Source organism: Equus caballus, chromosome 7 (genome assembly GCF_041296265.1).
Source record: "Equus caballus isolate H_3958 breed thoroughbred chromosome 7, TB-T2T, whole genome shotgun sequence".
NCBI lineage: Eukaryota > Metazoa > Chordata > Mammalia > Perissodactyla > Equidae > Equus > Equus caballus.
In genome coordinates this window covers 75,533,415-75,677,593 of record NC_091690.1, presented here as the reverse complement: position 1 = coordinate 75,677,593, position 144,179 = coordinate 75,533,415, and the positions used below count along the sequence as shown (strand labels likewise).

Genomic DNA, 144,179 nt, shown 5'->3' with positions numbered 1-144,179 from the left:
GGTTACAGGAGCAGAGCCTTGTAAGGAAACTTATGGAATTCATGGATTTTGCAGGGTGACACCAGGATCTGCAATATCAGCCTGTCATGTGACAAATGTGTGTGTGTCTAGATTCTCTATTCAGTGTGTTGATCTTTATTGTTTACTTCTTTGTCAATTTTCTTCTTTCATAACTTCAACAGCATATTAAAATTCTAGATATAGAACATGTTCTGTTTATCTAACCATACACTCTAAGTTTTAAATGAACTTTTTCAAATTTTGGAATTCTTGTAAATTACAGAAAAAAATGTTACTATAGTCCTGAGAGTTCTCATATCACTGATACCTAATTTCCCTCATCATTAACATTTTACATGAGAGTTGTCATTTGTTACAATTAATGAACCAATATTAACTAAAGCTAGTAAATTATTAAAATTCATGTAATATTCAGATTCTCTTAGTTTTAACTAATGTTCTTTCTCTCTTATGGGATCTCATCCAGGACACCAAATTATATCTACTAGTTATGTCCAGTTAGCCCTCTTAAGTTTCTCTTGGCTGTGACATTTTCAGGCTCTTCTTGGTTTTGATGACTTGGCAATTTTCAAGAGTACTGGTCAGATTTTTGTAAAATGTTGCTCAATTGAGATTATTCTGCTTATATAGGCCAGAGTTTTGTGATTTGGGTGGGAAGATCAGTGAGGTAAAATACCATATGTATATCAAAACATATCAAGGGCACCTACTATCAACATGGCTCATCACTGTTGATGCTGAGCTTCATCACCTGGCTGAGGTAGTCTTTGTCAGGATTCTCTTCCTCCCCCATTTCCAAGTTTACTCTTTGGAAGTAAGTTACAATGTGAGGCCCACAAATTAACCAGTGAGAATTATCTCTAGCTTCTTGAGGATACAGCATCCTTATAAATTGTTTTGAATGTTTTTCATGAGAGATTTGTCTATTTCCCCCATTCATTTATGTATTCGATCATTTATTTATATCAGTATGAACTCATAAATATTTATTTTATACTATAGGTTATAATCCAATACTACTTTAGTTTGTCATATTGTCCAGCTTTGGCCATTGGGACCTCTTTCAATTGGTTTCTGTGTCCCTTTGGGATATCCCCATAATTGTTTTTTTGTTTTTGGTGGAGGGATGTCACTTCCTTACTTTCTGCCATCACAAGATCGTACAGGCTTATCTTGTATACTACCTGCCCCAATATTAGAATGTGATATTTCTCCAAAAAGCACTGATTCATTTAATTGGATAATGGTATTGGAAGCAAATCTCTGGGGGCTGAGTGAGCTTTGCTACTGGGGTGTCATTACTTTAAGGCCCTCTCAGCTGACAGATGAAGGAAATACATGTGTGTATGCTAACCTGTGCCAATGTACACATATCTATAAATATTTATCATCTACCTATCTATCTATCATCTATCTCTTATCTACCCAAAGCCAAACATCATGATGTCTCTAACTCTAATCCATTGCCAAGTGAATTATTCTAGTTTCTTTGTAAATTCCCACTCCTACTCCAATGTGAGAACTGACTCCCACCACACGCCATCCATTTAATTGTTGAATAACAATATATGCATCTGTAGCTATATTAGAATTGTCAACCTGTAACCCTATGGAAAAAATTTATCCACTAGAGTACAGTACTTATGTATAGTTCTCTTGTCTCACAGACTCTACTCATTTCCAAGTTTACTTAGGTCAGCACGTTTCCCTCATTTACTTTAGTGAGAATTTTTCCTACATTTGTGATATACTGTATTTGTCACATTGTGCATTTCATTCTGGGATCACGTGAACTCCTAAACAATTTTTTTAATTTACATACATTAAGGCAATCTTTTGTGTTGTAAAATTCTATGGATTTTGTCAAATGCATAGCATCATACCTCCACCATTACGGTATCATATAGAACAATTTCACCAACATAAAAATTGCCATGTGCTTCACATATTCAACATGCCCCCACCACTCCTCCCTCTGGAAACCATAGATGTGTTTGCTGTCTGCATAGTTTTATGTTTTCCAGAATATAATTTTGCTAGAGTCACACAATATGAAGACTTTTCAGATTGACTTCTTTCATGTAGGAATATGCATTTAAGATTAATCTATGTCTTTTCGTGACTTGATGTCTCATTTCTTATTAATGTTGAATAATATCCATTGTATTATGTACAATGAATGTACCACAGTTTGGATAGTCATTTACCTATTGAAGGGCATCTTGGTTACTTCTAATTCTTGGCAATCATGAATAAAGTTGCTAGAAATATCTATGTGCAGATTTTTGCGTGAATACAGTTTTCAAACCAGTTGAGTAAATCCCTTTGAGTGTAATTGCTGGATCACATGGTAAGACTCTAGCTTTTTAAGAAACTTCCAAACTTTATTCCAAAGAGGCTGTGCCATTTTGCATTCCCCCCCAAAATGAATGAAAGTGTATATTGACGTGCTTTCTCACCTACCCTTGATATTGCTTTATTTATTTATTTTTAGTTTTAGCCATTTTTAGACGTGTATAGTGGAATCATTTTTATTTCTTAATTTGCAATTCCTTAATGGAAAAATAAGTTGAGCATCTCTTCATATGCTTATTTCCAATTGTATATGTTTTCCCTCTTGCTTCTATTTTCTGGAAGTGATTTTAGAGAGTCGATATAATTTTTTCCTAATGTTTGATAGAATTCATCAGAGAAACCATAAAAATATGATTTTGGGGGGAAGATTATTAATTAGTGATGCAATTTATTTAATACGTAGAGAGACATTTAGGTATTTAGAATTGTAAATTTCCTTCTGTGGGCTTTATATTAAATACATATGTATATATATGTGTATGTATATATACATGTGTGTGTGTGTGTGTGTGTGTGTGTACATGGCTGAGGGGAAACTGGATGTAAAGAGGCATTTCCAGTACTTTTGTCACTACACCTTACTTGTCTTTTAGTTGTAGGACATGGAAACATAAAAGGAAGTTGATAGTTAGAGGAGCATTATGACTATAAAAGACGTTATCAGAACATAAATATAAGATAGCCCTTAAAATTTTAGCACACAATGTCATTACTTATACATTAACAGATATGAATCCTATCAACTCGACCAACTGGAAATATGCATGAACTTTCCCTGTAAAGATAGGACACTGTGAATTTGGTTTCTTTGAGGAATGGCATTGGTAATCCTGTACGGCATTGAAGGTTGGGGGGGGGGGTTACATATTGAGTGGAGGTTTAAAATCAACTAATTTATAAAATTAAATAACCTATTAATGTAAGAACACAATCTTTATTTTTTATGTTTTATTCTTAAATATTATTAATTTTGAGTTGTAGTTAAAATGAGACACATCATTCAAATTAAGAAAAACTGGAAAGAATGCTGCCGGATTAAGCTAAGTGAAATAAATCAAACAGAGAAAATAAAATACTGTATATTTCACTCATATGTGGAATATAAAAACAACAACAACAAACAAACACAGACAAAGAGAATAGGTTGGTGGTTACCATAAGAGATGTGGAGAGAGAGGAGGCAGAAATAGAAAAAATGGCATATGTATATGGTGACAGATGGCATTTTGGGTGGTGAACACAATGCACTCTACATAGAAATTGAAATATAAAGATGTACAACTGAAATTTACATAATATTATAAACATTGCTTTATGTTTTTAATATAAAGTTATTTTAATGAAAAAGGACACTGGTAGATAAACTTTTGACAGAAGATATCAAAAATTCATTATTTGCATCCTTCTGTTCTAAGAAAAAAGAGCATTTAATGTGCTCAAGGTGTTCATGGGAAATAAATTATTCCAGTAACCAAATATAAATTTCCCTGTGTCATCCTCCATTAATTCATTTCAGATGTTTTTCTAAAGTCTTTAGTCCATGCTTCTTGCTGAAAGATTATCTATCTTCCATACTCTTAATCCTGGGAGATATGGGTTCTGGCCGATGTGGTCATGCTGCAAAATAGTACAGTCATTTTTGTGCCACCAAATGGTGAACATGCCACCATGAAATTAGTTTCTAGCCTCCTAAGCAGTCATTCCTGTGTTCTATTCTTTATTTTGTGTGAACTTCAGTTTCTGCCAAGAGTAAATTCACAAAGGATAATTAAAAAACGTCTTTGATCCCCAAGAGCCATCGTGGAGAGATGTGCTTAGAAGATTACACAAAATACTCCTATGAATATCCAGTCAAGTCCTGCGAAAGTAGCTGACTTTGAAAATGTGTTTTCTACCTGAGCTTGCCTGAGATTTATTTACTTTTACAAAGCATCAAGACCCAAAGGATGGGTATATACTGCATTCCACAAATAAAGAGGACTTTGGAGAGGAAGAAGAGGCCCATAAAGATAAAAGGTTATCCTAATACATTTAACACATGCACACACACATACCTTAGGAAAAAAACTGATTAAATATGATTTGAACCCCCCTGTTAGGATTCTGTACATTCAAGTTTCTCTTATAAATAATAATTTTATTCTTTAATGCCTGTATTGTTTTCAGATACTTTCACTTCAAACTTCTTCAGAAAGGAAGGTAGTGGCATTGTGCCTATAGGTTTTTAAGAAGAGTAAAGAAAAAGGAGCCAAAAATAAAGGGAAAAACTGGGGACATTTTTAAAACTTCACTCAATATCTTAATGATGTCCTCAGAGAAATCAGATACATTTAAGTTTATAACAGAAAAATATACCAAGATCTTTCTTATTTTACATTTGAATTAAGTTCCTTTTTTCAGAAAAACAAGGTAATTGAAATAAACTAATAGTGCCCAGCTGAAATATTATCCTATTTTCAAATACAGAGATATGAAGGTTCAATACTCAACACCCACGTGGAAAAGAAACACTAGATTTAAGACCAGAAAGCATTCTCCAAAGTTTGTTCCTTTAGGATCTGCAACATCTTTTGGTATGAGGGACATTTAAAAAGATAATCAACCTAGAGTAGGGTCAAAGTTAACTTCTTTCAGTTATATCCACACCCTCAAGACCTAAGGAAACAGGAGACTACTTTAAGGTGAAAGCACAGATCACACGCTCACGAATCTGCTTTGTTCTCACACCATAGATAATAGGGTTGAGGGCAGGTGGGATGACCACATAGAGATTGGCAACAAGAATATGAACATAACCAGGAATTTTTTTGCCAAATCGATGGGTGAGGAAGGAGAAGAGAGAGGGTGTGTAGAAAACACACATGACCCCAACATGTGACCCACATGTGCTCAGGGCTTTGTGACGAGCATCCCGAGATGGGAGGCAGAAAACTGCACGGAGTATGTAGGCATAAGAGATTCCAACCAGTGCCACATCGAAAATAAGAAAAGAAGCTACAAAAAGCCCATAAATGGCGTTAATTCGAATGTTGGCACAGGCCAACTTGGCAATGCCCATGTGCTCACAGTAGGAGTGGGCAATAATTCGAGCCCCACAGAAGGGCAGCCGATGGGTTAGGTACACAATGGGCAACATGAGCAAGATTGGGCGCATTATAATGCCCACACCAATGCCTGCTAGAACTCTGGGTGTCAAGACAGTTGTGTAGTGGAGAGGTGCACAGATAGCCACATAGCGGTCAAAGGCCATTGCCAGCAGAACAGCAGACTCCATTCCTGTGAAGGTGTGTATGAGAAACATCTGGGCCACACAGGCCCCAAAACTAATTTCATGTGCATCAAACCAGAAGATACCCAGCATTCGGGGCACTGAGGATGTGGACAGGGCCAGATCTATGGCTGATAAGATGGCTAGAAAGGAGAACATGGGGTCCCTCAGAGTCCGGTCAGACCAGATAATCAACAAAATGGTAGAATTGCCCAGCAGAGCCATTAAGTAAATGGAGCAAAAAGGCAGGGAGATCCAGCCATGAGAACCCTCAAGTCCTGGGATGCCTGTAAGAAAAAAGGTGTCTGGGTGGAAAGTGGAAGTGTTGGTGCGGAACATCTTGCCACTGACAAGAAAAGTAGTTGACCGCCTCTAGAAGGAAAAATGAGAGTTATAAATGCATTGTTCAAAGCTTCTCCAAGAGTTTTAATTTTCATCTGTATTATTCTTACTCGAAAAGCTCTTGCTAAAACCTCGGTTCAAAGTCAGATGCAGGCACAGACTGAGCACTCTTCAAGTGGAAGGAACAGTAACTTTGTGAAAGATCTCCATATGAAATTTTGGACAGTAATATCTTGTACTCATTTACTGAAACCTCAACAAATCTGGAATGAATTTCAAAAACATTAAGGGGCTTATGTTTATATTGAGATCTCATCTTTGAAGACAAAGTACGCCTTACTTAAGCACATCAACATAAAGTAACAGAACCACAGATACAGAAATCTGCACAGAGAACATTACAATACATAGAAGGACGTAGATGTGCCTGGACATGTAGAATGACAGAAAATTCAGCACAATTTCTTATACTGGTTTATTCAGTATCGTAGTTTACAATGATGCATATTTAGAAAGTCAGACACAAAATGAAGAGCTATGTTCATTCATTAATTCCTCCGTGTTTATTCATATGCCCCTTCAGATACACTGTGCTGTATCTCAGATTTAAAAGGGTTGCACAGAGATAGGCAGACACAACGTACTGTACATCAGATATGAAAACAGTTACACAAAGATGGGAAACGCCACCTGGAAATAACCTCGAGGAGAGGAATGCATCTCTTTGCTACTAGTATCCTGATGGCAATTAAATCAATAAAGAATCTTCCAAGTTTCTACTAGTTGCCAAATTCCCAGGATATCCAACAAGTCTACCCTTTCTTTCATATGTGTGTGTGTACAGGGAAAGGTTTCGGGGGAACACTGAAAAGATGTGTTGCAAGGAGAAGATTTGAGAGAAGTAAAAGCATGTTTCCAATGACAATGATGAGAAAGAAATCCAGGCTCCTGATTTGCTACTCTGCCTGTGATCTTTCTTTCTCTCTCTCTTCCTGTCTCTTAGTCTCTCACTCTCTCTCTTTCTCTTTGTTTCTTTACTCTCTTCCTTCTTTTCGCCTTTCTTTCTTTCCTCTTTTCTTTTGTTAATTCAGAAAAACAAGAAGAGATATGACAGGGCTATAGAAAAAAATAAGAAGGGGATAGAAGAGTATAGGGAGAGAAGTAGGAAGGGTAGGAAAACAGACAAAAGAAGAAAGGAAGGAAAGAGAGAAGAAAGCGTAAAACAAGGAAGGAAGGAAGCTCAGTCGCAGCTTTCATTGACTCCTGAGAAAAGAGAAAGGGAAAAGTCCAAGTTTTAAGAACTATTTTCTTAATGACCTTAAAAAATAGAGATTCCCCAGCCCGTAAATCATCCAAAATTGTGTGTAATGTCCATCTTCAGATTTCTTACTTCTCTGCTTCATTCTTTGTAATCCACTTTGTAAACCTGCACTTAACTCTGGGCCTCTAATGAGGTTATTTTTAGTTCTTTTTATGAAAGAACATACCCTATGCACAATTATTACTGAGAGTGGAGATCACCACTTATACAACAATTTTAAGTTCCCTCTGTAATTGGTTAATTTAAAAATTTAAATTGTCTCAGCATGATCCAGCAAAGACCTATTTCAGTCTGGAAATCTTTCTACAGTAGTGAAATAAAATATATTAGCTTAATAATTGCAGCTGTAGCCTGTTCCTTAGCTCTTACACAAGGGTCTCTGTTCACTGTCCATCTCCATCCCACATTTACTAGGAAACTCACCTCCAGCAGGACTGGGGCTAGAGAGCTGTAGTGAATCTACTAAAGGGAATAAATACTAATAGCTAGGATCCTTTGGGGCCTGTCTGAAAACAAAGCCAAATCAAATGTCTATATAAACCAGGATAGCACCACAGAGTCTCAAATCCCATTATCTGCTCCTGGGATAGAGGGACTGGGGTTGATGCAGACATACCACCCTTCCCCCCTACATGATATTGTCAATAGGAAGTCAGAAATACAAAACTGATGCTACCAGAACGTATTCATATGAAATGAACAGAATCTCTTATTGGGTGAATTTTGCCTCCTGATTTTAGTACATGTTATAACAATGCAGATTTAGGACACTAATTACCATTACATATATCTCCCCTTCCCACGACCATGTCTTAGCACTCATCAGTAACTTATTACTAGATCATGGCTATCAAATAAGACAAAGTTTCTCACTTCTTTTCCACACAGTGCTAGTATTACTGGCTTTAAATGTAAGTTAATAAATATTAACTTAACATAAGAATAAAATAACATGAAATATATTTAGAAGTGTGAAATATATGGAAGCCAAAGAGGAAAGATGTGTTATCCTAATATTGCAAAGTCACAAATTTAAATGTATTTTTCAATGTAACAAATGAAAAATGAAAGTAAAATTATATTACTTAACCACAGAAAAAGGCAAGAATACTGCTTACCAAAGTTTCCAAAAAGATGGTGACCCAGTGGGAAAATCTGTTGAGTTTATTCATTAAAGAAAATACTATCTATGAAGAAATAAAATAACACAGAATAAAACAATAACTAGCAAGAAAGACTGGCAAATGATATTCTCATGACATATATCATCTAAAGCACTTATATTAGTAAATCATTAAAATGTATGCAAATTATTATCAATCTATAAAGAAATGACAAAAACTCAATAGAAAACAAGGACAAAAACTTAATTGGGACTTTAAAGGAAGAGAATATCCAATGAATATAAGAAAAAATTTCATCTCTGTTACTCATCAGGAAAACGTTAATTCAAACCACACTGTGACAGCGTATGGCCCATCCAGTGTGGCTGAAGTTACGACTGCTAACTCTAAGTATTCACAAGGATGGGGAGCATCTTCTATGGGCCACTGTGGAAGCTAGAAGTGTCTATAAACTCTAAATATTCCCTATGGACCAGCAATTAGTCCTAGGTAAACATCCGAAAGAAGTTATTATGTTCACCAAAATACGTACACAAAAATGTTTAGTGATTTATTCATAGTAATGAAAAAATTTAAAAAGTCAAATATCCAACAACAGTAGAATATATGAATTACCTGCATTTATTCATTAAAGAATGTACTATCTATGAATAAATACAACAATAACAAATGAGAAACCTAAAAAGCTAACACAACTGAATCTCCTTCATGCAAAATGAATTAATCTAACAGAAATATTGTAGAGGAAAAGTAGTCAGATAATCAAATTGTGTTCTTCAGTTTTCTAGACTTGATGGATTTTGTGTAGAATGTTGGAACAAGAAACAAGACTAAAAAAACCCTATAATACATCAATTAGAATATAAAAATAAGAAGAGACAAAGAGAGTATTAAGCCAAGGAACGAGTGAGGACTGGGAATATGGAAATAATCATAATGTCACAAGAAGTAACAGGACTACCAGGAGAAATTTACTGCTGCACATCTGCCATATTGTAGACTCTTTTTAGAGTGAATGCACAGATAAATGCACTGAAATAAGTCAAATAAAGGTGCTTATAATGTTTTTTATTTTTCTAAGAGGTAGTCAATTATTCTATGTCTAGGGAAATCAGCTTATCCCTCCATACAGTTGACTATACCATTTTTTCTGATTACCCTGCCTTTCTCTCCCTTCCTCCCTTCCCTTATGCACTGACAGCACTCATTATTTTCATTTGGAGTGTCATATACTTTAACGCTGATATGCTTTGTCTACTAGGGATAATTATCATATACATCCTTGTGTGTACCACAGTACCTGGCACAATATACTGAGTCATGTTTCTTATTAAATCTTTGTTGAAAAAATGGCTAAGTTTTTGACTTGAACAAAGTCATTTTAAAGTAAAAATGTTGAGTATTATAGAGGATAAAGACTGATTACATTTGAGATTATAGTATTCCAATCCAATTTTACCTTCCTCATGAGGAAGCATATTTATGTAGTCATATTTTATTCATATTGATTATATGGCCATGGTCCTAATTTTGCAAGAGAAAAGATGTCTGTAGTCAGTGTATCTACTGGGAGAAAGCACATAGGGATCTGCTTATTAATTTAGGGAGTGAAAACACTGAAAAAGTGTGCTGAAGCCACATTATAAAGGCTCTTGGGAGCCTATTGCTAAATTCTCTCAAGATTAAGGAATTTTGAATCGAGTCACTAAACCATTGATAACTTAAAATTGGTTATGTTGGGAGAATTTATGTGACAGAATACATATTCCATTTTGTAAGTTCTCCCAACATTGTGTGTGTATATGTATGTTTGTATGTACACATACATATATATACATATACACACGTGTATGGACACTCCAACTTACAGATGAGGAATGCTGTTTATGGGTAGGGAAACACATGTTTAGGGGTGTTTATGTACATGTATGCATGTTTAAGAAAGAATTTTGCAATGAGTGAAAAAAGAGAGTGAGGAGGACAGACAGATTTAGAATGTGAAGAATTAAAAAGATGAGACAGAGTGGAGAGACAGGGAAGAGAGGGGATGGAACGGGAGCAGAGAAATGTGTCATGATCTCTAAGATTGAGAGTTTGAGTATTGCTTTGCAATCCAGTTTAAAAAAAATTAAGAAATGATCAACCACTGAAACTGCAGTGCAATTAAGTGAAGTCCATTTGGATTAATAATTCATTGTAATGTCTTAATGGAATTGATATAATTATGAAGTGAATGGGCAAAAAATATTTTATTTTTGAAACCCTATGGAGTACACATCTCCAAAGGATGAATATAAAGATTAAAAACTGTGTAATTACACTTGGGTTCAAATTCCAGGTCCTTGAATTCATAGTAGAATAGCTTTGGGGAACGTAAATGAGTATTTTTAGCTTGATTATTTTTCTTTATTATAAGTGTAATTACCTACCCAAAAATTCCCTTAAGGATTAAATGGGATAAAGACTGAAATGTAAATAATACAATACCTAATAGATACTACTTAGTGTTGATTTATTTTATTTTTCTAAAGAGATGAATAAGGATTTCATATTTAGCCAGAAAAGACTTTATAGGTTACGTGTTTTGTTTCTCTCCAAAGGCAGACGTGAGTTTCTTTGTGTCCAATCCTTCATTTTCTCCATTCAGTGGTCAGACAAGAAAAAAATTGTTGAGAGAATTAAATTTTACTGGGCACTGACCCCTGGGTATGTCTTGAAGTATTAATATTATGATCAGGAAACTGTTAATGCACTATAGCATCTGGGGTTTGTGTGGATTATAATATATTTATAGTAATTCCACTGGTTGTCTTAAATTTATGTTGAAATTACTTTTCAGAAAAATCAGTCCTCTATCTTCTTTTTTGCAGTCCCAAAGGTTTAAATTTTGATGTAGATCATTTTGTTTGTTCTATCATTGCTTGTTCTTTCTGTGTCACGTCTAAGCACTCAATGCCTAATACAACGTTATGAAAATTTACTCCTATTTTTTTTTGTGAGCTTTGCAATGATATCTCCTCCTTTTAGATCTATGATTCATTTTGAGTTTAGTTGTTCTTTTTTTTTTTTTTTTTTACTACAGTGAGAGTTAGGAGTTTATTTTTTGCATGTAGATATCTAGTTGACTCACCACCATTTGTTGAAAAGACTGTTGTTTCATCACATAATTTCTTTAACATCCTTTCACTCTCACTTATCTTCCACTGATCTATAGCTCTGTCATCGTGCCAATACTACACTGTCTCAATCATTGTAGCAAATTTTGAAATCAGAAAGTGTGAGTCCTCCTACTTTGTTCTTCTTTTTTCAGATTGCTTGGCTATTCTGTATCCTTTGTATTTCATTATGAGTTTTAAGACCAGCTTGCATATTTTTTGCAAAACTCAACTTTGAAATTTTGGTAGGAATTGTTTTGAATGTGTAGATCAGTTTAGTAAGTACTGCCATCTTAAAAGTATTAATTCTGATCTACAGTCACAGATGTTTTCCAATTATTTAGATATGCTTACAATGGTTGGGTCATATGGTAGTTCTAGTGTTAATTTTTTGATGAATCTCCACCCTGTAGAAAACAACTTTAAATATAAAGAAACAAATATGTTAAAATAAAATACTTGGGAATAATAAATATAGCATGCTAACACTAATCAAAAGAAAGTGACTATATCAATACCAGAAAAAGTAGATCTCCAAGCAAAAGCTCTTACCAGGTATAAAGAGTGCCATTTTATAATTTCCAAGAGGTCAATTTTCCCAGAAAAGCTCATAATCATAAACATTTATGAACCTCTTATCATATCTTCAAAATACATGCAGAAAAACTAATGGAACTGTAATGAGATATAGACAAATCAATGATTATATGTAGAATTAAAAATATCTCAATAATTTGATATGACAATCAGAAAAAAGTCAGTAAGAATATAAATGAGGTCAATAACACTATCAAAGCCCTTGATATAATTCACATTAATAGAACAGTACACCCAAAACGAGTCAAATCAAATTCTTTTCAAGTTCTCAGATAACATTTTCTAAGATAAAACATATTCTGATCTATAAAACATGTAAAATAATATTAATATGATTCAAGTCATTCAACATTTCTGTAGAGAAAATTGAATAAGATAATAAATCAGTAATAGAAAGATAGCTGGAAATCCTCAAATAATTGAAAACTGAATAACACATTTCTAAATGACATATGAGTCAAAGAAGAAATCAAAGAACAGATAACAATGTATTTGATAATTTTGTAATTGCACAACAATTAAAACACATCATACGATATTTTGAAATACAGCTAAACCAGTCCTTAGAGGGAAGTGGATAGCGTTAACTGTCTATAGTAGAAAATAAGAAATGTGTCAAACCATTGACCTCAGCTTCTGCTTTAAGATTCTACAAGATGAGTAAATGAAACCTACAAATAAGAATAAATAATGAAAGAATATAAATGAATGAAACAAAAATGGAAATAAAGTGAAAATTAAAGAAACAAACTCTTTAATTTATTAAATGAAATTAATAAATCTCTTGAGAGACTGATAAGCAAAACAAGACACAAATTACCAATACCAAGAATGTGTGCTGTGACATACCTACAGGCAGTACAGATATTAAAAGGAAATAAGAGACAATTATGAACATCTTTATGCCAATAAATTCAATAGCTTAGATGAAATGAAATAAATCCTTGAAAGACACAAACTACCAAAGCTCACAAAGAAGAAATAGATTACTTGAATAGGTAATATCTGTTACATAATTAGAATTAATAAACACCTTCCCACAAAGTAAAGCCCAGACCTAGGTGACTTCACTGATGAATTTTGCCAAACTTTTAAGTCAGAAATAATACCATTTCTACATGAACTCTTCCAGAAAATTGGAGAGGAGAGAATACTTTCGAACTAATTGTATGAAGCCACTATCATCCTGGTTCTAAAACCTGAGAAAGCTCTCATAAAAATAGAAATATAGACCAATATCCCTCATAAATACATGGGTAAAAATTCTTAGCAAACTGAATCAATCGATAAATAAAAAAGGTACTATTTTGGGACCAATAGCTTTCATCTAGGGATGGAAATTTCCTTTCTGTCCCTGGCAACAACCATCTCATAGTCAATTGTTACATCCTGTGAGTAGAATTTGCACAAAATCCTTTTGAAAATACCAAACCTAATAGAGAAAGACACTGTCAATTTTTTACCATTTCATCAGAAACAACATCATTACAATTCAGGTAGACTGTATTAAACGCATGAAATCCAGACTCATGGTGCACATAATTGATACAGTTGAAATGGGCTCTCCATTAGATTGTTACAATCCATTGTTAAAAACAACAAGGAAGATAAAGATTTACTTATAAGAGTTTGATTTATAGCAGCAGTAGCAGTAGCAATCTCAGACTGACTTTAGTTACCATGTAAAGAACTTACATTTGAGTATTTTATGTGGAATATTTTATGATGATGTGGTGGAAGATATTTTGAAGACGTGTACAAAAATTCAAAGCAATAATAACGAAATATTGCCAAGCTGCATGAAAATAAAATAAATCTAGTATCTATGCGCCATTAGCATTGTTTCTATTTCACATCATATGACAAAAAAGATCTGACTTTTAAGTTGCTAATTGGCCTCAACTGCTGTTCATGGCCACTCATCTTCTGCTCTTTACCCCACAGATAGATCCTCAATCTATTAGCATGTATAAATGCCCACATTTGAATTATTAAACTCTAAGTCCCTGTCACACCACACCTCACATTTCTCCAGCCCTTTCAAGAGCTTTTCTTGTCACCTCTGTTCTCAGGTCACATTAAGTTCTGTAGTCCCAGATTCATTCTTTTTCTTCAGAGTTATTTATTCCCTAACAGCTCCACTTGTTCAGCTTTTCAAAATAGATCCCTTGCCATATTTGTACATTTTTCTTTCACTGACTCTCCTGTCTTTTGTCAATATATCTGCCCAAAATTCAGCCCTGAACCTCTGCAACCACTTCTCTTCCTACAATTCTGATTGATGAGTTATTGGAGAAAAGTTACAGAATTACACCAACTGAACCCTCTTTATTTGGGGCTCCTACGCTACAGGAAAATCCTTTCTTGTGTCGTTTAGTTAGTTTCCCTTCACGTTTGCTTTAGTTGATATGCTAAACGTACCATTTTATCACTTTGTGTCTTATTCATACATTTATTCTTTGACTCTCAGCACCTTCTCTTGTCTCTCTAGGAAATTAAGATGATCGTGCAAGTGATATTTTCATCCTTTTTGCTCTTCTCTTATTTAGTTGTACAAATGTTTTTACTCCAGCCTGATGCTAATATTTCCATCTTTGCTTTGGATCTCTTCTTTCAAGACTACATGTACCACGCTTTATTCTGTCTCTCTCCCTCTTCCCACCTCCAACTATATCTCTATTTTCAACTTCTCCACCTCTTCAGTACTTTCCCCCACATTCTTGACCCAAATTAACCTAATCTGACTAAAAGCCAGATTTTTGAAATAGTTTACAATATTATTTCCATTTCCTCCAATTTTATTCCCTGCTTAATGGGCTATAAAGACTATCAACCAACTTTTACTTGAAAATGGAGTTTCTTTTGTGAATATCATAAATTATGTCCCTATTTCCAAAGGCCTTGAATATAATTTGAACTTATGCTATTTCTACTTTCCGGGAATCATTATTGATCATTTTTATTCCTGAAACCCCACAAATCCTATAGTCATTTTAACAGTGTTGTATTGTTCAAGCAATTTTTTGAGTGTATGAAATTTTTCTTCCATAAAAATCAAATCAGTCTTATTTCTTGTTTGGTACCATCCTAAATTTGCTTAGATCATTATTATCTTTCCTGTTTATATTTTCTGCTTATGCTGATGTCACTTTCTCTCTTTGCTCTACGTTAAGATAGCCCTAAAGAATGCTGTAAAATGATTTCTGTGGAACACTATGTATCTATGGGAAGTTAATATTTCAAGCTGCTGCCTTGCTCCAAAATTATGTTTTCTCAAAACCAAATCAATTGGAAGTTTCTGCAGTTTTTTTTTTCCTTCTTAGATATTTACAATGTATATCACATTATAAGATCCTCTCCTGAAGCGACTTTATTTAACGGGTGATTTCATAAACTTATTTGACTGGTAAAAGCCTTTACTCAAATACCTATGAAAACTCTAGGTGATAATGTGTCAGGCTTTTACGTTTTGGAAGTGCTATTATAGTGTGTTACATAAAAAACAGTTGCTCTATGAAGTCTTCAAGTAAGCATTGTTTTGTCTTTGTCACAGATGAATACACTATGCATCAAATACAGTTATCTTTCTAGGAATGAAAAGAGCAAAAGGACACTCTAGACCTTGTTCGTAGTGTCTAACAAATTTTTATAGCTTATTCAATTGTCTAAATCTTCACCAGCATGTATCAAATTCAGCTTGTGCCAGAAAATTTATATACATTATTTTATTTCATCTTGATAAAATCCAGAAAGATAGTAATTATTGAGACACTTAAAAGGAAGAGGAGAGCCAGGCTCAGGTGAGCCGCGTAACCACTTAGTAACACACCTAGGATGAAGATTTCGGATTCAAAGCCCATGCTTGTAACAATATATCATTCTGCTTCCTAAGTACTTACCAAACTTATTCAAGGAGATATTTAAGAAATAAGAATGGAAATGTCATCAGAGAACGGAATATGAAATTAGCGTGGAGAAAAAGAGGCAATGAGACAGAATTTCGATGACAGAAAAGGGAAGGTTCAGATATTAAAGGCTCATAGCTAGGAAGTGCATACTAACTTGACTTTCTAGATAACTTGGCAGTATGGTGACATTTCACTATTTTCTTTTTCCTTTTCCCTCCTCTTTTATGCCCACATTCTACCTTATTTTCCTATGTTACGTTCTGCCCGCCCTTCAAAAATATCTGTTACCTTCTGTTAATACCTAACATTATCATTTTTCTCATATTTTCTAGCAAATATTTACTTAGCAGTGTGCTTAGGTGTTGAAAGAAGAGACTTCACAGATGGATCGAGCACCTCATGTTTGGCTGCACTCTGCCAGGCAGTTACATGTACAACAACTGAATTGCTCTTCAAAGCAGTCACAAGTTAATGCAGTCAGGAAGTTAACTGAAGCTCTCCACACGGTTCCTATGAATCCACCCTGAAAGAGGGGTTCACAGCAGCGGCTTCTAACCCTGACTTTACATAGTACCTGTGGAGAATTAGATAAAACCATAGATTCTAAGCGCTGACGCTAAGGATTCTGAATCATTAGGTATGAGAGATCGCCTCATGATTTCTATAAAGCTCTCTAATTTAGTGTGATACAACTTATTTGACATTTGGGAATTTTTGCAGGATAAGATAATGTATATAAAAAATTATCAATCGGAATGTGTTAAAGAATATAAAGCTGAATCTAGTGAAAGAATTTTAATTCAATCTCAAAGGTCTGACTTTATGGGCCCTTTACTCTTCTTTGAATCCTCAAAACAGAATAAAGCCACTCATTCCACCCTGTACTATGAAACTCTCAGGTTTGGAGTATTTTATCCCTTCTCTCAACTGGAGGTACTTCTGAGAAAACTTTTGCTTTACCACAATGATATCTTCCAAGCACTAAAAAAAAAAAAAAAAAAAAAAAAAATTACATACTAGCGGCTCTCAAAAGAAACATGTTAAGTTGGAATGACTGGTATATGGTCAACATCATAATAACAACAATAATAATAACAATCAGCTACTAAGATTTTTCTCAGGATTTTCCTGTGCCTGTGCTATCCTGATAAAAGGCAAAGGATAAGCTAAACATAAATGGAATTGATTGACATAAGCCAGATGTTTTCTTTCAGAGACTATTGAAGTTCAGAGATCCTTGGAACCCTACTTATTCTCCAACTCTCATGCACATGACATCTGTGAATTTCACAATTATCGTGCAAAACTACTAGCTGATATGAGAGGGAATATTTTACTTAGTTACCCTATTCATAGGAAGAATAGTAAGTTAGAGGATCAAAGGCTTTTCAGGTGACTAGATTACGATCTTTTTGGGGACAAGGAGAAAAACGAATTTGCACAGAAGACAGGGTGATTGATAGGGGTGGTAAACACTCAAGGGCCATCATTGGGAGGCAGAAATATAGAAACGTTTTCCTAAAAACATTTTGCTTAAATGATAGTTCTGTTTTTTTCAAGCTGTCTGGCAATATTCTGTAGACCCTATTTCTTTAAAAAACATCTTTTCCATATTTAATGTTGAAATAATAATGCATATCCTGCAAGTTTATTTCACGAATTATATCAAATACAGGCAATATCTCAGAAGGCCAACATAAATCAGGAAATTCTAATCATATATTTTTAAACTACTTGCATTTTTCTAATTATTGGTGTTACATTGCTGTTGCAGAATTTGTATTAACTTCCAATTAGTAAATTAAAGTAGTTTATAAGAATAACACTTAGATAGACTATCCCCTAAATGTCCTGAGTATATGTGGATATAGAAATGTTTGGAAAACATTCGAAATGTTTTTGTAAATGAGTCAAGACTTTAAAAAGAAATTTGTTACAGCAGCTTTGGAAATTTAATAATTCTTAATCTGATATTTTTTACCACCATGCTAAATGAAGACATGAGTGTGAAATATTTCCTTTGAGACCTGAATGGAGGACAGAAGAATGTATAAAATTAGGTAAAGTTCTATAGGATAAATTTGGAATGGTGACAACTAAGAGAGCACAAAGAAGAGAAGATTTAAGATGATTAAGAAACAACCACAATAGGCAAAAGAAAAAGTGAGTTGAATGACAAATAAAGATTTAAAGCTAGACAGATAACATATAAAGAAAATTAAAAAGGTGTTTTCATATGGACAGAAACTTATCCAAATATTTAAGAATAAGATTTAATAAAGTCCTTGCTGGAGTACACACCTGAGTCTATGTAAATTATCTTGTTACACTCTGGCTCATTGATATCTTCCATATTCAGTTAGCTTTCCTTTTTCTACATTCCTGTCATCTATTTTATCTCCTCAACCTAAATCTCAATGAAATGGCCACAGTAAAATAGTTCTGTCTTAGTAGATCTTTTCTGGCCTTGGGCCAGACTTACCAGCAAATCTTTGTGGATGATCTAGTTCACCTGCCCCAGGATCTTTTCATTTTCACCCACTCTGACTGAATTGGGAGATTTTTACAAACACTTGACCCTTTGGGGAAAAGAGGTGTCCAGAGGCGCTGAGATGGATGCTTCATAAATATGAATTATAATATCATTGGCAATAAAAAAATAAATATCCTGATTCTGGATGCTGATTCCCAAGCTTGAAATGACTCTTGATGAATTGGCTTATTTCTAGGTAGGAGAATCCATGAGGAGGTCTTACCTCCCACTCTTTTCAAGATCCCTCAATTTCTAGATTCCCTCTCAAGGGCCTCACCTACAAGTTTAGATTATTTTATATAAGGGTTTTGCAAGTCATTCTTTTTTTTTACCATGTTGTTTACCTTGTTCTTATCTGGTCAATTTCTCCAAAACTTACCTACCTCCTCTCTCCCACCCAAGTCCTAATCACAATTCAACCTTAAATACTATCATGAAAAGATTGATGCTCAACTCATATCCATCATTTAATGGCGTGGAGTATTCATTAGAAGAACTTAGACATAATCAGACATAATCAGACAAGCATCAGTTGTTTTGAACACAAATTCCTTTTCTTTCTGGTTCTTTTTAACAGTAAAATAAGACAGTGTTTAATTTACTGGGAGAAAGACAGAGGTCTGGGGAAAGAAATGAGACAGGAAATTGGCTAAATGGATGGACTTTGAAGTAGATTACATGGGTTCGAATTCCATCCCCCTACTTAATGGACATATGAATTTGGACAAGAAAGTTGTACTTTGTTTCTCTATTTCCTACTCTGTAATGAGAAGAATAATAACTAGTGCAAAGCACTGTTGTGAAGATTAAAAAAGTTTAACACTTTATAGCACTTAAAATAACTCCTGATATACAGCAAGAAATTTGTAACTGTTTGTTGGTAATAATCTGAGCTACTTGGCTGATACTAAACATTCTCAGGCTAGGATATTCAATAAAAGCTCATACTGATTGGAGTTGCCATCTCCATAGGTGTCTCCTGGACTTCACTCTTGGAGTTGTAGCAGAGTCAATAAATGATATCGCCTTCCTTGCCCAGATTTATTGCCAACAAAGAACAAAAACATGTGAGTCAAGCAAATGGCTTTCAGAAATCAGCATCATTACTCAACAAAAGCTGTGTAGTGTTTCTTGCTTAGTTATGTATCTAAACTGGTACACTGGAATTTTTAGCAATCTTTGCCTCTCCTCCCTCACATAAATTTAACTTATCTCAAAACCTCAGGTTTTTGGTTACCTTGTCAGGAAACCAATGGAATCCATAGATTGAGAGAGTGACAATGGAATCTGCAGTGAGCACTATCATGTGACAAATAAATCTGTGTGTTCTAGATTCTCTATTGAGTGTATCGATCTTTTTTGTTTTTCACATTTTTAATTGTCTTCTTTCATAATTTCAACAGTATATTAAAATTCTTAATATCTCATAGCACATTTCCTGTTTCTCTCTCCTAGATCTTTAAGTAATTTCTGACTGATTGACTTCTACACACTTTTTTTGTTTTAAATAAGATTTTTTATTTTAAAATTCTTGTAGATTACGGAAAAATGCAAGTATAGTACTGCGAATTCTCACATAACCCATACATAATTTCCCCTATCATTAACATTTTACATAAGTATGGTCATTTGTTACTATTAATGAAGCAAGATTGATACAATATTATTAACTAAAGGTCATATATTATTCAGATTCCCTTAGTTTTTCCTAACGTTCTTTTTCTCTTTTGGGATCCCATCCAGGGTATCAAATTACATTTACTAGTTATGTCTCTTTAGCGTTCTCTTGGCTGTGACTGTTCCTCAGGCTTTGCTTGGTTTTGATGACTTGACAGTTTTTAAGAGTTCTGGTCAGGTTTTTGTAAAATGTTCCTAAATTGTGATTAGTCTGATTATTTTCCCCATGACTAGACTAGAGTTATGTGATTTGGGGAGGGAGATCAGTGAGGTAAAATACTATATACATCAAAACATACCAAGGGTACCTACTATCAACATGGCTCATCACTCTTGATGTTGCACTTCATCGCCTGGCCGAAGTGGTGTTGTCAGGATTCTCTTCCTCCCTCACTTCCAAGTTTACTCTTTGTAAGTAAGTTACAATGTGCAGGCCCCAAATTAACCAGTGAAAGGTTATGCTCCATCTCCTTGAGGATGGAGTATCCTCATAAATGTTTTGGAATTTTTTTCATGAGAGAATTGTCTATTTCCCCCATTTGTTTGTGTGTTCATTTATTTATATCAGTAAAGACTTACTGTGGGCTGTAATCCAGTACTACTTAATTTTATCAAATTATCAAGCTTTGGCCATTGTGATGTCTTTCAGTTGGTTTCTCTGTCCTCTTGGCATATCCCCATAATTGTGTGTTTTTAATTTTTTCGGGGGGTGGTCACTTCCTTACTTTCTGGCACCACAAGACACTACAGGCTTATCTCATATATCACCTGCTTCAGTCTCAGAATGTGATATTTCTCATGGATCACTGGTTACTTTAATTTGATAATGGAATTAGAAACAAAATTCTGGGTACTAAGTGTGCTTTGCTATTAGGGTATCATTGCTTTAAGGGCCTCTCCGCTGAGAGACCAAGGAAACATATGTGCTTATGCTAACCTGTGTATATGCACACATATCTATAAATCTCTATCATCTATCTAAAGCTAAACATCTCTATGTCTCTAAGTCTAATCCATTACCACATAAATTATTCTAGTGTCCTCTCATGTTTATATGTAAACTCCCACTCCATCAATGAGAAAACTGGCCCCCACCATGTACCATCCATTCACATAATTGCTCAATAACAGTATATGCATATGTAGCTGCATTAGAATTATTAACTTCTAACCTCATGGGAAAAAAATTATCCATTAGTGTACAGTGCTTATGTGTAGTTCTTTTTCCCTTAGTCTCGCAGATTCCACTCCTTTCCAAGGTTACATAGATTGGTTCACTTTCTCCCATCAACTTTAGTGAGGTTTTTTCCTACATTTTAAGATAATAAGAAGGAGGGGAAACATATCAAATCAATTTCTTAGTTCAGGATTACCATAATAGCAAAACTCGAAGATATTACATATAAATAAAAATATAAATTAATAATCACTTTGAATATAAATGCGAAAATCCTTAAATATTAGCAAACTGAATCCAGCAACATGTAAAATGTGGTATATAGCAAGACAAGAAGACTTCATACCGAGAGAATAGAAATGGCTTACTATTAAAAAATCACTCATTATGGGCCAGCCAGTTGGCACAGTGGTTAAGTTCACACGTTCTGCTTCGGTGGTCCAGGGTTCACTGCGGCAGGAGTCCCAAGTATAAAGTAGAGGAAGATGGGCATGGATGTTAGCTCATGGCCAGTCTTCCTCAGCAAAAAGAGGAGGCATTGGTGGCAGATGTTAGCTCAGGGCTAATCTTCCTCGAAAAAAAAAAGAATCACTCATTATAATTAACCTTATCAACAGAATAAAGGAGGAAAGTCATATACTCTTATCAATAGAGGTAGAAATAGCATTTGACACAATTCAACATAAAAACATGTTAAAAATGCTAAGCACATAGGACTAGAAGAGGCCTCCTCAACCCAATAGTAGACATGTATAAAACTCTACAAGTACCATGTTTTAGTGTAATGCTAAGTGATGGACTCAGCTTCTGAAGTGATGCTTTTAGTTTGCAATTTTGAAAAACAGCAACAATCTCGACAAAGCAACCCACGGACTACATTTTCCTTAATATTGAAAGGGGATTGCTTTCCTCAAAGAACATGAACACAGCAAAAGGGTCCACTTGGAAGCTATTTTATTTAGCACTGTACTTTCTAGGCAGTGAAATAAGGTCAGTAAAAGATATAGAATTCATACTAATTCTTTCAGTAGATAATCTTACTGACTTACAGAAATGTTTATGGTACTAATGAACGAATTTAGCAAGGTGGCAGAATACAAGGTTTATATAAAAAATCAAATATATTTATATATTTTATCAATAAATAATTAAAAGTTAAATTTTAAATTCTAATTGAAATAGCAACTAAATAATGAAATGCTTATGGGTTAAATTTACAAAATATGTAAAACACTGTTCACTGAAAATTACAAGGTGTTAGTGAGTGTGTAAAGAAGACCTCCATAAATAGGGAAAAATGTCATATTCATGGATTGAAATATCCATGTTTTCCTGAGTGGGCAGTGTGCTTTTCATGGTCTATGGAAAAAATAGAATAAGACTGTAAAGAGAGATCTGGGATACTTTATTGAATAAGGCTTAGAAGGAACCTTGAAAGATATGAAATTATTAATTTGGTGAAAGCAATCTAATGAATTACAGGAGAGTCTTCATGTTTAAAAATATAATGAAAAACCAAGGTGTGGATTTGCCTTGATGATTGTGATATACCTTAGGAATAAAGGCTAGAGTCATAGTTGAGAATGTAAGTGACATCTGGCAGAGATCTTAGCTTTTTGCTTTACTGCTATTTGTATCACGCCTAGAAATGTGTCTGACATTCATCTATTGTCAAATAATTATTTATTGAATATACTAATTAATTAATAATAAAGCTCATTTAATGTCAGGCTTAGGAGTTTGCACTGGAAGGCATCTGAATTTACTAAAATAGTTAAATTAGGCTATTTCATATGTAAATATGTATTAAATATTTGTTATACATCAGTTCAAGGATTCACAGAAAGATGGTTATTGAGGGTGGAGAGACATTTTTTTGTTACTAGTTATTTGTTTTGTTTTGTTCTTCAATAGTTTTTTCTGCGCTCATTTTCCCATTCCCTGAGTTGTTTTTTTCTTCATTGAGCCGAGGCTTGGTAAATGAAGAGAAAATTAAGGTCTCAACTGGTATAGAAAACTTTGGAAAGACAGAAATAGTCTCTGTCTCTAGAGTAGCACCAGACTCCTAAGGGAATGTCACCTGTGTTATAAACCCCATCTCAGTATAGTTCCTGCTGAGCCGAGACACGCTTCTCAGTGTGACCCAACACAAGCACTTATGCATTTCTTTTCTGAAGTTCAGATTTGTGTAAGTATTTTAGCACTGATTAGAAGGAACATTTACATATTCAACGTATTCTGAGAAGATGACGGTCTCTAAAAGAAAAGATGGTGGAAGAGAGAGGCAAGTGATTAGTTTGAGAGAGACTAAATATGTAGATAACAATGCATAATGCTCATCAAGGAAGATGACAAGGAGACAAAGTAAAAATAATTATGTCAATGCAATCAGAGATATCTGTTCTAATTTATGCCCCTCCTCATCTGAGGACACCAAAGTAGGCTTTGAAGAACTGAAGCTTCTCAAATGTAAGCGAGAAGACTGAGAACAACTATATAATGTATTTATTAACTGTGTAAATATTGGTGTCAGGTAAATCTTTTCTAAATTATCAGATCTCTGAACAAGCTATTTAACTTCACAGGAAAATGTAATGGTGATAATAACTTCTTTATTAGAGATGCTTTCCCAGTTATATGAGGTCATGCATGTAGATTCATGTAAAGCTCTTGTCATCACAGTGTTTTTGACCCTATAAAACTAGTGGCTGTCGTTGCTTATATTTTAAATACAACCCTATAGAATACAATTTCAGTGTGACTTGAGACCATCAGGCAAGTGTTGAGATTACCAGGTATCTTTTTAAGGCAACCTGTCTCATTCTGGCAAGGTCTATTATGTAACGACAATTATAGAGGAGGGAAGTATTTTTGATTGCTGCTGTTCTTGGCATGGCCATACTCCTAGGCACTTGAGGGGTACCTCAGACAGTAAATGTGTAATACACATTTGGTTTTTGGTTGAATAAATGTATAATAGTATTCAATGACTCCCAGATTATTTCACTCATTTATATCAGAGACAAAGTCTACTGTTCCATAATGGCAGCCCCAGCTGCTTTCCTGTAGCACATGCCATTAAATTTGCTTTTTCATAGCAACCACCAGCATTACCGGCTGATTTTAAATACGAGTTAAGAGTCAGACAATTTGTCCTCCTATTGTTTACTTGCACAGCACACAGTCCTGTGTTGGAGGAAATACATTTCATAAATATTTCATTGATGATAGTTTTATTGAAAATACTTTACCATTTCTGAAATTTCACTGGAGAATAGAAAAGCAAGTTTCTATCTGTTTGATTTGTCATCTTCTTAGTATATTTATTATTAGTTTTAATTCAACATGATGAAGAAAATCCCCAAACCCTACAACCTAGGAATTGCTATGATTAATATTCAGAATAATTTAGTAAGAATTCAATGTATTTCTTTTCCGTTTTCTTGTGCAATTATGAGTTTTTCCTTAATGACAGCATACTGTGTATCCAGAGGCAGTATAGTGTAGTGATTAAATATGTTTGCTCTGGACCTGACCCACTGCTTGTTACTTTTAAGACAATGTCTGTTATTTGATCTCTCTGCGGTTTATTTACGTCAGCTAATAAAATGGAAATTTACCAGACACATGGTATTGGTAAGTATTTTTAAACAAATTGTATTCTGCTTCTACATATGACATATTGCAAAACGTATAAAAATTGCCCGTAATAGTAAAACATTTTATTGATTGCTATGTTGGTCAAATGAATGTAGCATAATTTACTTAGGTAATCCAAAATATATGAACCACACCCAATCACCCCTTTTATAACCTCAGAGGGAGACAGCATAGGGAAAACTTCAAATTATTTTAAAATATTTATTCATGAACATTGTAACTCCTACCTGTGCATTACTCCAGCAGACAAGTAGAAACAAATCTTTAGGAGTTCTTACTTTTCACATAGATCAGAGTCAGTCCACTCAGATAACTACTTTTTTCTTACTATCCAGCTCCCTAAGCGTAGCCTACTTCCAGTTTTTCTAGAGCCCAAGATGGTTTAATTGAAGAGAGAGAGAGCTTCTTTCCTTGTTTTCCTCCTTTCCTAAATGTCTCAAAAGACTGGAAGAGATGCTTAAAAGAAGAGAAAAAGTGCTTTTGTAAATCTGTGGTCCTCTCATGCACTTTCCCACTTAAGAGTTTTTCTGGAAGCAGGAAGTGAAGAGAAAGCACCATTTACCATCCACTGCTATGAGAGCGCCAATATAAGGGGCAACAGGAGACGACCACCAATATCAGGGGCAACATGAGATGACCATGAGGCCTGGAAAATCTTTCCTTGTGACGACGGGGAGAAATGAGCATAGTGAAAGTTCTGTTACTAAGCAGTAGTATCTAATTTTGTTATCATCTTCACTTTGCACATGACACAGTAGAGATTGCCCCTAACAATGATGGAACCAAATCACTTGGCAATCAGTTCAAAAGTATGTGTTTGTTTGAAGGAGGGAAATGTACCTTTATCCCACAGCCCTTTAACACCAGGAATTTTCCTAGAAGAGATCTGAGTTTCAACTTTAAATAATTTCAGAAAGACCCAATTGGTTTTCTGATGTAATGGGTTAATTAACTCTAGAAGAAGCTGTTAAGTAGTTGTGATCATCCTAATGCCAAGAAGTAAAAACAGGACCTTTAAAAATATTTATATTTCCTGTTTTACTATCCTTGAGCAATGCTTGAGGTTTTTAAGCAGTCAGTGATTTCAAGTTGAAAATAACTTAGAGATATTTAGTTTTTATTCACCTCATCAACTTTTACTTTTAAATATAGTTTTTCAGGTAGTTCTTTTTCTGTAAATATGTAAGAATAAATGGATTACGATTTATTTTATTTTTTATCTCTAAACTGTACAAATCACATATACACAAAATCTCTCAAACCCGTAGGTGAATTTTTTTGAGAAGAAGAGGATTACCCCTGAGCTAATATCTGCCGCCAATCCTCCTCTCTTTTTGCTGAGGAAGATTGACCCTCAGCTAACATCCGTGCCCATCTTCCTCTACTTTATATGTGGGACACCTGCCACAGCATGGCTTGATAAGCAGTGTGTAGGTCCACACCTGGGATCCGAACTGGCAAACCCCAGGCCACTGAAGTGGAGTTTGTGAACTTAACCGCTGTGCCACGGGGCCAGCCTCTGTAGCTAATTTTTTTAACTATCCTTAGAACACTATACTCTTTAGTATTGTTAGAAGCTATAATACAATCACAAGCGTGATATACAAACTTGAGAATGAAAAAAGGAAGAAAGATCAAAATAAATGATAATTTATATTTGAAAAGATGAGCACTTGGAAAGACTGGAATTGTAAAAGAAAAGATCATTGATTGGAGATTTTATTTTAGATTTTAATAGACTATTAGTTAGAACTTCTTTATATATTTGGGAAAAATTTTACAATATTTTGCTAAATGAAAAAAACAGTGCTTAAAATCAGTATATATTTTATAATACTCTCAAATATAAAGATGATAAAGGGGGCCAACCCAGTGGCATACTGGTTAAGTTTGCTTGCTATGTATGGAGACCCAGGGTTCATAGGGTCAGATTCCAGGCAAGGACCTACATACCACTCACCAAGCCATGCTGAGGCAGCATCCCACATACAAAATAGATTTGGCCGACAAATATTAGCTCATGGACAATATTCCTCAAGCAAAAAGAGGAAGATTGGCAACAGATGTTTGCTCAGGGCCAAATCTTCCTCACCACAAAAAAAAAAAGAAGAAGAAGAAGAAGTGTGAAGAAGTGTAAAAAGAAAAGATGATAAAGACATATTTAAAAATGAGAATAAATTATTTGGCAGTGTTACAGATGGATTTGTGTTTATTTTATTGTGCTGTTGTACATATACTTTATTTAAGGAACAAGAAAAATGACTTAAAATAACATGGTACTTTAACTTACAGATTTTTTTTAAAAAGGAAAAAAAACCAATTTCCTTAATAAATCAGGATGAAGTTCTTTAGCAGAAGGGGAATGCAATAAATTATATTATTTGCAAACATTTTCCCAGGGTCATTCAACCTGCACTGTGAATTCTCTTAATACATTCTATCCTTTCTGACTAGATTTGAGGATCGGAGGGATTTGACATCATTGCCCCATCATGGCACTTACCAATGGCACCTTCTTCAAGCCATCTCTCTTCACACTGGTTGGAGTTCCAGGCCTTGAATCAGTGCAGCACTGGATCGGGATCCCGTTCTTCATCTCTTTCATCCTGGCCGTGATTGGAAATGGCCTCCTCATCACCATCATCCACACTGAGCGTAGTCTTCATGAGCCCATGTATATCTTTTTAGCTGTGTTGGCAGCTACTGACCTAGGCCTGACTCTGTGCATTACCCCTAAAATGCTGGTGATCTTTTGGCTGCACTCAAGGGAGATTCAGTTTGACTGCTGTCTAATCCAGATGTATTTCACTCACACTTTCCAGTGCATGGAGTCCGGCATACTCCTTGCCATGGCCTTTGACCGTTATGTGGCTATCTGTGAGCCCCTGAGACATTCTGCTATCTTCACGAAGAAGGTGCTCATCAGCATCATCACAGTTGTGACCATTCGGGCATCTCTTACCATCATCATGTGTCCACTTCTAATGAAGTTGCATTTCCGGACCACAGTCATCTCTCATTCCTACTGTGCGCACGTGGCTGTGGTAACGCTGGCTGCAGAAAATGTCAGAATCAATAAAGCTTATGGACTGCTTGTGGCTTTCTCAGTCCTTGGATTTGACGTGATCTTTATCTTCTTGTCCTATGCCTTTATCTTCCAGGCTGTCTTTAAATTGTCGCAAAAGGAGGCACGACTCAAGGCATTCAACACGTGCACAGCCCACATCTTTGTCTTTCTCCAATTCTATATTCTCACATTTTTTACATCCTTCATACATAGATTTGGCTTCAATGTTGCTCCTTATGTGCACATTCTTCTATCCAACCTTTATCTGCTTGTTCCTCCCCTGCTTAACCCTATTGTCTATGGAGTAAAGACTAAACAGATCCGAGAGACAGTTATCAAAATGTTCACTCCTAAGAATTAAATTGACAGGCACTCCTGTGCCTCATACCCTCTTCACAATAATATGCCTAGCAATTCTTGTCATATAGCATTGTCGTGGTCATCTTTGCATTATTCTAGTTCCCACAATATAGGTACAGATTTTATAAATAAAATGACTAATAATTTATCTCCATATTTTCAGACACCGTTTTAAACCTTTTAATCCTTTTACAAAAGCCGATGATGTTTTACATGAAAACCTTATTAACAGTTATAATTATCCTTTTTGTTGTATTCTATCCTTGAACAGGGTCAGTTTTACACAATGTTACCCCAGGTTGTGTGCTTTTCACCAACAGCTACTGTCACACCTATTCTCTTCCTTTTTACCCCTAGATTCTAAACTATGTATACATGGTGACAACTTTTATATTTCAATCGTTGGTGACTTTCTAATTCCATGAGATCTCATTCACTATTATACATTTATATATAACATGGCACAATGGGTATTTCAACTCTGACCTCATTTCTATTCTGTTAAGCAACTGTGGGTTCTACACCATATGTTCTTGTTAGAACTCAATGTTTCCTATGAAAAGAAAAATTGTCATTAAATTCTATTTTAATCTCTCTAATATTCTAGAAGTGGCTTCTTGAAGACTGACAGCTCATTAAATTGTATAGAAAGATTTCCATTTATTTTTCTTAGTGTATCCGGAGAGTAAGCAGAGGTGTTCTTGAGGGATAATCAAGACATAAGAGCCGTGTGTTTTCCCTGGTATGTTACCTACTAACTTCATGAAAGTGGGAGGATTACTTACTAGCCTGTGCCACCATAATTACATTTCTGAGTTGCTCAAAAAGCTAATCATTCTTGTATTCACTTATATATATCTCAATATTTCCAAAGATTATATCTCTAATTTAATATGTGTACACTTCAATGATTTGAATTATAGATGTCAATCTCATCTTGAGCTTCTAGAAATCCCTGTATTTGTCTCTCTGGACTGATTTATCAGTTCCTGAACTCAGTGAAGGTGTTTTGAGCAGACACATGTCTAAAATATGGATAAACTCCACTGAAATAAGGTCTCAGAATGCACATTTTATGTTTTCCTCCTCCAGAAGATCAAAATAACATTTAACATGTCACATTTTTCCACTTCTATACACATTTTTTAACATTTTCATTCAATGCATCTTCTTCTCTACTTCCCCTTTGTAATTGATCTGAAAATGTTCATCATTCGCAGGCTTGATATTTGCCTCTTTACTCACCACCCACTTTGGAACTATTTCTTTTGCGATCCGCATGAATTTGAATTGCTACAGTTTGTTTACTAAACAGCTGAAATAAAATAATGCATTGAAATTAGAAGATTATATTTGCTATTTACATATTACAGTTTAGGGTTTACTAAGGATGGTATTAGTTTGCATTTTTCTCCCTGATCAAGAAAATAGGGTCAAAAGTGCGTGTTTGTGTTTCTGTGTGTGTTTCTTTGAGTTCCTGTGTTGGCAGAGAGTGGATCTGCAGGAAACTAGTTTTGCTGAAGTAGATCAAGACCAAAATTCTAAGAAATGCTTCCATTTAAGGGGCATATGTAAAGGGAAATCAGAAAAAGAGACCAAGAAAGATTAGTAAGCAGTAAGATAGGGGAATGTGTTGAAGACAAAGCAGTGCAATATTTCAATAAGAATAAAGAGAAAAGCACTTACAAATGTTGGATAAAGAAAAATTCTCATTAGATTTTGTCATGGAGGCCATTTGTGGTGTTAAAGCACTTTTAGTAAAAGAGATTAACAATAAATAAGTTTATAAATTGTAGACTGAAACTTTGCAGAGCTGTATAGACACAGAGTGAGATAAAGAGTAGGCAGAGTCTATCATAGGTGAAATAAAGGGCATCTATACGCTTAAAATATGAAGATGTGTAGAGGACCACGCACTAAATATAGCACGCTTTTCTAGATTCAGTTCCTTTTGGGGAGTTAAGGGTAGAGCGTCACAAGTATCTATACTATTCACCATACTTTTCAATGTTATCATATTTGATTATCATTCACCAGTTGAAGGTCATTTGGGTTGTTCTCACTCTCTGGTAAGTATGAATAAACCTTCTATTAATATTCATCTGCAGGTTATTGTATAAACATAAGCTTTTATTTCATGAACTTAAGTTCCTATAGGAGTGGGATTGTTAGGTCATATAGTAAGTGTATGCTTAACTTTATAAGAAATTGTTCAAAGGTTTTCCAAACCTTCCAACATTTTGTACTCCCCCTAGTATGAATGCAATTTCTAGTTATTCCACATCAGCTCCACCATTTGGTCTTTTCAGGTTTTTGTTTGTTTGTTTGTTTTTGTATACTTATATGCTATTCCATGTTATCTGCATTTTCATAGAAATTTTAGAATCACCTGGATCAACAAAATTACTGACGAGATTTTTATTGTAATTAAATAGATACTTTATCAGGTTGAGGAAGTTTCCTTCTATTTCCAATTTTCAGAGAGTTTTCATCATGAATGAATGATAATTTTTGTCAAATACTTTTTTTTATATCTATTGACATAAGCATATGTGTTTTTTCTTTTGTCATTTGAACTCACTGTGAATTAGATTTTTTTCAAGACTTTATTTTTTAGAGAAGTTTTAGGCTTACAACAAAGTTGAGAGGAAGGTACAGGTTTTCCATATACTACTTGTCTCCACACATGCATAACTTTTCACATTATTAACATCACCCGCTAGAATAGTACATTTATTTTACCAAGGATAAACCTAAATTGACACATCATAATTACCTAAAGTCCTTTGTTTATATTAGGGTTTACTTTTCGTGTTGTACATTCCATATGTTTGAACAAAAGTATACTGACATATGCCCATCACTATAATATCATATACAGTATTTTCACTGCCCTGAAAATTCCCTGTGTTCTGCCTTTTTATCTCCCCTCTTCATCCCTGACAATCACAGATCTTTTTACAGTCTCCATAGTTTTGCCTTTTCCAGAATGTCCTAGAGTTGTAATCATACAGTACACAGCCTTTTCACATTGGCCTCTTTCACTTAGTAATATGCATTTAAGTCATCTCCCTGTCTTTTAACGGCTTGATAGCTCATTTATTTTTAGCACTGAATAGTATTCTACTGTATAGCTGCTTCACAGTTTATTTAACCATTCACCCATTGAAGGACATCTCGGTTACATCTAAATTATGGCAATTATGAATAAAGCTGCTATAAATATCTGTGTGAAGGTTTTTATGTGGACATAAGTTTTTAATTCCTTTGGGTAGATATCAGGGGGCACAATTCCTGGATCATATGGTAAGAGTATGTTTTGTTGGGTAAGAATCCATCAAAATGTCTTCTAAAGTGGCTGAACCATTTTGCATTCCAACTAGGAATAAATGAAATTTCTTGCTTCCCTACGTCCTCAGGAGGATTTGGTGTTGTCAGTGTTCTAGATTTTGGCCATTTTAATAGGCATGCAGTGGTATATCATTATTGTTTTAATTTTCATTTCTCTGATGACATACGATGTAGAGCATCTTTACATATACTTACTTATCATCTGTATAACTTCTTTTTTGTTTTGTTTTTTGAGGAAGATTAGCCCTGAGCTAACTGCTGCCAATCCTCCTCTTTTTGCTAAGGAAGACAGGCCCTGAGCTAACATCCATGCCTATCTTCCTCTACTTTATATGTGGGATGCCTACCACAGCATGGTGTGCCAAGTGGTGCCAAGCAGTGCCATGTCTCCATCCGGGATCTGAACCAGCGAACCCTGGGCCGCCGAAGCAGAAGGATGCACTTAATCGCTGGCCACTGAGCCGACCCCTGTATAACTTCTTTGATGAGGTGTCTGTTAAAGTCACTGGCCCATTTTTAATAGAGTTGTTTTCTTATTGTTGAGTTTTAAATGTTGTTTGTATATATTGGAGCTCTTTATCAAATGTATCATTTGCAAATATTTTCTCTCAATCTGTAGCTTGACTTTTCATTCTCTTGGCATTTTCTTTTGCAGATAAGACGTTTTTATTTTAATGAAGTCCAGTTTATTAATTAAACTGGTATTAACTAAACACATCTTTGGTGTTTTATCTAAAAAGGCATCATCATATTCCAGGTCACCCACTCTTTCTCCTATGTTATCTTCTAGGAGTTTTGAAGTTTTATATTTTAGATTTAGGTCTATGATCCATTTTGAGTTAAATTTTATGACATGTGTAAGTACTGTGTCTATGTTCATTTTTTTTTTGCAGGTGAGTGTCCAGGTGCTCCAGCACCAATTGTTGAAAAGACAATGTTTGCTCCACTGTATTGTGTTTGCTTTTTTGTCAAAGATCAGTTGACTGTATTCATAGGGATCTGTTTCTGTACTGTCCATTCTGGTCCATTGATCTATTTGTCTATTCTTTCACCAATACAACACTGTCTTTACTGTAGCTTTAAGTCTTAAAGTGTGATAGTGTCAGTCCTTCAACTTTGTTCCTCTCTTTCAACGTTATGTTGGCTATTCTGGGTCTTTTTCCTCTCCATGTAAGCTTTAGAATCAGTCTGTTGATACCCATTAAATAATTTGCTGGGATTTTGATTGGAATTTCATTGACTCTATAGATCAATTTGGTAAGAATTGACATATTGCCAATATTGAGTTATTCTATTTATAAATGTGGGATATCTCATCATTTATTTAGTTCTTTGATTTTACTCATCAGAGTTTTCTAGTTTTTCACATAGATCTTGTACATATTTTGTTTGATTGATGCCCTAGTATTTCATTTTGGGGAGTGTTAACGTAAATGGCATTGTGTTTTAATTTTAAATTCCACTTGTTCATTATTGATATATAGGTAAACAATTGACTTGGGAATTGATTTTGTATTCTGCAATGTTGCTGTAATCACTTATTAGTTAAAGGAGTTTTTGTGTTGATTCTTTTTGATTTTCTACATAGATGATCATGTCATTTGCAAACAAAGAGAGTTTTATAGCTTCCTTCTCAATCTGCATACTTTTATTTTCTTTTTTGCCTTATTGAATTAGCAAAGACTTCCAGTATGATGCTGTGAAGGAGTTATGAGAAGGGGCATCATTGCCTTCTATGTTCTTGGTCTTGGCAGGAAACCTTCTACTTTCTCACCATTAAGTATGGTGTTAGCTGTAGGGTTTTTGTATTGTTGGGGTAGCAAGCAGACAATTACTTACTGAAAAGATAATCTATCAGAGAGACAGCTAGGCTTGGGCTCTGGTGAACAAAAGGGAGAAAAGAACATAGCAACTTTAAATTAAGATAGAAGTCACCCCATGTTTATAAAGAGACAGAGATACAGACAGAAAGAGATAAAAATGTGGAAAAGAAGTAAAAGGACACACACGTAAAGTATGATGGGAAGGCATACCGAGAAAATTTGATATAAAGAGAAAGAAACATGTGGGCAAACAGAGAAGATTACAGAATCCAGTATCAGCACAAAAGGCCTGAAAGAGGAGCATCTAAGAATAAGAAATGCCAAGCTCTCCACAAGCCATCAAAACCCTTCTATAACTAGTTCATCATGGCTTGAGGCTCTACTTTCTCCCCCAGGCAGTTGATTTTCCTTCTGCAGAGCAGTTTAACCTAATTTCTTTCTGATCACTCCCTCAACCCTCCCAGGATGTGTTGCTGCATGTCCACTTTGCTAGTGAGAGAATTTACCTCTGTCCTCGTGTTAGGTATGCTGACAAGAATTAATTTCTTTAAAAACTGGAAACTTTAGGGGCCATCCAGTGATGTAGTGGTTAATTTTGTCTGCTTCACTTCGATTGGCCTGGGGCTTAGGTATTTGCATCCCAGGGCAAACCTATACTCCACTCATCAAGCCATGCTGTGGCAGCATCCCACATGTAAAAGAGAGGAAGTTTGGCACAGATGTTAGCTCAAGGACAATCTTCCTCAAGCAAAACAAGGAAGATTGGCAAGGCATTAGCTCAGGGCCAGTCTTCCTCACCAAAAACCTGGAAACTTTATTACTTAAAAGTGGCTAAAGCTAAGAATTTCGTGTTAGCAATTAACACTAAAATTGTGGCTTTATAGTGATAATTGAAGCAGTGTAACCCATCTCTCCTGACTTATAAGATGCAAAAAAACGGGCAATTGGTAAACTGACTGGCTCAGAGTCTATGCCTAAGGAAAGTGAGAAGCCTTGACATGGTTTGTTTTCATAGGCAAAAATGCCTTTAAAAGGCAAAAGTAAGAAAAGGCAGCTTATCTACCATTTGTCACAGTTAGATTGGTTAGGAGAAAAAATTTAATCATAATTTGGATTATTCTCTGAATATATTCCTCCTCCTCTCACTGTAGGCAGAATACACATCTGACACATTGTTTTAACATTTGGTTATGTGACTTGTCTTGGCACATGCAGTCTTAGCAGACATGAAAATAGAGCCCTTACATACCTGTGATTGCAGATTTGGGTTAATCTTTTCCTTCCTATGTGTTTCCATGTAAAGAATATGCCCCAGCGAAGCTACTACTGCTTTAGCTGGGACCCTGGAATGAGACTCATGGAGATCAGAACCTAACAAAAAATCAACTGGACCTACTTTCTGATGCTGAACTGGCCCCAGTAGGTCACTGGAAAGAAAAACAAGTGCTTTGTGTTCAAAGCCACTGTTTTATGGGATGGTTAATTCAATAGAGTAACTTTGGAAAAGTCTGGTGAATACCTTCTAGTACTCATCCTGTTAAGAAGGGTAAAAAGGTAATAATATAAATAAAGTGCTTAGAACAGTGCCAAAAATATAGAAAGCAAGTCTAAATGGCAATAATCAAAAAATCATACAGATCAGAAACTATAACAACACCTGTTTCTTTCAGATTTAACGTGTGTATGTCTGTGTATATAACCAAGCAACCGATAGAGACAATAAATTGTATTTGTGTGACAAGACAGTGGGTCCAGAAGAAAGGCAATAATGGTCACAGTTGACCAGGCTGACCTTTAGGTAAGGTTTAGTAATGAGGGAGAAATCAGCAGGTAACACAGGGTGATCTGAACAAAGCATCTCTTCCAGATACCTGCAGGGACTGAGTATGCCTCATCTGGCTAAGTGCTTAACTTAGAGCTTCAGAAGGAAGCCAGCAAAAGCATCCCTCTCATTCTCCCCCAAATACCCTGCGTGTGTTGTTCATTTTCCTAGTGCACTAACCCAGTCTCTGCATATTGGCATTCTATCAATTCTTCTCCAAGGCTTAATGACAATATCTTCCACGAAGTCTTCCCTCATCCAGCCAATGCAAAGTGATCTCTCTCATCTCTAAGTTCCCATCGTTTTGAAGGTGTGACTTTCATTTTGATATGCCATGAATTACTTCTAGAAACATTGTCAGATTTTCAAATTTTACAATACAGTGATCTTACAATGACAATGTTTACAAAAATTGAATTTTGTTTTTAGATTGTACAAAATCAATTCAAACCTGGCAACTTGGCAAATGTGACCAGTATTTAGCTCCACTTTTCCTTCATATCGTCTCTAAAATCTTCCCAGGTACTGATAATGATTGCAGCATCGACAGAAATATGACATTAAGTCTAAAATATTGATCAGTATGCTGCACGTTGGCAGCTGGTATGTATGTGCAAAGTGTTAGACTTCATTGAAATAATTATTCATTATCATGCTACACACAATACCATACATTTCTGCTCAGAAAACCCAGCGTGCAATATCATCTCCTGAAAAACTGAGGCTGTAAATGCAAGTGTTTATGTTTCTTAACATTTGGAATAAATTCATAGGGAACAAAAGGAATACATATGGAATGTACATTTAACAATACTAAACATACAATGTTAGAGGGGCTCGGCTAAGTTTATCAACATATCTCACTTAATACTGAAACATATAAGGTAAGTTAACAAAACCTCTCCTTTTCAAAGGACAAAAATGAAGACAAAATTAAAAACTTGTCTCAGGCCATGCTGCTCAATATTTACAGACTTGGATGTCTAAATCCATATTTTTTTGTCTCCATAAGCAAGCTATTTATGTCTTACATATAATGCAGGTTTTAACTTTTCAAAACTTGAAAGATATTAGGAACAAAGCATTAACTATAGGAAGATATTTGAATCTTTTAGAAATATTTGGACAAAGAAATTATTCTATATCTTCACAGACTGACAAAGGAGAATTGCATATTATGATATGTGGCCTTTGTTTTTCTAAAACTTTAACCAATATTATTTTGCATTGATTTGATGCTTAATCAAATTTCCCTATTTAATTTGTGTGTACTGTATAGAATATTATTTTGAACTCCTATTTTGTACCATATAAATAATCAATTTTAATTGTGTTGAAATGAACATTTTATTGAAGAAAATCATTTGAATATGTGAATCTTGCTTTTCTTTTTTACTCATGAAAAATAAAATTTAGCTTAGAAATAATACCTACCCTTCAGAACTCTGTCTCCATTTTTATTATAAAAATTGTAAATTTCCTCTTGTACTCCTTATGGAAGCTGAATAGCTGAGAAAATACTGGATTTAAAAAGATATTTCCAGTGATTTTGCCACTGAACGCTACTGTCTTTTAGTTGTAGGGTGTGGAAGCATAAAAGAAAGTTGATGATTGGAGACAGTGAACATTATGACTATAAACAACACTGCTAGAACATGAAAATACACCTGCTCTTAAAGTTTTAAAAGAGAACATCATTACTTCCAGATTAACACATATGAATCCTATCAGATGAACTGGAAATTTGTATGAACTTTTCCTCTAAATGCAACACACCACGAATTTAGTTTCTTTGAGGAAAAGTGTGGTGAACCTGTGTGGCATTGCATATGAGGGTCATGTATCAGATGGAGGTTTAAAATCGATTTAGTAAAATTAAATAAATAACTTATTAATGTAAAAATGTTCTCTATTACATGGGTTTTATTCTTTAATATTATTAAATTTGTGTTCTACTTAAAATAAAATGCAACATCCAAATGAAGAAAAATATCAGGAAGAATGCTGATTGATAAACACTTGACAAAGAGGCCATCGAAAGTTTATTATTTGCATCTCCCTATTTCTAAGAGAAAAAAGAGAATTTAATGTGCTGAAGGTGTTCACAGGAAATAAATTCTTCCAATAACCGCATTTAGGTATCCCTTGCATCACCCTCCATTAGTTCCATACAGAGAGTTTTTACTGAAGTTTCTAGTCCATGCTGCTTGATGAAAAACAATCTATCTTCCATACTTCCAATCCCTGAAGAGATGTGTTATGGTCCATTTAGTCATTTAAAATTGCATGGTCATTTCTTTGCCATTGGATGGTGATTTGCCATCTGAAAATGAGTTCCTAGCCTCCTTAGTACTTGCTCTCATGTGCTATTTCATTATTTTTATGTGGACATCAGTTTCTACCAACAGCCAATTCAGGAAGAATTATCAAAAAATGCCTTACATCACCAGGAATTATGGTGGAGAGATACCGTTATAAGATAATGCAAAATGCCTGCAAGAAAATCCAGCAAATTCCTCTGAAAGTAACTGAGTTTGAAAATTTGTTTTCTATCTGAACTTGTCTGAGATTCACTTACTTTTGTAAAACATCTAGACCCAAAGGATGAATGTATATTGCATTCCATAAACAGTCCTTTGGAGATGAAGTGACTCATATAGACAGAAGTTTACATAAATACATTTAACATACGCACACACAAACACATATACCCATGGAAAACAAAATGATTACACGTGATTCAAAATTCCACCGTTAGAAATCTATACCTTCAAGCTTCACTTATAAAACAAATAATAATAATTTCTTATTTTGAAATATAGAGACAAGGAGGTTCAATAAATCTCCATAGTTAAAAATGAAAGGACTTTCAGTGGGAGATTTTCTCCTACTGTACTGGAACCCTACATTCAGAAGAATAAACAACACCAATGTGGAGAGGAAACATTGGTGTAAGACCAGAAAGCATTCTTCAAAGTTTGTTTTTTATGGATCTTTAGATGTGAGGGACATTTAAAAAGACAACCTAGGGTAGAGTCAAAGTTAATTTCTTTCAGTTATATCCACACTCTCAAGGTCTAAGGAAAAAAGAGAACCTACTTTGAGGTGAAAGCACAGATTACACGCTCACAAATCTGCTTTGTCCTGGCACCATAAATAATAGGGTTGAGGGCAGGTGGGATGCCCACGTAGAGATTGGTAACAAGAATATGGACATAACCAGAAGTTTTTTGCCAAATCGGTGAGTGAGAAAAGAGAATAAGGAGGGTGTATAGGAAACACACAAAACTCCACCATGGGACTCACATCTGCTCTGAGCCTTGTGATGAGCATCCCAAGATAGGAGGCAGAAAACCGCACCAATGATGTAAGGCATAAGAGGTTACAACCACTGCCACCTCCAAAATAAGAAAAGAAGCTACAAAAAGCCCATAAATGTCATTAATTCGAATGCTGGCACAGGCCAACTGGGTCATGCCCATGTGCTCACAGTAGGAGTAGGCAATAATTCGAGCCCCACAGAAAGGCAGACAATGGGTAGGTACACAATGGGCAACATGAACAGAACTGGACTCATATAATGCCTATACCAATGGCTGATAGCACTCTGGGTGTCAGGATGGTTGTGTAGTGGAGAGGTGCACAGATAGCCACATAGCGGTCAAAGACCATTGCCAGCAGAACAGCAGACTCCATTCCTGTGAAGGTGTGTATGAGAACCATCTGGGCCTCACAGGCCCCAAAACTAATTTCACGTGCATCAAACCAGAAGATACCCAGTATTCGGGGCACTGAGAATGTGGACAGGGCCAGATCTATGGCTGATAAGATGGCTAGAAAGGAGAACACAGGGTCCCACAGAGTCCAGTCAGACCAGATGATCAACAAAATGGTAGAATTGCCCAGCAAAGCCATTAAGTAAATGGAGCGAAAAGGCAGGGAGATCCAGCCCTGGAACCCTCAAGTCTTGGGATGCCTGTACTAAAAAAGGTGTCTGGGTGGAAAGTGGAAGTGTTGGTGTGGAACATCTTGCCACTGACAAGAAGAGAAGTAGTTGACCGCCGCTAGAAGGAAAAATGAGAGTTATAAACACATTCTCGAAACTCCTCTGGAAGGCTTGATTTTTATTTGTATTATTCTTATTAGAAAAACTAATGCTAAAACTTCGGTTCAAAAGCAGATGTAGCCACTAACTGAGCACTCTTCAAGTGGAAGGAATATTAACCTTATGAAAGATCTCCCACTGAAGTTTAAGGCAATAAGATCCTATACTCATTTGCCAAAAGGCCATACAAAAGATTGAATGAACTAAAAACTATCAGGGAGGGTTTCTTTTGAGATCTCAGTCTTTGAAGAGAAAATACACTTTACTTAAATACATAACACAAATCACAGGACCACTGTTATAGATACCTGCACACAGAACATGACAATAAATACAACATGGGTGAACCTAGGCATGTAGAATGATGGAAATCCAGCAGTATTTCTTAAACAGGTTTGCTCAGAATCATGTTTGACAATGTCACATGTTCAGAAAATGACATCCAAAATGAAGAGCTATGCCTCATTAATTCTTTTGTCCATGTTTACTTATATACACCTACAGATACACTGTACTGTATCTCAGATATTAAAAAAAAGTGGCACAAAGATAGACACACTGTACCGTATCTCAGATGTGAAACTAATTACACAAAGATGGAAAAACACTGCCTCTGGAAATAACCTGCAAGAGAGAAGTGCATCTCTTTGCTACTAGTATTCTGCTGGTAATTAAATTAACAAAGAACCTCCAATATTTTTACTGCTTTCTGAATTCCAAGAAATATTCTAGGATATCCAATGATTCTATCCTTTGCTGGATGTATGTGCTGGGGTTAGGTTTTATGGCGGGCAGTGAGAAGATTTGTTGAAAGCACATTTGAGAAAAGTAAAGACACATTTTCAATGACAATGAGAGTGGGCAATATCAGGCAGAAGACCATGCTCCTCATTTACCACACTGCAGTTGTGATCTTTCTTTCTCTCTTTCTTTTCTTCCTTCTCTGTGGCTTTCTCTCACTTTCTTTCTTCCTTATATATCTTTCTCATATATCTTTCTCTTTTTCTTTTCCCCTTCTTTTTTCCTTCTTTCACAGAGAAAAAAGAAGAAGAAAGAAAGAGCTAAGAAAAAATAAGAGACAGAAGAGTAAAGGAAAGAATGAAGGAGAACAGAAAAAAGGAGAGGAAGGAAAGAGAGAAGGAAGTGTAAAGAAAAGAGGAAGGAAGGTCAGTCTCAGCTCTAATTGACTCCTGAGAAAAGTGAGAGAGAAAAGACCAAGTTTAAGAAATATTTTATTAATGACATTAAAATAGAGAGATTCTCCGGTCAGTAAATCCTGCAAGACTGAATGCAGTGTCGTCTCCAGACTTATTTCTCTGCTTCGCTCTCTGTAATCAGCTTTACAAACCTGCACTTCGCCTGGGCCTCTGATGAGTTCAATTTTTAATTGTTATTATAGAAGACCAGGCTCTAATACACCATCATCCCTGAAAGTGCGATCATCATTTATACCACAATTATAAGTTTCATCTAGAGTTAGTTAAGTTAAACTAAAGTTCTCTCAGCATGATTCAGTAAACACCCCTTTTAGTCAGGAAATCTTTGTCTAGGAGTGAGAATATATTAGCTTAATAAATGCAACTGTGGCCTGATCCTTAACTCTTAGAGAAGAGTTTCTGATCACTACCCATCTCCATCACACATTTAATAGGAAACTCATCTCCAGCAGAACTAGGACAAGAGAGCTATAGTGAATCTAATGTAAAGAATAAAGTTTTATCACCCATACTTAGGCTCCCTGGAGGCCTATCTGAAAACAAAGCCATTCAAATCCCCCGTATGAGCCAGGATAACACCTCAGAGTCTCTTGAGAATGATTTCATTATCTGCACCCGGGATAGTGCGACTTCCATAGATGCAGACATTCACCTCTATTCCACTCCCACACACATACATGTCGTCAACAGGAAGTAAGAGATATAAAACTGATGCTACCCAAACGTGTTTGTATGAAGTGAACAGAATGTCTTATTGGGGGAATTTTGTGTGCTGATTTTAGTAGATGTTATAACAATGCAGATTCAGGGCAGTAACTACCAATATGTGTATATCTCCTTCCCACATCTGTGTCTTAACACTCATCAATAGTTTATTAATAGATCACGGCTATCAATTAAGGCAAATACTCTCATTTGTTCTCCATGCAGTGCTCGTCTTAGTGGCTTTAAATGTAAGTTAATAAAAATTGGTTTAACATAAAAATAAAATAACCCGAAGTATATATAGAGATGTGAAATATATTGAGGCCAAAGAAAGGAAAGATGTATTATCGTAATATTGCAGGGTAACAAATCAAAATGTATTTTTCAATGTAATGGATAAAAAATAAAATTAAGTCTTATTACTTAATCATACTAAAGTGCAAGAACTTGTTTACCAAAAATAGTGACCTAGTAGGCAAATCACTGACTGGGAGATGATATTCCCATTACATATATCAGTTGAAGCCCTTATATTAAGAACACATTAAAATAGTGTATTGAAATTACTGTAAATCTGTAAAGAGACGGCCAACAACTCAAGATAAAAATAAGAACAATAATCTTAATCTGTGTTGGAGGAAGCCATCAAGAGGATATGACTACCAGTTGACCTGTGAGCTGGACCCAGGAAATCAGAGGCTCCTCACCCACATCCTTATCTTTGGAACATGCATTCTACTCACTGTTCCCACAGTTCTCAAGCACACAACCTTGAGTGAGTAAGGTATTCTTGAAACCAGCTAGACCGAATATGTGACTGCACTCAGTTAGAACCGCTACAGAAACTTTTAAGACAAGCCTGTATGTAAGTTTCCTTGCTTATTAAGCCTACCATCTACCAACCTGGAATGGTTTCCTTCTCTCTTTGGTCTCTCTTTGCCGTCCATGTACAGGGGTCTGGGAAGTTCCCAAGGTTTTGAACCATCAATATGGCTCTTTAAAGGAAGAGAATATCCAATTAACATACGAAAAATTTTTCATCACTGTTACTCATCAGGAAAATATTAATTCAAACCACAGTGTGATACCCTACAACCCATCCAGTATGGCTGAAATTAAGACTGCTAATTCTAAGTATTCATAAAGATATGGAGCATCTACTAACCACTGTGGAACCTGGAAGCATTTATTAATTCTAAATATTCCCTGTGGAGCCCTAATTACTTCTAGGTAAATATACAAAAGAAATAAGTGATTATGTTCACCAAAAGAGGAGAAAGCTACTGTTGCACGTGTGGCACATTGTAGAGAGTCCTGTTAGACTGCACAGGTAAATGCGCTGAAATAAGCCAAATCAAATATACAATGCTTATAATATTTTTTTTTTATTTTCGTAGAATGTACTCGATTATTCTATGCCTAGAGAAATCAACTTATCCTTCCATACAGCTTGACTGTGCCCTCTTTCCTGATCACCTCTCCCCCTTCTCTCCCTTCCCACCTTCCCATATGCACTCCCAGCACTCATTATCTTCATTTGGAACGTCATAACTGTAACACTGATATGCCTCATCTACTAGGGAGCAAAATCCTGTTTTTATCATGTAGATCCTTGTGTGCACCACAGTGCCTGGCACAAGATACTGAGTAATGTTTCTTATTAAATATGCTTTGAACAAATGACTAAGTTATAGACATGAACAAAGTAAGTCATTTCAAAGAAAAAAGTGGAGTATTGTGGAGGATAAAGTCTAATTACATTTAATATTATCGTATTCAACTCAATTTTACATTCCTCAATGAGGAAGTATTTTTATGAGGTATTAGTTTATATATATTGATTAAATGGCCATGGCTCTAATTGCACAAGAGAAAAGTGTCTGTAGTTAGTTTCTCTTCTGGAAGAAAGCACTTGGGGATGGGGCTCTGCCTATCAACTTAGGAAGTGAAAATAGCGAAATAGTGTGCTAAAGCCACGCTATAAAGGCACTGGAGAACCAGTAGATAAAGTTTCTCAAGATTAAGGAATTTTGAATCTGATTGTTAAACCACTGGTAACTTGTGGAAGAATTTACATGACAGAAATATATTTTCCATTTTTTTAATTCTCCCAACATTATGTGTGTGTATAAATGTACGTTTGTATGTACATATACGTATATACACGAGTGTGTGTGTGCTTGTGTACACTCTTACCTGCAGATGAGGAATGATATTTGCGTTGGGGCAAGCACATATTTAGGGGTGTATGTGTACATGTGTGTGCTTCAGAAAAAAATGTTGCGATGAGTGAAAAAAGAATGTGGGAAAGAGGAGATATAGAGTGGGAGGAATTAAAAGATGGGAGAGAATGGAGTACAGAGACAGGGAACCGAGAGGATGGAAAGGAAGCAGAAAAGTGTGTCATGATTTCAAGATTGAGAGCTCCAGTATTTTGATGGGATCTAATTTCTAAGAAGAGATTCCAGAAATGACCAACAAATGAGAACTGGCAGGGCAATCAGGTGAGGTCCCTTTGGATTAGCAGTTCATTGTAACGTCATGTTGAGATTGATACAATTATAAAGTGCATGGGTAAAAATATTTTATACATTTTCCCTTTTCTGAAAACAAAAATTGCTAGGAAGAAAACAGAAATGTGGCTCTTGAGAATAATGCAGGAAGAAGACCAATAGAAACTGTTTCAAAGAATGTTGATCGAATTTTATACACATAATAAAATTCATGAGAAGAGAAGACTTAGAATGTTTCATGATATTATACCACTTTTACCTCTAGGCAATAAATTTCATTCTTATATTTCATTACATTTACATAATTTTTGTTATATAATGCCTGTCATTTCAGTCAATTCAAAAAATAAAAAATTAGTATATTTTTACATATATACTTGAAAAAATCACTAACCAAAATGTTTTCCTTATATACTTATATACAAAAATGTCTTTAAAAATGATTGTGTTTTTCTGTTTCTCATTCAACTCAAAATAGTGAAATTTATCTGTCAAGTTTTATTACTACATATAATACATACTCATTTAATCATCACTCCTTATTACACATTTCTCCAATATTTTACAACTGCAAATAGTGCTATGCATATGATACAAATAAGTAAGTAAATGTAATTACATGTAAATCTTTGTAACATTATAGTGTAAGTTTTTGTTCATGAGGGACCATATTTATCTCATGACATTTGTATCTTTCATCCAACAAAATACCTGTCACCGAGTATGTTCTTTGAAATTATATATTTAATGAATAAATTATAATTAACAAAGAAGACATCTCTAGAAATTGCTCTAGAAATTAAATCACTTGATGCATTGGGTATTGTGTTGACTACTAAATATTTATCCTACTTGAGATGATTAGTGTAAACCTTTGATGGTATATACAATTACTTTATCAATAGTGTGTTTAGAAATAGTCATAAGACCTAATTCTAGACACTCAGTCATAAAAGGAAAATTTCAATGTCCCTGTTTGAGAGGAGTATTTTTAGCTCCTAAAAGGCTAGAGTGAAACTGAAACCTTTGTTACCCTGTGGGTCACTGAAACAATCAGCTTTGGATTTTACCCTTCTACTGGGCTTATTATGTGAAATAATATATTTCATTATAGTTAAAGCAAATTTATACCTGGATTTTCTTTTATTCGCAGTCTGAGACATCCTAACCAGAATAATAACTGCAAACATGTTTGACAATTATTACATAGTGTTAAAATCATTTTCCAGAAATAATCTGCAAATTTACATTGCATTTTGCATGAATAAATTAGTTGGGTTGGAAAGATGTGCTTGTGCTCCACTCACTCACTCACTCACTCACTATTTTTAGAATTAAATCATTTACTTATATCTTCTCAATGCAGTATAATATCCTTTTTTTCAGCCTGTTTCTATACATTTTTTTTTCTGTTGGCAATGATCACTTATCAATACATACGTTTAATGTCAACCTTCTTGCATTGTTCGATGACTAATAATAAGCATATAAGTTCTTTCACTCTTTTTTTGATTCATTCTGCAGACATTTATTGAATAGCTGTGTGAGTCACATTATGAGCCACTAAATGAATAAATAAAGTAATATCAAGTTATTTATGGTCTGGAGGGAGACAAGATGATAAACAGTCACTGCAAGTTATTATAACATTAAGTTGTAAGTAAGAGAACTAAGCATAAGTGCACAGTAAACAAAGAAAGTGAATATATCTCTACTTTCAAGAGTGTGATGGGAATTGTCCTAGAATTTACTGACATAGAAATTCAGTCCCATGTGAGCCAATGTTTTTCTTTTTCTGAAATAAGACTTTTATTTTAATAGTAGATTTTAAAAATTAAAATGAAAATGCCAGATAATTGGTATGGCATTAGTATTTAGTGAATGAGGAAGGGAGCAAAACGCACTGACTCTTGCAAATTAGGTATGTTTGGATTATAGAGGAGTTTATCAATGATTAGGCATACCTATACAAAGTGAAGACCAGGAAGGATGTAAAGTGTGATAGGAAAACTGAAGCTGGGAGAGATGTTTGGCATGGAGAATGTAGCAAAAGTCCAAATATTATATGCTGGTCACTAGTATATAGGCAGTAAGATTGGAAGCAGAAAGAAAAATACCTAAGAGATACCTGTGAAATAAAATTAACTCCACTGCCTGACTGCAAGTGGCTGGTGATAAAGAGACTTCAGAGACAGAGTTATCACATAGTTGATGCAAGAAATTAGGCTACTGAAAGTTGGGGAGAGGAATATATGATTAGGATTCGGAGAATATGAACTAACATGACAAAAGATTGTAGAGATAACTTACAGATGCAGGAAGATAAAAATCAATTATGTAAATAATTATTGCCAAATTAAAAAATCCTTTTTTTAAAGCCTAAGAGGTAATATGAAACATATGTATGAAAATATAAATGTAATTTGAGGTGGACTTAGGGAAAATGAGCATTTTTTTCAATTTCCCTTGAACAAGAATTTAAAGGCTATCGCAAAGTTTTTATAAAATGTCAACAATTTATTTTAATATTTATACATATATACTATTTCATAATCATTATATGTTAGTTGTGTCGCTTCAGCTTCAGAGTATTTTATGTGAGAACGATATTAAAATAAAAGCCCACATGTATCTTTGATAGAAGCACTGTTGTCAAGAGAATAAAAAGCAAAACATAGTAACACAAATAATAATGATGATGATAATACTAATGGCTAAGAACTATTTTGTATTTACTATAAAAAACATACAGGGCACTGTACTGTCTACTTTAGAAGCTTTTATCAGTAAGTCTTCACGCTTAATCTTTGATATTAAACTTTGACCATGTTTGTAAAATAAAGAAATTGAGGCTCACTGAAACTTATATACTAACTACAGGACTAAGACTGAACCCAAGTTCTATTTAACTATTAAAATCATATGAACAAAGAGAGGACAAAGGAAACAATAACTACAAAATGAATTTAAAAACACATGAGAAAAGAAATAGAAATAAGGAGGTGAAAATGAGCAATCTCTCTAGGCTATCAGTGGTTCTTTCTTTATGTGTATATCATAATTTGGTGTATGAAAACCTAAATATATTTGTGACAAACTCTAGACAAAAATTTGCAATGAAGATTTTTTTGTAATACCATTCATTTTTCTCTCTTCCTTTCCATGTACTAATCAGTAATTAATTTATGATGCAATTTTGGATGTTTACTGTATTTATGATGAAATCATGAATACCATAATACACTCCTTATGATGGAAGGAAAACAACAGATTTCTGAAGGTAGAGAAAAAAGATAGAGTTAGGAAATGGGAGGAGAGACAAGAAAAGATGCAAAATTATAAAGAAAAATAGAAACAAGAAGACTTGGAGATGAAAATAGAGTGACAATCACCAAAAACATCCACATGCATGATAAAGGGCCTCTAGAGCCCAAAAAGTAAGGCAGACTTTGTAAATTGTACTTTAAATCTACTGATATTAGTGATTTAAAAAATCTGACAGGCCATCATTTACCAGAGGAATTAAATAACAAAGCTAAGGCTTTCACTCTCTGAACTCATTAAAATGCTTACAGAAGGGAGCCAAAATAAACCTTTCTGTCAAGCACATTTGAATTTACTTAATTTATTATAACAAGATGTTTTTATGCTCAAAGTGTCATCTCACTCGGTGCTATTCCTTTCAATTCCTTATTTTTTTAATAATATTTTCTTCACAGGGTCATAGATCTGCTTGTTTCTGTCTCCATATATGACAGGATTGAGCATTGGTGGCACTATGACATGAAGATTGGCCAGAAGTATGTGAATATGACGGGGGACATTTCGGCCAAAGCGATGTGTCATGAAGGAGAAGAGGGCTGGCGTATAGAATGCAAGGATTACACAAACATGAGAACCACACATGCTGAGAGACTTGAGTCGGGCTTCACGAGAGGGAAGACGGAAAACAGCACGGAGTATCTGAACATAAGAAAGGGCAATGGCTATGATGTCAAACACTAGGATTGAAATAGCACCCAAACCATAGATGATATTGATCTTGATGCTGGCACAAGATAGGCGAGCAACACCCATGTGCTCACAGTAGGTATGGGGAATGACATGATTCCCACAGAAGGGCAATCGCAAAATGAGAAATATGAAAGGGATAACAGAAATAAATGACCTCACTAACACACCAAGACCAATCACACAAACAACCTTGTTAGTGAGGATGGTGCTATATCGGAGTGGGTTGCAGATGGCCACATAACGGTCATAAGCCATTGACAAGAGAACTGCTGACTCCATACCAGTGAAGTTGTGGATGAAAAACATCTGGGTAATACAGCCATCAAAGATGATTTCCCTGAGGCTAAACCAGAAGATCCCAAGCATCTTAGGAATGGTAGCTGTGGAGAGACCCAAGTCAACGGTGGCCAACATGGCCAGAAAATAGAACATAAGCTGGTGTAGGCGGCTCTCAGCCTGGATCACAAACAAAATAGTGAAGTTCCCAATGAGTGCAATCAGATACACAGCACAAAAGGGAAAGCCAATCCAGATGTGGAATGTTTCCAGTCCTGGGATCCCCAGCAACAAGAAGGAGGAGGGGTGAAACTGGGTGTCATTGGGAAAAGACATCCTGCTTGCTAATTCATAAGTCCATGTTCCTTATAAATGTGTGTTCGGCAGTCTGCAGGACAGCAGATATAACACTGCAGTGTTGGAAACCTAGAGAAATAAGAATGTCATATAACTGTGTACATTATTTTCCTCAATTCACACAATTAGAAATCTACTACATAAGGAATAATGTAAGGAAGTGAATTCTCAATGAGAAGGCTCTGGGGGATTATGCAGTGGATTGCAATAAAAAATTTCTGTATAATACATTAATCTTTTTTTTAGCACTTTTCTTCTCTGTTAATTTCTCATAATTGATCTCATGCAATGATCTCATAACTGGCAGTATGCTAAATTTTGCCTTAATGCCTACTTTATTAATTACCTTCTCTCATCATTATCAATAACTTACTTTCAATTTTAACATACATGGGGCTCTGCTAGTCCCTATAAATAGTGATTTATATTGGTTTCATTTGGTTAGATGCTAGCACATCGGTGTTAACATACAAGATGGGTATTGAGTTGTTATTGAACACACAGGTTATTAAAATACAATCTAAAATATTAAAAAATAATTCTAAAGGGTTAAAATTGGTCCATTTATTAATATTTATTCATTAATATTACAAATTAAAGAAGTAGATTGTAGTTAAAATAGCAGCATCAACTATCATTTATTGAGGTACTGCCTACTACCTTCAATGCTGTCAAAACCTTGCAAATATCATCTTTAATCTTTATGAACACATACAGGAGAACATATTTAACTCTATTTTACATATAGATCTGAACCTCAAACAGTTTAGAAGACTTTCCAAATGCTCAAAATGCTTATAGTTATAGAGCCATAGAAAGAAAGTAGAGAGGAAAGAAGTAAATTAAAATGGAAAGAGAATGGAAATATGGAAAAGATAATTCATGCCTCGCTCATGCCATATATACACAGCTTCCCCTCTTCCACCCACATTCACATAAACACATAATCTCTTTTAAACTCAAATCCATCTGAATAAGAGATGAGTATCTTCATTACAAACCTGAGGAAACCATAATTTTCAGAGTTAAGATACATGGAAAATATGTTGAAGGAAAGATTAGATAGGGAGCATATTCTAAACAAATGGAAAATATCATTTTCAAAGTTACCTAAACTGTTCATATATATTTTCGTGTACCTTACTTACAACATTTGTTAACGGAGCAATTTCAAAGCACTCAATCATTCATTACATGTAATCGTTTCATAGTAAAAAGTGTCTTTTGGTCTTTTCGTATTATGGAGGACTCCAGAGGAGCAATACTACTTATTACCACATTTTCAGTACGACAGTCAGGGTATTTTGTAGACATCGGTATGGAGAAGCAAAGCAAGAAGAGGGTCCGTGATGAATACGTAAGGGAAGGAGCAGTACAATATGGTTGAGACACAAGGAATTTCCGGGAGGAAATGATAAACCTTTGAAAAGAAGGGAAGCTAAGAACAGGAGATGTTACTTGTAGAGACACTCTGTGAAATGTCCATAAGAATAAAGCCTTTTTTTTTTTTTTACTATTATTCACAACAGCCAAGATGTGTAAGCAACTCAAGTGGCCTTCTATGGATGAGTAGATAAAGAAGATGAGGTATATATATACAATGTAATACTACTCAGCCATAAAAAAAACCAAAATCGTCCCATTTGCATCAAAATGGACGGACCTTGAGGGTATGAAGTTAAGCAAAATAAGCCAGACAGAGAAAGACAAATAATGCATGATTTCACTCATATGTGGAAGATAGCAAATACATGGATAAAGAGAACAGATCAGTGGTTACCAGAGGGGAAGTGGGTTGTGGGGTAGGCAAAAGAGATAAAGGGGCACATGTGTATGGTGATGGATGAAAATTAGACTACTAGGGGTTAACATGATGAAGTGCATTCAGAAGTTGATAAATAATGTACACTAGAATTACACAATGTTATAAACCATTATGATCTCAATAAAATTACTAAAAAGAAAAATCTATAAACTTCTTGCCAAATATTTCAAGTGAAAAAAAAGACAAGAATGAAGCTTTCTTCTGTAATGTTCTGCCCTTATAATGGAATAGTGAATACTCTCTAAAAAAGTGTGACGTGAACAACACAAGGAGTGAAAGTAGGATTTAATTATGGAAGCAATATTTTCTGTAATTTATCAATGTAAGTGCCAAGGGAAGATTCTTTAATTAAACGAAATTTTTGTATTCCTAAATAACATCTCTGAAGATCAGGAAGGTAGGCAACAGTCTCATAAAGCTATAAAAACAATGTTTTCCCTTTTTTTATCATCCCTATAATGCAATAGATTCTCAACAAATAAGAGAATTACTTTAGCTACTAGGTGCAGGCTCATCATCAAAGGAGAAAAATAAGCTACGTTTCTGATTTTTTGTTTTATTATTGTTCTTGTTAGAGTGAGAAATAACATTATATTCTGTTTAAAAATAAAATAATGGAGGAATTCTCTCTCTAAACTCAGCTAATTATATTTTACAATAGGGCCTTGGTAGGTGGTTAAGGAGAGAGACAGTGATATGAGTAACGAAGCAGAAACAACTGGAAGACATATACAGAAAAATGAAACTTTGTATTTGTCTGTTTTACATCATCACCATTCAGTGAACTGGCTAGATCAGAAATCTAAATGGCATCCTTCTCTCCTCTTCATATGTTAAAAAGAAAAAAATGATTCTACTTCTCTAGTATCTTTAAAATCAATACATGTATCTCCATCCTAATGCAGCCAGTTCAAACCCTCATCATCTCTTGGGTTCATCACAGCACAATAATTTGCAGTGCTTACAAGCATGAGCTCTGCAGTCAGACTAACTGCGTTGAAACCAGCTTCATGACTTACTCTCTCTGTAATAAAGAAAAGCAAACAACAAGCACTTTTCATCTATTATATAGAGATAGTAAAGATAAAAACCCTAAATATTTTGTTAGTTTTAAATTGAAAATTATTTTAAAACATTATGAGCGTATCCCAAAGATGCTATGCTATCCATCATTCTTTAGATATCAGGAGACTGATTTTTCTAAAATGCACAGCAAAAGGATTCAGGTTGAAATCCAAATGCTTTTATGAGTATTATATGACCCTTCCTAAATGTGATCCTATTCTTTTCCTAAGCTTCAGCCTTACTCTTTCCCTAAGGTTTATCCTGCATCTCCTCTCTTCCTCTCCTATCCCTCTTCTTTCCTTCATCCAGCACTGTGACCTATGGATGCACCGTGAGCTGGGAGACAGGGAAGACTCACCAGACTGAGTACCAGGATGCAATCCTGTCTCTGTTTTGTCTCAACCTGCTCTGTCTTTATGAGGGCATTGCTCTTTGCCAGGAAGGAGCTTTCAATAGAAAACCTCTTAGAGCCAGTTGTGTAAAGGATACCAGGTCTCTGAGGATTCTAGCTTCTAATCTGGCTCTGACTCAAGAAAAGAGAGCCATTAGGGAGCCCTAGCCTCCAAGGAAGTGAAGGCAGAAAAGTGCAGTTCAGATTAGCAAGATGCCAGAATAAGAGGTCCCAGTATCCCTCCCTTCACAGAAACACTGATTTAAAACAATTAATGGATGAAAATGCCTTTATGAGAGTTGCGGAATCCAGATGAGAGGTTACAGGACTCCCGTGGAGCACAGAAGACGGATTGAAAAGGATACAAAGAAAAGTTTCACTTTACCCACATCACCTCTCCCCCCACCTGGCACTGCTCTGCTCCAAGAGAGACTCCCTCAACCCATGAGTTCTCTCATGGGGGAAAGAGAGAGCAAGCCCATATATATATATATATATATAGTGTGTGTGTGTGTGTGCATTCACATTATACAATATGTATTCATACAAACACCTAGTCCATTCTTATTGTTCTCAGTAGTTTCTGTTCTATGTAGTCATCTTGAACACTGAATTAGAAAATATGGAACCATTGTTCCTAGGGGAAACAGAGTTGGGTTCCTTCAAGCTTCTTGTCACACCATTTCAATGTCAATCTATCAATACATAACCTTGCTTTATGTGTGTTTCTGCTTAAAGACACCTCATTAAGTACATAGTTCTTACAAATGATTAACTGCAGTCTTTAAATGATTAAAAGCCAGGAACTTTGGAGGCCACTCATGTTATATATATTCATTTCCCAATAGCCTTGTACAAGAAGCCAGTCGCATCAGTGCTTAAAACCTGGTCTTCCACACAATCCCTTTCTTGTACACATTTCTGTTAGTGCTATCCAGTCGATTCCAACTCCTAGCAACTCTGTGTACAGCAGAGAAGAATCCTGCCTGTTCTTTTTTGCACCATCCTCTCACCTTCCCGTGCTATATCAGACAATGCTTGCGCTATTCACAGGGTTTTCCTGACCAGTTTTTGGGGAAGTATGTGGCCAAGTCCTTCTTCCTAGTTTGTCTGAGTTTGGAAGCTCCACTGAAACCTATCCACCATGGGTGACCCTGATGGTATTTGAACTGATGGCATAGCTTTCAGCATCACAGCAACATGCAGCCACCATAGTATGACAACCAAGACAGGGTTCCCTAATGGGGAAATGAATCTGGCCACTGCAGTGAGAGTGCCTAATCTTAACCACTAGACCACAAGGGCAATTAAAAAATGCCTAGCCATTAAAAAATGCCTAGATAGCAGGCATTTAAAAGAATTCTTCTGCAGCCTCCTGATAAGCAGAACCTGCCTCAGAGGTGAATTTGACATTTTTCATGCTTCATTGTCTTTTGAAATGTGCTAGCCAGCTAGGACGAGCAGGAAAAGAGTTTGACATGTTTCTGACCCTGAGAACATGACTGTAAATTTCTCTGACCTCACACTATTTTTATATTAGTTTTCATCTCATGAATCCATAAATTTAGCCTCTTTTTCATCTTTTTGATATCCTTATCACACACTGTACGTGTTGCTAGAGTGGCTTCATTTACAGATAGGTAAATTTCCTCTTCCTTGTCTGGGTGGACCATATTTTTAGTTCATTAACTTTTAGCTCACAACCAACAATACTTTAACTCATACCTGAATGAAGCTTATCCGACAAAGTTATATTTTTTACCAGGCACATGGCAACCTTCTGGCACTTAGGAAAAAAACAAAAATATTATCTTATTCTGGTGCACTTCATAAGTAAATTTACAAATATTTATTCTAGTGCACTTCAGCATTATGCTTGGCAGCCATTATAAATAGTGAGATCATCAAATAAAAGCACAAAAACAAAAACATGGCACTGAATAGAATGCAAAAATGACTGTTTATCATATGAGAGCTGAAACAAAAAGCGAGAGTCTCACCTTGTTCAACCTCAACTGGGAATGAGCATGTCAGGCAACTCAAATTTTTCCCAGCTCTTTGCATGTCTGCAAAGGACTGTGAAAGTGCCATGAGTTTTTATTTTGAGTTACAAATAAATTTTAAGGAGTGGGCAAATTTGCAAGTATAAAATCTCCAAATAATGGTGCTCTGCTGAATATATGTAGCTTACACAAGACTCATACTTAAGACATACATAAATATGTCAGATGATGTATGTGTTAGTAAATAGATGAGGGGAATTCTCCAGCAACATATATGCATCACAGTGTACATTCAAAAAAAGAATTCTGTGGGTTGGTGGCCCCTGGATAGACTGTCTTTGTTTTACTCTTTTATGGGTTGAGATTAGCCTGCAACTTTCCTTAAGAACAACTTGTGCATGGGCTTCTGTGCTTAAAGTACATCAGAGGAAGGCTGATGCAGGAAAAGATGGGAGTGCAGATGTATCAGTCATCTATTCTGTGCAAATCTATGATATTCGAGCAAAGTTTCATGCTGCTCAAAGCCATAATGAATGCATTATGTCATTTTGCATTTACAAAACCCTGTGGAGTACACATCTCATAGTGGTTAATGTAAAGACTAAAAAATTTGTAATGATACTTGGGACAGATTCCAGCTCCATGAATTCGTAGTAGAATAGCTTGTAAGTATTAAAATGAACATTCTTACTTCTTTTTCATATCTGTATTATATGTATGATTGCCTACATAAAAACGTCCTTAAGAATTCAATACAATAATGCCTGAGATGTAAATAACATAGTACCTAATAGACACTCCATTCATGTTGATTTATTTTATTTTTGCAAGAGATGGATAAGGATGTAGAATTTAGCCAGAAGATATTATAGGTCTTCTATTTTATTCCTCTTCAAAAGCAGATGTGAGTTTCTTATCCTTCATTCCTCTTTATTTGTGTATCCTATAGTCAGACAAAGAGAGAAATGCTGATAGAACTCAATTTTGTTGTAAACCAATCCCTGGGCTTGTCTTAAAGATTCAATATTATAAAATAAATAAATAGTATAAATATTATAAAAATAGTATTAAAAGATTTAATAATATAAGCGGAATAAATAGTATAAAACAGTATAAGTAGTATAAACTGTTAATCCATTATAGTGTTTGGGAATTAGTGTGGACTATAATAAATTTATGGGGATTTCACTAGTTGCTTTAAATTTATATTGGAATTATTTACCAGAAAAATAATAACCCCCGCGTAATTTTCTCCTTTTCTCTTTTTCTTCTTTCATTCATTGGAAAAGTAAGCAAATATATAAAAAGATATAATCTCTTCCTAGCAATAATGTGAAATATAATAAAGGAGAAAGACATGTAGAAATATAAAATACAATATGACAAGAGATTGAAGATAGGTAAGTGCACATAGTGTAGGGATACTGAGGAGAGGCATCAATGATGGTTCAAGGAAGCTAGAAAAATAATCTCAGAGGAGCTGGTATGTGAGCAGAGCCTTCAATTCTAACCAAGTTGCTGAAGGTTTTTATGTGTGAAGAAATACCATGAAGAACAAAGACACAGGGTCACCATCTCCATGAACTGAGTAGGCAACCAGTTCTCTATGCAGAGAGATATGGGGAAAGGTATTTCAAGAAGTTAGAAAAATTCTTTAAGGTTTTACAAGACATGGAAGGCCACATCTCATTTGTAATTCCTTAATTTGTATGTTGTGTGATTAATACCATTGTAACTCTGTATTATTTATTTACCTTAAACTATATAGGTAACACATGAATATCTAGACCACATTGGCATTGTTACAAAGTCAAACCATAGTGATACAGCTAAATTATCCTCTGAATATATTCTTTTCATCCATCATACATTTTAGACTCCCAAGTTAAGTGTATATCCTTTTAGATTGTTTTCTGTGTTTATAAAATTCTTAGCATAAATGTGTTTATATATTATATGCAAACACACACCTATACACAAAAATATATGTTTAATTTTTGCATGTTTCAATGTTAATGGAAAGATTAAACTTGTTTCATTTTTAATTTGTATACTTTTTATGTTAGTATATAAACATATTTTATTTATCCTGAGTGCTTCAGAGTACTCCATAATATAAACAAGCCACGTATTTTTTAAGTTAATGTTACTTTATTGATGGACATTCTGAATGCTTCAATTGTTCTTCTATTATAAGCACCTTGACAATGAGAATCACTGTATATACTTCTAGGTTTATTTATTTCCTAGGATGGCGAGAAGTTAAATTGATCTGTCAAAAATTTTGTTTTAGTAAGAATGGTTACTACACAATTTTCCTCAAAAACTTGGGTCAGCTTTCTCCTACCAATTGTGCATGTTGCTTTTTAACCCAAACCTCACTAATGCTTGTTATCAACAATCTCAATATTCTGTTGTTTAAATATTTAATGTATGATTTGTATCATATTGATTTTAATTTTTAATTTCCCGATTACAAGTAAGGATAACATCTATGTTAAATGATGGGACATTTGCATTCACTTCAGTGTGAATTTTTTTCTCTACACAATCTGTCTACCCGTTTTCTGTTGGAAAAATATATTTAAACTGTGTAGAGGGATGGAACAAATAGAAAGAGTGAAGGTTAAAGTGCAAGAGACATATAAGACTGTTGATGGAACCAAAAATATAGATAAAAGGATATAAAGGTTAATTTTAGGACAAAAAAAGGGAAAGTATGTAAAAATGTATTAACTCCATGAGTATCGACGTAAACTTAATGGCAGAACAGGGTAAGAGGGAGAGAGGTTTATCTGGTGACAAATGCTAATTTTCTCTCTGAAATAAGATCTCTTGTGTGTTGACAGTAAGTGCACTGGGGGAGGGCTAATTAGGAAGAGAAAGGTTGGATTTGGAATGGTTTCTTTATCAAATTTAAGAATAGAGGGGCTTTTTAGTCAGTATTCATAATCAAATTAGTCATGATATTTTCTAATGTTAGATACAGAGCAATCTTTATCTTCTCTCTTACATACACAAGTACAAAAAGACTGTCATATCGATAAGGCAATTTATCATTACACTTAAGAATAAGGGGTCTAAAATCAGTGTGTAGGACAGAAGCAAGGTCTATCACTCACCAGCTGTTTAAACTTACAGAAGTTACTTAAATTCTCCTCATCTCAAAATGGTAATGAAATTTAAGCGTTAATACATGAAACGTTCTCAGGAAATTAACTCAATCATGGTAAGCATTTACATATGTTAAGTATTACATTATTACATAACTTCCTAATAATCTGGTGTTCCTGTATTACTTTTCTATCCCAATTTATTCCATAATTCAGAAATGTCATTACATAAACTTTCTAAAGATCCTTAGAAAAGGGCGTAGCTGTTTCCATGCTCAAAGGAAAATATCCATCACTAGAGATTTTGAAAACCACCTAGCCAAAGTAGAAACTTTGAGTACGAAACTTTAACAACAGATTAAGAGGCAAAACTATTTTTCCTGATTGTAATTCAGTGTTGATAGCCCAGTCTCCTATAGATAGTCCAATTCCTACTTCAAAGGACACTGATTTAAGGGTAATATTTCCTGATCACAAAGACTCCATAACCTATAAGTAACTATAATAGTGGGTAAAGTAAAATAAGTGTCACAAGAACAGTATGAATTGTGTTTCTGAAAAGGAAACATAAACTTTCTAAGAGGAGAGCAGCATCAACTTTTAAAGTGTTGCTCTAATATTATTAAGAAATGGAACAAGTGCAGTCAGTAAATCTCAGTATGTGGTGGGGGTAGGGATAAATCAATACACGAGAAGTGTGGAGAGCAAAGGAAAGATTACGAAGGAAAGCTTGGATGAAGTAGAGTGCCTATGGAGTGAACTTAATCCACAGAGCAAATCAAAAAGTTGTTTTGACTAATTGAATATGTGTAAGAAAGTGAATGAAGCTCAGAATACAGTTTGTCATCATATTGTAATTCTTGCCTGCTGAGGTCAAGAGTAAACACAAATTCTGGGGCCAGCAGAGAGTCATGATCAATGCAACAAGCTGTTCATTTCCTGACACGTTGTCATCAGACCCACTTCTGTCACCATCCTGAATGTGTCCCACGTTGGTGTGAATGAACCTCCTTCTCATCCTTTCACAAAAATTGACACATCTTTCCAAATTTTGGTATTTCAATTTCAAAGTCACACACTGTAATTCAGCATGTACCCAAACTATTACAACTAAAATCTAAAAAGTGGAAAATAAAAAAAGAATAAATTTTCTATTCAAAATATTCTATCATCCCTCTCATTTCACCATGTAAAATCTTACGACTGTGCTATTCTTGCTAATTCATCCAAAACAATGACTCTCATACATTTTTCTACTTTCAATTGCCATTAATTTCTTCTCAGTGGAAGATTTTGAATTTTCGTATATTTAAATCTGATTTTTGTACCTAGATATTTTCCCTCGCTTAGCACATATAGATCAGCCACATTGAAAATTGTAACTCTGAAATAATATCTGACTCTCAGTCAGATGATGAAGTAATCTCTCTAACTATTTACAGACATTGTAATTATTCCGTGAACTGCAATTTCCCGCACTTTGGTTTACTCCACTTATCAGAGGTTTCAAAATTTATTAGTTCTTATTTATTTGTTTTAGATAAAAATCCATGAAAAGAAAGATAAAACATCTGATGCTGGTTATGTTAGCATAGAATAAGACAACTGTCCATCCAGCAACTTTCATTCTCATTGGCATTCCTGGGTTGGAGGCTGCCTACATCTGGATGCCAATTCCTTTTTGTATGGTCTACCTTTTGGCCTTACCAGGGAACTGCTCTCTCCTCTTTAACATCAAGACAGACTCCAACCTCCATGAACCAATGTACCTTTTCCTCTGCATGCTGGCTATGGCTGATCTCACTGTGTGTACTACAGCTGTGCCCAACATCTCAGCCTCATCTGGTTCCATGATGGAGAGATTCCCTTTGAAGCCTGCCTCACCCAAGTGTTCCATGTAGCCATTTGTAATTCATCAAGACATTCAGCTATTCTGACATATTCTGTAATTGGGGGATGGGTCTAGCTATTGTACTCTGGAGCACAGCACTTCTCAGTCCTCACCCCTTCCTGCTATGTTGGCTTTCTTACTGCAGAATCAATATTATTTCCTACACCTACTGTGAGTTCATGGCCCTCATCAAGATTGCCTGTGCTGAGACAAGAATCCACAGAGCCTAAAGCCTCATTGATGTCTTCTTTATGGGAGGAGTGCCCTTAATATTGATCATTTATTCTTATGTCCTTATACTCCACACTGTCTTCTATCTCCCATCCAAGGATGCCTGACTCAAGACCTTGGGCACCTGTGGCTCCAACGTCTGTGTGATCTTAGTGTCCTATGTTCCAGCCTTCTGTTTCCTCACCCACAATTTTGAGCACTGTGTGGCTCCCCATGTCCAATTATTTGTGGCAAACACCTATATTCTGCTCCCAGCCATGGTGAACTCTATCATCTATGGAATAAGAACCAAGAAGATACAGGACAGATTCCTTAAATTTTTCATTTTTTCAAAGCCTCTGAACTAAATCCTTTTTGGTGGTAAGCAATATCTGAACAAATGTTGTATTATCTATTTTTGAGTGTGTGGTTTCTTCAAGATCCTTTTTCACTTGTCTGAAGTCTAAAGTTTCTCTATGGGAAGAAACTTATCCAAAGATATATTGTACGTTGTAACAATTATTACATTGAAACAGACACATTGTCAACTATCTCTCTTTGTCAAAATATTACAGTATTGGTTCCTTAAAAAAAAACTATGGGGAATCATCTGAGGCTAAAAGCAAGAGAAATTTTAAATCAACATGATATATAATCACATATCTTTGGTTTACTATTTAAGACTTAGTACCAGCTTAGAAATTTATCTTTTATCACCCCAGTCCTTGCTTCCTGACTGACTGTCCTACTGTCTTAAGTACAGATTTCAGCACTTAGTGAGAGTCTCTAGGTGCTAACTTCTCTATTATCTGTTCATTTAAAATTTTCTTTATTTCACTCTCTTCTTAAATTATACCTTCCTAGATACACAATTTCATTCTCCAGTTACTACATTTCCTCAGTCTTATGAAGTCATTATCCAACGGTCTTCTGGAATCTATTATTACTTTGAGAAGTCTGTTTTTGGCCAATTTTTCATTAATTTGTAGCTTATCATCTTTTCTCTCTGTCATTAAATTCCATTGCTTTCTTTGATATTCTGTAGGTTCTTATGAATAAATTTCATAGTTATTATGCTAACTGATAAGACTCAGACACAAAAGACTCCATACTGCATGACTCTGTGTAAATGAAATTCTAGAGAAGACAAAACTGCAGTGAGGTTTGACATTTAATTATTGACCAGAATTCACTGGGGATACAGAGATGCCTAAGGCAAAGTTTATAAGCAATTTTAAGTCTCAGAGGTACACATAACATATATATCCTTTCTATCTCATATAATTCCTGAAAAGATTGAGATTAAAAAATGGTGTGGCAGATGTGAGTTCAAAATATCATCTTTCTCAGTGATGAAAACTATTTTGGAGGACTTAGTTTGGTTAGAGAGTCACTGAACCATCTAACTAAACCCCAGAGTTTGGCACATATTCCTCATCAGAACAGAAAGACTTACCACATGGAGGAGCATCAGGGAAGAAATGAGTTCTTTAGAAAGTCTCACTATCAGGAAGCATGTATGTGTGGGTGTGGGGATGTCATAATTAAACTAAGTTTATTCATACGAAATTTCTCATCAATTTTCACATCTACAGCTTATCCACAGCACATAGTGAATAAGGATGTGGAAAAAAGGTCGGTTTTACAATACATGAACATCAAAAGTAGGGTAGAAACAATTCGCTCCAGTAATTTGATAAAGTTGATTCGGACATATAAACACTTTTTTCAGTATAATAACATCTAATGCTTATATAGTGCTATCAGTCTCATAGTCTCTCCTCAGTTCTTGACATATATTAACACATTAAATTCTCATCAAACCTGACAAGATTTTTAGTGTGAAGTTCAGGGCGTGATGTTAATTAATACAAACTCCCTCTAGGAATTTATGTTAAAATCATAAACAAAAATAAATTGCAATAAAAATAAGTAGGATTGTTTTCCTAAAGTGTGTTTGACAGAATATGAGTGTCATGGGATGGTCTAAACGCATTCTGAAGCCAATATCATCTTAAAATTTCAACTGAATATTTGTTTATTAGGAGCTCTGAGAAGTCCTGCAATAAATATGTAGCTAAAAATTATTGTTGCAAGTATTATTTTGAGATAATAAGGATTTATAACATTGTGTAATTTCAGTTGTACGTTATTTTTTATCAATTTCTGTATAGACTTTATCATGTACACCACCAGTAGTCTAATTTTTATCTGTCACAATACATATGTGCCTCTTTATACCTTAGGCCCACTCCTGTGCCCCCTTCTTCTCTGGTAACCTCTAATTGTTCTCTTTGTCCATGTCTTTGTTTATCTTCCACCTGCGAGTGAGATCATGCAGTAATTGTCTTTCTCTGTCTGGCTTATTTCGCTTAACACCATACCCTCAAGGTCCATCCATGTTGTTGCAAATGGGATAATTTCCTCCTTTTTATGACTGAGTAGTATCCCATTGTATATATATGCCAAAACTTTATCTATTCATCCATAGAAGCGCACTTGGGTTGCTTCCATGTCTTGGTTATTGTGAATAATGTCGCAATGAACATAGAGGTGCGTAAATCTCTTTGGATAAATACTCAGCAGTGGAATAACTGGATCATATGGTATTTCTATTTTTAACTTTTTGACAAATCTCCATATCGTTTTCCATATTGTCTGCACCAGTTTGCATTCCCATCAGCAATGTATGAGGGTTCTCTTTTCTCCACATCCTCTCCAACATTTGTTATTCTTTGTCTTGGTAATTCTAGCCAATCTGACCAGTGTAAGGTGATATCACACTGGAGTTTTGATTTTCATTTCCCTAATAATTAGTGATGTTTAACATCTTTTCACGTGTCTGTTGGCCATCTGTGTATCTTCTTTGGAAAAATGTCTGCTCATATCCTCTGCCCATTTTTGATGGGGTTGTTTGTTTTTCTATTGTTGAGTTGCATGAATTATTTAAATATTTTGGAAGTTAACCCCTTGTCATATGTATGATTTGCAAATATTTTCTCCCAACTGGTGGGTTGTCTTTTCACTTTGTTCCTGGTTTCCTTTGCCTTTCAGAAACTTTTTATTCTGATGTAATCCCACTTGTTTATTTGTTCTTTTGTTTCCCTTGACTGAGTAGACATGAGATTTGAAAAGATGCTGTTAAAAATGATGTCAAAGAGTGTATTGCCTATATTTCCTTCTAGGAGTTCTATGGTTTCAGGACTATATTCAAGTCTTTAATCCATTTTGAGTTGATTTTTGTGTATGGTGCAAGATAATGATCTACTTTCACTCTTTTGCATATAGCTGTTCAGTTTTCCCAACACCGTTTATTGAAGGGAATTTCCTTTCTCCACTGTATGTTCTTGGCTGCTTTGTCGCAGATTAACTGACCTTAAATGTGTGGTTTTATTTCTGGGCCTTCAATTGTGTTCCATTGATCTGTGTGTCTGTTTTTGTGCCAGTACCATGCTGTTTTTATTACTAAAGCTTTGGAGTATATTTTGAAGTCAGGTATTGTGATGCCTCCAGCTTATTATTATTATTTTTTTTAATCAAGAATGCTTTGGCTATTCGAAGTCTTTCCTTGTTCCAGACAAATTTTAGGATTCTTTTTATTTCCATGAAGAATGTCACTGGGATTCTGATTGGGATTACATGGAATCTGTAGATTGCTTTAGGTAATGGGGACTTTTTAACTATGTTTATTATCCCAATCCATGAGGATGGAGTATCTTTCCATTTCTTTATATCTTCTTTAATTTCTTTCAATAATGTCTTATATTTTTCAATGTATAGGTCTTTCACCTCTTTCGTTAAATTTATTCCTATAAATTTTATTCTTTTCTTGTTGTTGAGACTGTAAATGGGATCGTATTCTTGACTTTGCTTTATGCTAATTTGTTATTAGTGTATAGAAATGTAATTGATTTTTGTAAGTTTATTTTGTACCCAGCAACTTTCTATAGTAGTTGATTATTTCTCATGGATTCTTTTGGGTTTTCTACATATAAAATCATGTCATCTGCAAACAGTGAGAGTTTCATCTCACCTCTTCCTATTTAGATTCATTTATTTCTTTTTCTTGCCTAATAGCACTGGCCTAAACCTCCCATACTCTGTTGAATAGTAATGGTGAGAGTGAGCACCCTTGTCTTGGCTTTTAGTTTTTCACTATTAAGTATGATGTTGGCTGTGAGTTTGTCATATAGGCCTTTAGCATCTTGAGGTACTTTCCTTCTATACCCATTTTACTAGAGTTTTTATCATAAATAGATGTTGGATGTTGTCAAATGCTTTTCTGTATCTACTGAGATGTTCATTTGATTTTTATTCTTCATTTTGTTAATGTGGTGTATCACACTGAGTGATTTGCAGATGTTGAACCATCCCTGCATCCTTGGTATAAACTCACTTGATCATGGTGTATAATCCTTTTAATGCATTGCTATATTCAGTTTGCCAATATTTTTTGTGGATTTTTGCATCTATGTTCCTCAGCAATATTGGCCTGTAATTTTCCTTCTTTGTGTTGTCTGTGTCTGATTTTTGTATCAGGGTAATTTTGTCCTCATAGAATAATTTAAGAAGCATTCCATCTTCTTCAGTTTTTTGAAATACTTTGACAAGAATAGGTATTAAATGTTCTTTAAGTGTTCGCTAGCATTCTCCAGAGAAGCCATCCTGGTCCTGAAATTTTGTTTTGTGGGAAGTTTTGGATTTCTGTTTTCATCTCTTTAGTCATGATTGATCTATGCAGATTTTCTACTTCTTCTTGATTCATTTCTGGGAGGTTGTGTGAGTCTAAGAATTTATCCATTTCTTCTTGGTTATCCAATTTGTGGGCTTATAGCTTTCCATAGTAGTCTCTTATTATCCTTTTTATTTCTGTAGCATCCATTGTAATTTCTTCTCTTTCATTTATAATTTTATTTGTTTGAGTCTTCTCTTTTTTTTTCCTTGGTGAATCTGGCCAAGAGTTTGTCAATTTTATCTTCTCAAAGAACCAGATGTTAGCTTCATTGATCCTTTCTACTGTTTTTTTAATCTCTCTTTCATCTATTTCTACTCTAATTTTTATTATTTCCCTCCTTCTGCTGACTTTGGACGTTGTTCTTTTTTTCTAGTTCTTTTAGGGATAGTTTAAGATTACTTATTTATATTTGTTTGTTTGTTTGTTGAGGTGGACCTGAATTGGTTTGAATTTCCCTCTTAGAACTGCTTTTGCAACATCCCATAATAGTTGTATGTTGTATTTTCATTTTCATTTGTCTCCAGGTATTTTTTAATTTCTCCTTTGATTTATTCATTGATTCAATGGTTGGTCAGTAGTACACTGTTTAGTCTCCACATATTGGGATCCTCCCAGTTTTTTCCTTGTAACTGATTTCTAGTTTGATGCCATTGTGGTCAAAAAAGATGTTTGATATGATTTCAGTACATAAATAAATTTGTTGAGGCTTGCTTTGTTTCCCAACATATGTTCTATCTTTGAGAATGTTCCATGTGCACTTGAGAAGAATGTGTATTGTACTCTTTGGGGATGGAATGCTCTCTGTATATCTATTGAGTCCATCTAATCTCGTATTTCATTTAAATCCACTGTTTCCTTGTTGTCTTTCTGTCTGGATGATCTATCCATTGATGTAAGTGCAGTGTTGAGATCCCCTACTATTAGTGTGTTGCTGTTAATTTCTCCCTCTAGATCTGTTAATATTTGCGTTATATACTTTGGTGCTCCTGTGCTGGTGCATATATATTCACAAGTGTTATGTCCTCTTGATGGAAAGTCCCTTTTACCATTATATACTGCCCTTATTTGTCTCTCATTGTTCTCTTTATCTTGAAGTCTGCTTTGTCTGATACAAGTATGTTAACGCCTGCTTTCTTTTGTTTACCACTTGCTTGGAGTATCATCTTCTATCCCTTCACTCTGAGCCTATGTTTGTCTTTAGAGCTGAGATGTGTTTCCTGGAGGCAGCATATTGTTGGGTCTTCTTTGTTAATCCTTGAAGCTATTCTGTGTCCTTTGATTAGAGAATTCAACCTATTTCCATTTTGAGAGATTATTGATATATGAAGCCTTAATACTGCGATTTTATCTCTTGTTTTCTGGTTGTTCTATATTTCCATTGTTTATCTTCCTTTGTATTTCTGACTGCCATTTCATTTTGTGGGCAAAATGTGGCCAAAATTGAAGACCTTCAAACTTGCACATATTTACAGATCAGAGGACCATCATCCAACAGGATAAATAACAAAAGGGAACCTCATACAGTGGCTAATGATCAGGATAGCCCACAGCTGCTGTTTCAGTTAAGGAGCCATATGTGAATAAATTCAATTACTTGTTGTTTTGTTTTGTGTGGCAAAACATAGCTACAGAAAAAGATAAGCACATTACTGGATTGTCAATAGTTAGCTTTTTTTTAATTGACTGGGAGTACATAAATACATTTGCATCCCTTCTCAATCCTTCTTCTACCAAGTTATGGTAATCACTATCACATATTTAAGGATCTCAAATACACAAAGAAAACAGAGAAAATAAGTGTTTATTTCCTTCAAGTAGTTATCAGTCAGATTAGATGAAAAGGGATTAACAACATAAAAAAGTGAAAATAATGAGGGAGGTCTTTTTATAGCTGTTTACTATTTGCATACATTTAGAAAATCTATAGCACACAGTGAGAAACTCTTGTCAGTAAGTGAGAATTCTTGCAAGTATTTGCAAATACCGCTTTAATGGTATACTGGATTTAGTGCCTCTTTGGAAATTCTAATTCCAATATGATAATTATCACTGTGTAAGTGATATAATTTTACTCTTCAGAAATTTTAGAATGTTTGCTGTGACATTGATAGAAATTTGATTGTAATTAGTTATCTCTGCAATATTATAATTTTTAAGAAAACATTATTTTCGAGGTACTATAAAATCTGAAGTTTTATATTTCTTATATTTTGAAATTATTAGCCATTATTTTTCAAATATTTCACCCCCTCATAGATTTCTTTCTTCTAAAATTTATTATATATGTTTTTTGACAATTTTACATTGATCTTCTAATATATCCAAATTTTTTCATTTTCTTATATTTCTTCATTAGTGATAATTTAATTATTGCTTTATGACCTGTTATGTACCAGTTTTTGTGGGAGAATCTGCTGGAAATAATCTTCTGTAATTTTATGTACAGAGTTTTCACATATTAATTAGAGCAAGTCTACTGTCTTTTTCCAAATATTCTATATATGAATTGAATTCTATGGAAGTTGTATTAGTTTCCTATTGCTGCCATAAGAAATTATCACAAAATTACTGGTTAAAACAAATTTATTTATTTAAAAAAATTATATTAAATTTATCTTACAGTTCCATATTTAGAAATTCAAAACATATGTCACTGGGTTAAAATCAAGATGTCAGCAGGATAGCATTCTTTTCTAGAAACTTTAGAGGTGAATCCGTTTTCTTCTCTTTTTCAGCTTCTAGAGGCTGGCCGCATTCCTTGGCTCATGGCCTCCTTCCATCTCCAAGGCTGGCAATAGCTGATGTCTTAGTTCCTTCAGGTTGCTACCACAGAATATGATAGATTGGGAGGCTGATGTACAACAGAACTATATTTCTCATTATTCTGGAGGCTGGGGAGTCCAAGATCAAGGTACAAGCAAATTTAGTGTCTGGTGAGAAGTCACATCCTGTTTCATAGATGGCTGTCTTCTCACTGCGTCCTCACATGACGAAAGGGGTCAGGGAACTCTCGGGTGTCTCCTTTAAAAGGGTGTTAATTCCATTCATGGGGACTCCACTTGTATGACCTAATCACCTTTCAAAGGCCACATGTCCAAATACCATCACCTTGGGAATAAGAATTCAACATACGAGTTTTGGAGGGACACAAGCATTGTCTACAGCAGCTGATCAATTCTTTCTCATATACTATCCCTCTAACGTTCTTTCCTGCTGCCTGTCATTTCCAATTTTAAATACCATTATGATTATGTTGAACCCACCTAGATAATCTAGAATAATCTGTTTTAAGGTCAGATAATTATAAAATTTAATTCCCTCTGCAACCTAAATTTCCTTTTACCACGTAAAGTAATGTATTCACAGGTTCCTGAGGCTAGGATGTGGATATATTTGGGGGACTGTGATATTGTGATTTACAATAAGAAATAAATATTTGGTCTTCATCATCATTTCTGATACAGAACTCCCAAAACACTTGGAACTTTCTGAGCAATAAAGGTGTTTCTTGTTATATTAATGAGGTGACTTTTGGACGACACCTAAGGATGGGGGTTTGCTGTCAGGAGAACCAGATATGAATAGAAGGTTGGAATTTTCAGTCTCATGCCCTGATTTCCTGGGAAGGGAGAGAGGCTGGAAGTCGAAACAATAACCAATGGCCAAAGACTTAATCAACCACACTTATGTAATGAAGCCTCCATAAAAGACCAAAAGGGCAGCATTTAGAACTATAAATAAAGGTAAAAAAAATAGCTATAATTCTTGATTGTATATTTAAATCTTGGCTTTACTACTTAAGAATCCCATAACTTTGGACATTTACTTAGCTTCTCAATTATATAGTTTCCTCACAGTATTGTAGTAAAGACTCTTAATTTCTTAACTTTGGTTTTAAAATTTTTTCTGCCATAGAATTTCCATTTGAATCTTTGAAAAAATATTCCAGTTTCTTTCTGAGTATTTCAATCTTATCTTTCATTTCCTCCAGTATGTTTAATCATGCTTATTAAAAAGACATATGAAAACCATATTATTGAGTCCCCTATGTTTATTCTTGTTTTTTTATTATTTGATTTTTTTTTTAAGGTCACATCTATTTGTTCTTTTCCCTGCTTGGTTATGCTAATGCCGAATATTTTTTACAAAATAAAGTAGAAACGATCTTAGGCCTAGGATAATGCTGTATAATGCTATTCCAGTTTAGAGGATTTATGCTTTTCTTCTGACAGGTAGCTATGTGCACTAACAATCTCAATCTTCTTAGTCAACTCACAATTTGAGATTATTTGAACCTATGTTAGTTCTTCTGAGAACATACCTATTTCTAATTCACATTTACACATAGGGAAGATACCTATGAGATCCCATCCTATAGGGCAGGTAGCCTCTAGGACCTGCCCAGTTCTAGTGTCCATTTTAGTTCCATAATCTCTTTATTTTATTTAGGATGTTACTAAGCTGGAAGACATCCACCCTCATTGTGTATCTAAGCTTGCTTGCCATCAGAGATGGAGTCAGGGTTTCCTTGATACCATCCCACTTAAGCCTCCCTTGGGCATTCTCCGTTCCTATGGAAATTCCCACTGTCTTATCCTGAGCAACATTCATCCCTTAGGCCCACAGGCCCCTACTTCTTAGTGCAATAGTAGTAACGATGGTTCCTTCAGGCTTCCAGGGCCCCAAAATAATCAGAAACAAAATTAGAAACTTCTTTATCACAGTTATATAAACTGATAACCTTCTATACCTCTTAGGAAACACCACCTTCAACTAGAGCACTCGGTAAGCAAGAATGCAAAGCAGTGAAAATTAATTAAGTGATGGGGAAACAGAAGTGGCCTACAGACTTGAGTAAGTTTCTTGTGAAGGATGAGGGCAAAGCAGAGCTGGAGAAAAGAAATCTGTCGATTTGTAAATAGAAAGGAAGGAAGAAAATATGGGCCAAAGAAAACTGATTGGCTTTGGATAATTGGAGATAGAAGATTCTGGTGAGGTGAAAAATGAGTGAGTTTTGTAAGGAAAAAAAAACGTAATGTGATAAAGTAATGTGAGAGGAGATGTGGTTGGCTATTTAAGATCAGTGGATAGAGAATATTTGAACAGATGGTGAGAAAGAGGCTCGAACTGTTATATAACAGGAGGAAAGAATGTCTGTAGTTCAGTGTACAAGGGCGGCAACAACTTGTTTTGAGGTCAGAAATAGTAAAGCTACCAGAGAGTCATCTGGGGGTTTACGCCTGGGAACACAAAAGTCAGGAGGAAGGGGCATTGGAGCAAAATTATAAGTAATGGCAATGGGTTTCCTTTTATTCTGGGAGCAATATGAAGCAATTAACACATTTCAAGTACAGGAATAACTTTACTTGCCCATGTCTTTAATAATTCACTATCACCTATAAGGATATTGATTTGGGGGAAATGGCATAAGTAGAAAGAACGAGATGAGTCAAGAGGCTACTAAAATATTTTAAAAGAAAAATCATGACAGTGGTAAAGAGCTGAAGTTAATAAATTAAAATACTTCAGATGTAGAAACAAAAGCATATGTTGATGAATTGGATAAGGGCAAAAAGATTTGAATAATTGAGGACAATATCTAGTTTTGACCAACTGTATGGTAAGAGTTGCATTTATTAAGATGGAAATAGTAAGGCAGGTATCAAGAATTCATTTTTGTCCATGTGATGTTTGTTGTGCCTTTTATATATACAATCAAAGATATGCAGTAGACTGTTGGAAATACTGCTCTGGAGATCAGTATAAGGGGTTTTGGGATAATAGGCGGACCAGATACTACTGAATACGTGGTATATAGTTAATATATATGTTGTGGTAACTTCAGAATAATAACTCGGATGCTCAGATTCCTAGCTCACAGAAGTCTCAAAGGTCTCATTTCTTTTCTAAGTGAGACTGCCCATTCTGTTCTGGAATCTTTTTTTTCCCCCAAATTGGCACTGAATAAAGAAGAAAGTATACAGGTAAGATCATTATAATTATCAGACAGATTTCTGGTTAGAGAAAAAGATTAAGAAGCAATTCATATCTCTTGGCTATACTGAATCTTCACTGGATGAAAAGAAGATGAAAGTGATATAATTCACTTCCCATCCTGAGCCTACCTAGATCATTTTGTGAGATGACCACTCACGGTGTTTTCCTCTATGGAAGTATACTCTATAGTCTCCCCGTAGTACCTTCCTCCCCACAATTATCCTTCAAAGAATCATTGTCGTTGTTGCCGTCATCATTCTCATCTTCATCATCATCATCATCACCATGATTGTTTTATGGTCACGATACATAAGGCTTTGCGCTAAGTATTTTACCCACAATATCTCCTTTAATTTTTAGCATAATCCTGTCAAATTGTTATTATCTCCAGTTTACACAGGAGGCAAATTTGTGTACAGAGAGAAAAAAAGTCATTTATCTAAAATTAAAGAGAGAACAAGTGTTGGAACCAGAATATAACCTAGGTCAATATAATAGCAGAACCAGAAAAGTAGTCTGAACAAGGGAGATGGTGGACAGCTGACTCGTTAAAATCTGACTCAGAAGTCATTGAAATGACTAAAGATGCCTCAGACTGGTCTCCAGATCAGATACCTTCCAGTTTTCAATTAAACTTTGTATTTACTCCTCCTTGGCAGTGGGAGAGAGAGGTTATAGAATCAGAGAAATGGTCTGAACTGACTAATCAGTGAGTTGAAAAGAAGGCAGATTTATAAGAAGGCGGATTTATAAGTTTGGATTATGGATGAGAAATTGGAAAAGAATCAAGAAAAAGAAAGGATAATATTGGAAAATCTGGATATTGAAGATAATAATGAGCCAAATGTAGAAAGGAGGGTGGGGTAGATAAGCAAGAATTTGGGGAGCTAATAAGCCAGGCAGATTGAAGAAAATAGCAGGGTCATAAGTATCAGTTCACGTAATATGTGGGTATAATTCAATTATAATACGAACAGTCAGAAAGACTGAATTTATCTCTGGAATTTACTTCTTTGATTTTTTGACTATGAGTCTTTCATTTCCTAGATAGTTGTCATTATTAACCATCCCAGACAAATATCTTCTTCATCCAGGGTTTATGTACATTGAACTAGAGGAGATTGAAGAGTATTTGATGTCCTTAAAGGCCAAAGTAGACTTTATAAGACAGGGTTACAAACTGATTTATTAATTTAAAAGCAAAGCAACTTAGGGGCCAGCCCCATGGCCAAGTGGTTATGTTCGCGCACTCTGCTTTGGCGGCCCAGGGTTTCGTCGATTCGAATCCTGGGCACAGACATGGCACTGCTCATCAAGCCATGCTGAGGCGGCATCACACATGCCACAATTAGAAGGACCCACAACTAAAAATACACAACTATGTACTGGGGGGCTTTGGGGAGAAAAAGGAAAAATAAAGAAAATCTTAAAAAAAAAAAAAAGTGCGAGGTAATTTATTCCATGGTTTGTAAATTCTCAAAACAGAGTTTTGGCGAGTGTGGATGCGTGCCAAGTGAAGAATAAGTAAGATTTTGAGAGGCAGCTCATCTTCTTTCCTCCAGAGATGTTTTTCTTGACCACAGAAGACGTACTGGATTCTAGTGGAGGGAAATATATTTTCTCATTTAGTCTGAGTAGAAAAGATTTGATTTCAAGGTCAGATGCCAATGGGATTTTTTCTGAGCATTATAATTTTTTGTTATTTTGTTTTTTCTTTCTTTTGCTTTGAATCATGAATTTCTATTCTCTTTCCACAACCCCTTTCTGTCTATTGTTTTTTATGTTTTGTAGAACCAGTCTCTCTAATTTATCAGTACCGAAACATAATAGAAAGTTCTGAATCTTTAAAATCAGAGTTACCGTCAATTGCATTTTGCTTAAATTATATATTTTATTACAATAAGAGCATTATATATAACAACTACATATTTTAATATAATAATTTTTAAAATTTGCATGTTATTCAAGTCTGCTTTAACCTGTAAGCTCTTGGGGATGCTGGTCCATTGATATTAGAATTGATTATCTGTGGATACCAGGCCTGCGGCATCAATTATACAGTTGGAGATGTTAGTGAGAACGGCAACCATGTAGACCAAAACTTGCCTGAATTCTGCAAATATATCTTGCATGGTGTTTTAGTACTATTGAAAAAGCTATTGGGCTCAGAAAAATAAAGGCATTTCATGTAAAGTACTGCAGAAATCATTTAAAAAAAAAAGGGTAAACTAAGGCCAGTAACCCTGGCCAAGAAAGCTTCAAGAGAAAATTATAAAATTAAAAATGTTTTCTAGAAGAGGTTGTGTATGTGCTGCTGTGGGTAGTGTCTTCAGAAGAAGATCGTGCATATTCAGAGAGGATATTTATGGATCTACAACTGAGAAGCAGAAGGGAAGGTCCTTGTGGTTTTAAAGTGGATAGTTTACTTAACTAATGAAACTTAGCAATGAAATGAAGAAAGATAAAACAAAAATGTGGGGATGAATTTAGGAGTGATTATAGATTAGGACTGAAGTCTTGTTCTAATTTCTTCCTGACACAGATGCTGATCTTATCACTGCCTTCCACCGTGGAGTGTGATCATGAAACTGGTTTGTAGTTTAACAGGAAGCTCTATGGCAACCTAAAACTCCAGCAATTCCCTGTCCTCCACATTCTATCTCAGAGGTATCCCTGGATACGAGGAATTTCACCACTGGATTTCCATCCCATTCTGTCTCCTCTACCTGGTTGGAATAATGGGTAACTGCACCATCCTGCATATCGTGCGGACAGACCCCAGGCTCCATGAGCCCATGTACTACTTCCTGGCCAAGCTTTCTCTCCCTGACATGGGCATGTCCATGCCCACAATGATATCACTCTTCAGCGTGTTGTGGTCCATTTCCAGGGAGATCCAGCTCAACATCTGTGTGGTCGAAATGTTTTTCATTCACACTTTCTCCTTCACTGAGTCATCTGTGATCCTGGCCATGGCCCTTGATGGCTATGTGGCCATCTGCCACCCCCTGCAGTATGTGACCATTCTCACCCCAAGACTTATCACTAAAATTGGAATTGCAGCCCTGCTTAGGAATGCCTTTGCTGTGATTTCCCTTCTGGCCTGCCTACCTTTCTTTCCCTTCAGCCACTCCTACATCGTTTCTCATTCCTATTGTCTGCGCCAGGACATGATCCGCCTTGCCTGTGCTGACAGTAAGTTTAATGTTATATATGAATTGGTTGTGATCATAGTGTTGTGGGGGCATGGACTCTCTGGGTACTTTTCTATCATGTTTTCATCCCTTATTCAATATTAAGAATTTCATCCTGTGCAGGGAGGTTTAAGGCCCTCAACAGATGTGCATCTCACATCTGTGCTGTACTCATTCTGTATGTACCTGTGTTTGGGCTATTGTCCATCATTTGTCAAACACTCATCTCCCCTCATCCACTTCTTCATGGCTCATATCTACTTATTAGTTCCACCTGTGCTCAATCCCATACTCTATAGTATGAACATGAAGCACATCTGCCCAGGAGTTCTGTGCCTGCTTCCTCCTCCAAAAATCAGATCTACTGTGATGTAGACATGTCCTCAAGACAATGATGGCATCAGTCTTAATGATGGAAATACACAATGATTTGTCTGTTATTGGTATGTTGGCACCAGAGTTACTTACAAAAGCAGAAAAGAGCAGAAAAAGAGCTAACAGAGCAACACAAAAATGTCATAAAGGAGAGAGTTGGTGTCCACTGGGAGTATACAGCCTGCCTTAACATCTACACAAACACTCAGTCTGTAACAGTGCCCTGAAGTTACAGATGTTGTGCCTGAGCCAGCATCTTAACTGCTGCTGGCTGTATAGTTTGAGAAACCTAATGCAAATTAAAAGTTGCCTGGCCTTTTGCTAAAAATTCATGGAAAAAAGAGCTTTTATTTTTCTTCTGTGGTCTCTCTAACAATTATGATATTTTTAATTTTCCCATTTATCTTGCTCTCTTTTAGGCATGGGGATACCTGTGGGGTAAATGCAAACACGCACAGGGAGATGGGTCCCTCTCTTGTAAACTGGAGGATTGGTTATGGGTGTGGATAGGATAAGGGTCAGGAGCATGCCAAGGACAAAGGGCAGCAGCAGCAATATCTGGTCAGGGGTAAGGCAGCAGGCGGCCAAGAAATCATTCTGGGGGAATGCGGAGGGTACAGCTCATATAAATATATATGAATCAGCCTCCAAGTCCCAACCACTGCCCCATTTTCATGTAAGATTTCTATTACAGCACATAAATTCAAAGATAAAATTGTTTAAAAAATTCAAGATGGCATTAAACTCCAAGCACCACAGAGCATTAAACCCCAAGTGTTGGTCCCCTTTTTGAAAGTAGAGTCCTGAGTTCAGCACTGGTAACACACCCACAAAGAGCCTGGTGGAATTAAATAAGCCTCTACAAGTCCAACTTTTGAAATATATGGGTTAGTTACTATATGCGAGGAAGAAAGAAGTCAAAAAGGCTGTGTAAGACCATACCTGCACCAATAAAGTTTTTATTTTTCATAGAATAAGTAGATTTCCTTGAAACATTTAAGACACAATGTTAGCATCTGCTTAGTTGTTGGTAAGTGTACAGGGTTCCATTACAAAACTTTATGTTAATTTTTCCTATTGGACATAACTCAAAATTTAATCATGACGTTAAACATCAATAAAAAGAATTGAAAGAGTAAATGATTACATTTGAGATTAGCTGTGAATTTGAAATGATTTGATGGAGCAAAACAGAAGGAGCAACTGAAAGAAAAAGGAAAACAAAATTAAGAGGTTCAATGATCTGTCCATGTCACTTTACTTCGTAAATTCATAAAGCAGGTACAACAGAAGCATTCTAACTTGAGAGCTCTTGTTCTCGAGCAGAATATTGTACTATGCCCCTAAATGGTGATCTGGGATGGTGAGTGAGAGAATGAACTCCATAGATCACTGTGCGTTCTGAGATGGAAAAAGTTCACTAAAGTTTAACAGTCTCACAATGTAATCAAGAAACCTCACTTTTTCCTGCCTTCATTTCTTTGGAAGTCATGGCTGTCTATTCTTGACTCAGGGTCAGATCCTTAGAGACCTTGTATCCTTTACCACAACGGGCTCTACGGGATTTTCTTTGAAAGCTCCTCCCTGGCAAAGAGCAATGCCTTCACAAAGACCGAGCAGATTGAGACAAAACAGATGGGATTCCATCCTGGTACTCAGTCTGGTGAGTCTTCCCTGTCTCCTAGCTCACAGTGTATCCATAGGACACAGTGATGGATGAAGGGAAAGAGGAGGAAGAGAGGAGACATGGGGTAAGTTTGGGAGAAAGAAGACTAATAATGAAACTTAGGGAAAAAATAATATCATGTTTAGGAAAGGTTGTATAATCCTAGTAAAAGCAATTGGATTTCAGCCTGAATTCATTCAATGCACATTTTTTAAAAATTAGTCTGCCTAATGTCTAAAGAACGATGGATAGCTAGTATCTTTGGAACATGGCTCAAAGTATTTTAGAAGAATTGTCTGTTCTAAAATTAAAGTTTTAAATAGTAAGGGTTTATTTATGCTTATTATTTCTATACTCTACATGAGGAAACTGAGGCATAGGGATGCTAAAGTTCTTGTGCAAGCTCACACAGCTAATCAGTAATACTTTTTAATTTGCTCTTCTCGAACTCTAGAGTGACTAAATCATGAAGCTAGGTTTCAACACAATTAGTCTGACTGCAGAGCTCATGCTCTCTAGCACTAGAAAGCCCTGTGCTATCATCAACCCAAGAAGTGAAGATGATTTGAACCATCCCCATTACGATGAACTCAAGTGTGCTGATTTTAACCATATTTTTAGAAATAGAATCAATTGTCTTTAAAAAAAAAATAGGTGGAAATGGGAAAAGGGTCATGCTCATATTTTTGAATTGACCAAATCATGGAGTGATAATGACATTTACTGAGACAGACAACAGTAAAAGTAAGATCAAGTTAGCGGTGGAGTTTGGTAGAAGCAGGGTTGAGGATTCAATTGAAAAAATATTTTATTTGCAATATTTTTGCAAGAGAAAAAGTGGAAGGAATTACCCATGAGGTATCTGGTTATGTGAATCTGAACTTGCTATAATTCTGAGGGCTGGTAATATATACTTAGGATTCTTCATTATAAAGATTGCTATTAAAGCAATGGATGTGGATGAGATTATTCATAGACATTAAATTCAATGAGAAATAACAGGAGCTGAAGCTGAAGGTTAAGAATCGCCAATATTTAATGAACGGTCAGAAGAACAAATGTCTTTAAAGAAGAATAAGAAGATGAAACCAGAGAAGTAGAAAGAACATCAGAGATGTTCAATATCACAGCATTTGTCTTTCTAGAACTTACAAAAATGTACTTATAGAATGTGTTTTACAGTTACAGATGTCAGAACACAAGGCAATGATGACATTTAAAGGAAAGCGTCTGATCTTATTACAGTTCTAAGTATTTATAAATCAGAATGTCTTATAATTTTGAGAAGTTCTACTCTGTATTAATTTTAATAGTAGATTGCAACATTAAATTCAAGTATTGATGTAGAGCTTATTTTGCTATTGGTGGGATAGTTCTGTGAATTTATTTTTAGAAATTTTTTCCTTTGAATATCGTTGTTTATGAACACTGCATCAGATTATATATAACATTTTATTATGCATAATTGCAACAGTCTCAATTTTAAAATTTTTCAGAACAGTTTCTCACACATAGAACACATTCAATATTATTTATTTAACGAATGAAAAATGCATACGTGCATGAAATTATTAACAAGAAAGTTAGAGAACAAATTATATCTGGTCTATATCTTTATAGTCATTAATAATTTTAACATTAATTTCTTACTTGATGCAATAGACTATGCTAAGTGATGCTGGAGATACAAAAATAAATGATATATATCCTTTCTATTACTAAAAGATTCATATTCTGTGAATATTTGATAGAATTTTTACATTCACAAATAAAGTGCACATCATAAGCATGCAGCTTGATTAATTATTTACTAACTTATTTTACTGGTGTAGCCAGTATATAAATGAATAAACAGACATTATCGGTTCCCTGAAAGTCCCACTCAGGCCTACTTCCAATATTCCACAAGGTAACAATTATCCTGACTTCTTAGACTATAGGTTAGTTTTTACTGTTTTCAACTTTTATATAAATGGTTAACTTCTTTCTCTTATCATTATTTTGTAATATTCTTCCATGTTATGGCATGCAGTTGCAGACTGTTCATATGTACAGCATTTTACTATGTAAATATACTGAACTATATTTATTTGTTATCCTGTTGATGGACATTTGGTAAGTGGTTGACATTTTAAATTAAATATAAACATGCAAACATGAGTGATACTTGTGACAAAGCTGTAATATAGATTGACATTAGAACTTTTGGGGACACAGAGGAAGAAGGGATCAAGTCTGTACGAGGCCATTCGCCAGTGCCCTACATATATATCTGAATTAGACCTTGTAGGATGCTTTTAAAATTTTGTTTGATGGAACTTTCCGTTATTGTTGACATGTTTTTGTTTACTAGAAGCTTGGACGTAAAACTGATATTTTTACCAATTTAAATGCGATAGAATCAAGGAGAAAATATCAAGGTGGTTCTATGGTAACATCAAATGGATAGAATACCTGTGGAAGGAGTAAAACTTCAAGAGGATTTAAATATGAGATTGCAGGTATCCTTGATTTGGAGGATAATCAAGATTATTAACAACTTTTCTTTTAATACATCATCTCACTGTAACTATGTCACATTTAAACTTTTGTAATTCCTGAAGGCCTTGTCAACAGGTTCAAGAATATTCCTTTCCACTTTCGTATAGCCCTAGAAGTTATATGCTGCCCCTGGGGTTTTATGAAATTTATTCTTTAACAATCACCTAACAAAACTGTTTAATGTTCACTGGAGCATAAAGATTTATATAGCTGAGAAATGAGAAATATACTTATATTTATATATTCCTTTTTCCACATTCCCCATATTTCCACTCTAATATTTTGTGTTCCTTGTCCTTATGTTCCACTTCATTTGTTCATACCACTTTCTGACTACTTACATAATATTTACGCTCTGCACTATTGTAGGATATAATTGTATGATCTAATTTCCAGTTATTTTATTTGCAAACACAAATATGGTATCATTTTTTTCCTGTTACGAAAGCTAGAGAAGAAGCTTTTTTTGTACCCTTTAGCAATCAAATCTACAACTAGTACTTAAATTTCCCATTGACTGAGAAACTATTGCATGTATGTATCCTGGAAAAAGGAAAATTTGATTTTTTTTTGCTGATTTCCACCCATGAGATTCACGGAAAGTCTTGCCTCCATGAGTGATTCCTACTTTTACTCTTCATGTTATTCATTGTCATACCTTTTAAAAGTATTGACAGTTCCATTGCAATGACATAATCTTATGGAAATAGCCTCTATTTCTCTTGGAAACTGCCACAGTGTTTCTGGATAACAGTGTCTCTTGTTCCTACCTAGTTTTGTGTCTCTTCATGTTTACCATCCATACACAACTGCTCCTTCCAGAAGCTGCTAATCACAGGCACTCTTCTTGGTTTTTTCCATCACTTTATATCAATGACTAGATAATACCCTGTGTTCATTGCTGAAAATGAGGTCATAATTTGCATTACTGTTCTGGAATCTTCAAATGATCAGAAGAGAGACTTTTTACCACTAAATGATTATACATTAGAAGAAAATAAATGCTTCAGGAATACTTCCATATCAAATGTTATAAGCAAACTACCTGAAAACAAATAATAAGGATTTAGGTAATGTTGGAAATGATTGAATTACTATGCACTTAATTTAACAATTCTCCTAATTTTTTTGCCTCTTTAGTTTTTGATTGACATTTTCACGTGTCTTAAACTCCTAAAGTCACAAGTGACTCAGCTATAAATGAGAAATGTTAACATATTTTATTCAAATGGATGTTGTAAGTTTTATAAAATATCGTGTATTTGTATAACGTGCCTGGAAAATTGTGTGTGTGTATGTGGTACCTGTATATGTAACATTTGTAAGGCATACATTATCTTTTCCTTTATTTCCATCTTCTTTCAATTTCCATTAATTACTTTACTCCCTAGCTTAATTTCCCAGATCTTCCATTACAAGCATTTTAAATTTATGACAAGGCTCTTAAAGTCTTTGATCTTTTGATCACTTATATGTAAAATATGAAATATTAAAGTTCTCCTTGAAAATTTTTTTTTAAATTAGAGGTGTTTTTGCACAGAGTCTGATAAAAAGCCTTACAAATCACAGTAGTTGGTAGTTGATGTTGCTGTTTTCTTTATTATTCCTTTTCTTATTTTGTAATAATGATGAAATATTAACAGATGAATCAGTTTTAATTCTTGAAAGTAATTTTTAGTATTTCAGCATAAATTTTGATGAATTTGTGTAGTGAATAGTTATTATCCATCCAATGTGTTAATCCCTGTATGTTGTAATTCAATCAACTGGAATTAATGGGCATCACTATATTTAGAGGCTAGCAGAATTTGAAATTCGTCAACATGGGAGGGGGGTTCTGTTGGTGATGATTCTGATAATGAGAGAAGGTAGCTAATTAAGTGTTTTTATATTATCTTTATCTGAAAAGGTACAGAAAACTATCTGGTGACCTGTATATGGGGTGAGCATACGTTTCTGAAGACCTATGAATTAACAAATAGGATGTTCCTTCCCAATTATACCCAGTTGCACCTCTCCTCCTTCTTGTTGCTGGGAATCCCGGGAATGGAAACATACCACATCTGGATTGGCTTTCCCTTTTGTGCTGTGTATCTGATTGCAATCATAGGGAATTTCATTATTCTGTTTGTGATCCAGGCTGAGAGCAGTCTACACCAGCCTATGTTCTATTTTCTGGCCATGTTGGCTACCATCGACTTGGGTCTCTCTACAGCTACCATTCCTAAGATGCTTGGGATCTTCTGGTTCAGTCTCAGAGAGATCATCTTTGGAGCCTGCCTCACCCAGATGTTTTTCATTCATAACTTCACACTTATGGAATCAGCGGTTCTCTTGGCAATGGCTTATGACCGTTATGTGGCCATCTGCAACCCACTCCGATATAGCACCATCCTCACCAACCAGGTTGTTCGTATGATTGGTCTTGGCGTGTTAGTGAGGGCATTTATTTTTGTAATTCCATTTGTATTTCTCATTTTGCGATTGCCCTTCTGTGGGAATCATGTCATTCCCCATACCTACTGTGAGCACATGGGTCTTGCTCGCCTATCTTGTGCCAGCATCAAGATCAATATTATTTATGGTTTATGTGCAATTTGTAATCTAGTGTTTGACATCACAGCCATTGCCCTTTCTTATGGTCAGATACTCCGCGCTGTTTTCCGTCTTCCCTCCCGTGAAGCCCGGCTGAAGTCCCTCAGCACCTGTGGTTCTCACGTGTTTGTAATTCTTGCTTTCTATACGCCAGCGCTCTTTTCCTTTATGACACATCGCTTTGGCCGAAATGTCCCCCGTTATATTCACATACTTCTGGCCAATCTTTATGTTGTAGTGCCACCAATGCTCAATCCTGTCATATATGGAGTCAGAACTAAGCAAATCTATGACCATGTGAAGAAAATAATATTAAAGAAACAAGGAAAGGAAAAAGAGTGAGACCTAATACATATGAGGTTCAGTATGCTATTTTATTAACCTTAAGTCAGAGAAATGCTTTCTCATAAAATTTATGTTAAAATAAGTATCTATATTGGCTCTCTTCTTTAGTGTTTAAATGCACTTAATTTCCATATGTTTTTCAGATCATGATTCCCAATGTCCATTGTTGTATTCTCTTTGTCCATTATAATTTCATTTAGCAGGTTATATCATTTTTCTCGATTCTTTTTAGTATCTGCCTTGTATTTATTGCATGAAAAGTTTTAAATCCATTCATTGTTGCTAGATTAATTGATGTTTCATGACCTTGTTTCTTTTCCTAATATAATTGTAATCATTTCTGAATGTCCATTTGTCTATTTATAACTGCAGGATACTGGAAATAAATAATAACTATGCCACTTTCCCTGACTTTGTGGAACATACAGAGTTCAAGTTAGTCAGTAAGCTCTACAGTCGTTTTCTTTCTTTCATCCTTTTAATAGCTTAATATTAAAATTTGTCTCCATTTACAAGTACCAAAGAATTTACATTTAAAACAATCTGACAATTTTAGTATTTTAAATGCAATACTAATTTCAGGCACGTTTAACATAATTATTATTTTCTATTAAATTTACTGTCTTATATTTACTATCTTTTACTTAAACCTGAGCTATAGATCTTTCACAACAAAGATTTTCTTCTTTTGAATTTTTCTGTATTATTACCTTAGGTCCCATCTGCTTTAACTTTACTTTAGTTTTATTTATTTATTTGGTGAGGAAGATTGGCCCTGAGCTAACATCTGTGCCAATCTTCCACTATTTTGTATGTCAGATGCTGTAGCAGCATGGCTTGATAAGTGGTGTGTAGGTCTGTGCCTGGGATCTGAAACTGTGAACCCCGGGCTGCTGAAGTGGAGCATGCAAACACAAATGCTACACCACTGGGCCACCCCCTTGCTTTAATTTTATAAGTAATTTTCACAATTACTTCAGCCATTGCCATACAGATGCCCATGCAACTTAACAAATTTTAATATAAATTAGCAATCTTACCACTTTTTGTTAATAAAGGATCTTAGAAAAATTTTAGTCCATTTATCTACTTTCTGACACATATTATTATTGGTTTAGTTTACTTCTCATAAAATTTAAAACTTACACACAAATGGTAATTGTTTTGAATAGTCAATATTCATTTAAATGATTCAAAACATTTACTATTTCCATTGCTAGTCATTCCTCGTTGAATCTTCAAAATTCCACTTGTAATGATTTTACTCACGTCTGAAAAATAAATTGAAATATTTCCTTAATGTAGTTTTGCTAGTGGTGAGTTTTCTGTTTTTCCTTGCTTAAAATGACTGTTTCATCTTGATTTTAAGGTTATTTAGAGAATATAGAATTCTAAACTGGGTTTTTTTCTCAGCTTTATAGAAGTATGATTGAGAAATAAAAATTGTCTATATTTACCTTGTATAATGTGATTTTTTAAAGGTGCACACATGATGAGTTAATATATGGATACATTAGGAAATTATTACCACCATCAAATTAACACATCCATCAGCTCCATCAACAGGAGAAATTTAAAATCAATATGATCTATAATCACATATCTTTGGTTTACCATGTAAGACTTGCTGCCAAATTTAGAAATTTTCCTTTATTCACCCTGGTCCTTCCTTTTTGACTAAATGTCCTTCTTTCTCAAGTACAGACTTCAACATTTTCTTACTGAGAGTCTCCTGGTGCTAACTTCTCTGTTATCTGTTCATTTAAAGTTTTCTTTATTTCACCCTCTTCTTGGATGTTACTTTTCTAGATACACAATTTCATCCTCAAATTATTACATTTCTTTAGCCTTTTGAAGTCATTATCCTACAGTCTTCTGGAACCTATTGTTAGCTTGAAGAAGTCTGTTTTTGGCCAAATTGTCATTAATTTGTAGCCAACTATCTTTCCTCTCTTACTGTCATTAAATTCTATAGCTTTCTTTGGTGTTCTGTAGTTTCATATGAATAAATTTCATAGGCATTATGCTAAGTCATAAAAATCAGACATAAAAGACTACATACTGCATAATTCTGTTTAAATGAAATTCTAGAGAAGGCAAGCTATAGTGGGGATAGTGTTTAAGCATCCATGTTTTAAAGTTCCCTTGATGATTCTTAGATTTAGCTGAGATTGAGCTGCAACTGTGCAAATTGAAGCACAGAGAAATTGGTTGACCACTGAGAAAATATTTTAGTCATGTACTTCACCCCTCAAGCTAAAAATATGAAAGGAATCAACATTTATTAAGCATTTGTGAAGTTCCAAGCTCTTTATTGTGTGATTTGTAAATAAAATCACTTAAATCTCACAATATTTTTTAGAGTTAATTATCATAAATTTCCACATGATAAATAGCTCAACAAGCTCATATTTAAGGGGTTAGTGAGTAGAGGAGCTAAAATTTGCAGGCTGTCAAGTTCTAAAGCTATATTTTTCCTATAATTTCATAATGATCACACATACAGCCAAATATCATTGAGTGTGGCTCTCAGGAAAACAGCTTCTCACAGGCTTATGTACCAAAATTGTTGCTACTGCTCATTCCATCCTCCATTACCACATTCAGTTTAGATCTGTTTAACCTATGTTTAATTATTGACCAGAATTCACTGGGGATACAGAGATACCTAAGGCAAGGTTTATAATCATTTTCAGGCTCTCAGAGTTACACATAATATATTCTTTCTTTATCCTATGTTTCTTGAAAATATTGAGACTAAAAATAGGTGTGGCAGATGTGAGTTCAAAATAACATCATTCTTAGTGATGAAAATTATTTTGAAGGACTTAGTTTGGTTAGAGAGTCAGTGACCACTCCGACTAAACCCCAGAGTTAGGCACTTCCTCCTGATCAGAACAGAAAGACTTAATAGATAGAAGAGAATCAGAGAACACACGACTTCTTTAGAAAATCTCACTACCACAAAATGCCTGTGTATACGTGTGTGAAGGAGGTGTCTTAATTAAGCTTACTCAGTTCATTCCTAACAAATTCTCAAATCTATAGCTTCTCTCTGGCACATAGTGAATAAGGGTGTGAAAAAGAGGTGGGATTTACAATACATGAACATCAAGATTAGGGTAGAAACATTTCACTTCAGTAGTTTGATAAAGTTGATTCAGACATACAAACATGACTTTTCAATATAATAACATCTAACACTTATATAGTGCTTGCAGTCTCATAGCCTGTTCTTTGCATACATTAACCTCCTCAGGTTACATACATTTCAGTTTTTTACATACATTAACCCATTAAATTTTCAACACACTAAAAACAGATTTGTAGCATTAATGGACTCATTTTACAAGTAAGGAAACCGAGGAACAGAAAAATTAGTTGATTTTCAGTGGTCATAGTGACAGTTAAAAGTTGAGCCAAGATCTGAACCTAGGATGTTTGGCACCAGGTTTAAATTCTTAGCCACTGCATTATATTTAGTTACATTAAATTATGATATATTAATGTGACAAGTGTGCCAAAGATAGAAGTAGAAAATAGATAACCAGCCAAGGCTATGGAGTTTAGACAGTCAGAAAATAGTTTCAGAAGATAAGGCATCAAGAACGTCAGATAGATAAGGAAACAAAGTTCCCTGTAGATTAGGCCAAGTCAGGTGTGTGTATGTGTGTTTGTGTGTGTTCGGGGGAGGATGGTGTTCAGTTTTGAGTTAGCCAATTGTGCCTTCGATCATTTCATTTCCTAAAGATTATCCCATTTTTTTCCACCCACCAATTTGATTAGTAATCAAGTCTCACCTCCCAGAATGATAGCTCTCAAAATTTAGAAAGCTTGAAGCTTCTTAGAAATACAGATTGCTCAGGCCCACACTGAGAGTATCAGATTCGAAAACTTCTCTAGTGTACCCCATAAATAAAATCCTATTTGCTTTTCATCAATCATCCTGGATATTTATGATTCAGTGCCCCATAGTCCATGCTTTGAGAAACACAGTTATAAGAAGCTGAGAATGGACACATAGATGTCCTTCCACTCGGAAGATACAGCATGATTGAAAATTCCTACCAGGACTTGAAAGTTTTCACTCAGAATATAGAGAGCTGTGAAGAGAGTCACCCAAGACCTAATGACAAAAAAAAAAAAAAAAATACTGGATAATCAAATACTAAATATTTTCTTGAACCTGTCAGATAGATGAAATAACAAAGCAACTGAATAACCCCAAATCTAAGGAAGGGCAGGGAACTCCCAAGAGAGATGGAACACAAGTCCATGCTCACCAGTGGCAGATACCAGAAGCCACAAAAGCCAGTAGAAATAATTTCTTAAAATTGTTAAACAAATTCCTCAGTTGAGTGTGGACCTATGTGAGAACATAGAATGGGAAGGAGTCATGTATGTGTGACATAAAGGGAATTCACTCAGGTTTTTCTCCCTGGACCTGGACCACGTACTCATGAAAAAGTCTGAGGTCAGGAATAGAGATCCCAGGAGGCCTTCAGCATAGAACAGGCCTGGTAGAGGGAAGAGCAGCCACTGTAGAATGGGAACAACATCTCACCTAGTTCATCGTCCACACGGAACAAAAGCCTTCAGTCACAAGAGGAAGAGCACAAGCGAATTGGTGCTGAGGGAAGGGAGCAGAAACAAACTCTATAACCCCGGGCTGAGGTGGGTACATCGTAAGTCTCCCACAGCACTAGGGACCAGGCAGAATCAGTAAGAAGACCCAGGAACACAGCACTGCCTAAGACAGGATGAACCAGCATAGTGGGTAATATAAGATCCCTAGCTCCTACATCCAGACTAGCTGGGCTCAAGTAACAAGTAACAGTGTTCTGCTCCTGAGAGAGTGTCGAGAACATGGAGAGTAGCCTCATCTGTGGCAAAGAAACAAAGGGAAGATTGAAAGCTGATAGTGCGGTAGACATTGAGAAAAACATTCTGACTCATCAACCCAGCCCAAAACACAATGTAAAGTGAATGTGGATCCCGTGATGCATTCAGTGAGGACATTTATAGCAATAGCAGGAAGAAATGGATGACCTGGACAGTCCTTTACTTACAATATCAGTTGAAACTTTAGTTAGCAACCTTCTAACACAGAAAACTCCAGGCCCAGATGGCTGCACTGGTGAATTCTATCACACTTTTAAAGAATAAATACCAATTCTCAGCAAATTAGCCAAAGCGTATAAACAGAGCGATCACATTCCAAATCATTCAAGATACAATTGGGGCCATATAATTAGAGTCCATTTCAAAGTAAAATAAATGGATATAAAGGGATTAATTCAATGTCACAATAGAGTTCCAGGAGAAGCCACTTGCACCTATAATTATGCAGCATAATGATTAATTATTTTAAAAAATTTTCAAGTTCAAGGTATGATGTTAATTAATACAAACACCCCTAAGAATGTATGATATTGTGTTTGCTGTTGCAGTAAAAATATGTGGTATTTTTTTTCCTAGAGTGCATTTGACAGAAAATGAATGTCACGGGATGGTCTAAGGAGCATTCTGAAACCAATATCATCTGGAAGTTTCAAATGAATATTTGTTTATTAGAAGCTCTGAGAAGTTCTGCAATAAAAAATGACTAAAAACTTAATTTTATTGGCCAGGATTTTCAAACATATTTTCCCTTGAATCCTTTCTACAGATAATGTCAACAATGCCACATAAAACTAGAGAATGGTGAGTGATGTCACATGGAGCTAGAGTTCCATCTTAAACGCAAATGCACGCACACACACACACGCACAGAGTCTTGGGTAATACTGGACTACGAACATTTTTAAGACTTGCAATGTTCAATAAGAGTGAAACTCCTCTATAAAGCAGTGAAAGAAGACACAGAGACAAAACTGTTTGAAAAAGAATTGCTTGAAAAGAGATACCTGTAGTTGAGATTCTATACATACTCATTCATCAGATATGCAACACAACACAGCTTTAAAACAAAAAAGCCTCCAAATTTACCAAGATTGCTAAGTTTCCACAATTCTGTCCAGGGTGGAAAATCCCCACCTTTCTCACATGACATATTCACAGTATCAATTTCATATCTTCCAACATTAACATGGCAGAGTCAAGAATAACATTCTTTTTGAAGGGGAATCCTGGCATATGGAAAGTGCCCCAACCCCTATTATTTTGTAGTACTAGTCAGGGTAATACGCTATTTTTGTTTAAATCAGGTGTGAAGGACTTATAGTTTTTATTTGTTTATTTTGTGTGGTTTTTTTTTCGGTTGATTGTGCCTAAAAATGACAGTGACTGTGGAACGTAATATGATCAGTGATAGTGGAAGCAGAAGAAAGTATATTGGTTTTCTTCCACATGAGAAATCTGAAGTATTTCCAAACAACGGGAAATTATAAAACACTTTTATTCATGTATTTGACATGGGCTTATCTTTTCATTTCTGAGTTTGAAATGAAACCCAGGAGGCTGTTGGGCCTCCCCTAAGATAGGCTTGGATAACTTCCAAATATTCTCTTTCCATTCGAACACAGAGAATTAGTGTCATTCTCTTCTTTAACTTGATTCTTTACCAAAGCCATGTTTTTTCCTTGGAAAATACTTTCAGCACCTGTTCTCTAACCTGTTTAGTTCTGACACCATAGATTACAGGGTTAAGAACAGATGGAATGACCAAGTAGAAATTGGCCAGAAGGATGTGGATGTAGTGTGGTATATTCTAGCCAAACTAGTGAATCACAAATGAAAAAAATGCAGGGGTGTAGAAAGCCAATATGACACACACATAAGAGCCACAGATGCTGAGTGCTTTGAGCCGGGCATCATGGGAAGGCAGCTGAAAGACAGCACGAAGGATCTGGACATAAGAAATGACAATGGCTATGATGTCAAACATCAGGATAGAAATGGTACATAAACCATAGATGATGTTGACCCTGATGCTGGCACAGGATAAATGGGCAATACCCATATTCTCACGGAATGTGTGAGAGATAATATGGTGTCCACAAAATGGTAACCGTAGGATGAGTAGAACAAACGGTATGACAAAAGACAAAGGCCTCAGTAGGATTACCAATGCGATGATGAGAACCACCCTGTTTGTCAGCAATAATGTATAGTGAAGAGGGTTACAGATGGCTACATAGCAATCATAGGCCATGGCCGTGAGCACTGGAATTAGAGCCTGTCATGTGGCTGTCCCAAATATGCAAGAATAGTATCAGTAATCACATCCTCATCATCCCTATGGTATTAGATAATTAATAAGTTCTATATGTCGCTTGAAGAGAAATATTTTAACTGTTTTTATCATTACTTCCTAGCTCTAAAGTATCTCAAAATCCTGGTGCCAGGAGGTTTTTTAAGAGGAAATTTAGTTCATTAAAATAATTTATGGAGATATTTTCCATTCAAGTTTGAAGAGAAGTCCAATTTTCCAGGTTAAAACTAAGACTTAAAGAAATTAACTTACTATTCAAAGGTAATGAACATTATGTGTAGTAGAGTTGGCATTGGTAACTTTGTACATTTTCTTTGCACTGAGGCAAAGTAGATCTCATTCTCCAGATTTTGAGCCAAATCGTAATCAAACGGACTTTTGAGTTTAGAGATAGAACGATTGAAAAGATCGCATTTATTTGTTTTCTTTACTTCTATTGGAGTGAATCTCAGAAAAAGCTTAGGCAATGAATACATAGAATTAGTTTTCTCCTGTGGGCGATTATCACCAGACAAATCAAAACTTCACACCAAAGGGGCTGTACACTCATTGTGGAATGGGGTAAAAAAAATATATCAAAATCTCTTTTAGAAAACAATTTTAAATATAAAGAAACAAGTATACTAAATCAAATTATGGGGAATAATATAGCATGCTAACACTAATCAAAATAAAGTGACTATATTAATACCAGACAAAGTAGACTTCCAAGCAAAAGCTCTTATTAGGGATAAAGTGTGTCATTTCATAATTACAAAGGTGTCAATTTTTCGAGAAGAGCTCACAATCGTAAACATTTGTGTACCTCTTATCGTATCTTCAAAAGACATGCAAAGTAACTGATGGAAGTGCAATGAGATACAGATAAATCAATAATTATATTTGTGGAATTAAAAATCTATCTCAATAATTAGTACAAGAAGCAGAAAAACATAAATAAGAGTATAAATGATGTCAAACACTATCAAGCACCTTGCCATAATTGTCATTACTAGAAGATTTCACCTGAAATGAGTCAGATAGAAATTCTTTTCAAGTGCTCAGATACAATTTACCAATATAAAACATATCCTGACCTATAAAACACATATCAATAACATTAAGATGATTCAAATAATACAAAACTTGTCAAAAATTTTTGATTAAATCATAAATCAATATAAAAAGATTGCTGGAAACTCTGAAATAATTGAAAATTGAATAATACATTCCTAAATAACATGTGGGTTGAGAGAAACTACAATATATTTGAATATTTTTTTTTTTGGCTTGAGGAAGATTATCCCTGAGCTAATATCTGTGCCAATCCTCCTCTACTTTATATGTGGGATGTCGCCAAAGTGTGGCTGATGAGTGGAATATGTCCACACCTGGCATCCGAACTTGGGAACCCAAAGCCACTGAAATGGAGTGTGCAGATCTTTAAGCACTTGGCCACAGGGTCAGCTCCTAGAAAATATTTGTAAGTGAAGAATTAAACACATCATATGAATATTTTGGGATACAGCTAAACTAGTGCTTAGAAGGAACAGTGTGTAGCATTAACTGCCTTAGTAGAAAGTGAGAAAGATGCCACTGACCTCAGCTTCTTCTTTAAAAATCTAGAAGAAGAGAAAATGCAACCTACAAGTAAGAATAAAGTAAATAATAAGAGAAAATCAATGACATAACAAATGTATAAAGAGATAATCAATGAAAACCAAAAGTGTTTCTTTCAAATACCTCAATGTAATTAATAAATCTCTTGACAGACTGATAAACAAAAGATACAATTTACCAATACCAAGAACGAGAGAGGTGACATACCTACAGACACTACAGATATTAAAAGAAAATAAAAAGCTAATATGAACAACTTTATGTCAATAAATTCAATAACCTCGATGAAATGGAAGCATTCCTTGAAAGACACAAACTACCAAAGCTCACCAAGAAGAAATGAATTATTTGAGTAAATAATATTTATTAAAAATTTAGAATTAATAAACACCTCACCATAAAGCAAATCCCAGAACTAGATAGCTTAACTGATGAGTTTTACCAAACTTTTAAGAACAAAATAATAGCAATTCTATACAAACTCTTCTAGAAAATTGAAGAGGCTACGTTCCACTAATTTTATGAGGCCACTATCACCCTAGTTCTAAAATCTGAAAAAGCTCTCATAAGAAGAGAAACACAGACCAATATCCCTCATAAATATATGTGCTAAAATTCTTAGCCAACTGAATCAATCAATCAATAAAAAAGATATTATTTTGAGACCAATCAGGATTCATCCAGGGATATACATTTTCCTTTCTGTCCTGGGAAACAATCATCTCATAGTCAGTTGCTATATTCTGTGCAGGTAGAATTTACGTAAAACTCTTTCAAAACTACCAAACTTAGTGGAGAAAGCCCTAAGTCAACTCCTATCTCTTTCATCAGAAATAACATCATTGTAATTTGGGTAGATTGCATGAAATCCAGACTCGTGGTGGATCTAATTGATACAGTTGAGATCACCCCTCGATTGGATTTTTATAATTGATTGTTAAAAACAGCAGGAGAGGGGGCTGGCCCCGTGGCCGAGCGGTTAAGTTCGTGCGCTCCGCTGCAGGCGGCCCAGTGTTTCATTGGTTCAAATCCTGGGCGCGGACATGACACTGCTCATCAAACCACGCTGAGGCAGCGTCCCACATGCCACAACTAGAAGGACCCACAACGAAGAATATACAACTATGTACCAGGGGGCTTTGGGGAGAAAAAGGAGAAAAAAAAAAAAAACCAGCAGGAGAGATAAAGATGTATTATAAGATGTTGGTTTATAGCAGTAGTAGCAGTAGCAATCCCAGACTGACTTTAGTTACCATGTAATGAACTTAAATTTGGACATTTTAGGTGGTGGTGTTTTCATCATCAAGCTCTGGTGGGAGTTATTTTCAATAATTTTGTACAAAGATTCTAAACAATAATAACAAAATAGTACGAAGCTGCATCAAAATAAAGTACATCTGTTATCTATGCATCTTTAGCATTGTTTCTATTTCACATCCTATGACAAAAAGATCTGACCTTAAATTTCTGAATGGCTTCAACTTCTGTCCATGACTACTCTTCCTCTGCTGTTTTCTCCACAGTGAGATCCTCAATCTATTTGTGTATATAGCTAACCCAGTCTTGAAACATTAAATTCTAAGATCCTATCAGACCACATCTCACATTTTTCTAGCCCTCTCAAGCATTTTTCTTGTCACCTCTGTACTCAGGTCACATCAAGTTCTATAGTCCCTGGTTCATTCTTTTTCTTCAAAATTATTTCTTCCCTATCAGCTTCACTTGTTCAGCTTTTCAAAAGAGATCCCTTGCCATATCTGTCATTTTTTCTTTTGTTTACTCTGCTGTCTACTGTGAATATATCTGCTCAAAATTCAGCCCTGAACCTCTGAAACCACTTCTCTTCCAACAGCTCTGGTTGCTGACAGTTTTTAGAGAAAAGTTACAGAATTATGCCAGCTGAAGCCTCCTCAGGTGGGGCTTCTAAGCTACATGAAAATCCTTTCCTATCTCCTTTTGTTAGTATTTTTTTTTTTTACATTTTCTTCAGTAAAGAAGTTAAAGTTGTGCTTTTCTTAAATTGTGTCTTATACGTTTATTCTTTAACTCTCAGCACTTCCTCTTTTCTCCCTAGGAAATCAAAATGATCATGCAAGTAATATTTTCATCCTTTTCGCTCTTCTCTTACTTAGTTGTACAAGTGCTTTTACTCCAGCCTGAAGCTCATATTTCCATCTCTGCCTTGAATCAAATCTCCTTTCAAATCTGCATGTACCATTCTTTATTCTCTCTCTCTTCCCATCTCTGTCTCTGTCTCTTGTATTTTACCTTCCCCACCCTTCATGATTTTCACCCATATTCTTGACCCAAGCTTAAACTAATTTGAAAAAAAGCTGGATTTTTGAAATAGTTTATAACATGATCGATCTCCGTTTCCTCCTATTTCATTGACTACTCAATGGATTATAAAGATTATAAACCAATTTTCAATTGAAAATTTTGTGAATATCATAAATTATGTCCCTCATTGCTATGGCCTTGAATATAAATTAAATGTGCTTCTTCTATCCTCTGAGGAATACTCTATTAGTGGTCATTTTCCTTCCATAAGGATTCTGGGTACAAATGGATCTAGAAATGATTGAAAACTTTACAAATGGTTTTTAAACGATGTCAAGCCTTAATATTTTTTTCTAATAGCTTTAAAATTCATGGATTCTGGATCTTTTTTGTTTGTTTGTTTGTTTGTTTTTGTGAGGAAGATTGGCCCTGAGATAACATCTGTAGCCAGTCTTCTCTTTTTGCTTGAGGAAGATTATCTCTGAGCTACCATGTGCCAGTCTTCCTATATTTTGTATGTAGGACGCTGCCACAACATGGCTTAAGGAGCAGTGCATAAGTCTGCACCCAGCATTCCAAACCCACGAAACCTGGGCTGCTGAAGCAGAGCTTGTGAATTTACCCACTACACCACTGGCCAGCCCCTTGATCTGGTATTTTTTACCACCATGTTCAATGAAGACATGAGTAGGAAATATTTACTCTGAGAGCTGGTTGGACGACAGAGGAATATATAGAGTTATCTGTAAGATAAATATAGAATGGTGGTAGCACAATAGACAGAAGAAAAACTGAGTTGAATAACAAATAAAGACTTAGAGAACAACAGATAACATAGAAAGGGAATTGAAAAGGTATTTTCATATGCACACACACACACACACACACCCTCCATCACTTATCCACACATTTAAGAATAACATTTCATAAGGTCGTTGTTGGAGTACACACCTGAGTCTATGTAAATTATTATCTTGTTACACTGTAGGCTCACCGATAGCTTCCATATTCACTTAGCTTTCTTTTTTTCTGCATTCCTGTCATCTATTGTAGCTCCTCAACCTAAATCTCAATGAAATGGCCACAGTACAATGGTTTTCTCTTAGTCAATCTTTCTAGCCCAAGACCAGCCTTACCAGCAAAGCTTTTTGGATGATCTAGTTCACTTGCCCCAGGATGTTTTCATTTTCACCCACTCTCACTGAAATGGGAGATTTATACAAACATTGGTGTCCTTTGGAGAAAAGAGGTGTCCAGAGGCACTGAGATTGATGCTTCATAAATATAAAACATAACATCATTGATAATAAAAAAATAAATGTGCTGATTCTGGATGCTGATTCCCAATTTTGGGGTGACTTCTGAATCAGCTTGTCTCTTTGCAGGAGAGTCTATGAGGAGGGCTTACCTCTCACTCTCACTCTTTTCAACATCCTCTAGTTCTAGATTCTCCACATGGGCCCCATGTACAAGTAGAGATGATTTTATATGACAGTTTGGCAAGTCATTGGGGGTTTCTTTTTTATTATCATATTGTTTACCTTTCTCTCATCTGGTCAATTTCTCCAAAACTTACCTACGTCCTCTCTCTCACACCGGTCCTAAGGCACAATTCAACCTAAGATACTATCACGATAAAATTGAAGCTCAACTAGTATCTGTCATTTCATGGAGTGAGGTATTCATTAGAAGAACTTAGGTGAAGGAGATAATACAACAATATAAGGACCAGTGGTTTTGCACACTGCTTCCTATCTTCCTGGTTCCTTTTAACAGTAAAATGAGACTGTTTAATTTACTTGGAAAAAGACAGAGGTCTAGGGAATCAAATGAGAGATACAGGAAAGTGGCTAAATGGGTGGACTTTGAGGCAGACTACATTGGTTTAAATCTCATCTCCTCTACTTAATGGATTCATGAATTTGGGCAAGAAATTTCAACTCTATGTCTCCATTTCCTCCTTTATAATGATCACAACAATACCTTGTCCAAAGCATTGTTGTGAAGATGAAAAAAGCTAACACTTGTATAGCACTTAAAACAACTCCTGATATATAGTAAGAAATGTGTAACTGTTTGTTCATAATAATGATAATCTGATATTCCCAGGCTAGGATATTCAATGGAAGCTCATACTGATAGGAGCTGCCATAGAGATGCCTCCCAAAATTCACTCTTGGAGTTATAGAGGAGTCAATATATGACATCATCTACCTTTCCTAGATTTATTACCAATAAAGAACAAAATGTGTGAGTCAAAGAAATGGCTTTCAGAACATCAGCATTATTACTCAACGAAAGCTGGGTAGTGTTTCCTGGCTAAGTTATGCATCTCAACTGGTAAACTGGGTTTTTTAACAATCTTTGCTCTCTTCCCCCACTCCCTTTTAAATTTAACTTACCTAAAACCTCAGGCTTTTGGTTGCAGGAGCAGAGCCCTATTAGGAAACTAATGAAATCCATGGATTTGAGAGAGTGACTCTGGGATGTACAATCAACACTGTCATGTAACAGATCTCTGTGTTTCTAGATTTCCCATTGACTGTATTGATCTTTTTTATTTGTTCTCTTGTCAATTGTCTACATTCATAATTTCAATGGTATATTAAAATTCTTGATATCTCATAGTGCATGTCCTGTTTCTCTCTCCTAGGTCTTTAATGTACTTTCTTGCTAATTGATTTTCTATATGATTTTTTTAAAAGTTGTTTTATCGTGGTCATATTGTCTTACAACATTGTGTAAATTTCAAGTTTCTATTATTATACTTCGGTTTATGTATGGACTGCAACACGTTCACCACCAGTAGTCTACTTTTTATTGTCACCATTCATCTGTGCCTCTTTAACCCTTTCACTCTCCTCCCACCCCCTTCCCCTCTGGTAACCACAAGTATGTCCTCCTTATCTATGTGTGTGTTTATCTTTCATATATGAGTGAAATCCTATGGTATTTCTCTTTCTCTGTCTGGTTATTTTGCTTAGCATAATACTTTCAAAGTCCATCCATGTTGTCTCAAATGGCACAATTTTGTCTTTTTTATGGCTTGGTAATATTCCCTTGTATATATATCACATCTTCTTTATCCATTGATCAGTTAATGCGTACTTGTGTTGCTTCCACATCTCAGCTATTGTAAATAATGTTTTGATGAACATAAGGACGCATAAATCTCTTTGAATTGTTGATTTCATGTTCTTTGAATAAATACCCGGTAGTGGGATAGCTGGATAATACGTATTTCTCTCTTTTTTTTTTTAAGATTTTATTATTTCCTTTTTCTCCCCAAAGCCCCCCGGTACATAGTTGTATATTCTTCGTTGTGGATTCTTCTAGTTGTGGTATGTGGGACACTGCCTCAGCGTGGTTTGATGAGCAGTGCCATGTCCACGCCCAGGATTCGAACCAACGAAACACTGGGCCGCCTGCAGTGGAGCACCCGAACTTAACCACTGGGCCACGAGGCCAGCCCCTAAGTATTTCTCTTTTTAAGCTTTTAAGGCATGTCTATGCTATTTTCCATAGTGGCTAAACCAGTTTGCATTCTGAACAGCACTGTATAAGTGTTCCCTTTTCTCCACATCCTCTCTAGCATTTGCTATTTTTTCTCTTGTAATTATATCCATTCTCATGGGTATAAGGTGACATCTCATTGTGGTCTTAATTTGCATTTCCCTAATAAATAGTGATGCTGAAGATCTTTTCATGTGCCTCTTGGCCATCTGTATATCTTCTTTGGAAAATTGTCTGTTCATATTCTCTGCCCATTTTTTGGTCAGATGGTTCATTTTTTTGTTTTGAGTTGTATAATTTCCCTATATATTTTGGAAATTAGCCACTTGTCAGATATATGATTTGCAAATATTTTCTCCCATTTGATAGGTTGTCTTTTCATTTGTTGATGATTTCCTTTATGTGCAGAAGTTTTTAGTCTACTGTAGAACCACTTATTTTTTCTTTTGTTTCCCTTGCCTGAGTAGACATGGTACTCACAAAGATACTGCTAAGATTGGTGTCAAAGAGAATACTGCCTATGTTTTCTTGTAGGAGTTTCATGGTTTTAGGTCTTACCTTCAAATCTTTACTCCATTTTGCGTTAATTTTTGTTTTGGTATAAGATGATAGTCTACTTTTGTTGTTTTGCACACGGCTATCCAGTTTTCTAAACACCATTTATTGAAGAGAATTTCCTTTCTCCATTGAATATTCTTAGCTCCTTTGTTGAAGATTAGCTGTCTATGGATGTGTGTATTTACTTGTGGACTCTCAATTCTCTTCCATTGATTTGTGTGTTTGTTTTTCTCCCAATACCATGCTATTTTGATTGCTAAGGCCTTGTAGTATATTTTGAATTCATGGAGTGTGATATCTCCAATTTTGTTCTTTTTGCTCAGGATTGCTTTGGATATTTGGGGTCTTTTGTTATTCCATATAAATGTTAGGATTCCTTGTTCTATTTCCGTGAAGAATGTCATTGGGGGACTGGCCCAGGAACGTAGTGGTTAAGTTTCTGCACTCCACTTCAGTGGCCAGGAGTTCACCAGTTCAGATCCTGGGCACAGACCTCTGTACTGCTTGTCAAGCCATACGGTGGCAGGCGTCTCACATATAAAATGGAGGAATACAGGCACAGATGTTATCTCAGGGCCAATCTTCCTCAAGAAGAGGGAAAAAAAGAATGTCATTGGGATTCTGATTGGGATTGCATCGAACCTGTATATTGCTTTACCTTTTAACTACATTTATTCTGCCAATCCATGACTGTAGAATACCTTTCCATTTCTTTGTCTTTTTGATTTCTTTCAATAATGTCTTATAATTTTCAGTGTATAGGTCTTTCACTGCATTGGTTAAATTCATTCCTAGATATTCTTTTTGTTGTGGTTGTAAATATGATTGTATTCTTGATTTCTCTTTCTTCTGCTTCATTATGTGCATATAGAAATGCAGCTGATTTTTGTATGTTGATTTTGTGCCCATCAATACTACTGTATTTATTGATGAATTCTAATAGTTTTTTGGTGGACTCTTTAGAATTTTCTATATATAGAATCATGTCATCTGCAAACAGTCAAAGTTTTACTTCTTTGTTTCCATGCTGGATCCTTTTTATTTTTTTTTTTTCTTGCCTAATTATTCTGGCTCAAACTTCCAGTACTGTGTTGAATAAGAGTGGCAAGAGTGGGCATCCTCATCTGGTTACTGTTCTCAGAGGAATAGCTTTCAGTTTTTCTCTCTGAGTATGATACTGATTGTGTGTTTATCATATATGACCTTTATTATGTTGAGGTACTTTCTTTCTATACCCATTTAATTGAGTTATTATTAGAAATGGATATTGGATCTTGTCAGGTGCTTTCTCTGTGTCTATTGATCACGTACTTTTTATTGTTTGTTTTGTTAATGTGATGTATCACATTGATTGACTTGCTAAAGTTTAACCATCCTTGAATCCCTGGAATAAATACCATTTGATCATGGTGTATGATTATTTTAGTGTATTGGTGTATTTGATTTGCTAGTATTGTGTCGAGGATTTTGCATCCATGTTCATCATTGATAATGACCCGTAATTTTTCTTTTTTGTGTTGTCCTTGTCTGGTTTTAGTATCAGGGTAATGTTGGCTTTGTAGAATGAGTCAGGAAATATCTCATCTTCTTCATTTTTTTCAGAAGAAGTTGAGAAGGATAGATATTAAATCTTCGTTGAATCTTTGGTGGAATTTACCAGAGAAGCTGTCTAGTCCTGCACTTTTGTTTGTTGAGAAGTTTTTGATTACTGTTTCAATCTCTTTACTTGTGATTGGTCTATTCAGATTCTTTAATTCTCCTTTATTCTGTTTTTGGAGGTTGTATAATTCTAAGAATTTGTCCATTTCTTCTAGGTTATCCAATTTGTTGGTGTATATCTTTTCATAGTATTCTTTTATAATCCTTTGTATTTATGTGGTGTTCATTATAATTTCTCCTCTTTCATTTTTTTTATTTGAGTCTACTCTCTTTTTTTCCTAGTAAGTTTGGCTAAGGCTTTGTCAATTTTGTTTATCTTCTCAAAGAACCAGCCACTAGTTTCATTGATCATTTCTACTTTTTTATTCTCTATTTTGTTTATTTCTGCTCTGATTTTTATTATTTCCTTCTTTCTACTGACTTTGGGCTTTGTTTGTTCAGATTTTTATAATTCTTTTAGGTATAGTGTAAGATTCTTTACTTGAGATTTTTCTTGGTTTTTGAAGTAAGTCTATATTGCTATAAACTTCCCTGTTAGAACCACTTTTGGCATGTTGTGTTTTCATTTTCATTTGTCTTCAGGTATTTTTGATTTCTCCTTTGATTTCTTCACTAATCCAATGGTTGTTCAAGACCATGTTGTTTAGTCTCCACATATTTATGACTTTTCCAACTTTGTTCTTGTAGTTGATTTCAAGTTTCACACCACTGTGGTCATAAAAGATGCTCAATATTATTTGAATTTTCCTAAATTTATTGAGGCTTGCTTTGTTTCCAACATATGTTTTATCTTTGAGAATGTTCCACGTACACCTGAGAAGAATATGTAGTCTGCTGTTTCTTGGATAGAATGTTCTTTACATATCCATTAAGTCCATCTGGTCTTGTGTTTCATTTAAGGCTACTGTTTCCTTGTTGAATTTCTGCTGGATGATCTACCTATTGACCTAAGTGGGATGTTAAGGTTCCCTACTATTATTGTGTTGTTGTCAGTTTTTTCCTTTAGGCCTGTGAATAGTTGCTTTATGTAATTTGGTGCTTCTGTGTTAGCCGCATATATATTAATAAGTGTTACATTTCTTTGGGGGAATGTCCCTTTTATCGTTATGTAATGGCCATATTTATCTCTTGTTTTCTTTTTTGTCTTGAAGTCTTTTTTCTCTGACATAAGTATGGCTATACCCACTTTCATTTGCTTGCCATTTGCTTGGAGCATTTTCTTCCATCCCTTCACTCTGAGGCTATGTTTGTCTTTAGAGCTGAGTTCAGTCTCCTGGGGCAACACATTATTAAGAATTGATTTTTAATCCATCTAGCCATTCTGTGTCTTTTGATTGTTGAATTGAATAGGTTTAGAGTGATTATTGATATATGAGGGCTTAATACTACCATTTTATCTTTTGTTTTCTGTTTATTCAATATTTTGATTATTTCTTTTTGCTTGTATTTCTGTCTGCCATTTCCGTTCTGTGGTTTTCTACAATGGTTTTCTCAATTTTCTCTTTATGATTTTTCATTCTGCTTTGATTTTTTTTTGCTTTGTGGTTACCATGAGATTTATTTAAAAGATCTCATAGATCAGATAGTCATTTTTCTGATAGCCTCTTCTCTCCCTTAGCCTATGCAGGTTCCACCCTTTTCCTCTTTCCCATCTATAGTTTTGTTATCACTCATTATTCTTTTTTGTGTTGTGAGTCTGTGACCAAACTGAAGTGATTACGGTTGTTTTCGAAGCATTATTTCTCTTTATCCTTTAGGTTATAAAGTGTTTGCTAACCTATTCTGACATAGAGTTACAATTTTTTGATCCTGTCTGTTCATTAATCTCCTTGGTCAAAGCTTTGAAAATCATTGCCATTTTGTTCAGGCAGGAGGGCTCCTTTCAACATTGTTGTAAGGAAGGCATGGTGATAGTCGACTCTGTCAGATTTTGTTTGTCTTAGAAAGCTTTTATTTCTATCTGAAGGATGCTTTCACTGGAGAGCGTATTCTTGGATGGTAGTCTTTGTCTTCAAGTATTTTGAAAATATCATTCCACTGTCTTCTAGCCTATAGGCTTTCTGTTGAAAACTCTGCTGAAAACCTGTTTGTGGTTCCTTTGTAGGTTATTTTCTTCTCTCTTGCTGCCCTTAATATATTTTCTTTCTCATTGACTTTTGATATGTTTAATATATGCCTTGGAGAAGGTCTTTTTGCCTTGAGGTAATTGGGAGTTTTATTAGCTTCATGTACTTGCATGTCCAATTCTTTCCTTAGATTTGGGAAGTTTTAAGTTATTATTTCTTTGAATAAGCTCTCAGTTCCTTGCTCCCTCTCTTCTCCTTCTGGAATACCTATTATATTTGTTATTTTTCCTAATTTAGTTGGATATCTCTCAAGGAATTTGATCACTTTTTAAAATCTCAAGTCTCATCCCTCCTCCATCTGAATCATTACTAGATTTCTGTCTTCAGGTTCACTAATTCTCTCCTCTATATGGTCTGCTCTGTTTGTAATGCTTTCTACATTATTTTTCGTCTGATTAATTGTGTTCTTCATCTCCAGATTTTCTCTTTGATTTTTTTTGAGTTTCAATTTCTTTGCTCATGTATGCCTTCTAGTCATTAATTTTATTCCTGAGTTCATTGAACTGTTTCTGAGATTTCTCATAACTTGTTGAGTTTCTTTATAACTATTTTGAATTCTATGTCAGTCAGATTCCAGTCTCCTTGACTTCAAGTTTGGTTTCTGGACAGCTGTCATTCTCCTTCTGTCCTTTGCTGTTACTGGAGTTCTTCATAGTATTTGATGAATTGATGCTCTGCCAGCACATTTGTGGTAGTAACCACATTTCTTATTTGGGTATGGTTTTGGTTACTTTGGTTCTCAGAAGCTTCTGATTATATTTGAAAGCCTGCAATTTCCACCTCCACTGCCTCTTCTAGAGGCATCATTAGTGCCCTCCCTGTGCCACTTGTGCCTCTGAGGTTGCTGGTGACTTGCCGCTTACAATGTCACTGCAGTCTCAGTTGTTGCCACTGAGGTCATCAGGCTGCAAATACTTCCATTGCTTTTGGAGTCACCTGGGTCTCCTGTTCTTCTCTAGGCTCTCCTTGAGCTCTCCACAAGGTTCAGATTCTGCTGCCCATTCACCACTTGCTCTTCTGCTATTGAATTTTCGTGAGATGCTGTTTGCACAGCTGCCAGGGATGCTGGGTTCATGGGAGAAGCTACCAGGGACCTGGAGACCAAGGGACTTGTATTCAGCACCTACTGCTGGTGGAGCCAGTGTTGAGGGTGCCACAAGTGGTGGTTGTATCACCAGTTCCACTGTGGTTTCTGAATCCTCTGGTAACATTGTCCACTTGCCACCACTAGGGGTGAGCAGGGGTTAAGGAAGAAAAAGTTGTTGTTGCCAAATCCTTCTGCTGCTATTGGTCTCTGACACCAGCTAGTATTTTTTGAAAACTCAGGTCAGGCTGCCCTGCCCAAGCTCAGAAAATCAAATTTCAGTATACTTTTCCCACTGTTGGAAAGACCTGGCATGACATGAGAGGAGTTCATAACAAGTTTTTTTTTTAGGAAGATTAGCCCTGAGCTGACATATGCTGCCAATTCTCCTCTTTTTGCTGAGGAAGACTGGCCCTGAGCTAACATCCCTGCCCATCTTCCTCTACTTTATATAGGGGATGCCTACCACAGCATGGCTTGCCAAGTGGTGCGATGTCTGCACCTGGGATCTGAACTGGTGAACCCCAGGCCACCAAAGTGAAACCTGCAAACTGGGCTGGCCCCCAAGCCATTTTTTTTTTTATAATTTTCTCGTTCCTACTTTTGATCTGCTCTTTCCCACTTAAATAAATCCCTTTAGCATTTCTTGTAAAACTGGTTTCTTGGTGATAAACTCCTTTAGTTATTGCTTGTCTGGGAAACTCTTTTATCTCTCCTTCCATTCTGAATGATAACCTTGCTGGATAGAGTATTCTTGGCTGTAGGTGTTTTCCTTTCAGCACTTTAAATATATTGTGCCACTACTTCCTGTCCTATAAGGTTTCTGATGAGAAGTCAGCTGATAGCCTTATGGGGTTTCCTTTGTAGGTCACTTGTTGCCTTTCTCTTGTGGCTTTTAGAATTCTCTCTTTATATTTAATTTTGGAAATTTTAATTACAAGATGTCTTGGTGTGGGCCTCTTTGGGTTTATCTTTTTTGTTCTCTCTCTGCTTCCTGTACTTGTATGTCTGTTTTCTTCCTTAGGTTAGGAAAATTTTCAGCTATTATTTCTTCAAATAGATTCTCTGCCATTTAGTCTCTCTCTTCTCCTTCTGAGAAAACTATAATACAAATGTTAGTGTGCTTGGTGTTGTCCCAGAGTTCCCTTTGACTGTTCTCACTCTTTTAAATTATTTTTTATTTATCTGTTCAGCTTGGGTGATTTCCTCTAGTCTTTCATCCAGCTCACTAATCCATTCTTCTGTATCATCTACTCTGCTATTGAGTCCTTCTAGTGAATTTTTCATTTTCAATATTAGATTCTTCATTTCTGATCAATTCCTTTTTTATATTTTGCAATTCTCTGTTGATGGTGTCACTATGTCTATGCATTCTTCTCACAAGATCAGTGATCATCCTTATGACTTTTTGCTTGAACTCATTGTCAGGTAGATTGTGTATTTCTGTTTCATTTACTTCTTTTTCTGGGTTTTTTTGTGTGTATTCACTTGCTTAGAATGTATTTCTTTGACTCCTCATTTTGCCTCTTTCTCTGTGCCCATATTTCTGCATTAGGTGGGCCAGCTATGTGTCCTGATCTTGGAAAAGTGACTTTATATAGGAGACACCTCTTGAAGCCCAGCAGTGTGTCCCCCTCTTTTCACCAGTTCCAAGTGTTCCAGGAGTGACCTCTGTGTGGGTAACATGTCTCCTTCTGTTGCAGCAGGGTTGCTCTTGCTGGAAGTGCCCATGGAGTCTAGTTTGTCTCCCGGCAGGCTGGTTGTAATATTCAGCTGTGTGTGGCTGCTATGGACCATTTCATCAGCTTATTGGGTTTGAGAAGCCCCAGCACAGTTGGTTGCAAGGTCTAATAGCACATTCCAGTTGTAGCTTTTCTGTTAAGTTAGTAGGCTCCCAGCATGGACAGTTGCTAGGCTCAGGGGCTTTCAATTGCTATAGGCCTCCAGCCTGCAAGGCTGTTGCCAGCTAACTCTGAATTGCAGCTGAGTGGGGCTTGCTCTAGGCATAGGTGCATGCAGTTGTTTCAGGCTTTGGGAGGCAGGGCCCATCCCCTATGTGGCTTTTTGAGAAGCATAGGTCTTCTGCCACTGATAAGCTTTACAGCCCACAGGTCCACACTCACCATCAGTACAGTCCTGGCCTGTGCACCCCTCCCAATCCCCTGGAACATACCCATCACCCCACTGCAGAGCCCCCCACACACTACACCAATGCCCTACATAGTCCATCCATTGCTCCTCACACACACCCTGTCCTACAGAAGCAGACCTATACCCTTGCCTGCAGAGGATCCAGGCACCCAGTCTATGCAGGTGGAAAAATTGCCCAAGGGAATGCTGCTGGGTGTGACCAGTCCCTAGGGCAGGCTGCCTGCCCTGACTGAGCTGGATTAAATCAGTGCTCTAATGAATGGGAGAGACCCTGGGCTAACAGGCCAGGGGAAGAACACCAATGGCATCTGCCAGTGTTTGTGTCAGCACACCTGCACTAAGTCACAATAATGCCTGCCGCCAATGTCTCAGTACTTGGATAGGTCTCACCTCTCACCAAGATGTACCCAGAACCTATCAGGTGAGTCACTTTTCACCAAAGGACTGTTCACCTTTCTTTCTGGTGATTTTAGGTTGCTTTCTGAAATGGGTGAATTTGTGCATGGGCCATTTAAGAGCTGGCTTTTTTCTGCTTGTGTTTGATAGTTTTTCTAAGGGTATTCCCCTTTGTAGTTAATAGGCAGTAAAGCCAGATATTATGACACTCATCTCAACTGTGCTGAGTCCAAAGTATGCTGATAGCAGTAACACTCCTCTGTTCAGGCTCCCCTCTGCCAGCTCAACTTCACATTCAGGGAAGGCTGCATACGTTAGGATTGCTCCCACCTAGCTGTGAAACTCTGTGGCTCTCAAAGGTGGCTGTTTTCTCCCCAGAAAGGAATTTCTGCCTCTTCTGCCTCAGTCAGGACTGTCCTTCATTGTGGGGGTTCTTTTTATCCAGGGATAATTGCTCCAAAAATAGTTGTAACATGTTATATTCATGGGAGGAGGTGAGTTCAGAGTCCACCTAAGCCACCATGTAGAATTCTAGTTTCTATTCTGCCCCTGACTCAAGAAAAGGAAGCCATTAGGGAACCCTTGCCTCTAAGGAATTGAAGGCAGAAAAGCGAGGTTTAAGATAGCAAGATGACAGAATAGGAGGGCCCAGTACTCCTCCTCCAACAGAAACTCTGATTGAAAACCATTAATAGAGGAAAATACCTGTATGAGAGTTCCAAAATCTGATGAGAGGTTACAGGAGCCCTGTGGAGCACAGAACAAGAAAAAACAGATTTAAAAGCATACAAAGGAAAAGTTTCACTTTAACCCGAATCTGGCACTGCTCTGCTCCAAGAGAGATTCTCTCAGCCCATGAACTCCCTCACGGGAGAAAGAGAGAACAAGCCCACCCCAGATATATATATAAAATATGTGTGTCATACACATTTACATAATATGCATTGACACACACACACACTGTCCATTCTCATTATTTTCAGTAGTTTGTGTTCTATAAAATAATCTTCAACACTGAATTAGAAAAAATGGGATCATTGTTCCTAGGGGAAATACAGAGTTGGGCTCCTATAAGTTTCTTGTCAGAACATTTTAATGTCAATCAATCAATACATAACCTGGTTTTATGTGTGTTTCTGCTTAAAGGCACCTCATTTAATACATAGTTCTTACAAACACTTAATTGCATGGTCTTTAAATGATTAAAAGTCAGGATATTTGGAGGCCACTTGTGTTATATATGTTCATTTGAGGGCACTTGTGTTCCTCAATAACTTAGTCTCAACAGTGTTGAAAACTGCTCTTCCATATAATTCTTTCCCTGTATACATAGCTGACATTTTAAAACTCCTTCTGCAGCATCCTGAGAAACAGAACCCGCCTCAGTTATAAGTTTACATTCATCATCATTTGTTGCCTTTGAAACGTGTTAGCCAGCCAGGACTAGCTAAAACAAAGTTTTGACATTTTTATGACCTGGGTGACATGACGGTAAATTTCTTTGACCTCACAATAACACTGTCCACTACACATTTTATTAGTTGTCGTCTCATGAGTCTACGAATTTAGCCACTTTTCCATCTTTTCCATTTCCTTATCACACACTATTGATTACTATAGGACTTTCCAGAGTGGCTTCATATGCAGATATGCAAATTTCCTCTTCCTTTGCCTGGTTGTATCATATTTTTGATTCACTGACTTTGAACTCACAACCAACAGTGCTTTAACTCATAACTGAATGAAGCTTATCTAACAAAGTTATTTTTTCCATAAGGCGCATCACAACCTTCTTGCACTTAGGGACACTAGAAAAATATTTTATTCTAGTGCACATCATAAATAAATTTTGAAGATATTTACTTATTCTAGTGCACTTCATCACTACATTTGGCAGTCATTATAAGCACTGAGATCACCAACAAATAGCATATAAATAAAAAAACAGTGGCACTGAATAGAATGCAAAATGACTGTTGTTTATAGTATGAGAGTTGAAACAAAAAGTGAGAGTCTTACCTTGTTCAGCCTCAGCTGGAAATAAGTTCATCAGGCAACTCAAATTTTCCCAGCTCTTTGCATGTCTGCAAATGACTGTAAAACTGTTGTATTTTGGGGGTGAGAAGTAAATTTTAGGGAGAAAGCAAATTTCCAAGTCTAGAATCACCAAGTAATGGAGCTTCACTGTATACATGTAAATTACGTAAGAATAATACTTAAGATAGAAATAATATAATTAAATGTAAAAATAAAATGATAAAATTCCAAGTGTATAATCCAAAGATTGACACAAAAATGATGGAATAATTATTTAAAGATCTAAAAGGAGCCTAGAATACATGTAAAAGCAAACAATAAATCTTAATGCCTGAGAAGATTGTCCATTTAAAGACATCAGATTTTCCATACTATTGTTTATATGCAATTCAATTTTTATCGAAATCACAATTTGATTTATCTCATATAACTAAATAAATTTTCTGTGCTAAAGACAGACAGTAGAAAAGTAGTTGACAAGAGTTGTTTGATTCAGGGGAGGGAATGGGGAGAGGTTGGTAAAATGGTACAAATTTTCACCTATAAGATGAGTAAAGTCTGAGGATCCAATGTATAATATGATATCTATAGTTGAGAACAGTTTATTGTACAAATGAAATTTGCTAAGGGAGTAGAACTTAAATGTTCTCACACACATACAAAAGATAAATATATCAGATGATGGATATGTTAATAAACTAGGTGGATTGAATCTTTTCACAATGAATATGCCTATCAAATCACCAATATATATATTTTAAAAAAGAATTCTGGTGCCGGCCCAGTGGCCGAGTGGTTAAGTTTGCGCACTCTGCTTTGGCGGCCCAGGGTTTTTGCTGGTTCGGATCCTGGGCGCGGACATGGCACCGCTCATCAGGCCGTGCAGAGGTGACATCCCATATGCCACAACTGGAAGGATCTGCAATTAAAATATACAACTATGTACTGGGGGGGTTGGGGGAGAAAAAGGAAAAAGAAGATTGGCAACAGTTGTTAGCTCAGATGCCAATCTTTAAAAAAAAAAAAAAAAGGAAAGAAAGCTTAAAAACTAAAAAACGAAAGAAAAAAAAATTCTCTAGGGCCAGCCTCGTGGCCTAGTGGTTGAGTTCAGCATGCTCGATTTCAGTGGCCTGGGTTCACAGGTTTGCATCCTAGGTGTGGACCTACATCACTCGTCAGCCATGCTGTGGTGTTAGGAGGAGAGACTGGCACAGATGTTAGCTCAGGGTGAATCTTCTTCACCAAAAAAACAAAAAGAATTCTGTGACATTGACGTATCGATTAATTATGAAAGAAGTAAAGTGTGTGTATCATGACATGAATCTTGAGTTGTGGTATAAAATTTTAAAGTCTAATATGACAAATATTCAAAATAGTTTGAATATGAAAATTATGAAATAAAATTAAACCAAATATCAGGGCTGGCCCCATGGCCAAGTGGTTAAGTTCTCACGCTCTGCTGCAGGCGGCCCAGTGTTTCATCAGTTCAAATCCTGGGTGCAGACATGACACTGTTCATCAAACCACGCTGAGGCGGCATCCCACATGCCACAGCTAGAAGGACCCACAACTAAGAATATACAACTATGTACTGGGGAGTTTTGGGGAGAAAAAGGAAAAAAAATGAAATCTTAAAAAAAATTAAACCAAATATCAAGGTGACATTTTGATTGATATTAGATTCTTCTTCCTGTTTTCTTATATTAAAAATTAAAAGGCTTTATTAAAACAGAGAATAGACACTATGCTTCTTTTTTCAATTTATACATACAATACTTTTAACAACAAACAATTCTAAGACTCAAGCAATCCTGTAGAGAGGCAGGCTCCACACAGCAGAGGAAGACTCAGCTCCTCCCCACCCACTTCTTGGATTTTCCTGTTAGTAAGATATTAGCTCTAAAAACTTGTAATCTGAGTTCTGAACTCAAATCTCCAATTCCCAATGGTTTCTTTCGCTGACACTCTGGGGAGACGTCCCCACTCCATGCCCATGGGAGCCTCAGAAATGAGGAAACGTGTCTACAACTGAGCTCATTTGGAAAACCTTTAAGTCATGAGAGAACTCCCTCAGGCTAGGTGGGTGCTCATCCTGATCCCCACAGAACCTCTGGTGAGACAAGACAATGCGCAGTTGCTCTCATTTCTGTTATGAGCTAGTTGGACAATAACTAGACAGAAGGTTTCAGAGCTCTAATTAGAGCAGACAGCCTCTGCGAAAGAGATTTGTGTATGATTTCTTGCGATAACTGAGCCCATTTAGTTTTGTGGTCCCTGAATCGACTGCCTCTGTTTTGCTCTGTTGTGGGTTGAGATTAGGCGGCAACTTGGCTTGGGGATAAATTTGTGCATGGTCTTCTGTGTTTAGTTCAGTATGTCAGAGGAAGGTTGATGAAGGAAAGGGTGGGAGTGCAGATGTATCAGTCCTACATTCCGAACATATCTGTGATATTTGAGCAATGTTTCACGCTGCTCAAAGCCATCTTGAATGCATATGTCATTGTTCATTTACAAAAACCTCTGGAGTACATGTCTCCTAATGGTTAATGTAAAGATCACAAAATTTATAATTATACTTGGGTTCAAATTCCATCTCTTTGAATTCACAGTACGATAGCTTGGGGAACTACACCGAACATTCTTAGCTTGTTTTTATAACTGCGTTATATGTATTATTACCTACCTAAAAACTCCCTTAGGGACTCAGGATAAAGTCTGTAATGTAAATGATATAGTCCCTAATAGATGCTGAATTCATGTTGATTTATTTTATTTTTGTAAAGAGATGGATAGCGATGTAGAATTTAGGCCAGAAAACATTATAGGTTGCTTATTTTATTCCTCCTCAAAAGCAGATGTGAATTTCTTCCCCTTCAATCCCTCTTTGTTTCTACCCTGTAGTCAGACAAGGAAAAAAATGCTGATAGAATTCAATTTTGTTGTAAACTGATCCATGAGTATGTTATTATAAAATAAATAGCATAAAAACAGTATTAAAAGATTTAATAGGGGCCCAGTCTGGTGGCATAGTATTTAAGTTCATGCACTCTGCTTCGGTGGCCCGGGGTTCGGGTTCTGATCCCGAGTGTGGACCTATGCACCACTTATCAAGCCATGCTGTGGCTGGTGTCCCACATATTAACAGAGGGAGATAGGCACAGATGTTAGTTCAGGGCCAATTGTCCTCAGAAAAAAGAGGAGGATTGATGGCGGATGTTAGCTTAGGGCTAATCTTCCTCAAAAAAAGAGAGAAAGATTTAACAGTATGGACAATATAAATAGAATAAAAACAGTATAAACTGTCAATTCACTAAACTGTTTGGGGATTATTGGGAATTATAATAAATTTATAGTGATTTCACTAGTTGTCTTAAATTTATACTGAAGTTACTAGAAAAATAATAACACTCCTTTACCATTTATTTTTCTTTTTATTCATTAATTCATTGGAACAATAAGTAAATATATGAAATAGATATGATGTTTGCCAAGTAACAATCTGCAATATAATAAAAGAGAAAGGCATGCAAAAATAAATATGACATGACGAGACATAGAAGACAGGAAAGTGCACATACCAAGAGGAAACTGAAGAGGGCGTCAATACTAGAAAAACAATCTCAGAGGAGCTGATATGTGAGTAGTCTCTTCCATTCTAACCAAGTTACTGAGGGCTTTTATGTGTGAAGAAATACCACAAAGACCAAAGACACAGGGTCACCACCTTCATGAAGTGGGTAGATGACCAGTTCTCTATGCAAAGAGATATGGGAAAAGGTATTGCAAGAAGCTAGAAAAATTCCTTAATATTTTATAAGACATGGGAAGCCACATCTCATTTGTAATTTCTTGGTTTGCATTGTTTATGGTGAATACTATTGCAACTCTGCATTATTTACTTACCTTAAACTATACAGATCACACATGAATATGTAAAAAAATTGGCCATTAAGAAGGCAATCATAGTGATACAGCTAAGTTGTCCTTTGACCATATTCTTTCCATCCCTTACACATTTTAGAATCTTGCTAAGTTGAGTGCATATCCTTCTACATTGTTTTCTGTGTGTATAAAATTCTTGTTGTAAATATATTTATATATCATATATACCCACATACATAAATGCAGAAATGTATGTTTAATTTTTGCATGTATTTCAATGTTAATGGAAAAATTAAATTCCTGTTTCATTTTTTTATTTGGAGACATTTTATATCAGTTTATATAAATATGCTTTATTTATTCTGAGTGCTTTAGAGTACTCTATAATATAAATATGCCACACATCTTTTAACTTAATATTACTTTATGGATGGGCATTTTGAATGCTTCACTTTTTCTTCTATTATAGGCGCTTTTACAATGAGAATCACTGTGTTTACTTCCATGTGTATATGTGAACGTTATTTCCTAGGATGGCAAGTAGTTGAACTGACCTACCAAAAAATTTTTTAATACGAATGGTTACTATAAAATTTTGCCCTAAAAGTTGGGTCAACTTTCTCTTACAATTGTGCATAAGAGTGCTTTTTAATCCAAACCTCACTAATGCTTGTTATCAACAATCTCAGTATTCTATTGGTTAAAAATATAACATATGGTTTGCCTTATTCATTTTAACTTTTATTTTCCTGAGTGCAATTAAGGATAAAATCTATTTTAAGTGATCGGACATTGGCATTCACTTCAGTGTGAATTTTTTCTCTAGATAATGTGTCAATTTATTTTCTATTGGAAAAAAATATATTTAAATTGTGTAAAGGGACAGAATAAATAGAGTAAAGTTAAAGTGCATGACAAATACAAGAATGTTTAGAAACAAAAATATAGATAAAAGGATATAAAGTTTCATTTAAGGACAAAAAATGGAAAGTATATAAAAATGAATTAACTCCATGAGTATAGACATAAACCTAATGGTAGAATAAGATACGGTTCAGAGAGCTTGTGTCTGGTGACAAATTTTAATTTTCCCTTTGAAGTAAGGGCTCATCCACGAGAGCAAGCATGTTGGAGGGGGGTTAATTAGGAAGAGAAGGCTTAGACTTGGAACACTTCCTTTATATAATTTAATAATAGGAGCACTTTTTGGCCAGTAATCATGATCAAATTAATGGTGATGGTATTTTCTAATGTTAGATACAGAACAATCCTCATTTTCTCTCTTACATACACAAACGCAAAAAAGACGGTCACATCGTTAGGGCAATTTGTCACTACAGTTAAGAATAAGGTCCCCAAAATCACTGTGTGGACTAGAAACAAGGTCTATCTCTTGAAAATTCTTTGAACTTATAAAAGTTACTTAAATTCTCCAAATATTAGAACGGAGATAAAATTTATGAGTTAATACCTGAAATGTTCTCAGGAAAACAACTGACTCATAGTAAGCATTTAGGTATGTTAGCTATTACATTAGTACATAACTTCCCAATAATCTGGTTTTCCTGTACTACTCTCCTGTACCAATTTATATCATGATTCAGAATTGCCATTATCTAGAGTTTCCAAGCTTCCTTGACCTACATATCCTGCTGTCTCCATGCTCAAAAGAGAATATCCATTGCTAGGGAATTTGAAGGCCAATTAGCCAAAGCAGAAACTTTAGGTATGAAATTTCAACAACAGATTAAGAGGGAAAAACACTTTTCATCATTGTAATTCAATATTAAAGTCCAGTATACTATACATATTCTAATCTTTATTTCAATGGACACTGATTTAAGTGTAATTTTTCCTGATCACAAAGACTCCACAATCTACCCATAAATATAGTATTGGATAAAGTAAAAGGTGCCTCAGGAACAGTGTGAATTGTATTTCTAAAAAGAAAAAAAAGGCAAAACAAATTGTCTATTAGGGAAGCAGTATCTTTCAAAATGTTGGTGTAATAGTCTTAAGAAATGGAAAAAGTATAATCAGCAAATCACAGTATGAGGTACACGGAGGGATCAGTCAGTACAGGAGAAGTATGCAAGCAAAGAAAAGGTTATGAATGAAAGCCTGGATGAAGTAGACTGCCTATAGAGTGAACTTAAAAGCAAGTCATAAAGTTGTTTGATGATTTGAATACATGTAAGAAAGAAAGGAAGATCAGAATACATGTTATAATCATATTGTTGTAATTCTGGCCTTCTAAGGTCATGAATAAACACAAATTATGGGGCCAGTGGAGAGTCAAGAACAATGCAATGAGTTGTTCATTTCACGACACATTGTCATCAGACCCACTCTTGTCATATCATGAATGAGTCCCATGTTGGTATGACTGAATATCCTTCTGGTCATTGCACGACAATCAACACATCCTTCCAAATTTTGGTATTTCAGTTTCAAAGATACACCCTGTAACTCAGCAAGTCCCCAAACTATTATAACTAAAATATATATTTTAAAAAATTGAATCTTTTTTCTACTCAAAATCTCCTATCATCCTTCCTGTTTCACTCTATCTTGTATCTTATAACTGCAATTTTCTTACTCAGTCATACAAACCAATGACTCTTACACATTCTTCAGCTTCAATTAGTATCAGTTTCTTCTCCATGAAAGATTTTGCATTTTCCATATTTCTATATTTAATTCAGATTTTTGGTACCTAGATATTTTCCCTCATTTTGCATCTATAGATTAGCCACATTTTAAAATACAACTTTTAAATAGTATCTGACACTGAGTCAGATGATGCACTAATGTCTATCTAAATATTTACAGACATTATAATTACTCCATAGACTGCAATTCCCTGAAATTTGGCTTACTTATCAGAGGTTTCAAAATTTAAAAGTTATTATTTGTTTTCTTTAGAGGAAAATCCATGAAGAGAAAGCAAAAACATCTGATGCTTACAATGTCAGCATACAAAAAGACAGATGTCCATCCATCAACCTTCATTCTCATTGGCATTCCTGGGTTGGAAGCTGCCCACATCTGGATCTCAATCCCTTTTTGTATGGTCTACATTTTAGCCCTACTGGGAAACTGCTCTCTTCTCTTTATCATCAAGACAGACTCCAGCCTCCAAGAGCCAATGTACCTCTTCCTCTGCATGCTGGCTGTGGCTGACCTTATTGTGTGTACTACAGCTGTGCCCAAACTTCTCAGCCTCTTTTGGTTCCATGACAGAGAGATTCCCTTTGAAGCCTGCCTCACCCAAGTGTTCTTGATTCACTCTTTCTCCACCATGGAGTCCGGCTTCTTCCTGGCCATGGCTTTTGACCGTTATGTAGCCATTTGTAATCCATTAAGACATTCAGCTATTCTGACCCACTCTTCAACTGGGGGGATGGGTCTAGCTATTGTATTCCGAGGCACAGCACTTCTCAGCCCTCACCCCTTCCTGCTACGTTGGCTACCCTACTGCAGAACCAATATTATCTCCCACACCTACTGTGAGTTCATGGCCCTCATCAAGATTGCCTGTGCTGAGACAAGAATCCGCAAAGCCTACAGCCTCATCGTTGCCTTCCTCACGGGAGGAGTGGACTTCATATTGATTATTTGTTCCTATGTTCTCATACTCCACACTGTCTTCCATCTCCCCTCTAAGGATGCCCGACTCAAGACCTTGGGCACCTGTGGCTCCCATGTCTGTGTCATCTTAGTGTCCTACACTCCAGCCTTCTTCTCTTTTCTCACCCACAGGTTTGGACACCATGCGGCTCCACATGTACACATATTTGTGGCCAACATCTATCTTCTGGTCCGACCCATGGTGAACCCTATTATCTATGGGGTAAGGACCAAGAAGATATGGGACCGATTCCCTAAATTTTTCATTTTTTCAAAGTCTCTGAAATAAATCCTTTTTATTGCTAAGTAATATCTGAAGAAACATTATATTTTCTATTTTTAATGTGTGGTTTCTTCACCAAGATCCTTTTTAATTGTCCAAAGTCTAAGGTTTGTCTATGAGAAGTAACTCATCCAAAGATATATCCTACATTGTAACAATTATTACGTTGATGCAGATATATTAACAAGGTCTCTTTGTCAAAATATTAAAATAACATTTCCTAAACAAAAAAAAAATTAGAATCATCTGACGCTAAAACAGAGAAACTTTAAATCAACATGATCTATAATAGCATATCTTTGGTTTACAATTTGAGACGTACTATCAGATTTAGAAATTTCCCTTCATTTTTTCTCGGTCCTTCCTTTTTGACTAAATGTCCTTCTTTCTCAAGTACAGACTGCAACACTTTCCTAGTGAAAGACTCTTGGTGCTAACTTCTCTGTTATCTGTTCATCTAAAGTTTTTTTTTATTTCACCCTCTCTTGAATTATAGGAATACTTTTCTAACTATGCAATTCCATTCTCCAGTTATTATATTTCTGTAGCCTTTTGAAGTCATTATCATACACTCTTCTGCAATCTATTATTACTTTGAAGAAATCTATTATTCGCCAAATTGTCATTAATTTTAGGTAATCACCTTTTCTCTCTATCGTTAAATTCTATTACTTTGTTTGGTGTTGGGTAGTTTCACACGAATAAATATCATAGGTAATTTGGTGAATGATAAAACTCAGACACGAAAAAACACTATAGAAGGCAAAACTGTAGTGGGCGTAGTGTTTAGGCATCCATGTTTTAACGTTCCCTAGGTAATTCTTAGATGTAGCTAATATTGAGCTGCAAGTGTGCAAACTAAGACACAGAGAAATTAGTTGATCGTTGGGAAAATATTTCAGTCAAGTACTTCAAACGTCAAGTTAAAACTTAGAAAAGAATCGACATTTATTAAAGATTTACTAGATTCCAAGCTCTTTATTGTGAGTTTTGTATACATAGTCAGTTAAATCTCACAATATTTTTTACAGTTAATTATCATAAATACCCTCATGATAAATAGCTCAACAAGCTTGTGTTTAATGGTTGGTGAGTAGAGAAGCTCAAATTTGAAGTCTGTCTAGCTCTAAAGTCATAATTTTCCTATAATTTCACAATGATCACACAAACAGCCATATCTCACCGAATAGGGCACTCAGGAACACAGCTCCACACAGGCGTAGGTATAAAAATTCTTGCTACTGTTCACCCCATCCTCCATAACCACCCTTGATTTAGATTCATTTAGCCAGTGTTTAATTATTGATCAGAATTCACTGGGGATACAGAGAAGCCTAAGGAAAGGTTTATAATTAGTTTTAGGACCTCAGAGGTACACATAATATATATATCTTTTCTCTCCCATATGATTCCTGAAAAGATTGAGATTAAAGAAAGGTGTGGCAGGTGTGAGTTCAAATATCACCTTTCTTAGGGATGAAGATTGTTTTGGAGGAGCTAGTTGTTAGAGAGTCAGTGAACACTATAACTGAACCCCAGAGTTAGGCATATATTTCTAATCAAAACAGGCTTACCATGTGGAGGAGCATTGGAAAACACACGACTACTTTAGAAAGTTTCACTCCAGGAAATGTCTGCGTGCTGGGGTGAGAATGTCTTAATTAAACCTACTCAGTTTATTTTTACCGAATTTTCAAACGTATAGCTTCTCCTGAACACGTAGCAAATAAGGGTGTGGAAAAAGGGTGGGATTTACAATATATGAACATGAAGACTAGGGTAGAAACATTTCATTCCAGTAGTTTGATAAAGTTGATTCAGACGTATAAATATTTCTTTTCAATATAATAATATCTAAAACTTATATAATGCTTACATTCTCATAGTCCCTGCTCAGTTCTTTACATACATAAGCCCATTAAATTCTCACCAAACTAGACAAGAATTGTAGCATTAATATTGTTATTTTACAAACAAGGGAACTGAGGAATACAGAAGTTAGTTGACTTTCCCATGGTCACAGAGATGGTTAAAAGTCAAGCCAGGATTTGAACCTAGGATGTTTGGCACCAGGTCTGCATTCTTAACCACTACACTTTATCTACTTACATTACATTATGATATATCAATGTGACAAGTGCTATAATGGAAGTAAAAAGTAGATAATCAGTCAAGGCTAATTAGAAAGTTTTGAAAGTTTAAAAAGTCAGAAAACAGTCCAGAAGATAAGACAGTAGGAACATCAGGTTGCTAATGAAACAAAGTTCCCTGTGGATTGGTTCGAGTCAGATGTGTGCGTGTGTGTACGTGTGTTGGGGGGAAGATGGTATCCAGTTTTGAGTTAGTCAATACTGCATTCAACTGTCTCTCTTCCTAAAGATTATCCCATTTTTTCCATCCATCAATTTGGTTAATAATCAAGTCCTGACTTTTCAGGATGATAGTTCTCAAACTTTAGAAGGCTTGAAGCCTCATAAAAATGCAGATTGTTCAGGCCCACTCTAAGATTAGCAGATTCAAAAACTTCTGTAGTGTATCCCATAAATAAAATCTCATTTGGTTTTCATCATCATCCTGGATATTTGTGATTCAGTGGGCCACAGGCCACACTTTGAGAAATACAGTTGTAGGAAGTTGACAATAGACACATAGATGTCCTTCCACTCAGAGGATACAAAATGATTTAAAATTCCTACCTAGACTTACAGTTTTCACTAAGGATATAGAAAGAGTGTTACCCAAGACTTTATGAGAAAAAAAAACCAAATCTGCTGGATAATCAAATACCTACCATTTTCTTGAACCTGTCAAATAACTAAAAGCACAGAGCAACTGACTAACCAAAAATCTAAGCAAAGATAGGGAACTCCCAAGAAAGATGGAACACAAGCCTGTGCTTACCAGGGGCAGATGCCAGATGCCAGATGCCAAATAAACTAGTAGAAAGAATTTGTTTAAACCATTAAATAAATTTCTCAAAGTGAGAACATAGAATGGCTGGGAGTCCTGTGTGTGACACAAAGGAGAATTCACACCCACTCAGGTTTTTCTCCCTAGACCTGGACCAGGTACCCATGAGAAAGTCTGAGGGCAGGACTAGAGGCCTGAGAAGGCCTTCATCATGGAACAGACCTGGTAGAGGGAATAGCAACTTCTGTAGACCGGGAATGGCACTTCACCTGGTTCTTTTCCCTTAAGGTACTATATCCTTCAGCCACTGAAGGCAGAGCACAAGTGAAGCCCCCCTGATGCTGGGGGAAGGGAGCAGAAACAAACTGTATAAGCCCAGACTGAGGTGGGTACATCAGAAGCTTCCCACAGCACTAGGGGCTGGGCAGAATAAGTAAGAAGGCTCAGAAACACAGCACTGCCTTAGCCAGGCTGAACCAGCACAATCGGTAATATAAGATCCCCAGCTCCTACATCCAGACTAGCTGGGCTCAAATAAGGAGTAACAGTTTTCTACTCCTGAGAGAGTGTCAAGAACCTGGAGAGTGGCCTTATCTGTGGCATTGGAACAAAGGGATGATCTAAAGCTGATAGTGTGGTAGTCATTAAGAAAAACATTCTGACTCATCAGCCCAAACCCTGAACACAAGGTAAAGTGAATGTGAATCTTGTGATGCATTCAGTGAGGACATTTATAGCAATAGCAGGAAGAAATGTATGACCTGAATAGTCATTTACCTACAAAATCAGTTGAATCTGTATTTCGAAGCTTTCTAACAGAGAAAATACCAGGCTCATATGGCTGCAGTGGTGAATTCTACCAAACTTTTAAAGACTAAATACCAATTCTGCACAAATTAGCCAAATCATATAAATGGAACGAACACATTCCAAATCATTCAAGATATAATCGGGGCCATATAATTAGAGTCCATTTCAAAGTAGAATAAATGGATATAAAGAGTTGAATTCAATGTCACAATAGAGTTGCAGGAAAAACCACTTGTACCTATAAATACGCAACATAAATATTATTTTAAAAAATTTTCAAGTTCAAGGTGTGATGTGAATTAATACAAACTCCCCCTAAGAATTTATGATATTGTGTTTTCTGTTGAAATAAAAATAAGTAGGATATTTTTTCTAAAGTGCATTTGACAGAATATGAGTGTTAGGGATGGTCTAAGGAGCATTCTGAAGCCAATATCATCTGGAAGTTTCAAACGAATATTTGTTTATTAGAAGCTCTGAGAAGTCTTGCAATAACAATATAGCTGAAAACTTAGTTTTGTTGGCCAGGATTTTCAAACATATTTTCCCTTGAATCCTTTCTACAGATGATGTCAACACTGCCACATAAAACTAGAGAATGGTGAGTGATGTCACATGGAGCTAGAGTTCCATCTTAAACACACACACACACACACACACACACACACACACACACACACTTGGGTAATACTGGACTTGGAACATCACTAAGACTTCCAACATTTTATAATAGTGAAACTCCTCTATAAATTGGCAAAAGAAGACACAGAGACAAAACTGTTTGAAAAAGAATTGTTAGTTTGAAAAGAGGTATCTGTTGGTGAGGTTCTATACATACCCATCCATCAAATATGTAACACAACACAGCTTTAAAACAAAAATGACTACAAATTTAACAAGATCTCCAAGTTTCTGCAATTGCATTCACGGTGGAAAATGCCCACCTTTCTGACACGACATATTCACAGTGTCAATTTCATATCTTCCAACACTAACATGGCAAAGTCAAGAATAATATTCTTTTTGATGAGGAGTCCAGGCATATTGGAAATGTTCCAGAACATACTATTTTGGAGACAAGTACGAGTCAGGATGATGCACTATTTTTGTTTACAGCAAGATTTGCAGGGCTTTGTAGATTTTGTTCATTTGTTTGTGTTTTCTTTTCTTTCTGGTTTGTTTTCATTTAAACTGACAGTGACTATGGAATGTGATGTGCTCAGTTGTAATGGAAGCAGAACAAAGAATTTGTTTTCTTCCATATGAGAAGTCCAAATTATTTCCAAACGATGGGAAATTATAAAATACCTTTATTCATGCATTTGACATGGGCTTAACTTTCCATTTCTGGGTTTGAGAAGGAGGCTGTCATGCCTCCCCTAATATAGGCCTGCTTAACTTCTACATGTTCTCATTCTATTCTGAAGACAGAGAGTTAATGTCACTCTCTTCTTTAATTTCACTCTACTAGAGCTATGTTTTTTTCTTGGAAAATACTTTCAGCACCTGTTCTCTAATCTGTTTAGTTCTGACACCATAGATTATAGGGTTGAGAGCAGGTGGAACGACTATGTAGAAATTGGCCAGAAGGATGTGGATGTAGTGTGGTATATTCTGGCCAAATCTATGGGTCATGAATGAGAAAAATGCAGGGGTATAGAAAACTAACATGACACACACATGAGAGCCACAGGTACTGAGTGCTTTGAGCCGGGCATCATGGGAAGGCAGCCGAAAGACAGCACGAAGGATCTGAACATAAGAAATGACAATGGCTATGATGTCAAACATCAGGATAGAAATGGCACATAAGCCATAGATGATGTTGACCCTGATGCTGGCACAGGATAGGCGGGCAATTCCCATGTGCTCACAATAAGTATGAGGGATAATATGGTGTCCACAAAATGGTAACCGTAGGATGAGTAGAACAAAGGGTATAACAAAAGACAAGGGCCTCAGTAGGATTACCAATGCAATGATGAATACCACCCTATTTGTCAGCACAAGTGTGTAGTGAAGAGGGTTACAGATGGCCACGTAGCGATCATAGGCCATGGCCACAAGCACAGCTGACTCCATGCCAGTGCATAAGTGGATGAAGAACATCTGGATGAGGCAGCCCTCAAAAGTGATTTCTCTCAGGTTGAACCAGAAAATGCCAAGCATTTTGGGAATGGTGGATGTGGACAGGCCCAGGTCAATAGATGACAGAATGGCCAGGAAGTAGAACATGGGCTGATGGAGGCTAGTCTCAGTGTGAATCACAGAAAGAATGCTGATATTCCCAATTACAGCTGTCAGGTACACAGCAAAGAAAGGGAAACCCATCCAGATATGCATATGTTCCAGTCCAGGGATCCCCCGAAGGAGGAAAGAGTAGGGATGAAATAGGGTGGTATTAATTAAGGCCATCCTTCACTGAGTAGTTCTCATCCTTGCTTTGTGCACAGAGAAAATGAAGAAAATAGTGAAACTTCTATCATATTTACCCATATTGCTGCATCACAGAGACATGATAGCATAAGAAATTTCATTGTTAAATGTGTCTGCAATATGTCAAGGTACTTCATCAAATCCATACAATTAAATTCAATATTTTAGTTCAACAGACATTGCCTGGGTATCTACTACATATGTAGTATGTAATGCTAAGACTGATCACAAAAGATGAATTAGAGAAGGTTTCTGTCCTGATGCAACTTAAAGTTTTAGTGGTTGAAACAGTTATACAAATCATCCATTTAAATTAGTTAAATAATAGTTAAGATAATATTATTCCTGTGCTACTTGGATGCACAAAATATTTCCCTGAAAATCTTGATCATTATTTTATAGAAAAATTATTTGACTTATGACTACATACTTGATGTAAAAATATGAAAATAGCTTAAACACGATGACTGTCATTATGAATTTGCATGCAACACATTTCTGAGGTGTACATATCTACTACACTCTTCAAGGAAACCATAAGTACAACAAACCAGAGCTTTCTAGGACAATTTTGGATACGTGCAAGACTCCTAGTTTAAGTCCCCAAAGACATTTCTCATGCCATATCATGCCATAAATATCTCTGTCCTCTTCTTTCTTGCTGGTGCCAATATCGGAGAACAAATTGGCCTTGAGGTTTTATTAATGAAGCCATGGAAAACCTTATCTCAGGATAATCTTCAATCTGGATCTGCTTAGAATGAAATGTGCAGCTCCCTTTTCATTTCCGTTCTGATGATAGGCATATAGAGCCTTGCCATTTCAGTATCTCCCTCCTGATTGACTGTCCAGAAGGAAACACAGATTTACACATGTGCATGTAAACATTAATGTTCAGGTTTGTAAAATATCACAAAATTGTCAGGTAAAGTAAGTTAACATATACAAACCATTCCTTGAAACTTAATCCATCATTTCTCTTACTATATGAGTTATCATCAATGTATAGCACCTTAATAATTCTAAGAACAATTCAATCAAGAGCTCTTTCTTTCTCTTTCAGACACATGTACAAGCTCACTTTCTATAGATAGATAGATCTATCTATCTACTCTACACACACGAGAAACAGGGTCCGGCACTTAGAAGTGCTCAGAAGAAATAAGAATCAAGCCTTTTCTTTGTTCCTTTGCTGAGTATTCTGTGAGACTCCAAAGCACTGTACAAAGCAGGAACGAGCTGCATTAGACAGAAAAACTGTATTAGGATAGCATTTCTGGGAACGAAATTGTGTATATGTGTGTGTGTGTGTGTGTGTGTACGTGCTGCATATGTGTGTCTTGGAAGCATGCATTGCAGCCTGGGTGTTAGACAAGTCGCTTAAGAAATCCTTGAAAGGAGAATTTGATCACAGATACAAGAAGGATACAACAAACCTCAGTTAAGATAATTAGTCAAAGGCAAATAAATTACTAGATTGGGAAAATGGAAGAGAGATTTTATCAAAGCAATGTGAACTATGTAGAAAACTATCTCTAATTTGAACATAGATGACGATATGAAAGGAATGACATTTAATGAAGAGCATTTGGGAAGGGGATAAAGTAGAATCCTGTAATTGTATTTATTTTCTGTGACTTGGGTTCAGCTCATTTAGACTTTAGCGTGTGGCGGATTGCATAATGTTTAGAAGCACACATTAAAAAATGAAGCCAGTGCCTGTTGCTCTTTGGTTAAATTATTTTCCTTCTTTCACTCTGAAATTCCTCACCTATAAAATGAAGCTAAAACGCCTACACTGCAGGTTATTGCAAGGTTTGTGTGACCCAAAATGGGTTATCAAAAAAGTTATAGTTACAGTTATTGGTAAACCTATTGATAAGAACATGGTAAACTAGAGAACTATGTTTACAATTTGGTACATCTGATTATCATTTTCATGGACATTTGCACTACGCACTTGGAGACTGAACTATTCCAAAATGACTAGGACTACCTTCTGGTTGGAGGAAAGTAGCAAGTGGGTTTAGCTGTGTTTTACTAGGTTGTAATTGGTAAGATTGAATTGCTGAATAGTTTCAGGTAAGTTCAATTATGGTTCTCCCTCTGTGTCAAACATAGTCTCAGGATGGGGACCTTCAGCCAACCTTTAGATTAGATTAGAAAGGATTGAGGAAGAGATAACAGGGAGAAAGAGGCAGCAAACATGAAGAGAAAGAATCTTGATACATCAGTGCGTAGAAGGGATCCGGGTCAGTGAAGAGCTCTCATGCACAGAAAGAAGGTCAAAGGTGTCAAAAGATACAGGAGCTACACATAGAGGTTGTATAAGAATGTATTGGAAAGACGGCCGCAGTTGCTTAAGTTTATGTAAAAGATTATGCAAATACGTTGTTACAGTCAGTTCCCTTATCCCCTTCCCTCAGTCAGGAAGGTTTCCTTTCTTCCTCCTATTGTAACATCTACCACTCTTTCCTTGTGCTCAGCTGCTACAGATAAGGAGCTACTTGTTTAAAACCTTACTTACCAGCAGGGACACATGAGAAGTTACCAAATCTCCCCCAGCATCCTCCTGAACTCCATCAGTGGGAAGATTTTTTATACTGTGGGCACAGCCCCCAGAGTGAGAGCATTGCATATATTACAACACTCTGGGGAGAGTGGAGGCTACAAAGCTCTGAAACCTGAATTAACTCTTTTTCTAGTGAACTAGGATGCCCCCAGACATGGATAGCCCATGTCTTGATTCTGGACACAAACTCCCAAATTCAAGATTATGTATTTCCAGGGGGGAAATTATTATTTTTTTATTCCTGTAAAATCTTTAAACATTTTTTTTCAACAGAGTTCTTGGAATTTGTTCTAGGTTCTTAATACTGAACTCCTCAAGGTGAGTGAGTGCGGCTGGTCCAGGCCCCAAATATGTAACAAGCTAATGAGTGCAGTAAATCCAAGTATATCTTCGTAGAATTGTGCAACTACCGTATTGACTGGATATTTATTATAATTGAAATGCTAAAAAGGCAAAGAAGTACACTGAAATTTCATCATAATGACTCAATAGCATAATTGCACTATCCATCCTAATGTGAAGAAATGCATACAGTTTTGAATCATACCTAAATCTATAATGTCATTCCAGTGGAGGTTTCCTGTCAGTGACTGAAAGCAGAGATGAAAATCCAGAGGATAGAGGCTAGAGATTTTGTCATCACTCTCCCACTGACTACTTATATAAAACCTTGTATAAATTGCCTTATGTTCTCAAATGCAATTTTGAAACCTGTAAAATGAGGATATTTTTCAAATGAGTTTTAGTCTCCTCTAGTCCTACCATCATATGAGGTTACTATTCCATTTTACTGATGAGGAGACAGAAATAGAGAAGAGAGATGTTCACACAATGATGTGCAGCTGAGTTTTCAGGCTGCCATTGTAGAGGGCATTTTTTTTTTTTTTTTTGAGGAAGATTAACCCTGAGTTAACATCTGCCACCAATCCTCCTCTTTTTGCTGAGGAAGAATGGCCCTGAGCTAACATCTGTGCCCATCTTCCTCTACTTTATATGTGGGACATCTGCCACAGCATGGCTTGACAAGAGGTGTGTAGGGCTGCACCCAGGATCTGAAGTGGCGAACCCCGGGCCGCTGAAGTGGGATGTGTGAACTTAACCACTGTGCCACTGGGCCAATCCATGTAGAGGATTTTCCATGCGTGAAGCAGATTGATCTTGCATACCCAGAAGGATACATCAGTGTCATGATTCATTCACTGATGAGTTAAATAAATATGCACTGACCATCTACTATGTGTCAGGCACTCTTTTAGGCACTGTCCATATAGTAGTAAACAGATTAGTTAAATGCCTTTTCTCTAGTAAGAAGAGGACAAAAGACAGAATAAGTGTATAGATCACAACGTGAGCTGTGTTGAAGCATAAAGCTGGGAAAAGGGGTCGATGGTGATAGTAACGTTTAACAATTCTAAGTAACATAGACAGAGGAACTGTCACTAAGAATGTGATATTTAAGTAAGGGTTAGGGGATGAGGAAGAAAGCTATGTGGAATTGGGAGTGGAGTGATGCCTAGAGACCATTCCAGGCAGAGGGAACAGCAAATGCAAAGACACTGAAGCTGAAGCCTGTATGGTGTTGTCGAGGAAAATGCAAGTTTCACAGAAACAAAGGTGTGGGCAAAATTGAGAAAATTCAGACTTCCACAAACTTACAATTCAGAGAGTTATCATCCAACAAGATAAACACCAAAAGAGGTTCTCAGACAGAGGCTGGTGATCAGGATAGCCCACAGCTGCCATTTCATTTAAGCAGCTGTATTTAAATCAACTCAATAACTTGTTTTGTTTTGTATACCAAAACAACGCTACAGACAAAACAAGCACATTACCGGATTATCAATAGTTAATTTTTTTAATTTACTGATAATACATAAATATACTTGCATGCCTTCTCAGTCCTTCTAACAAGTTATGATAATCACTCTCAGATATTTAAGATCTCAAATACACAAAGAAAACAGAGGAAATAAGTGTTTTATTTCCTTCAAGTAGTTATCAGTTAGATTAGATGAAAAGGGAGTAACAACATACACAAATGAAAGAATAGAGATGAAATCTTTTTAATAGCTGTTTTCTATTTATATATATTTAGAAAATCTAAGTTCACAGTGGGAAACTCTTGTCAGGAAATGAGAATACCTACAAGTATTTGCAAATATTGCTTTAGTGCTCTCTTGGATCTAGTGCCGCTGTGGAAATTCCAATTTCAATATGATTATTATCACTGTGTAAGTGATACAGTTTTACTCTTCGGAAATTTTAGAATGTTTACCTTGACTTTGATAGTGATTTGACAATAATTAATTGTCTCTGTAATATTGTAATTCTTTAAAAAATACTATCTTCAATATACCATTTGCCCTATAAATCTGTTGTTTAATGTTTTATTTTAACTTTTGAAATTATTGGTCGTTATTTATCCAAATATTATACCTTCTCATCTGTTACTTCTTCTAAAATGTACTACACATATTTTTGACAATTCTACACTAATCCTCTAACATATCCAAAATTTTTTTCATTTTCTTATATTTATTCATTATTGGTAACTTAATTGCTTTATGACCTGTTATGTAGCAGTTTTTGTGTGTATTTGTGCTGGAAATATTTTATAATTTTATGTGCAGTGTTAAATATTAATTAGAGCAAGTCTACTGTCTTTTTCCAAATATTCTATCTATGAATTTAATTCTATAGGAGTTGCATTAGTTTCCTATTGCTACCACAATAAATTATCACAAATTTAGAGGCTTAAACAAATTTATTTATTTAAGAAATTTATAATAAACTACTTATAGTTTTGTAGGTTAGAAATTCAAAACATAAGTCACATAGCTAAAATCAAGATGTCAATAGGGTAGGATTCTTTTCTGGAAGCTTTAGAGGTGAATCTTTTTTCTTTACTTCTTCAGCTTCAGGAGGCTGCCCACATTCCTTGGCTCATGGACTCCTTCGATCTTCAAGGCTGGCAGTGGCTGGTGTCTTAGTCCCTTTGGATTGCTATACCAGAATACTATAAATTAGGAGGCTGATGAACAAGAGATTTATTTCTCATGATTCTAGGGGCTGGGAAGTCCAAGATCAAGGCACAAGAAGATTCAGTGTCTCCTGAGAACTCACATCCTGTTTCATAGATGACAGCCTTCTTACTGTGTCCTCACGTGACAAAAGGGGCCAGGGAACTCTGGCTTCTCCTTTAAAAAGGCATTAATTCCATTCATGAGGGCTCCACTTTTATGACCTAATCACCTCTTACAAGCCCCACCTCTAAATATCATCACACGGGGCATTGGATTTCAACATATGAATTTTGGAAGGACACAAACATTGTCTTTAGCAGCTTGTCAAGTGTTTCTCACATTCTCTACATTCTTTTCTGCTGCCCCTCATTTCCGCTTTTAAGGACCTTTATGATTACATTGAACCCACCTAGATAATCCGGAATAATCTGTTTTAAGGTCAGATGATTATAAACCCTAATTCTATCTGCAACCTAAATTCTCTTTTACCATGTAAAGTAGTACATTCACAGGTTCCTGAGGCTAGGATGTGGATATATTTGGGGGACTGTGATATTGTGATTTACAATAAGAAATATATATTTGGTCTTCATCCTCATTTCTAGCACAGAGCTCCCCAAACCTTTGGAAGTTTTTGTGATGAGAGCAATAAAGGTGTCTCTTATTATGTTAATGAGATGAGTTTTGGACCACACCCCAGGATGGGGGCTGGTTGTCAGGGGAATCAAATATGAATAGAAGGTTGGAACCTTCGGTCCCCTCCCCCTGATTTCCAGGGAGGGGAGAGAGGCGGAAGGTTGAGGCAATCACCAATGGTCAATAATCAACTGTGCCAGTGTAATGAAGCCTCCATAAAAACCCAAAGGACAGGGTTTGGAAAGCTTCCAGGTTTGCGAACCTGTGGAGTTTTGGATAGAGTGGTGTGCTCAGAGAGGGCATGGAAGCTCTAAATCATTTCCCCATATATTGGCCTACACACCTCTTCTATCTGGCTGTTCCTGAGTCATATATATTATTTTATAATAAACTGGTGATCTAGTCAGTCAGTGGGTTTCCTGAGTTCTCAGAGCCACTCTAGCAAATTAATTGGACCCAAGACAAAGGTTGTGAGAACCTCTGATTTATAGCCAATCTGTCAGAAATACAGGCAACAACCTGGACTTTCAGTTGGCATCCAGTTGCAGAGGGTCATTGGAACCTCCAATTTGTAGCCAGTAGATCAGAAGAACAGATGATAACCTGGGTTTGTGATTGGCATCTGAAGCAGAGGGTGGCCTTCTGGGACTGAGCCCTTTACCTGTTGAATCTGATGCTAACTCAGGGAAGATAGTGTCAGAATTGAGTTGATTTCTAGAACACTGACCTGGTCCCTTGTATAATTGCTTGGTGGTCTTGAGGCCGGGTACCTGGTGGTTGCTGTAGACATTAAACCAATTTGCTGTTTTCCTGTTTAACTTGAGGAGTGACTCAGGTCTCTTGAGGATTTGTGAGCTTGTTTTGCAGAAGAAAGAGAATGCCTTTGGGGAGGTTATGATCACCAGATGCCTGGCCCTCCACTGCCTTTGAAGCCCAGAAGTCAGATTGCCGCGGGGCTCATTGGAAGTGACAGTTTCTTTCTCTGAAGCTCCTCCTTCCAAGCTCCTTAGCTCTATAAAAACTCGGTGCGTTCTGTTCTTGGGGAGGCAGATTTGAGCAAACTCAGGCTCCTACCTACTTGTTTTGGCCAATTTGAGTAAATCTTTCTCCATCTCCAAGCACGGATGTCTCTTCAGTGTTTGACATGCTGTGCATTGGGCAAGCAAACTTGAGATTAAGAGGTTTGATATCAGGATGTGGGGAAATCCCCCTTCCCCTACATTAAAGTTGGGTCCAGAACCTCATTAGGGGCCATTATTCTGTCTTAAAGGTTTGTTTGTTTCTACTGTACCTCGCGTATAGTGTTTGTAGTGTTTTTCTCTTGTTGTGATATATATACATATATATATATGTATATGTATGTCTTAATGACAGGGATGCATTCTGAGAAATGTGTCCTTAGGAAATTTAATTGTTGTGTGAACATCACAGAGTGCACTTACACAAACTTAGATGCTCTAGCCTACTACACACCTAGGCTATATGGTACAAATCTTATGGGATACCATTGTGTATGTGCTTGATCACTGATTGAAACATCATTGTGTGGTGGATTTACAATGGAAATTCATTCTCAAAAATTCTGCTTTTGATATAATGTGTATCTTTCCAGGAAAAAATGATGTCTATTTTAGCATTTATTTGATTTTCCTTGATTTCTGGGGAACTTTCCAAATGTAACGATTTAAATTAATTTGTCGTCTTAGGATTTTTACTGGACTATAAATGGAGGTAAGAGACTTAGCTATAGTTCTAGATTGCATATTTAAATCTTGGCTTTACTACATAGTAACTCCATAACTTTGGGCATTTACTTAACTTCTCAATTATATAGTTCCCGCACAATATTGAAGTAAAGACTCTTAATTTCATAATTTTGTTTTTTAAATTTTTTTCAGTTATAGAATTTCCATTTTAATCTTTCAAAAATGTTCCAATTTCTTTCTGAGCATTTCAATCTTGCCTTTCGTTTTCTTGAGTATGTTTAATCATAGTTATTTATAAAGATTTTTGAAAACTCTGTTATTGTATCCCCTATGTTTATTCTTCTGTTTTTCTTTCTTTGTTTGATGTTTTTTTTTTTTGTTTTATGTAACATCTATTTGCTTCTTTCCCTGCTTAGTTAGACTAATGCCAAATATTTTTTGTAAAATAAAGTAGAAATAATTTTAGGCCTAGGATAATGCTATCTAACGTTATTCCAGTTCAGAGGATTTATATTTTACTTCTAGCAGATGGCTATTGGGCCTAATAATCTCAGATATCCTTAATCAAATCATGATTTGAGATTATTTGAACATATATCAGTCACTCTGTGAATGTATCTATTTCTGATTCATCTTTACATGTGAGGAAGATACCTATGGGATCCCATCCCATAGTCTGGGTTGTTTCTAGGACCTTCCCAGTTCTAGTTCATTTTAATTCCGTAGTCCCTTTGTTCTATTTAGGGCTTTACTAAATTGGAAGACACTCATCCTCATTGTTTATCTAAGCTCAGCTAGCCATCAGAGGGAGAGTCAGGGTTTCCTTGATCCTGTCCCTCTTGAGACTCCCTTAGGCCTTCTCTGTTCCCGTGGAAATTCCCACTGTCTCATCCTGAGCAACTTTTGTCCCTTAGGCCCACAGGTCCCTACTTCTTAATGCAACATTAGTAACTATGGTTCCCCCAGGCTTCCAGGGCCCCAATACAATCAGAAAAAAATGGCAAGCTTCTTTTATCACAGATGGATAAACTGATAACCTTCTATACCTCTTAGGAAACATCATCTTAAACTTGAGCACTTTAACTATGAGCAAGAAGGCAAAGTAATGAAAGTTCATTAAGTCATGGGGAAACAGAAGCGGCATTGAGACTTGAATAAGTCTGTTGTGGGGGAGAACAGCAAAGCTGGGTGGGAAAACAATTGTCAATTTGTTAATGGAAAGAAGGGAAGAAAATGTGGGCCAAAGAAAAGAGATTGGCTTTGGGTAGTTGGAGATATGGGATTCTGGTTAGCTGAAAAGTGAGTGAATTTTGTAAGGGAAATAAAAGAGTGATCCGACAACATGAGATGAGATGTGGTTGGCTATTGAAAGTAAACGGACAGAGTATTTGAACAGGGTGTTGAGAAAGAGGCTTGAACTCTTATGTAATGGAAGGAAAGAATGTCTGTAGTTTGGTGAAGAAGGGTGACGACAACATGCTTTCAGGTCAGAAATGGTAAAGCTATGAGAGAGGCATCTGTGAGGTTTAAGCCTGGGAACAAAAAGTGAGGAGGAAGTGGCATGGGGGAAAAACCAAGTATAAATCTACCTCTCTTTTTTCATACATGAGGAAGAAGGATTTTATAAGTAATGGCAATGGATTTCCTTTTATTCTGAGAGCAATAGGAAGCAACTAACACATTTGAAGCACAGGAATATCTTTACTTGCCCATGTCTTTTAGAATTCAGTATCTGCAATAAGGAAATTGATTTGAGGAGAATGGCAGATGAGAGGAAAGAATGAAGTGAGTCAAGAAGCTACTTAAATAGTATAGAAGAGAAATCGTGACAGCAGTAAAGAGCTGAAGTTAATAAATTAAAATACTTCAGACATAGAAACAAAAGTACATTTTGATGAATTGGATAGGGGTAAAAAGATTTGAATAATTAAGGACAATACCTAGTTTTGACCAATGGTATGGCAAGAGTTACATTTATTACTGTGGAAATATTAAGGCAGGTATCAAGAATTCATTTTCGGCCATGTGATGTTTGCTGTGCCTTTTGTATATGCAATCAAAGATATACAGTAGACTGTTGGATACACCAGTTTGAAGATCAGTAGAATGGTCAAGGTTGGGGATGCACAGTGAAGTCACCACTGTATAGGTACTTTTTAAAGCTACATTATTAGATAAAATATCTTAGGAAAAGAGTGTAGTTATATAAAATAAATAAAAGAAGAAGTAATACCTGGGGTACTTATGACAACATTTAGAAATCTGGCAGTGGAAGAAAACCCAATGAAGATTAAAAAAGAGAGAGAGAGAGAGAGTGAAAGATCCTCTAGTGAGATAGGAGGGAAAAAAAGGACGTGTGCTCTCAAAAATATGTGGGGAAAAGCATGTTCAAATGAGAAAATAGTAAACTTTTCACATGTTACTGAGAGTTGTATTATGATAACGGAAGAGATTTTTTAGATTTGGTGACTTAGAGATCATTAATTAACTTGACTAGAGCTATTTCAGCTGCAGCTGGGTGTTGGGTAGGATGCCAGACTAAAAGAACATGAGGTGAGGTGAGGAAAAAGATTATGCACCCCATTGTGTTTTTGCAATCCTTTTTCACATAATTTTTAGAAAATTCCAATTGATTCACAGTCCTTGAAGGATGATATTATTCATTCACTTATTTTCAGGCCTTGTCTCTAGAATATGTACACATTCCTATGTCCAAATTTTAGTCTCTCAACTCTCACCATAGGAAGTTCACTTGTGTTTCACTGTGTTATAAGGTCACAAGCCAAACGTCTAGCTTGGAAGTTTCTCCTCTCCTCTTCTGCTTCACATGGGGCTCACTTCCTCTTCTCAAGGATGCTTCCATCTGCCATTGTAATTGAGTAGCTGCCATAATGTTAGAGGACCATCTCTGTCAGTTAAAAAAAGTCACAAAATGCAGCTGATTGTCTTCTTTCTTCCTAACCCTTTGTGGACCACCACAACTTCCTAAGGTGGCCTTCTTGTTGCAGATATTCTCACAACACTCCTCCCTTCACTCGCTTCTCTGACCAGCAAAAGCTTTTCTTTTCAAGACCTGCCTCCCTCAGTTTTATTCTAGGCCTATCTTTTTGGTGAAACACTACAGAAAAGTGAGAGGACAGCTCATGTTCAGTTAAAACTTGGAGGCATTTGCAGGAGAGGACAAGAATATTACTCACAGAAGCCTGGCGAAAATGCTCTGCAGTCCGAGCGAGAGGAATTATATCTACCACTCTAATTTCTAATTTGTGCTACTGGGTCATTTCAGTATAAATTGAGGTTAGTTTCTGAACATAGAACGAAAATATTTCAGTAGAAGTTAATAGAAGCTTTAGAAGCAAGGGCTTGAATTCTAATCATAAGCTTTCTTTAGTTTGCTCACAGGCATTTCTGAACCTCAGACCATTCATATATCACACAGTCACTGTTGATCTCAGGTAGATATTTAGTGGTTCAAATATGATAAAAAAATATATAAATAATTTTAAGATGTCTAAAAGTACTTTTAGATACTAGGATATGATTATGACTAATGAATAAACTTAAGGAATTGGATAATAGTATCTGTTTTTTTAAACTATGTAGAGACCTCCATTAATAGCCAAATTTTCTTATGAAAGAATCATTGAGTCATGAGGAATAAGGGACAGATGGTTAAATGACAGGGGCTTTAGTAACAGACCTAGGATGTTGTACTGCTGTGGCAACAGGAGGAAAGCATGGCTGTAAAAGAATAGATTAGTAAAACACTGAGGTAATTAAGTATCTGAAGGAACTGATTTAGTTGATTGATTGTTTTAATATCGCTGTGGTGTTAGGGACAGCACATGATGCTAGGCATATGGCTAGAGCTTCAATCTCTGAGTATGCTTGTCACATAGCTGCAGAAGCTGGATAGGTGAGACATCCACTATTCTGGAAAATGTCCATCTACATGAGCAGAGACCTGAAATTGATATTTAGTAAAGCCATTGTACGTATGTGACTTTGGGCAAAGCCTTTAAGTCTCTAAGCCTCGGTCTACTTATCTATGATGTGCCTTTCTTTGATGTCATTCAGTTATTTTAAGTTATAGATATGGGAAGTAAAATATAAAAATTCAAATTGTAAGTGGACTATGGTAAATATTTTCATATATTATTTAATTTGATTATATACAGTATTGTGAGATATGGTTTATTCCCATTGTAATTAAATACATTAAAACAATGAGCAAAGGAGCAAGAACAAGAAAGTCACGAGAATGGCACCAGATTGTTGCAATTATAATGGGTCACTCTATCACAGTCTAGGGGTGGGCTAAGTTCAATCTAATACCCTGGGGATCATGTGGCTGATATTTTTATTGTGTCTGTCAGAGATGGCCCAAGGCCGTGTCCACAGATGGGAGAATTCGAAATCCAGTTGTAAGTTTTAGTGACAACAAAAGGGAAGTTCCAGGATCAACAAGGTTGATATAGCTCACAAATCAATTGTAACCCTGGAACAAATTATAACATTCACTTAAGTAAAATTCTGGCTTCATTGCAGTGCAGGTACACGTAAATGAAACTTGGTGTAGAACGTGAAAGAGAAACCAAACTCCAGACACCTAAGATTTAGTAAATGAGGTAAGTGCTATTTACTCATGGATGTGTGGACTTCTGATTGCATAAATTTCTGATAAGAAATTTTGAGGGCTGATTTATCTACCTCTCTAATTACTAACCACACTCAGTGAATACACAATGCTTTTTGAAGTATCTATACATATGCTGTGACATGACTTGATTAATCTTGTGGGTTTTCTCTATTGGAGAAAACTAATGCCAAGCATTTATTGACTGAGTTTTTTCTGACATTCATTCTAAAAGGTTTCCACCAAGATTCCTTAACAAATGTAAAAGAATTCTCGACATGGAGAGGTCAGGGTCTTGCAAAATATTCTTACTTAACATTATACACAAAAATAGTGGCAAGTAAATGATGAATCTAGAAGTACATAGAAACAAACAATCCTATCCAAATAGCAATAGAAAACAGGAGAATACTTTATAAACTTAGGGGAAGGAAAAGCAACTTATTAAGGACTCAGAACTCAGAATCGATAGGAAAAAAAAGTTGGCATATAACTATATAATAACCATAAACCATTTTGAGTCTTAAACAGTAATATATTAAAAGAAGTTAGCAATTCTGGATAATTTTTCAAAGTCATTCTCCAAATTGTACATATAATGTCTCTACAAAGCAGTAAGTGTTAAGAAAAAACTTAACAGAGAGACATGTTACTATCTTCTCAATATTTGTGTGTTTTTCTTCCTCCTAGGAGTCTACATATTTATGTGAGAAAATGGCCGCTTGGGACAGCCTCAGGACAATCTCTAATGCCAGTATTCGACAGTCTCCTTCATTCTACCTCACTGGAATTCCTGGCTATGAGAATCTTCATCACTTTATATCCATTCCCTTTTGTGCATTCTACCTGATTGGAATAGTGGGCAACTGCACAATTCTTCACATCATCCACACTGACAAGGGTCTCCACGAGCCCATGTACTACTTCCTGGCCATGCTGTCCTTCACTGACATAGGCATGTCCATCTCCACCCTGCCCACTGTACTGAAAATCTTATGGTTTGAGGCCAGAGAGATTGAAGTGAATGCTTGTGTAGCCCAGATGTATTTTATTCATACTTTTTCTCTGATGGAGTCAGCTGTGCTCCTAGCCATGGCTTTTGACCGATATATTGCCATTTGCGATCCTTTGAGGTATTCCAGCAAACTTACCCCACAACGCATTATCTATATAGGGATCTTCATTGTAATCAGATGCTCCATTGTCCTCCCTGTTGTTCTTGCTCGTATTCCCACATTTTCCTTCTGTCACTCCCATGTTCTTTCCCACTCTTTCTGCTTGCATCAAGATGTCATTCGTTTGGCCTGTACTGACATCTCATTCAACATTTCGTATGGCTTGTTTGTTGTTGCATTTTATTGGGGTATAGATTCTCTAGGAATATTTTTGTCTTATGCTTTTATCCTCCACTCTGTGTTAGGCATTGCATCCCAGGGAGGGAAGCTCAAAGCCCTCAATACGTGTGCCTCCCACATTTGTGCTGTGCTCATTCTGTACGTGCCAATGATAGGGCTCTCCTTAGTGCATCGCTTTGCAAAACACTCCTCCCCCATTATCCACATAACCATGGCCAATATTTACCTGTTAGTTCCACCAGTACTCAACCCAATTATTTATAGCATCAAGACAAAGCAGATTCGCCAAGGCTTCCTAAGGATATTGTCAGCCAAAAGGGTTGGGTTTGCTCACACTTAGAAGGCATAAGATTCCCTATTATTTTGACCTTTGCATCAATTTTATTCATCCTGAAGATAACCTGTTCAGAACTTCTTGTATACATTTGGTGCATAATAGTTCCATGATATTTCACAAATTCAACTTGTCCCTTCAAGAAAAAATTTGCAATTTTTTGTATCATTATTTCTTAGCTTTAAAGTACCTCAAAATCCTAGTGCCAGGATGTTCAGCCAGAGGAAACTTATTTCATTCAAGTAATTTATGGAGATATTTTCCACTCAGGTTTGAAGAGAAGTCCAATTTTTCATATTAAAACTAAGACTTAGAGAAGTTAGTTACTATTCAAAAGTGACAGAAATAATATGTAGCAGAGTTGGCACTGGTAACTTGGCACACTTTATTTCCATTTAGGCAAAGTAGATCTCATTCTCCAGACTTTGAGCCAAATCATAATTAAATGGATGCTTGACTTTAGAGATGGGATAACTGAAAAGATTGCATATCTGTGTTTCCTTTACTTCTATTAGAGTCAATTTCAGAAAAAGCTTGGGCAACAAATGCAAAGAATTAGTTTTCTCTCATGGAGAAAACTCACAAGATAAATCAAGACTTCATACCAAAGGGTCTGTATACTCATCCTGAAATGGGGTAAAAAAATATATACCAAAATCCCTTGGTTAGTGGCAAGCAAACGGCAAGCAATAGGATATATTGGAGTATATAAGGACACCATTTGGTGTAAACCTAATTCTACTTGACCTTGTTTTTCCAAAAGGGCCTCACATGGCCATTGAGCATGCATTGTATATCTGCTTTAAGCATTTGCTCTGTCCCTAAGACAAGAAAGATAAAGGTGCAAATTCCCCCACATTGGCATTTCCTTGAGGATGAACATCTCTCCCTAGGTTAGCAATCGATGCTGCGCTCACCCTGTGACCACCCAGCTGGAGACAACACATGGGCTACCTGCTGTGTCTGCTGAGACAGCAGACCTACTACCTGGTGTGTCCATCAATCGCTGTGCCAAAAGAGCAATCGTGTGACTATTGTAAAAGTGACATTTCAATCATATGTGATACATGCTCTTTGATGCTATAGAACCCCACTGTACATTTCACTTCTTTAGTGCTCTTCCTTTCTTGGAGAAGGAAGGCCCTGGGCTGAGCTAGTCCTCAGATCTGGCTCATAATAAACTCACCCCAGTGTTCATTTATAGATTGGTTATGGATTATTTTCACCAAATTAGTGTATACTTCTATTAGGCAGAATATTTCATGTGCAGAACTTTAAACAAATTAGAGCAAGAGAGATGCCAAAATATCACCACGAACTGTGACTGCCCACAAGTCTTAGTATCTAACACGATTCCCTAGGAAATAAGGGGAAAAGAACAAACTAATTTTCAATACTCAAGCTTCTTAAAGTTTACATTCTAATGGGAGAATTGAAATGGGTCTGGGATAATTAGAGGGTTCAAAGAGAACCCAAACTAATTATTTTTGTACAACACTATTTTAAATCACACCCTCCCTCCCGTAAAAAACGCTGCTTACCTTGGTTAAATAATAGGAAGCTGAAAAATGTACACAAACACATCTTATAGAATATTATGGCTAGGATAACCTGAAAAGAAGGAAGAATATAGAAAACAATGAAAAGAATTAAAAACTATAATAACTATGATTTATGAAAATCATTTAGGGAGTAAACTTATCTCAAAAAACAGAATAAAGAAATAGACAACAAACTTTTCGGTTCCAAATGAATTTAAAAGAGCAAAAATCAAGACCAGCCTGGTGGTGTAGTGGTTAAGTTCACACACTCTGCTTTGGTGTCCCAGGGTTTGCCAGTTCAGATCTTGGGCACAGACCTAGCACCATTATAAGCCATGCTGCAGCAGGTGTCCCACATATAAAATAAAGGAAGATGGGCACAGATGTTAGCTCAGGGCCAATCTTCCTCCAAAAAACCAAAAAAGTATCAAAAATCTATGAAAATATACTTTAAACATGGAATGAGATAGGAAAGTAGAATTATAGTAAAAGAGTCCAGTTAGTGCTAGAGAATAAACCAAAAAGAATAAATAAATACATTCAGTTATGGCTTATAGATGACAAAGACATTATTTCTTCCATTCTGACTATGTGGTCTCATTTTCCACAACAGTCGAAGCTCCAGGGCAAATCATAGGTGGTTCCCATGTACTTTGCTCTATGTGCATTGCCACTTAAGGAATTTATTCAACTTTTCTTTGTAAAAGAGACCTCTTATCTCCTTCTTTTCTGAGCTGATTTTCTCCCTGTCTTCTCCTTACCCTTCTTCAGTCCCAGTTTTTTCTCATTGTCACATATAGAAAAACGAAGTCTACAAAGACTTATCTGAAGCATTCTGTCTTACACTTGGGCAACTGGCTTCTTTGTGGTGACTCCTCATTTTGGGGGGAGAAAAAGGACTTTTGGCCTGATTAACCAAAAAATGGGCATGAGGCTTCTTGCAAGAAAACAATGAAGAAAAGATTACATATATTAAAACTTCAACATGTAATAAACTTGCAGATAATGATAGCAACGATGATGAACACAGAAACAGAGAGAGAATGGGACGGAGAGAAGTATACATGTAAGTGAAGTAGACATTTCTGCTTTGTATTAATTAAGGTTCTGTCAGTAAACAGATGCCATGCTCAAACTGGACAATGAGAATTTGATAAGGGGATCAGGAGCCATTGAAAATATGTGGGCAGGATTTAGGAAAACCAAGAAGGCAGAATACATATTTACATATGTGTATATTCCAGTTGGGAGTTTGCTGCCATCACTAGGCCTGAAGTGGCAAGGGAAAAAGAATTTACTAGAACTCAGAAAGGGCAACATGTGGAGAAGGACACTTGTTGAGAGATGCAGCCACCATGAGGAAGCCCAAATGAAGGCTTGGTGGGGAGTCCGGGGAGTAAACATCCCAACTTTATGTTCTTCTGTATTTCTGTTCCCTGTCAAGGAAGGTTTGACCAAGTCAAACCAGAAGCCAGAGAGCAAAAGGACCTGTTGATGCAATCCATTATGGTCAGCACACAGAGCAAGGTAGATGTGGAAAATAGACTAAGCTTGCCCTTCTTCCAGAAAACACTCTGATTTTCATATTTTTATCCACTCTCGGGTTTTGTGGTCTAGGTAGTGCTCTATCCACACCTCTTAATGTGGATATTTGTCCATCACATTCTCCTCATCCTAGTGAATCATTTAAAATTGAGCTTATGACCTAAGGTTTCTCAAAGAATTGACAGTGGTGAAATAGCTTTCGTTTTAAATTACCTTTCTTTGTATACCTGAGAAATATATAGACCATATGACAAAAGAGTATGGTTGCATTGACTAATGATAATCCTCTAAGTTTGGGATCCTTGATCATATCAAACTTAGATGACGTCAAGGTGATTTAAATTAATATTGTAGGAATTAAGATATAAGGAGAATTCTGAGGCATTCAGTGTCAGTGAAGACAGTAAGTTCAAAACATTTCTCTGGTAATTTCATAGGAGACCTCTGAAGATGGAGTTGTGAGGGTCTTTCTAGTGGTAAGGTACAAATAGCCTCTTGTTTTCGTAGACTATCAGTGGATGGTGAATTTGTGTAGTAATGGAGTCAATTTTCTTCATGAGAATTATTACTTCTATTAAGGTCACCAATTCCTAAAAAAAGCCAATTCTCAATTGAATGTATTAAACATAAGTGTATGAATATTGGTAAGTTATAACATGTAAGCAATAAACAATATCTGAGTTGAGTGAATAGATGATAGAGTCGTTAGGTGTTATAATTAAACCAATATTGCAGAGATCAAAACCAGAGTTGGAAAAATTAACAGCTGACTATATTATTTAAAACAATTTCTGTACTACATAGGACTGAAATTACAAATGGAGCTTCCACCCTGATGAGAGATTTCTTATCATTTAGTAGTCCACATGCCAACCCTGCTGCATGGCTCAGTCGATATTACACATCTAGAAGTCAACATTGTCGACAGGTAGGGAATTTCATTCATTGAGTACAAGCTTTGATTTATAATCAGATCAAATGTATCTAATCTGTTTTACGAGGAAGAACTCTACAGCACAGTGAAGAAAGCATCACTCTAGAGAAACAAATCTGAGTGATAAAATTGCCTTTTTTGTATGATTTTTTTAACAGATTTTATTTTTTAGAGCCATTTTAGTTTCACAGCAATACTGAGTGGAAGGTATAGAGATTTTCCATATACATACTCCCTATTATATGGTTTTGAGGGAGGCAAATCTCATAACTGAGTCTCATTTTTATCCAGTATATAATAATAGAACTGAACTAGAGTCACTTCCAGCTCTTAGCTTATAGACTCTATGTCCCTCTACAGTTTAAGTCCTTAATAAATCTTTGTCATTGGCTACACAATGTCTAAAATTTTTTAAAACCCTATCACATTCTGGATACAAACTAATATTTCGTCTTCTGTTTCACTACATCATTTGTTCCAGACGTTGAGGCAATACATGTTTGAGAATCTTTACAGCCTTCTTGCCCCTGTGTTCCCAGACTGTAATGTTCTACTGCAATCTGAGTGGTGTGTGGGAAGGACCATAAACTGAAATGGTGGCACTGACAGGGTTACATGCACTGTCCTGCCTTTATCCTGGGTCCTCATCTCTCTAAGGACTGGAGGAAGATTTATTAACTCATCCTTCTGGCTCTGAGCATTAAAACCATCTCCTATCACAAGAGGAGCTGTTCTACCAAGTACGTGAAAACTGGGAAAGAGAGGAAGATGGACACCCAAAATGTGAGAAGGAAAACCAGGGGACTGGTTCAAGAAGGGATAGGTTTTCACTCCATCACAGGAGATAATTTTCACCAAAATATCTTTATTGTTCATGTCCATGCTTGTAGGATTCTAGCCATACTCAGACCTTTCATATAGGCCTTGCCGAAGATTCGTTGTAGGCGGTCTCTTCTCCATCCATGGGTGTGATACTTATCACAGAGTGAAGGACTATTTTTTCAGATGTGACAGAAGGGGAATTCCAGAATAAGATTGGGGTTACACTAGACAAGCTTCCAATCTCTTCCAATCCCAAGTATCAGTGAACATTTAATTACAGCTCAGAGGTCTAAACTCTACATTGTAAGTCCTCCAGACTTTTGAGTTTATAAACTCACTCCACAAACTCTATTCCCGTCCTCTGAGGAATGGTGGAAGACATTGCAAGGCCGAGTGAATGAGTTTGAAATTATAGGAGCAGGAACAGCAGTAGTTGGACAGTCAAAATGAACCAGTGTTACAATATGAAGTGTTTTGATATGATCAGCAGACCAGAAACCAATGACTATATGGAATATAGTGAATATTTATATGTGCTAACTTCAGGATACTAACGTGGCTGCTCAGATTCCTAGCTCACTGAAATTCCGAAGATATCATTCATTTTGTTGGTGAGACTTCCTATTTTATCCTGGACTCAAGCTTTTTTTTTTTCCACCCAAAATTGGCACTGAATAAAATGAACGATATATACGCAGGGTCATTATACTTATCAGAGGAATTTTGGAGTCAGAGCAAAAGATTAAGAGATCATTCACATCTCAGGCTATACTGAATCTTCACTGGGTGAAAAGAAGGTGACACTGATAAAATTCACTTCCCACCTTCAGCTTACTTAGGTCACTTTTGTGAAATGACCGCACATGTTTTCTTCTATGGAGGATATTCCATAGTCTCTCCATATCTTCTTCCCTCCTTTATACTTGAAAGAATTATTGTTGTTGTCGTCATCATTGTCATCTTCATCATCACCATCATCTTCACTGTTATTTTATGGTCATTATATCTAAGGCTCTATGCTAAGTACTTTACCCACAATATTTACTTTAATCCTTAGTATAATCCTGTCAAATTGTTGTTATCTTCAGTTTACAGAGGAGGCAACTTTGGTACAGAGAGGAATAAGTCATTTGTCTAAAATTAAAAAGACAGCAAGCATTGGAACTAGAATATAACCTAGGTCAATATGATAGCAGAACCAGAAAAACAGAGTCTGAACAAGGCAGATGATGGATAACTGTCTCCTTAAAACTTGAAGCAAAAGCCACTGAAATGACTGAAGGTGCTTCAGACTGGTCTCCAGATCAGAAATCTTCCAGTTTTCAATTAAACTTCATATTTACTCCTTCTTGGCAGTAGGTTTGAGAGGTTATAAAATCCAAGAAATGGTCTGAACTGACCAAGCAGTGAGGTGGAAAGAAGGCAGATTTCAAGTTTGGATTATGGATGAGAACTTCAAAAAGAATCAACAAAAGAAACAGATGATGTTAGAAATTCTGGGTATTGAAGGTAATAATGAGTCGAAGTGTAGAAAGAAGGGTGAAGTAGACAAGCAGGAATTTTGGGGAGGCAAGGCCATAATTATCAGTTCATATAGTGTATGCGTAGAATTTATTATAATACAAATAGCCAGAAAGACTGAATTTACCTCTGGAATTTACTTCTTTGATTTCTTGGTTATAGATATTTAATTTCCTAGACAATTGCAATTATTAAACATCCCAGGCAAATATCTTCTGCATTCGAAGTTTACCTACATTAAAATAGAGGAGATTGAAGGGGATTTGATGTTCCCAACGGCTGAATTAGACTTTACAAGACAGGAAGATGCCAATTTACAATGTGAACTAATTTATCCTGTGGATTCTAATTTTTCAAAACAGCATTTTGGTGAGCCTGGATGCTCGGCAAATGATGGATGGCGGGATTTTGACAGGCAGCCCAGTTTTCTTACTTCAGAGATATTTTTCTTGACCGCAGAAGAAGTGTCGGAATCTAGTGGAGGAGAAATATGTTTTCTCATTTGGTCTGAGCAGAAAACATTGGATGTCAAGATCAGATACCAATAGGCTTTTTCTGAGCATGAATTTTTTCTTGTTACTTTGTTTTCTCTTGTTTTTGCTTTCAATCATTAGTTTCTACTCTATCTATCCACAATCCCTTTCTGTCTACTGTTTTACATTTTTTTGTAAAAGAACCAGTCTCTAAATGATTGTTCAGCTCTGAATCTTTAAAATCAGTCAGACTCAATTACACTTTGCTTAAATTATATATTGTATTACAATAAGAGCATTACATATAAAATTATATATTTTATTAAAACTTTTAAAATTCATACATTGTTCTAAGTCTATCTTGTCTATCCTCTATTTAGCTCTTGGGGATACTGGTCCAAGACAAAATTGATATTAGAATTGACTATCTGTGTATACCAGCCCTGTTCCATCAACTATATAGTTGGAGATATGTTAGGAAGAGCAAGAACTGTGCTGACACAGACTCGCCTGAATTCTGTAAAGATAACTTGCATGATGATTTAATATTACTGAAAAAACTATGAAGCTCAGACAGATAAAGGCATTTCATGTAAATCACTGCAAAAGTCATTTGAAGAAAAAAAAAAAGGCCAGTGAAAGGCCAGTAATCTTGGCCAAGAAAGCTCCTGAAGAAACTATAAAATTAAAAACATAGTTTAGAAGAGGTTGTGTGTATGCTGCTCAGGGTAGTGTCTTTAGAACATCTTCCATATTCAGATAGGATGTTGATGAGTCTGCATCTGGGATGCAGAAGGGAAGGTTGTTTTGTTTATAAAGCGAATATTTTACTTAACTGACAACACTCAGCAATGCAATAAAGAAAGAAAAGACAAATGTGGGGATGAATTTAGGAGTGATTATAGGTAAGCCCTGATGTTTTGTTTTGTCTTTTTCCTGACATAGGTGCTGATCTTTTCACTGCTTTCCCCAGTGGAGTCTGATTGTGAAACTGGATTGTGGTTTAACGGTAAATCCTATGGCAACGTTGAACTCCAGCAATTCCCTGTCCTCCACATTCTATCTCACAGGTATCCCTGGATATGAGGAATTTCACCACTGGATTTCCATCCCATTCTGTCTCCTCTACCTGGTTGGAATAATGTGTAACTGCACCATTCTGCATATCGTGCGGACAGACCCCAGGCTCCATGAGCCCATGTACTACTTCCTGGCCATGCTTTCTCTCACTGACATGGGCATGTCTATGCCCACAATGATGTCACTCTTCAGGGTGTTGTGGTCCATTTCCAGGGAGATTCAGTTCAATATTTGTGTGGTCCAAATGTTTTTCATTCACACTTTCTCCTTCACTGAATCATCTGTGCTGTTGGCCATGGCCCTTGACCGCTATGTGGCCATATGCCACCCTCTACAATATGCGACCATTCTCACTCCAAGACTCATCACTAAAATTGGAATTGCAGCCCTGCTTAGGAGTGGTTTTGCCATGATTCCACTTCTATCCCGACTGCCCTTTTTTCCCTTCTGCCGCTCCCACAAACTTTCTCATTCTTATTGTCTGCACCAGGACATGATCCGCCTTGCCTGTGCTGACACTAAGTTTAATGTTATATATGGATTGGTTCTGATCACTGTGCTGTGGGGCATGGACTCTCTGGGTATTTTTGTGTCTTATGTTTTCATTCTTAATTCGGTATTAAGAATTTCATCCCGTGCAGGGAGGTTTAAGGCTCTCAACACATGTGCATCTCACATCTGTGCTGTCCTCATTCTATATGTGCCTATGATTGGGCTATCTATTGTCCATCGTTTTGCCAAACACTCCTCCCCCCTTATCCACATCTTCATGGCTCATATCTACTTATTAGTCCCGCCTGTGCTCAACCCAATCATCTATAGTGTGAAGACAAAGCAGATCCGTGAAGGAATTCTCCACCTGCTTCTTCCCCCTAAAATCAGATCTACTGTGTTGTAGACATGTCCTCAAGACAATAATGGCATCAATCTTAATGAGGAAAATACACAGTGAGTTGTCTGCTCTGGATATGTTGGCACCAGAGTTGCTGATGAAAGACTACTTAAAAAGTAGAAAGAGAGCTAAGAGAACATTACAAAAAAGTCCTAAAGGAGAAAATTGCTGTTCACTGGGATTGTATAGCCTGCCTTAACGTGTACACAAACACTCATTCTGTCACAGTGCCCTGAACTTACAGGTGTTGTGTCTGAACCAGAGTCTTAACTGCTGCAGGCTGTATAATTTGAGAAGCCCAATTCAAAGAAAAAGTTGCTGGGCCCTTTGCTGAAAATGCAAGGGAAAAAAGAGCTTTTATTTTTCTTCCGTGGTCTCTCTCTTAACCATTCACATATTTTTAATTTTCTCTTTTCTCTTGCTCTCTTTTGGGCATGGGGATACCTGTAGAGTAAGTGCAAATGTGCATGGGAACACAAGGTCCATGTCTTGTGAATTGGAGCACTGGTTATGGGTGTGGATAGGTTCAGGGTCAGGAGCATGCCAAGGATAAAAGGCAATAGCAGCAGTCTCTGGTCAGGGGTAAGGTAGCTAGTGGCCAAGAAATCATTCTGGGAAGATACGGAGGGTGCAGCCCGTGTGAATGTATATGAGTTGGGCTCCAACCCCCAGCACCTTCCTCATTTTCATATCAGTTTTCTATTACTGAACATAAATTCAAAGGCAAAATCGTTTAAAAGTTCAAGACAGAATTAAACCCAAGTCACCACCTAGCATTATACCCCATTGGTCCCTCTTTTGAAAGCCTAATTTTAAGTACTGCATGGGTCACACACTCACAAATAGCCCATCAGCATTAAATCAGCCTCTACACGTCCAACTTTTGAGATATATTGGTTATATACTATTTCTGGGGAAGAAAGACGGCAAAAGGACTGTGTAGGACCATACTTGCACAATGAGTTTTTTATTTTTCATAGAATAAGTAGATTTACTTGAAACATTTATGACACAATATTAACGTCTGCTTAAATTTATTGTTAAATTTACTGGTCTGGGTTCTATTGCAAAATTTTATGTTAATTTTGCCTATTGTTATAACTCAAAATTTAATCATGATGTTAAATATCAATAAAAAGAATTGAAAGATTTAATGATTACATTTGAGATTAACTATGAATTTGAAATGGATTAGTACAGCAAAACGGAGGGAACAACTGAAAAAAAAAATGGAAAACAAAGAGGTGAAATGATCTATCCTTGTCACTTTTCTTAGTAAATTTATACAGCTAGTACAACAGAAGTGTTCTAATTTGAGAGCCCTTATTCTTAAACAGAGAATTATACTGTCCCCCATATAATGATCTGGGATGGTGAGAGAATAAACTCCATCAATGGTGTTCTCTGACACAAAGCAAGACAACCAAATGTTGATGGAGACTCACAAGGTAAACAAGAAACCTTACTTTTCCCTGCCTTCATTTACCTGGGAGTCATGGCTGTGTGTTCATGTATCAGGGCCAGATTAGAAACTAGAATCCTCAGAGGCCTTGTGTCCTTTACACAACCGGCTCTAAGAGATTTTCTATTGAAAGCTCCTCCCTGGCAAAGAGCAATGCCCTCATAAGGACTGAGCAGATTGAGGCAGAACAGATAGGATTCCATCCTGGTCTTCAGGCTGGTGAGTCTTCCCTGTCTCCTCGCTCACAGTGCATCCTTGGGACACAGTGATGGATGAAGGGAAAGAAGAGGAAGAGAATAGACAGGGGATAAGTTTAGGGAAAAGAATAATGAAGCTTTGGGAAAGAATAGGATCACGTTTAGGAAGGGGCATATAATCCTAGTAAA

General features: G+C 36.0%; 8 protein-coding genes, 1 long non-coding RNA gene and 4 pseudogenes across 9 annotated transcripts; 7 read left to right on the top strand and 6 right to left on the bottom strand.

The window, feature by feature from the left end:
* Nucleotides 1–5,047: 5,047 nt before the first annotated feature.
* On the bottom strand, nt 5,048–5,983 carry OR52J1 (olfactory receptor family 52 subfamily J member 1). Its single transcript, NM_001391340.1, has one exon. The coding sequence runs from the start codon at nt 5,981–5,983 to the stop codon at nt 5,048–5,050; it is 936 nt and encodes a 311-aa protein (NP_001378269.1).
* Nucleotides 5,984–27,630: 21,647 nt separating this feature from the next.
* Nucleotides 27,631–28,566, top strand: OR52A30 (olfactory receptor family 52 subfamily A member 30). The gene has a single exon (NM_001391338.1). It carries the CDS (start codon nt 27,631–27,633, stop codon nt 28,564–28,566), a length of 936 nt encoding a protein of 311 aa, NP_001378267.1.
* OR52J16P (olfactory receptor family 52 subfamily J member 16, pseudogene) lies at nt 38,657–39,553 on the bottom strand (annotated as a pseudogene).
* OR52E3 (olfactory receptor family 52 subfamily E member 3) lies at nt 47,792–48,727 on the bottom strand. Its single transcript, NM_001391336.1, has one exon. It carries the CDS (start codon nt 48,725–48,727, stop codon nt 47,792–47,794), a length of 936 nt encoding a protein of 311 aa, NP_001378265.1.
* A 6,107-nt stretch (nt 48,728–54,834) lies between these two features.
* On the bottom strand, nt 54,835–78,618 carry LOC138925290 (uncharacterized). The gene is made up of 2 exons (XR_011441221.1): nt 78,525–78,618; nt 54,835–54,975 (listed from the first exon to the last, which is right to left on the bottom strand). It is a non-coding gene; the product is annotated as an uncharacterized lncRNA (long non-coding RNA).
* On the top strand, nt 58,696–59,614 carry OR52S32P (olfactory receptor family 52 subfamily S member 32, pseudogene; annotated as a pseudogene).
* On the top strand, nt 72,594–73,547 carry OR51L27P (olfactory receptor family 51 subfamily L member 27, pseudogene; annotated as a pseudogene).
* A 1,119-nt stretch (nt 78,619–79,737) lies between the features above and the next one.
* Nucleotides 79,738–80,691, top strand: OR52E2 (olfactory receptor family 52 subfamily E member 2). Its single transcript, NM_001391334.1, has one exon. The coding sequence runs from the start codon at nt 79,738–79,740 to the stop codon at nt 80,689–80,691; it is 954 nt and encodes a 317-aa protein (NP_001378263.1).
* On the bottom strand, nt 87,254–87,847 carry OR52AR1P (olfactory receptor family 52 subfamily AR member 1, pseudogene; annotated as a pseudogene).
* On the top strand, nt 112,128–113,111 carry OR52S1 (olfactory receptor family 52 subfamily S member 1). Its single transcript, XM_001917627.3, has one exon. The coding sequence runs from the start codon at nt 112,128–112,130 to the stop codon at nt 113,109–113,111; it is 984 nt and encodes a 327-aa protein (XP_001917662.3).
* A 5,187-nt stretch (nt 113,112–118,298) lies between these two features.
* Nucleotides 118,299–119,240, bottom strand: OR52E1 (olfactory receptor family 52 subfamily E member 1). Its single transcript, NM_001391332.1, has one exon. The coding sequence runs from the start codon at nt 119,238–119,240 to the stop codon at nt 118,299–118,301; it is 942 nt and encodes a 313-aa protein (NP_001378261.1).
* A 13,308-nt stretch (nt 119,241–132,548) lies between these two features.
* OR51L23 (olfactory receptor family 51 subfamily L member 23) lies at nt 132,549–133,529 on the top strand. Its single transcript, XM_001497813.4, has one exon. The coding sequence runs from the start codon at nt 132,549–132,551 to the stop codon at nt 133,527–133,529; it is 981 nt and encodes a 326-aa protein (XP_001497863.2).
* A 7,848-nt stretch (nt 133,530–141,377) lies between these two features.
* On the top strand, nt 141,378–142,337 carry OR51L24 (olfactory receptor family 51 subfamily L member 24). Its single transcript, NM_001391675.1, has one exon. It carries the CDS (start codon nt 141,378–141,380, stop codon nt 142,335–142,337), a length of 960 nt encoding a protein of 319 aa, NP_001378604.1.
* The last annotated feature ends 1,842 nt before the right edge of the window (nt 142,338–144,179 follow it).

Coding starts and splice junctions, on each gene's coding strand:
- OR52S1 (XM_001917627.3), top strand. CDS start 112,128: ATGAAGAGAAAGCAAAAACATCTGATGCTTACAATGTCAGCATACAAA.
- OR51L24 (NM_001391675.1), top strand. CDS start 141,378: ATGGCAACGTTGAACTCCAGCAATTCCCTGTCCTCCACATTCTATCTC.
- OR52E3 (NM_001391336.1), bottom strand. CDS start 48,727: ATGTCTTTTCCCAATGACACCCAGTTTCACCCCTCCTCCTTCTTGTTG.
- OR52E1 (NM_001391332.1), bottom strand. CDS start 119,240: ATGGCCTTAATTAATACCACCCTATTTCATCCCTACTCTTTCCTCCTT.
- OR52J1 (NM_001391340.1), bottom strand. CDS start 5,983: ATGTTCCGCACCAACACTTCCACTTTCCACCCAGACACCTTTTTTCTT.
- OR52A30 (NM_001391338.1), top strand. CDS start 27,631: ATGGCACTTACCAATGGCACCTTCTTCAAGCCATCTCTCTTCACACTG.
- OR52E2 (NM_001391334.1), top strand. CDS start 79,738: ATGTTCCTTCCCAATTATACCCAGTTGCACCTCTCCTCCTTCTTGTTG.
- OR51L23 (XM_001497813.4), top strand. CDS start 132,549: ATGGCCGCTTGGGACAGCCTCAGGACAATCTCTAATGCCAGTATTCGA.